Genomic DNA, 116807 nt, shown 5'->3' with positions numbered 1-116807 from the left:
CAAATTCCCTTAATCCAGCACCTTAGACATTTTTTAAAGGAAGCTTGAAAGGGAGGAACAAGGCTGTGATTTAAACCCATGAATGTAAAGGACCACCACATAACCTCAAAGTACTTTTGTTTTTGCCTTTTTAGTCAAGGAAAGTGACTTGTAGACAAGTCCTAACAATGTTGCGACTTGATACTAAATAAAAAAAATAAACTTTGCACACACAGACTGGGGGACTTGGCTGTATGCTTAGGGTCATTGACATGTAGCAAGGGGAACATTTGGCCCAGACGGAGGTCCTAATCTTCATTGGTGCAGGTAATTGAAACCCCAACCTTCTGGGGATGTGCTGATCAATAAACCAACACCTTACCGACTGAGCTATCGCTTCTCTCATGTACAAGCTGTCAATGTGCCTAATCAACCAAATTGGCTTCTTTTCCTATACATCAAAAGAGAAATAAATTTATTTTACTGGCAATGTGGGGAATCGAACCCTCAACCTTGTGGGGACCTGCTGGTCAATAAACCAACACCTTAGCAACTGAGCTGTCTCTTCGCCCATGGGCAAACAGTCAATGTGCCTAATGAACCAAATTGGCTTCTTTTCCTATACTTCAAAAGAGAAATAAAAACTTTTCACTGGCAAAGAAGGGATTCGAACCCCCAACCTTGTGGGAACCTGGTGGTCAACAAACCAACACCTTACCAACTGAAAATCTGTTCGCCCTAGGGTAAGCAGTCAATGTGCTTAATGAACCAAACTGGCTTCTTTTCTTTTACTTCAAAAGAGAACTAAAAAGTTTTCACTGGCAATGAAAGGATTCGAACCCCCAACCTTGTGGGGACCAGCTGTTCAACAAACCAACACCTTACCGACTGTGCTATCTCTTCTCCCACATGCAAACAGTCAATGTGCCTAATGAACCAAATTGGCTCCTTTTCCTATACTTCAACAGAGAAATAAAAAATGTTCATTGTCGATCCGGGGAATTGAACACCCAACCTTGTGGGGACCTGCTGGTCGATAACCCAACACCTTACCAACTGAGCTATCTGTTCTCCCTTGGGCAAACAGTCAATGTGCCTAATGAACCAAATTGACTTCTTTTACTATACTTCAGAAGAGAAATAAAACGTTTTCATTGGCGATGCAGGGAATTATAGCCCCAACCTTGTGGGGACCTGCTGATCAAAAAAAACGACACCTTAACGACTGAGCTATCTCTTCTCCCTTGTCCAAGCAGTCAATGTGCCTAATGAACCAAATTGGCTTTTTTTTCTATACTTCAACAGAGAAATAAAAAATGTTCATTGTCGATGCGGAGAATTAAACCCGCAACCTTGTGGGGACCTGCTGATCAATAAACCAACAACTTACCAACTGAGCTATCTGACCTCCCTTGGGGAAGCAGTCAATGTGCCTAATGAACCAAATTGGCTTCTTTTCCTGTGCATCAAAAGAGAAATAAAACATTTTCAGTGGCTATGCGGGGGATTGAACCCGCAACCTTGTGGGGACCTACTGATCCAGAAACCCACAACTTACCGACTGAGCTATCTCTTCTCCCATTGGCAACCAGTCAATGTTCCTAATGAACCAAATTGGATTCTTTTCCTATACTTCAAAAGAGAAAAAAAAACTTTTCATTGGCAATGTGGGGAATCAACCCCCAACCTTGTGGGGACCTGCTGGTCAATAAACCAACACCTTACCAACTGAGCTATCTCTTCTCCCTTTTTCAAGCCGTCAATGTGCCTAATGAACCAAATTGGCTTCTTTTCCTGTACATCAAAAGAGAAATAAAACATTTTTAGTGGCAATGCAGGAACCCGCAACCTTGTGGAGACCAGCTGAGCAATACACCAACAACTTACCGACTGAGCTATCTCTTCTCCCTTGTGCAAGCAGTCATTTTGCCTAATGAACCAAATTGGCTTCTTTTCCTATACTTCAAAAGAGAAATTAAAATTTTCATTGGCAATGTGGTGAATCGAAACTCGAACCTTGTGGGGACCTGCTGGTCAATAAACCAACATCTTACCGACTGAGCTATCTCTTCTTCCTTGTGCAAGCAGTCAATGTGCCTAATGAACCAAATTGGCTCCTTTTCATGTACTTCAAAAAAGAAATAAAATGTTTTCTTTGGCGATGCAGGGAACTGAACTCACAACCTTGTGGGGACCTGCTGATCAATAAACCAACACCTTATCGATTGAGCTATCTCTTCTCTCTTGTGAAACCAGTCAATATGCCTAATGAACCAAATTGGCTTCTTTTCCTATACTTCAAAAGAGAAATAAAATATTTTCAGTGGCGATGGGGGGAATTGAACCTCCAACCTTGCGGGGACCTGCTGATCAATAAACCAACACCTTTCCGACTGAGCTATCTCTTCCCCTTTCTGCAAACAGTCAATGTGCCTAATGAACAAAATTGGCTTCTTTTCCTATACTTCAAAAGAGAAATAAAACATTTTCAATGGCGATGTGGGGAATTGAACCCCCAACCTTGTGGGGACCTGCTGATCAATAAACCAACACCTTACCAACTGAGCTATCTCTTCTCCCTTGTACAAGCAGTCATTGTGCCTAATGAACCAAATTGGCTTCTTTTCCTGTACATCAAAAGAGAAATAAAATAATTTCAGTGGTGAGGAGGGGAATTGAACCCCCAACCTTGTGGGGACCTGCTGATGAATTACCGACTGAGCTATCTCTTCTCCCTTGTACAAGTAGTCAATGTGCTTAATGAACAAAATTGGCTTCTTTTCCTATACTTCAAAAGAGAAATAAAAAATTTTCATTGTCGACACTGGGATTTGAAGCCGTAACCTTGTGGGGACCTGCTGATCGATAAGCCAACATCTTACCGACTGAGCTATCTCTCCTCCATTGCGCAAGCAGTCAATGTGCCTAATGAACCAAATTGGCATCTTTCCTATACTTCAAATGAGAAATAAAAAATTTTCATTGGCGATGAAGGGAATCAAACCCCAAACTTGTGGGGACCTGCTGGTCGATAAACCAACACCTTACCAACTGAGCTATCTGTTCTCCCTTGGGGAAGCAGTCAATGTGCCTAATGAACCAAAATGGCTTCTTTTCCTGTACATCAAAAAAGAAATAAAACATTTTCAGCAGCGATGCAGGGAATTGAACCGCCAACCTTGTGGGGACCTGCTGATGAATAAACCAACACCTTACTGACCGAGCCATCTATTCTCCCTTGCGCAAGCAGTCAATGTGCCTAATGAACAAAATTGGCTTCTTTTCCTATCCTTCAAAAGACAAATAAAAAATTTTCATTGTCGATGCAGGGAATTGAAACAGCGAACTTGTGGGGACCTGCTGATGAATAACCAACACCTTTCCGACTGAGCTATCTCTTCTCCATTGTGCAAGCAGTCAATGTGCCTAATGAACCAAATTGGCTTCTTTTCCTATAATTCAAAAGAGAAATAAAAAATTTTCACTGGCGATGAAGGGAATCGAACACCCAACCTTGTGGGGACCTGCTGGTCTATAAACCAACACCTTACCGACTGAGCTAACTCTTCTCACTTGTACAAGCAGTCAATGTGCCTAATGAACCAAATTGGCTTCTTTTCCTGTACATTAAAAGAGAAATAAAAAATTTTCACTGGCGATGAAGGGAATCGAACACCCAACCTTGTGGGGACCTGCTGGGCGATAAACCAAAACCTTACCAACTGAGCTATCTGTTCTCGCTTGAGCAAGCAGTCAATGTGCCTAATGAACCAAATTGGCTTCTTTTCCTGTACATCAAAAGAGAAATAAAAAATGTTCATCGGCAATGAGGGGACTTGAACCCCCAGCCTTGTGGGGACCTGCTGATGAATAAACCAACGCCTTACCGACTGAGCCATCTCTTCTTCTTTTCACAAGCAGTCAATGTGCCTAATGAACCAAATTGGCTTCTTTTCCTATACATCAAAAGGGAAATAAAAAATTTTCATTGTCGATGCCGGGAATTGAACCCGCAACCTTGTGGGAACCTGCTGAGCAAAAAGACAACACCTTACCGACTGAACTATCTCTTCTCCCTTGCCTTAGCAGTCAATGTGCCTAATGAACCAAATTAGCTTCTTTTCCTGTACATCAAAAGAGAAATAAAAAATTTTCACTGGGGATGAAGGAATTGAACCTCCAACCTTGTGGGGACTTGCTGATGAATAAACCAACACCTTACCGACTGAGCTATCTCTTCTCCCGTTTTCAAGCCGTCAATGTGCCTAATGAAACAAATTGGCTTCTTTTCCTTTACATCAAAAGAGAAATAAATTTTTAACTGGCAATGAAGGGAATCATACCCCCAACCTTGTGAAGACCTGCTGGTCGATAAACCAACACCTAAACGACTGAGCTATCTTTTCTCCCTTGTACAACTAGTCAATGTGCCTAATGAACATAATTGGCTTCTTTTCCTATACTTAAAAAGAGAAATTAAAATTGTTAATTGGCGATGAGGGGAATTGAACCCCCAACCTTGTGGTGACCTGCTGATCAATAAACCAACAACTTACCGACTGAATTATCACTACTCCCTTGTGCAAGCAGTCAATCTGCCAATTAAACCAATTTGGCTTCTTTTCCTATACTTCAAAAGAGAAATCAAAAATTTCCATTGTCGATGCTGGGAATTGAACCCGCTACCTTGTGGGGAACTGCTGATCAATAAACCAACAACTTATCGACTCAGCTATCTCTTCTCCCTTGTGCAAGCAGTCAATGTGCCTAATGAACCAAATTGGCTTCTTTTCCTATACTTCAAAGAGAAATAAAAACTTTTCACTGGCAATGAAGGGAATGAAACAACCAACCTTGTGGGGACCTGCTTGTCAATAAACCAACAGCTTACCAACTCAGCTATCTGTTCTCCCTTGGGCAAGCAGTCAATGTGCCTAATGAAGCAAATTGGCTTATTTTCCTATTCTTCAAATGAGAAATAAAAACTTATCATTGGCAATGTGGGGAATCGAACTCCCAACCTTGTTGGGACCAGCTGGTCAATAAACCAACACCTTACCGACTGAGATATGTATTCTCTCTTGTGCAAGCAGTCAATGTGCCTAATGAACCAAATTGTCTTCTTTTCCTATTCTTCAAATGAGAAATAAAAACTTAGCATTGGCAATCGAGCTCCCAACCGTGTGGGGACCTGATGGTCGATAAACCAACACCTTACCAACTGAGCTATCGCTTCTCCCTTGAACAAGCAGTCAATTTGATTAATGAACCAAATTGGCTTCTTTTCCTGTACATCAAAAGAGAAATAACAAATTTTCACGATAAACCAACACCTTACCAACTGAGCTATTTGTTCTCCCTTGAGCAAGCAGTCAATTTGTCTAATGAACCAAATTGGCTTCTTTTCCTGTACATCAAAATAGAAATAAAATGTTTTCAGTGGCGATGCAGGGAATTGAACCCACAACCTTGCGGGGACCTGCTGGTCAATAAACCAACACCTTACCGAATGAGCTATCTCTTCAACCTTGTAGGAGTAGTCAATGTGTCTATTGAACCAAATTGGCTTATTTTCCTATGTTTCAAAAGAGAAATAAAACGTTTTCATTGGCGATGCAGGGAATTATAGCCCCAACCTTGTGGGGAATTGCTGATCAAAAAAACCAACACCTTAAATAATGAGCTTTCTCTTCTCCCTTGTGCAAGCAGTCAATGTGCCTAATGAACCAAATTGGCTTCTTTTCCTATACATCAAAAGAAAAAGAAAAACTTTTCATTGGCAATGTGGGGAATCGTACCACCAACCTTGTTGGGACCTGCTGGTCAATAAACCAACAACTTATCAACTGACCTATCTCTTCTCCTTTGGTCAAGTAGTCAGTGTGCCTAATGAACCAAATTGGCTTCTTTTCCTGTACATCAAAAGAGAAATAAAAAGTTTTCACAGGCGATGAAGGGAATCAAACCCCGCCTTGGGGGGACCTGCGGTGGAATAAACCAAGACCTTAACAACTGAGCTATCTGTTCTCCCTTTGGCAAGCAGTCAATGTGCCTAATGAACCAAATTGGCTTCTTTTCCTGTACATCAAAAGAGAAATAAAATAGTTTTGGGGGCAATGCGGGGAATTGATCCCGCAACCTTGTGGGGACCTGCTAATCAATAAACCAAAAACTTACCGACTGAGCTATCTCTTCTCCCTTGTGCAAGCAGTCAATGTGCCTGATGAACCAAATTGGCTTCTTTTCCTATACTTCAACAGAGAAATAAAACATTTTAATTGTCGATGCGGGAAATTGAACCCGCAACCTCATGGGGACCTGCTGATCAATAAACCAGCAACTTTCCGACTGAGCTATCTCTTCTCCTTTGTGCAAGCAGTCAATGTGCCTCATGAACCAAATTGGCTTCTTTTCCTATACTTCAAAAGAGAAATAAAAACTTTTCATTGGCAATGCGGGGAATCGAACACCCAACCTTGTGCGGACCTGCTGGTCAATAAACCAACACCTTACCGACTGAGCTATTACTTCTCCCTTGTGCAAGCAGTCAATGTGCCTAATGAACAAAATTGGCTTCTTTTCCTATAAATCAAAAGCGAAATAAAATTCTTTCACTGGGGATGAAGGGAATCGAACCCCCAACCTTGTGGGGACCTGCTATCGATAAACCAACATCTTACCAACTGAGCTATCTATTCTCCCTTGAGCAACCAGTCAATGTGCCTAATGAACCAAATTGGCTTCATTTCCTGTACATCAAAAGAGAAATAAAATGTTTTCAGTGGCGATGCAGGGAATTGAACTCCCAACTCTGGGGGGACCTGCTGATCAATAAACCAACAACTTACCGACTGAGCTATCTCTTCCCCTGTGTGTAAGCAGTCAATGTGCCTAATGAACCAAATTGGCTTCTTTTCCTATACTTCAAAAGATAAATAAAAGCTTTTCATTGGCAGTGTAGGGAATCGTACCACCAACCTTGTTGGGACCAGCTGGTCAATAAACCAACAACTTACCAACTGACTTATCTCTTCTCCCTTGTTCAAGTAGTCAGTGTGCCTAATGAACATAATTGGCTTCTTTTCCTGTACATCAAAAGAAAGAAAAATATTTTTCAGGCGATGCAGGGAATTGAACCCGCAACCTTGTGGGGACCTGCTGATCAATAAACCAACATCTTACCAACTGAGCTATCTCTTCTCTCTTGTGCAAGCAGTCAATGTGCCTAATGAACCAAATTGGCTTCTTTTCCTATACATCAAAAGAGAAATAAAAAGTTTTCACAGGCGATGAAGGAAATCAAACAGCGCCTTGGGGGGACCTGCTAATCAATAAACCAAAAACTTACTGACTGAGCTATCTCTTCTCCCTTGTGCAAGCAGTCAGTGTGCCTAATGAACCAAATTGGCTTCTTTTCCTATACTTCAACAGAGAAATAAAAAATTTTCATTGTCGATACGGGGAATACAACCCTCAACCTTGTGGGGACCTGCTAATGAATAAACCAACAGCTTACCGACTGAGCTATCTCTTATCCCTTGCATAAGCAGTCAATGTGCCTAATGAACCAAATTGGCTTCTTTTCCTATACTTCAACAGAGAAATAAAAAATGTTCATCGTCGATGGGGGGAATTGAACCCGCAACCTTGTGAGGACTTGCTGATCAATGAACCAACATTTTACCAACTGAGCAATATCTTCTCCCTTGGGAAACCAGTCAATGTGCCTAAAGAACCAAATAGGCTTCTTTTCCTATACTTCAAAAAAGAAATTAAACGTTTTCATTGGCGATGCAGGGAATTATACCCCCAAGCTTGTGGGGACCTGCTGATCAAAAACCCAACACCTTAACGACTGAGCTATCTCTTCTCACTTGCGCAAGCAGTCAGTGTGCCTAATGAACCAAATTGGCTTCTTTTCCTATACATCAAAAGAGAAATAAAAATTTTTCACTGGCTACGCAGGGAATCGAACCACCAACATTGTGGGGACCTCCTTTGTCAATAAACCAACACCTTACCAACTGAGCTATCTGTTCACCCTTGGTGATCAGTCAATGTGCCTAATGAACCAAATTGGCTTCTTTTCCTGTACCTCAAAAAAGAAATAAAATGTTTTTAGTAGTGATGTGGGGAATTGAAGCTGCAACCTTTTAGGGACCTGCTGGTCAATAAGCCACCACCTTACCGACTGAGCTATTTCTTCTCCATTGTGCAAGCAGTCAATGTGCCTAATGAACCAAATTGGCTTCTTTTCCTATACTTCAACAGAGAAATAAAATATTTTCATCGTCGATGGGGGGAATTGAACCCGCAACTTTGTGGGGACCTGCTGGGCAATAACCAACACCTTACCGACTAAGCTATTTCTTCTTTATTATGCAAGCAGTCAATGTGCCTAATGAACCAAATTGGCTTCTTTTCCTATACTTCAAAAGAGAAATAAAAATTTTTCATGGGCAAGGGGGTGAATCGAACCCCCAACCTTGTGGGGACCTGCTGGTCAATAAACCAAAACCTTACCGACTGAGATATGTATTCTCCCTTATGTAACCAGTCAATGTGCCTAATGAACCAAATTGGCTTCTTTTCCTATTCTTCAAAAGAGAAATAAAAAATTTTCATTGTCAATGTGGGGAATTGAAAACGAAACCTTGCGGGGGCCTGCTGATCAATAAGCCAACAAGTTACCCACTGAGATATCTTTTCTCCCGTGCAAGCAGTCAATGTGCCTAATGAACCAAATTGGCTTAATTTCCTATAAGTCAAATGAGAATTAAAAACTTTTCATTGCCAATGTGGTGAATCGAGCCCCCAACCTTGTGGGGACCTGCTGGTCAATAAACCAACACCTTACCGACTGAGCTATCTCTTCACCCTTGTACAGCAAGTCAATGTGTCTATTGAACCAAATTGGCTTATTTTCCTATACTTCAAAAGAGAAATAAAAACTTTTCATGGGCAATGTGGGGAATAGAACCCACAACCTTGCGGGGACCTGCTGGTCAATAAACCAACACCTTACCAACTGAGCTATCTCTTCTCCCTTGGACATGTAGTCAATGTGCCTAATGAACCAAATTGACTTCTTTTACTATACTTCAAAAGAGAAATAAAAACTTTTCATTGGCATTGCGGGGAATCGAACGGGGACCCTTGTGGGGACCTGCTGGTCAATGAAACAACACCTTACCAACTGAGCTATCTCTTCTCCCTTGTACATGTAGTCAATGTGCCTAATGAACCAAATTGACTTCTTTTACTATACTTCAGAAGAAAAATAAAAAATGTTCATTTGCAACGAGGGGAATAGAACCACCAACCTTGTGGGGACCTACTGACGAAAAAACCAACACCTTACCGACTGAGCTATCTCTTTTCCTTTTTGCAAACAGTCAATGTACCTAATGAACCAAATTGGCTTCTTTTGCTATACTTCAAAAGAAAAAGAAAAACTTTTCAGCGTCAATGCAGGGAATTGAACCCGCAACGTTGTAGGGACTTGCTGGTCAAGAAACCAACACCTTACCGAATGAGCTATCTCTTCTCCCTTGTACGCGCAGTCAATGTACATAATGAACCAAATTGGCTTCTTTTGCTATACTTCAAAAGAGAAATAAAAAATTTTCACCGGCGATGCGGGGAATCGAACCCGCAACCTTGTGAGGAACTGCTGGTCAATAAACCAACACCTTACCGACTGAGCTACCTCTTCTCCCTCGTTCAAGTAGTCAGTGTGCCTAATGAACAAAATTGGCATCGTTTCCTATACTTCAAAAGAAAAAGTAAAAATTTGTGGTGAATCGAACTCCCAACAGTGTGGGGACCTGCTGGTCGATAAACCAACACCTTACAAACTGAGCTATCGCTTCTCCCTTGAACAAGCAGTCAATTTGATTAATGAACCAAATTGGCTTCTTTTCCTGTACATCAAAAGAGAAATAACAAATTTTCACGATAAACCAACACCTTACCAACTGAGCTATTTGTTCTCCCTTGAGCCAGCAGTCAATTTGTCTAATGAACCAAATTGGCTTCTTTTCCTGTACATCAAAATAGAAATAAAATGTTTTCAGTGGCGATGCAGGGAATTGAACCCCCAACCTTGCAGGTACCGGCTGGTCAATAAACCAACACCTTACCGAATGAGCTATCTCTTCACCCTTGTACAAGTAGTCAATGTGTCTATTGAACCAAATTGGCTTATTTTCCTATACTTCAAAAAGAAAATTAAACGTTTTCATTGGCGATGCAGGGAATTATAGCCCCAACCTTGTGGGGAATTGCTGATCAAAAAAAACAACACCTTAAATAATGAGCTTTCTCTTCTCCCTTGTGCAAGCAGTCAATGTGCCTAATGAACCAAATTGGCTTCTTTTCCTATACATCAAAAGAAAGAAAAATATTTTTCAGTGGCGATGTGGGGAATCGTACCACCAAACTTGTTGGGACCTGCTGGTCAATAAACCAACAACTTACCAACTGACCTATCTCTTCTCCCTTGGTCAAGTAGTCAGTGTGCCTAATGAACAAAATTGGCTTCTTTTCCTGTACATCAAAAGAAAGAAAAATATTTTTCAGTGGCGATGCAGGGAATTGAAACCGCAACCTTGTGGGGACCTGCTGATAAATAAACCAAGATCTTACCAACTAAGCTATCTCTTCTCTCTTGTGCAAGCAGTCAATGTGCCTAATGAACCAAATTGGCTTCTTTTCCTATACATCAAAAGAGAAATAAAAATTTTCACTGGCGATGAAGGGAATCGAACCCCAACCTTGTGGGGACCTGCTGGTCAATAAACCAACAACTTACCAACTGAGCTATCTCTTCTCCCTTGTACAAGCAGTCAATGTGCCTAATGAACCAAATTGGCTTCTTTTCCTGTACATCAAAAGAGAAATAAAAATTTTCATTGGCGATGCAGGGAATTGAACCCGCAACCTTGTGGGGACCTGCTGATCAATAAACCAACACCTTACCAACTGAGCTATCTCTTCTCCCTTGCAAGCAGTCAATGTGCCTAATGAACCAAATTGGCTTCTTTTCCTATACTTCAACAGAGAAATAAAAATTTTCATTGTCGATGCGGGGAATTGAACCCGCAACCTTGTGGGGACCTGCTGATCAATAAACCAACAACTTACCGACTGAGCTATCTCTTCTCCCTTGTGCAAGCAGTCAATGTGCCTAATGAACCAAATTGGCTTCTTTTCCTATACATCAAAAGAGAAATAAAAATTTTCATTGGCGATGCGGGGAATTGAACCCCAACCTTGTGGGGACCTGCTGGTCAATAAACCAACACCTTACCGACTGAGCTATCTCTTCTCCCTTGCAAGCAGTCAATGTGCCTAATGAACCAAATTGGCTTCTTTTCCTATACATCAAAAGAAAGAAAAATATTTTTCAGTGGCGATGCAGGAATTGAACCCCAACCTTGTGGGGACCTGCTGGTCGATAAACCAACACCTTACCGACTGAGCTATCTGTTCTCCCTTGTGCAAGCAGTCAATGTGCCTAATGAACCAAATTGGCTTCTTTTCCTATACATCAAAAGAGAAATAAAAAATTTTCATTGGCAATGTGGGGAATCGAACCCCCAACCTTGTGGGGACCTGCTGATCAATAAACCAACAACTTACCGACTGAGCTATCTCTTCTCCTTGTGCAAGCAGTCAATGTGCCTAATGAACCAAATTGGCTTCTTTTCCTATACTTCAAAAGAGAAATAAAAAATTTTCACTGGCGATGAAGGGAATCGAACCCCAACCTTGTAGGGACCTGCTGGTCGATAAACCAACACCTTACCGACTGAGCTATCTCTTCTCCCTTGTACAACTAGTCAATGTGCCTAATTAACCAAATTGGCTTCTTTTCCTGTACATCAAAAGAGAAATAAAATATTTTCAGTGGCGATGCGGGAACCCGCAACCTTGTGGGGACCTGCTGGTCAATAAACCAACACCTTACAGACTGAGATATCTCTTCTCCCTTGTACAAGTAGTCAATGTGCCTAATGAACAAAATTGGCTTCTTTTCCTATACTTCAAAAGAGAAATAAAAAATTTTCATTGGCGATGCAGGGAATTGAACCCCAACCTTGTGGGGACCTGCTGATCGATAAACCAACACCTTACCGACTGAGCTATCTTTTCTCCCTTGTGCAAGCAGTCAATGGGCCTAATGAACCAAAATGGCTTCTTTTCCTATACTTCAACACCATGTAACTCTTTAAAAGTAGGCCAAACAAGTCTTTCAAAAAAGACAAAGAAGTAAAGCAATCTTTTAAACAGGTCTCTTTATTTAACAAGTAGATTTATAGTTGAATTTTACAAAGTAGACAAACTATTAGATTTCAAAAGAAAATTAAAAAATTTTACTTGGCAATGGCTGGGATTGAACCCCGAACCTTGTGGGGACCTGCTGATCGATAAACCAACACCTTACCGACTGAGCTATCTTTTCTCCCAGTTGAAAGCAGTCAATGGGCCTAATGAACCAAAATGGCTTCTTTTCCTATACTTCAACACCATGTAACTCATATTAAAAGTAGGCCAAACAAGTCTTTCAAAAAAGACAAAGAAGTAAAGCAATCTTTTAAACAGGTCTCTTTAATTAACAAGTAGATTTATAGTTGAATTTTACAAAGTAGACAAACTATTAGATTTCAAAAGAAAATTAAAAATTTTACTTGGCAATGGCTGGGATTGAACAACCTTGTGGGGACCTGCTGATCGATAAACCAACACCTTACCGACTGAGCTATCTTTTCTCCCTTGTGCAAGCAGTCAATGGGCCTAATGAACCAAAATGGCTTCTTTTCCTATACTTCAACACCATGTAACTCATATTAAAAGTAGGCCAAACAAGTCTTTCAAAAAAGACAAAGAAGTAAAGCAATCTTTTAAACAGGTCTCTTTATTTAACAAGTAGATTTATAGTTTAATTTTACAAAGTAGACAAACTATTAGATTTCAAAAGAAAATTAAAAATTTTACTTTGCAATGGCTGGGATTGAACCCCCAACCTTGTGGGGACCTGCTGATCGATAAACCAACACCTTACCGACTGAGCTATCTTTTCTCCCTTGCAAGCAGTCAATGGGCCTAATGAACCAAAATGGCTTCTTTTCCTATACTTCAACACCATGTAACTCATATTAAAAGTAGGCCAAACAAGTCTTTCAAAAAAGACAAAGAAGTAAAGCAATCTTTTAAACAGGTCTCTTTATTTAACAAGTAGATTTATAGTTGAATTTTACAAAGTAGACAAACTATTAGATTTCAAAAGAAAATTAAAAATTTTACTTGGCAATGGGATTGAACCCCAACCTTGTGGGGACCTGCTGATCGATAAACCAACACCTTACCGACTGAGCTATCTTTTCTCCCTTGTGCAAGCAGTCAATGGGCCTAATGAACCAAAATGGCTTCTTTTCCTATACTTCAACACCATGTAACTCATATTAAAAGTAGGCCAAACAAGTCTTTCAAAAAAGACAAAGAAGTAAAGCAATCTTTTAAACAGGTCTCTTTAATTAACAAGTAGATTTATAGTTTAATTTTACAAAGTAGACAAACTATTAGATTTCAAAAGAAAATTAAAAATTTTACTTGGCAATGGCTGGGAATTGAACCCCAACCTTGTGGGGACCTGCTGATCGATAAACCAACACCTTACCGACTGAGCTATCTTTTCTCCCTTGCAAGCAGTCAATGTGCCTAATGAACCAAATTGGCTTCTTTTCCTATACTTCAACACCATGTAACTCATATTAAAAGTAGGCCAAACAAGTCTTTCAAAAAAGACAAAGAAGTAAAGCAATCTTTTAAACAGGTCTCTTTAATTAACAAGTAGATTTATAGTTGAATTTTACAAAGTAGACAAACTATTAGATTTCAAAAGAAAATTAAAAATTTTACTTGGCAATGGCTGGGATTGAACCCCAACCTTGTGGGGACCTGCTGATCAATAAACCAACATCAACAACAATGTGCCTAATGAACCAAACTAGCTTCTTTTCCTATACTTCAAAAGAGAAATAAAACCTTTTCATTGGCAATGTTGGGAATCAACCACCCAACCTTGTGGGGACCTGCTGGTCAATAAACCAACAACTTACCAACTGAGCTATCTTCTCCCTTGTACAAGCAGTCAATGTGACTAATGAACCAAACTAGCTTCTTTTCCTATACTTCAACACCATGTAACTCATATTAAAAGTAGGCCAAACAAGTCTTTCAAAAAGACAAAGAAGTAAAGCAATCTTTTAAACAGGTCTCTTTATTTAACAAGTAGATTTATAGTTAATTTTACAAAGTAGACAAACTATTAGATTTCAAAAGAAAATTAAAAATTTTACTTGGCAATGGCTGGGATTGAACCCCGAACCTTGTGGGGACCTGCTGATCGATAAACCTACACCTTACCGACTGAGCTATCTCTTCTCCCTTGTGCAAGCAGTCAATGTGCCTAATGAACCAAAATGGCTTCTTTTCCTATACTTCAACACCATGTAACTCATATTAAAAGTAGGCCAAACAAGTCTTTCAAAAAAGACAAAGAAGTAAAGCAATCTTTTAAACAGGTCTCTTTATTTAACAAGTAGATTTATAGTTTAATTTTACAAAGTAGACAAACTATTAGATTTCAAAAGAAAATTAAAAATTTTACTTGGCAATGGCTGGGATTGAACCCCAACCTTGTGGGGACCTGCTGATCAATAAACCAACACCTTACCGACTGAGCTATCTTTTCTCCCTTGTGCAAGCAGTCAATGGGCCTAATGAACCAAATTGGCTTCTTTTCCTATACTTCAACACCATGTAACTCATATTAAAAGTAGGCCAAACAAGTCTTTCAAAAAAGACAAAGAAGTAAAGCAATCTTTTAAACAGGTCTCTTTATTTAACAAGTAGATTTATAGTTGAATTTTACAAAGTAGACAAACTATTAGATTTCAAAAGAGAAATAAAAATTTTACTTGCAATGGCTGGGAATTGAACCCCAACCTTGTGGGGACCTGCTGATCGATAAACCAACACCTTACCGACTGAGCTATCTTTTCTCCCTTTGCAAGCAGTCAATGGGCCTAATGAACCAAAATGGCTTCTTTTCCTATACTTCAACACCATGTAACTCATATTAAAAGTAGGCCAAACAAGTCTTTCAAAAAAGACAAAGAAGTAAAGCAATCTTTTAAACAGGTCTCTTTATTTAACAAGTAGATTTATAGTTTAATTTTACAAAGTAGACAAACTATTAGATTTCAAAAGAAAATTAAAAATTTTCATTGGCAATGGCTGGGATTGAACCCCAACCTTGTGGGGACCTGCTGATCGATAAACCAACACCTTACCGACTGAGCTATCTTTTCTCCTTTGCAAGCAGTCAATGGGCCTAATGAACCAAATTGGCTTCTTTTCCTATACTTCAACACCATGTAACTCATATTAAAAGTAGGCCAAACAAGTCTTTCAAAAAAGACAAAGAAGTAAAGCAATCTTTTAAACAGGTCTCTTTATTTAACAAGTAGATTTATAGTTGAATTTTACAAAGTAGACAAACTATTAGATTTCAAAAGAAAATTAAAAATTTTACTTGGCAATGGCTGGGATTGAACCCCAACCTTGTGGGGACCTGCTGATCAATAAACCAACACCTTACAGACTGAGCTATCTCTTCTCCCTTGTGCAAGCAGTCAATGGGCCTAATGAACCAAAATGGCTTCTTTTCCTATACTTCAACACCATGTAACTCTATTAAAAGTAGGCCAAACAAGTCTTTCAAAAAGACAAAAGTAAAGCAATCTTTTAAACAGGTCTCTTTATTTAACAAGTAGATTTATAGTTTAATTTTACAAAGTAGACAAACTATTAGATTTCAAAAGAAAATTAAAAATTTTCATTGGCAATGGCTGGGATTGAACCCCAACCTTGTGGGGACCTGCTGATCAATAAACCAACATCAACAACAATGTGCCTAATGAACCAAATTAGCTTCTTTTCCTATACTTCAAAGAAAATTAAAAATTTTACTTGCAATGAAGGGAATCGAACACCCAACCTTGTGGGGACCTGCTGATGAATAAACCAACACCTTACCAAATGAGCTATCTCTTCTCCCTTGTACAAGTAGTCAATGCCTAATGAACCAAAATGGCTTCTTTTCCTATACTTCAACACCATGTAACTCATATTAAAAGTAGGCCAAACAAGTCTTTCAAAAAAGACAAAGAAGTAAAGCAATCTTTTAAACAGGTCTCTTTATTTAACAAGTAGATTTATAGTTACATTTTTCAAAGTAGACAAACTATTAGATTTCAAAAGAAAATTAAAAATTTTACTTGGCAATGGCTGGGATTGAACCCCAACCTTGTGGGGACCTGCTGATCGATAAACCAACACCTTACCGACTGAGCTATCTTTTCTCCCTTTGCAAGCAGTCAATGGGCCTAATGAACCAAAATGGCTTCTTTTCCTATACTTCAACACCATGTAACTCATATTAAAAGTAGGCCAAACAAGTCTTTCAAAAAAGACAAAGAAGTAAAGCAATCTTTTAAACAGGTCTCTTTAATTAACAAGTAGATTTATAGTTTAATTTTACAAAGTAGACAAACTATTAGATTTCAAAAGAAAATTAAAAATTTTACTTGCAATGGCTGGGATTGAACCACCAACCTTGTGGGAACCTGCTGATCGATAAACCAACACCTTACCGACTGAGCTATCTTTTCTCCCTTGTGCAAGCAGTCAATGGGCCTAATGAACCAAATTGGCTTCTTTTCCTATACTTCAACACCATGTAACTCTCATTAAAAGTAGGCCAAACAAGTCTTTCAAAAAAGACAAAGAAGTAAAGCAATCTTTTAAACAGGTCTCTTTATTTAACAAGTAGATTTATAGTTGAATTTTACAAAGTAGACAAACTATTAGATTTCAAAAGAAAATTAAAAATTTTACTTGGCAATGGCTGGGATTGAACCCCGAAACTTGTGGGGACCTGCTGATCGATAAACCAACACCTTACCGACTGAGCTATCTTTTCTCCCTTGTGCAAGCAGTCAATGGGCCTAATGAACCAAAATGGCTTCTTTTCCTATACTTCAACACCATGTAACTCTCATTAAAAGTAGGCCAAACAAGTCTTTCAAAAAAGACAAAGAAGTAAAGCAATCTTTTAAACAGGTCTCTTTAATTAACAAGTAGATTTATAGTTAATTTTACAAAGTAGACAAACTATTAGATTTCAAAAGAAAATTAAAAATTTTACTTGGCAATGGCTGGGATTGAACCACCAACCTTGTGGGGACCTGCTGATCGATAAACCAACACCTTACCGACTGAGCTATCTTTTCTCCCTTGTGCAAGCAGTCAATGGGCCTAATGAACCAAAATGGCTTCTTTTCCTATACTTCAACACCATGTAACTCATATTAAAAGTAGGCCAAACAAGTCTTTCAGAAAAGACAAAGAAGTAAAGCAATCTTTTAAACAGGTCTCTTTAATTAACAAGTAGATTTATCGTTTAATTTTACAAAGTAGACAAACTATTAGATTTCAAAAGAAAATTAAAAATTTTACTTGGCAATGGCTGGGATTGAACCCCAACCTTGTGGGGACCTGCTGGGCAATAAACCAACACCTTACCGACTGAGCTATCTCTTCCCCCTTTCGCAAGTAGTCAATGTGCCTAATGAACAAAATTGGCTTATTTTCCTACACTTCAAAAGAGAAAAAAAATTTTCATTGTCGATGCGGGGAATTGAAAACGCAACCTTGTGGGGACCTGCTGATCAATAATCCAACAACTTACCGACTGAGCTATCTCTTCTCCCTTGTACAAGTAGTCAATGTGCCTAATGAACCAAATTGACCTCTTTTACTATACTTCAGACGAGAAATAAAACATTTTCAGTGGCTATGCAGGGAATTGAACCCACAAACTTGCGGGGACCTCCTGAGATATAAACCCACAACTTAACAACTGAGCTATCTCTTCTCCCATTGGAAACCAGTCAATGTTCCTAACGAACCAAATTGGCTTCTTTTCCTATACTTCAAAAGAGAAATAAAACCTTTTCATTGGCAATGTTGGGAATCAACCACCCAACCTTGTGGGGACCTGATGGTCAATAAACCAACACCTTACCGACTGAGCTATCTCTTCTCTCTTGTACAAATAGTCAATGTGCGTAATGAACAAAATTGGCTTCTTTTCCTATACTTAAAAAAGAGAAATAAAAAGTGTTCATTGAAGATGAGTGGCATTGAACCCCCAACCTTGCGGTGACCTGCTGATGAATAAACCAACAACTTACCGACTGAGCTATTTCTTTTCCCTTTTACAAGCCGTCATTGTGCCTAATGAACCAAATTGGCTTCTTTTCCTGTACATCAAAAGAGAAATAAAATATTTTCAGTGGCGATGCGGGAACCAGCAACCTTGTGGAGACCTGCTGAGCAATAAACCAACAACTTACCGACTGAGCTATCTCTTCTCCCTTGTGCAAGCAGTCATTGTGCCTAATGAACCAAATTGGCTTCTTTTCCTATACTTCAAAAGAGAAATAAAAATTTTACTTGGCAATGGCTGGGATTGAACCCCAACATTGTGGGGACCTGCTGGGCAATAAACCAACACCTTACTGACTGAGCTATCTCTTCTCCCTTGTACAAGTAGTCAATGTGCTTAATGAACAAAATTGGCTTCTTTTCCTAAACTTCAAAATAGAAATAAAAAATTTTCATTGTCAATGCAGGGAATCGAACCCCAAACTTGTGGGGACCTGGTGGTCGATAAACCAACACCTTAACAATTGAGCTATCTGTTCTCCTTTGGGCAAGCAGTCAATTTGCCTAATGAACCAAAATGGCTTCTTTTCCTGTACATCAAAAGAAAAATAAAATATTTTCATTGGCAGTGCAGGGAATTGAACCCGCAACCTTGTGGGGACCTGCTGATCAATAAGCCAACATCTTACCGACTGAGCTACCTCGTCTCCTTGTTCAAGCAGTCAATGTGCCTAATGAACCAAATTGGCATCTTTTCCTATACTTCAAAAGAGAAATAAAAAATGTTCATTGTCGGTGAAGGGAATTGAACCGGCAAACTTGTGGGGACCTGCTGATCAATAAACCAACAACCTTGTGGGGACCTGCTGATCAATAACCAACACCTTTCCGACTGAGCTATCTTTTCTCCCTTGTGCAAGCAGTCAATATGCCTAATGAACCAAATTGGCTTATTTTCCTATAATTCAACACCATGTAACTCATATTAAAAGTAGGCCAAACAAGTCTTTCAAAAAAGACAAAGAAGTAAAGCAATCTTTTAAACAGGTCTCTTTAATTAACAAGTAGATTTATAGTTTAATTTTACAAAGTAGACAAACTATTAGATTTCAAAAGAAAATTAAAAATTTTACTTGGCAATGGCTGGGATTGAACCCCGAACCTTGTGGGGACCTGCTGATCGATAAACCAACACCTTACCGACTGAGCTATCTTTTCTCCCTTGTGCAAGCAGTCAATGGGCCTAATGAACCAAAATGGCTTCTTTTCCTATACTTCAACACCATGTAACTCATATTAAAAGTAGGCCAAACAAGTCTTTCAAAAAAGACAAAGAAGTAAAGCAATCTTTTAAACAGGTCTCTTTAATTAACAAGTAGATTTATAGTTGAATTTTACAAAGTAGACAAACTATTAGATTTCAAAGGAAAATTAAAAATCTTTACTTGGCAATGCTGGGATTGAACCCCAACCTTGTGGGGACCTGCTGATCAATAAACCAACACCTTACCGACTGAGCTATCGTTTCTCCTTGTGCAAGCAGTCAATGTGCCTAATGAACCAAAATGGCTTCTTTTCCTATACTTCAACACCATGTAACTCATATTAAAAGTAGGCCAAACAAGTCTTTCAAAAAAGACAAAGAAGTAAAGCAATCTTTTAAACAGGTCTCTTTATTTAACAAGTAGATTTATAGTTGAATTTTACAAAGTAGACAAACTATTAGATTTCAAAAGAAAATTAAAAATTTTACTTGGCAATGGCTGGGATTGAACCCCAACCTTGGGGGAACCTGCTGGTCAATGAACCAACACCTTATCGACTGAGATATGTCTTCTCCCTCGAGCAAGCAGTCAATGTGCCTAATGAACGACATTGGCTTCTTTTCCTATACTTCAAAGGAGAAATAAAAAATTTTAATTGTCGATGAATAAACCAACACCTTACCAACTGAGCTATCTGTTCTCCCTTGGGCAAGCAGTCAATGTGCCTAATGAACCAAAATGGCTTCTTTTCCTATACTTCAAAAGAGAAATAAAAAATTTTCATTGTCGATGCAGGGAATCGAACCCTCAAACTTGTGGGGACCTGCTGGTCGATAAACCAACACCTTACCAACTGAGCTATCTGTTTTCCTTTGGGCAAGCAGTCAATGTGCTTAATGAACAAAATTGGCTTCTTTTCCTATACTTCAAAAGAGAAAAAAAATTTTGATTGTCGACGCTGGGAATTGAACCAGCAACCTTGTGGGGACCTACTGATCAATAATCCAACACCTTACCAACTGAGCTATCTGTTCTCCATTGGTCAGCCAGTCAATGTGCCTAATGATCCAAAATGGCTTCTTTTCCTGTACCTCAAAAGAGAAATAAAATATTTTCAGTGGTGAGGAGGGGAGTTGAACCCCCAACCTTGTGGGGACCTGCTGATGAATAAACCAAAACCTTACTGACCGAGCCACCTAATCTCCCTTGTGCAAGCAGTCAATGTGCCTAATGAACAAAATTGGCTTCTTTTCCTATACTTAAAAAGAGAAATAAAAAATGCTCATTGCCAATGTGGGGAATTGAACCCCCAACCTTGTGGGGACCTGCTAATGAATAAACCAAAACCTTACCGACTGAGCTATCTCTTCTCCCTTCTGCAAGCTGTCAATGTGCCCCAACCTTGTGGGGACCTGCTGGTCGATAAAACAACACCTTTCCAACTGAGCTATCTGTTCTCCCTTGGACAAACAGTCAATGTGCCTAATGAACCAAATTGGCTTCTTTTCCTGTACATCAAAAGAGAAATAAAAAAGTTTCATTGTCGATGCAGGGAATTGAACCCGCAACCATGTGGGGAATTGCTGATCAATAAACCAACAACTTACCGAATGAGCTATCTCTTCTCCCTTGTGCAAGTTGTCAATGTGCCTAATGAACAAAATTGGCTTCGTTTCCTATACTTCAACACCATGTAACTCTTTAAAAGTATGCTAAACAAGTCTTTCAAAAAAGACAAAGAAGTAAAGCAATCTTTTAAACAGGTCTCTTTAATTAACAAGTAGATTTATAGTTAATTTTACAAAGTAGACAAACTATTAGATTTCAAAAGAAAATTAAAAATTTTACTTGGCAATGGCTGGGATTGAACCCCAACCTTGTGGGAACCTGCTGATCGATAAACCAACACCTTACCGACTGAGCTATCTTTTCTCCCTTTGCAAGCAGTCAATGGGCCTAATGAACCAAAATGGCTTCTTTTCCTATACTTCAACACCATGTAACTCATATTAAAAGTAGGCCAAACAAGTCTTTCAAAAAAGACAAAGAAGTAAAGCAATCTTTTAAACAGGTCTCTTTATTTAACAAGTAGATTTATAGTTGAATTTTACAAAGTAGACAAACTATTAGATTTCAAAAGAAAATTAAAAATTTTACTTGGCAATGGCTGGGATTGAACCCCCAACCTTGTGGGGACCTGCTGATCGATAAACCAACACCTTACCGACTGAGCTATCTTTTCTCCCTTGTGCAAGCAGTCAATGGGCCTAATGAACCAAAATGGCTTCTTTTCCTATACTTCAACACCATGTAACTCATATTAAAAGTAGGCCAAACAAGTCTTTCAAAAAAGACAAAGAAGTAAAGCAATCTTTTAAACAGGTCTCTTTATTTAACAAGTAGATTTATAGTTACATTTTACAAAGTAGACAAACTATTAGATTTCAAAAGAAATAAAAATTTTACTTGGCAATGCTGGGATTGAACCCCAACCTTGTGGGGACCTGCTGATCGATAAACCAACACCTTACCGACTGAGCTATCTTTTCTCCCTTGCAAGCAGTCAATGGGCCTAATGAACCAAAATGGCTTCTTTTCCTATACTTCAACACCATGTAACTCATATTAAAAGTAGGCCAAACAAGTCTTTCAAAAAAGACAAAGAAGTAAAGCAATCTTTTAAACAGGTCTCTTTATTTAACAAGTAGATTTATAGTTTAATTTTACAAAGTAGACAAACTATTAGATTTCAAAAGAAAATTAAAAAATTTTACTTGGCAATGGCTGGGATTGAACCCCCAACCTTGTGGGGACCTGCTGATCGATAAACCAACACCTTACCGACTGAGCTATCTTTTCTCCCTTTGCAAGCAGTCAATGGGCCTAATGAACCAAAATGGCTTCTTTTCCTATACTTCAACACCATGTAACTCATATTAAAAGTAGGCCAAACAAGTCTTTCAAAAAAGACAAAGAAGTAAAGCAATCTTTTAAACAGGTCTCTTTAATTAACAAGTAGATTTATAGTTGAATTTTACAAAGTAGACAAACTATTAGATTTCAAAAGAAAATTAAAAATTTTTACTTGGCAATGGCTGGGATTGAACCCCCAACCTTCTGGGGACCCGCTGATCGATAAACCAACACCTTACCGACTGAGCTATCTTTTCTCCCTTTGCAAGCAGTCAATGGGCCTAATGAACCAAAATGGCTTCTTTTCCTATACTTCAACACCATGTAACTCATATTAAAAGTAGGCCAAACAAGTCTTTCAAAAAAGACAAAGAAGTAAAGCAATCTTTTAAACAGGTCTCTTTATTTAACAAGTAGATTTATAGTTGAATTTTACAAAGTAGACAAACTATTAGATTTCAAAAGAAAATTAAAAATTTTACTTGGCAATGGCTGGGATTGAACCCCAACCTTGTGGGGACCTGCTGATCGATAAACCAACACCTTACCGACTGAGCTATCTTTTCTCCCTTTGCAAGCAGTCAATGGGCCTAATGAACCAAAATGGCTTCTTTTCCTATACTTCAACACCATGTAACTCATATTAAAAGTAGGCCAAACAAGTCTTTCAAAAAAGACAAAGAAGTAAAGCAATCTTTTAAACAGGTCTCTTTAATTAACAAGTAGATTTATAGTTTAATTTTACAAAGTAGACAAACTATTAGATTTCAAAAGAAATAAAAATTTTACTTGGCAATGGCTGGGATTGAACCCCAACCTTGTGGGGACCTGCTGATCGATAAACCAACACCTTACCGACTGAGCTATCTTTTCTCCCTTGCAAGCAGTCAATGGGCCTAATGAACCAAAATGGCTTCTTTTCCTATACTTCAACACCATGTAACTCATATTAAAAGTAGGCCAAACAAGTCTTTCAAAAAGACAAAGAAGTAAAGCAATCTTTTAAACAGGTCTCTTTAATTAACAAGTAGATTTATAGTTTAATTTTACAAAGTAGACAAACTATTAGATTTCAAAAGAAAATTAAAAATTTTACTTGGCAATGGCTGGGATTGAACCCCAACCTTGTGGGGACCTGCTGATCAATAAACCAACACCTTACCAACTGAGCTATCTCTTCTCCCTTGTGCAAGCAGTCAATGTGCCTAATGAACCAAATTGGCTTCTTTTCCTGTACATCACAAGAGAAATAAAATATTTTCAGTGGCAATGCGGGGAATTGAATCCGCAACCTTGTCGGGACCTGCTGATCAATAAACCAACATCTTACCAACTGAGCTATCTCTTCTCCCTTGTGCAAGCAGTCAATGTGCCTAATGAACCAAATTGGCTTCTTTTCCTATACATCAAAAGAGAAATAAAATATTTTCAGTGGTGATGCAGGAACCGAACCCCCAACCTTGTGGGGACCTGCTGATGAATAAACCAATAGCTTACCGACTGAGCTATCTCTTCTCCCTTGTACAAGTAGTAAATGTGCCTAATGAACCAAATTGACTTCTTTTCCTGCACATCAAAAACAGAAATAAAAAATGTTCATTGGCAATGAGGGGAATTAAACCCCCAACCTTGTGGGGACCTGCTGATGAATAAACCAACACCTTACCGACTGAGCTATCTCTTCTCCCTTGTACAAGCAGTCAATGTGCCTAATGAACCAAATTGGCTTCTTTTCCTATACTTCAAAAGAGAAATAAAAACTTTTCATTGGCAATGTGGGGAATCAAACCCCAACCTTGGGGGCTCTGGCTGGTCAATAAACCAACACCTTACCGACTGAGCTATCTCTTCTCCCTCAAACAAGTAGTCAATGTGCCTAATGAACCAAATTGGCTTCTTTTCCTATACATGAAAAGAGAAATAAAAAATTTTCACTGGCAATGAAGGGAATAGAACCCCCAACCTTGTGGGGACCTGCTGGTCAATAAACCAACACCTTACCAACTGAGCTATTTCTTATCCCGTACACAAGCAGTCAATGTGCCTAATGAACCAAATTGACTTCTTTTCCTATACATCAAAAGAGAAATAAAAACTTTTCATCGGCAATGTGGGGAATCGAACCCCAACCTTGGGGGACCTGCTGGTCGATAACCCAACACCTTACCAACTAAGCTATCTGTTCTCCCTTGGGCAGTCAATGTGCCTAATGTACCAAATTGGCTTCTTTTCCTTTACATCAAAAGATAAATAAAAAATGTTCATTGGCGATGTGAACCCCAAACCTTGTGGGGACCTGCTGATGAATAACCCAACACCTTACCGACTGAGCTATCTAATCTCCCTTGCTTAAGTAGTCAATGTGCCTAATGAACAAAATTGGCATCTTTTCCTATACTTAAAAAGAGAAATAAAAAATGTTCATTGGCAATGAGGGGAATTGAACCCCCAACCTTGTGGGGACCTGCTGATGAAGAAACCAACCCCTTACCGACTGAGCTATCTCATCTCCCTTTAACAAACAGTCAATGTGCCTAATTAACCAAATTGGCTTCTTTTCCTATACATCAAAAGAGAAATAAAAGCTTTTCACTGGCGATGAAAGGAATCGAACCGCCAACCTTGCGGAGATCTGCTGGGCGATAAACCAACACCTTACTAAACGAACCATCTGTTCTCCCTTGGGGAAGCAGTCAATGTGCCTAATGAACCAAATTGGCTTCTTTTCCTGTACATCAAAAGCAAAATAAAATATTATCAGTGGCGATGCAGGGAACCGAACCCGCAACCTTGTGGGGACCTGCTGATCAATAAATCAACAACTTACCGACTAAGCTATCTCTTCTCCCTTGTACAGGCAGTCAATGTGCCTAATGAACCAAATTGGCTTCTTTTCCTACACTTCAAAATAAAAATAAAAACCTTTAATTGGCAACGTGGGGAATCGAATCCCCAACCTTGTGGGGACCTGCTGGTCAATAAACCAACACCTTACCGACTGAGCTATCTCTTCTCCTGTGCACAAGTAGTCAATGTGCCTAATGAACCAAATTGACTTCTTTTACTATACTTCAGAAGAGAAATAAAACGTTTTCATTGGCAATGCAGGGAATTATAGCCCCAACCTTGTGGGGACCTGCTGATCAATAAACCAACAACTTACCGACTGAGCTATCTCTTCTCCCTTTTACACCCAGTCAATGTGCCTAATGAACCAAACTGGCTTCTTTTCCGACAATGAATAAAAAATATTCATTGTCGATTTGAACCCGCAACCTTGTAGGGACCTGCTGACGAATAAATCAACACCTTACCGACTGAGCTATCTCTTCTCCTTTACACCCAGTCAATGTGCCTAATGAACCAAACTGGCTTCTTTTCCGACAATGAATAAAAAATATTCATTGTCGATTTGAACCCGCAACCTTGTAGGGACCTGCTGACGAATAAATCAACACCTTACCGACTGAGCTATCTCTTCTCCCTTTTACACCCAGTCAATGTGCCTAATGAACCAAATTGGCTTCTTTTCCTGTACATCAAAAGAGAAATAAAAATTTTTCAGAGGCGAGTCGGGAACCCGCAACCTTGTGGAGACCTGCTGATCAATAAACCAACAACTTACCGACTGAGCTATCTCTTCTCGCTTGTCCAAGCAGTCAATGTGCCTAATGAACCAAATTGGCTTCTTTTCCTATACTTCAAAAGAGAAATAAAAACGTTTAATTGGCAATGTGGGGAATCGAACCCACAACCTTGTAGGGACCTGCTGGTCAATAAACCAACCCCTTAACGACTGAGCTATCTCTTTGCCCTTGTGCAAGCAGTCAATGTGCCTAATGAACCAAATTGGCTTCTTTTCCTATACTTCAACACCATGTAACTCATTAAAAGTAGGCCAAAAAAGTATTTTAAGAAAGACAAAGAAATAAAGCAATTTTTTAAACAGGTCTCTTTAATTAACAAATAGATTTACACTTTAATTTCACAAAGCAGACAAACTATTATATTTCAAAAGAGAAATAAAAATGTTAACTCGGCGATGCTGGTGTTTGAAGCAATAACCTTGTGGAGATCTTCTGATCGCTAAACCAACACCTTACCCACGGAGCTATATCTTCACACTGACACAAGCAGTCAATAGGCCTAATGAACCAACATGGCTTCTTTTCCTATACTTGTACACCATGTAACTCATATTAACCTGTTAGCCTTCTACACAGATTTTGGGACTCACAGCTGAAATGCTCTACCTAATTTTAAATGTTAACAGTTCCTGATAAAAATGTGCTACATACACAATTTAAATATCTTTGGAAAGAAGACACTTTGAGCTTTGCTGTCAATCATCAAAGTTGATATTGCTAAAAAAGATATTAAGTTATAGATGATGAAGTCCCATATATATATATATATATATATATATATATATATATATATATATATATATACACACATTTCCTGCATTGAACATTATTTTTATTTCATCTATAAATACATGAAATTAGTCCTGGTGCAATCCAGAAAAGTACTGGGTTGAAAGTCACATGTCTCATGAGTTTCTATTTCAAATTTATGATTTTCATAACAAATGAGATTCCTACAAACATTTATCTGAGACGGTCTGATCCTTTTCTCCCTCCTCTTGTTTGAGAGTCACTGACTAAAAATTTTGTTGATCTTGTTTGTGAACAATGACAAAAGGACTTTTTGATCTGATGTAAATGTTGTTCATTGGCACAAATACTTAGTTTTGAGAAATGAACTAAAGATTTTGAGAAAAATTCAGGCTTTTGCAAGAAATCCAATCTATTGTGCTGTTTGTATAAATAGTTTGGAGAAATGCACTTAAAAGTTTGCAAATATTAAGGATGATTCAAGAAATGTTAACATCTCTCTGCAAGTCCGCTCTGCTTTCAAGATGTTCTCTGGCAATTTAATAGTTTTCACATTTTTCACAAACTTCAAACAATAACTCTTCCTGTGCAGCGGTTTAAAATAATAATAATAATAATAATAATAATAAGTGTGTATGGTTTATGGCCATTGTAGCATTTACCAGCCAATCATGGTTTTAAGTATCAACTTATATGCAGTCTTTTTAGGCAACTCAAACACATCTCTAACAACTCAGTCCTGTGATACTAATCACATCTGTGTTTAAATAACATAATTTGCCAGAACATACCAATGCTTGATGATTTTGGAGGTGTCATTTGATCTCAGATGTGGTTAGAGATAAACAGGCCACAGTCTATAAATATTTTCATTTATACATTATTAATAAAAAAATTGTTTTTGGTATGTTCCTTTTAATCACAATTTTATTCTTCTAAACCAAATATTTACACTAAAATAAAAGATGAAAGTTCACTCTCCAAACATGACCTTTTTTTTTATTTGAAACACTTTGATATAAAACATTTTATTACAGACGGATTTACAAAATCAGGTCCAATTGCTTTTGTGAAAAATGTGCAGCAAAGTCCAGTGGAATTCGCTTGTCCTCTTGAAGAGCCGCGTTGATCTGCGCTTTTAAATCGGAGTCCAGGAATGCCTCGCCGATCGTGAAACGCTCCTTAAATACAGTGAACAAAGAACAGCCTGATTTAAAAAGGAAATGGAAAGAACTAGAAGTAGATATTAGAAGAAAAATGAGTAAACACAGACATGAGGCTGAAAATGGGGGTCAGTAGAGGCAAACGGATAAATAGGAACAAAACTTTGTGGACACTTGACCACAAGATTTGTATAGGACTTCTGAACATCCCATTCCACAGTAGGTATCAATTTGCTGGTATAATAGCCTCCAGTCTTCTGGGAAGATGTTTATTTAGATTATGAGTGTGCTTGTGGGCATTTGTGTTCATTCAGTCACAAGTACTGGTGTAGGTGAGGTGAGGAGGCCTGGGGTACAGTCAGCGTTCCAATTCATCCCAAACGTGTTCAATAGGGTTTAGGGTCAAAGCTCTGAAGAATGCAACTCAAGATCTTCCACTTCAACCCATGTAAAGCAACCTCTTTTTGTGCACAGGGACATTGTCATGATGGAACAGGTTTGGGTCTCCCAGTTCAAGTGAGGGGAAAATTGAATACTACAACTTGCAAAGACATCATGTGTGCCATCAAAAGTGTGCCTGGAAAAGTCAGGTTTCCGAAAACCTTTGTCCATATAGTGTACATGGGTAGCTGTGTTTAATGGATTTGCATGTGATGCCACCAGAATGCCCATAATGCAATTCTTCCCAGTGGGATTTTATTTTGCCCAGTTGTTTTGTCTGCTGTTCGAACACACCTCTAATCAATAAGCTAGATCAATTTATGCCCTCATTCATATCTGTAGCACAGTGTGGAAGAGGTTACGTGTCTAAGTTATGTCCTTAAAAATAATAGTAATAATGAGAAAATGAGAATTCCGTTTTGCTATACAAACACCACTAATAAAAACAGCGGCAAGCACTTACCTTCTTCTTGGGTGGTCCTGCAACTGGCGGGTTAAAGGTCATCTCCTTCACATTGTAATCCTCAAAAAGCTGCACAGGTGCACTGTTAAATGATTGCAACACACCGTAAAAATGCTTAATAAGTGGGAACCTCTTTATAAACACTGCAGTAGGCAGCACAGTGGACACGCTGAACTGGACACTACCATTGAATCAGAAAAAAGGTGTGAGATTTACCTCCTGCTCAGGTCTGTACTTAGTGCACCGGCACCTTCACTCGGAGCTCCAGCCACCAGATGAGTGGCGTATTTCCTCACCATGGGGTGGTAGTGTCTCTGCACAACACACACACATTTCAATTCTAGTCTTGTCAAAAGTATTGTCATATTAAATAAGCATCCAAATGTAAACATGCACATTCCATTTGAAGAAAATTTCTTTATAATAACCATTTCTGAATTCTGAATTTTGATATTGGGTTAACCATAATATGTGTATGTATGTATGTATGTGTGTGTATATATATATATATATATATATATATATATATATATATATATATATATATATACATACACACACACACACACACACACACACACACACACACACACACACACACACACACACACACACACACACACACACACACACACACACACACACACACACACACACAGTGAGGAAAATAAGTATTTGAACACCCTGCTATTTTGCAAGTTCTCCCACTTAGAAATCATGAAGGGGTCTGAAATTGTCATCGTGGGTGCATGTCCACTGTGAGAGACATAATCTAAAAAAAAAAAATCATCCAGAAATCACAATGTATGATTTTTAAACTATTTATTTGTATGATACAGCTGCAAATAAGATTTGAACACCTGAGAAAGTCAATGTTAATATTTGGTACAGTAGCCTTTGTTTGCAATTACAGAGGTCAAACGTTTCCTGTAGTTTTTCACCAGGTTTGCACACACTGCAGGAGGGATTTTGGCCCACTCCTCCACACAGATCTTCTCTAGATCAGTCAGGTTTCTGGCCTGTCGCTGAGAAACACAGAGTTTGAGCTCCCTCCAAAGATTCTCTATTGGGTTTAGGTCTGGAGACTGGCTAAGCCACGCCAGAACCTTGATATGCTTCCTACAGAGCCACTCCTTGGTTATCCTGGCTGTGTGCTTCGGGTCATTGTCATGTTGGAAGACCCAGCCTCGACCCATCTTCAATGCTCTAACTGAGGGAAGGAGGTTGTTCCCCAAAATCTCGCAATACATGGCCCCGGTCATCCTCTCCTTATTACAGTGCAGTCGCCATGTCCCATCTGCAGAAAAACACCCACAAAGCATGATGCTACCACCCCCATGCTTCACAGTAGGGATGGTGTTCTTGGGATGGTACTCATCATTCTTCTTCCTCCAAACACGTTTATTGGAATTATGACCCAAATGTTCTATTTTGGTCTCATCTGACCACATGACTTTCTCCCATGACTCCTCTGGATCATCCAAATGGTGATTGGCAAACTTAAGACGTGCCTGGACATGTGCTGGTTTAAGCTGGGGAACCTTCCGTGCCATGCATGATTTTAAACCATGACATCTTAGTGTATTACCAACAGTAACCTTGGAAACGGTGGTCCCAGCTCTTTTCAAGTCATTGACCAGCTCCTGTCGTGTAGTTCTGGGCTGATTTCCCACCTTCCTTAGGATTATTGAGACCCCACGAGATGAGATCTTGCATGGAGCCCCAGTCCGAGGGAGATTGACAGTCATGTTTAGCTTCTTCCATTTTCTAATGATTGTTCCAACAGTGGACCTTTTTTTACCAAGCTGCTTGGCCATTTTCCCGTAGCCCTTTCCAGCCTTGTGGAGGTGTACAATTTTGTCTCTAGTGTCTTTGGACAGCTCTTTGTTGGCACCTCATGGCAAGGAACTCTCTTTTGAGAATTAGAATTGTTGCTCTTCACAAAGACACATAGGCTATAAAACTATAGTAACACCCTCAAATTGAGTTACAGTACACTGGCCAGGGTCATAGAAGTTTTCCAAGAAGGGTCCATCAAAGAAGTTGAGGCCTCGTGCTGTGTGTCAGGTGCAGGAGCTGCTTCAAAAAACAGACGCATGAGTGCTGCAGCTTTGCTTTAGAGGTTGCAGAATTGGAAAGTCCACCTGTCAGTGCTCAGACCGTACGCTGAACACTGCAACAAGTCAGTCTGCATGGCCGTCATCACAGAAAGAAGCCTCTTTTGAAGCTGGGTCACTTTTGAAGCTGGGTCACAAAACATTTTGCTCAAGACAACCTGTCCAAGAGCATGCATTTCTGAAACCATGTCCTGTAGTCTGATGACACTAAAATAAACTTGTTTGACACAGATGGTGCCCAGTATGTGTGGCAAAGCCAAGAAAATCTTGTCTTGCCTACAGTCAAACATGGTGGTGGCACCATCATGGTTTGGGGCTGCATGAGTGCTGCTGGTACTTGGGAGCCACAGTTCTTTAAGCAAAACATGGATTCTAACATGTAATGTTACCTTCTGAAGCAGAACATGATGCCCTCCCTTCAGAAACTGGGCCAAACTGCAGTTTTTTAACAAAAAATAACCCCAAACACACCGCCAAGATTACAATCGCCTTGCTAAGGAAGCTGAAGGTGATGTAGTGGTCAAGTATGTCTCCAGACCTAAACCCTATTGAGCACCTGTGGGGATCCTCAAGCAGAAGGTGGAGAAGCGCCATGTGTCTAACATCCAGCAGCACTGTGATGTCATTATGGAGAGGTGGAAGAGGATCCCAGCAACAACGTGTGCAGCTCTGGTGAATTCCATGCCCAGGAGGATTAAGGCAGTGCTACATAACAATGGGGCTCACACAAAATATTGACACAGTTTTGACATGTTTCACAGGACTGTAAATCTATACTGCTATACAAGCTGCACACTGACTACTCTGAAGTATATCCAAGTTCATTTCTTTAGTATTGTCCAATGAAAACATAAAATGGATATATAATACATTATAATAGATTACTTCCGTAGTTCAAGTGAAGGGAAAATGCAACACTTCCACATCCAAAGACACTCTATGAATTGTGTCCAACTTTGTAGATGGAAAAAATTCAGGTGTCTCAAAACCTTTGCTCATATATCTGGGCAAGCCTATAACGGTTAAGCCTTACAGATGAAAATACAGATTGGGGAAAAAAAATTTTTCACAGAAATGAAATTAATTGTTATTGTAGTACCTTTAGTATGTGTAGCTCCCACACGCAGGTGTTTTGAGGGTTGCAATATTCGGGCTCATCCAGCTCAGGCAGATACACACCGCTGCCCTGCATGTCGTTATCCAGCATGATGTCACACTTGGGGAAAGTCTACACAACAAACACAATCACTGAGAATGTTGAGCTGTATAGAGTGATAAGTCAGAGCTTTACCATGCCAAACTGTGTTTTTACCCGATTTATTTTTTTAAAAGAAGCAGCGATAATAAAGGAAATTACTTGTCATGTTGAAATCAAATACAATTATAAAAGAATAAAAATACAACAGGCTATTCATAACTAATAATTAGTGACAGCCTGTTTTCTTCACTCATCAGTAAACCAAACATAATAAACAATAATTAAATTAGATATACTGTATATAAAGATTAACAGGGAATTCTGTATCTCTCACATGTATGAGTGCTCGATTAGTTGCCAGGATGCCCACACACGAGTCGTGCATCACGTGCAGGGCAAGCGTGTTGAGTCTCTTGAGGAAGGCCAGCGCTCTGTGCAAGCTGACCTGCTTCCTGCGCTTACTCAGCATTACGTCCACACACTGCAGCACAATGCCCGTGTCCTCGTTCGATGCGCCTGCCAGAGATAAACCTCGTTTAATATACCTTCGTCGAATATCTCCGAGTCAGATCAGTAAAACGTTGAAAGGTTACCTGCATGCAGCGTAAGCAGGGTTTTGTACAAGTGATTGTAGAATTGCAGGGGGTCGATTTTGAGCACTTCGCCTGTCGAAGAGAGCAGTGGGAATAAAGAATCTTAGGGTGACAAAAAGAAAACAAAAAGACCAAATCAAAAACAACCACAAAAGAAAACACCGCTCACCTTGACCTGAGAGGATGTGAAAGGCTGTGAGGATACAGTGAAGACTCTCTCGGTGTGACAGATCCTAAAGATAGACAAGAAAAACAAGTGATGAACAGCGATTATGTACATTTAATTTGTTTAATAAATAAACGTAACAAAAGGTTCTTAACTGCTCCTTTAGAAGTCTCAACTCAATTTTTTACTTATTATTACAACTTATTTAACAATGTGTGAACTTCACTGCATTTCCATTTTCAAAGGTTCCCATTTTAAAATTCACTTTGAGAGAATGGTCTCGTTTTGATCTGTCGTAACCGCACATACACTAGATAACCTATACATAAGTAGCAGATTGAAATAAATACTAAACTATTTCTTTAGACTAGAGTTCGTATTTAAAATGCATGAGCAATGTGTATATTTGTTTCCTCAGCAAAAAAAACAAAAAAAAACAATTTTTCCACATTCAAATATATTACTCAAGTCTGTCTATAGCATCTTTATGTTCTCTAGGCTCATGCTCTCCAAACCTTATTCTGAAATTACATTCACCTGAATATTATAGACTTATAGCTAAAACTCTACTGAATTTAAATTTGACTCTTAATATACTGAAGATATTTTAAATCTGGTTCCTCTCATGGGTTCTCCCCCCTTTGACCTCGTGCATTAATCAACTCTGGCTTAGTTATTAGGGTTAAATCAAACTTATATCTATATAAAACACTGCTCTATAATAATGTACATTGTTAAAAAGGGGGATAAACCCAGCTAAACTGCCAGTGTAACTCTTTTAGCAGGAGTGACACAGGAATGCTTTTCTTGATCCAGGTTACTGATCGGTTTATCCTGCAAAATACGCAGCAATGTACTACTCTAGGTATAAAATACTTACACCGGACATGATTAAATTATGAAGCACTGCCAGTAGATCATCAAAGAACTCCAAGTTAATAAGGTGAGCGAACCTTTAAAAAGAAAAAAAAAAAAGAGCCATTATGAGACAATTGCGAGCTTGAGACATTACTGTTGTCACGATGGAAAAGATCTCTGATACAAATAAAATAAATAAATAAAAAATCATCAGTCACTTACTTTGCTAAACCTTCTAAAACGGAGGGAAGCAAGATGGACTTCTGGGCTTTCTTTAATATTCTGAAGTAGATCAGGAACACAATGTTGAGGGTCTCTGTGTGCTGGAGAACGTGAAGAGAAAACAAAGGTCATAAATATCTAAAGACATGCATCATGTGGAACGATACAACGAGGAGAAAAAATCAATTCAGTTTATAAAAACATTTGTACCACCTCTAAAACAAAACATCTGGGACCCTGTTAATTCATTAGCCTCACAATGGTTCTGTATTACTTGTTTACTACCACTAGGCCCTGGATATAGATCGATTGTCCAATTTAAAAGGAACAGATTGACTGCTATCCAATTAGCCAGCACATTACATCATGCACATTTGTGCAAAAAACAACAAAAGAATAGATCTGTGATTGGTGGGTCTGTAGGCTGACATCACTATTTATATCTGTGGTGAGTACAGCAGAAGACCACACCAGGTTCTATCCCCAGCAGCCAAGAACCAGAATCTGCAGCGCTTATGGGAACAGACAATGTGACACTGGTTTGCCTATTTGTGCATGCTGGGATGCTTGTCTTCTAACTACGATTGTGAACAATTATTTAAAGTTATTATAATCCTTCCTTTTTTTTTTTTTTTTTTTTTTTTTTGCATACCTCTAGTTGTGTGTTAAAATGTGTGAATGCTACAGCCGTGTAACTCACTTCTGCATTGACAAAACTCATTTTAGTTGGTGTAGCTATGAGATTGTTTTTATGTTACCACCAGTAACAGTAATGCGTCTTTTCATAAGAATTTCTGTAAAAAAGTGTACTGTACAAAATATCACAAATCAATTTCATATATCAAGTTTAATTCTTTAGCGCTTTTCACAATAGACATTGTCTCGAAGCAGCTTTACAAAATGTTAGTGTTATTATGGAATAATATGATAATATATAATTCAGCTTACAAAGTGTCAGCAAAACAGCACTGAAAGTGTTCAAGTTATGAACTGTTTTTAAAACTACCCAGTTTGATCCCGTGTCTATAGCAATTTATTAAAAAAATACATCAATATTATAAATGGTCAAATCGCCAGCCCCACCACCTACTAACTGCTTTTATATAGCAACGCTACTAGACTGTTAGCAATTTTTCTCCAAATTACTTTACCTGCATCATGTACTTTGCAGGTATAAAACAAAGAAGTGAGAGTCTTATTCTACAAAAAAAAACACAATTAATCATCAATGTTCTTGTGTTTTTCATGAAGCACTCACCAGCTTGAGTTTCTTGTCCTTGCTCTCAGATGCCTCAGTCTCTAGCAGCTCTTTTTGAAGTTTCTCCTCAGCTTTCTTCCACTGTGGAGGACAGAAGATGTTAAGGTTTGAAAAGAAAAAAGAAACCCAGAGAGCAAAAGTTCACTGAATATTAAACAGTAGGTGTGTGCTGACCTTCCTTTGCATCCTGGACAGGTTCTTCTTCTTCTCTTTGAATTTCATGAACTTTTGTTTAGGGGCCAGGTCTTCTGTGTCTTTCTTCACATCCACCTCTTTTATCCTTAGGAACAGCAATGTGTTCAGGACCTACACACACACACACACACACACAAACACAAACACACACACACACACACACACACACACACACACACACACACACACACACACACACACACACACACACACACACACAAACCAATAATTTGGCATTTGACATTCACCAGGGCCACCAAAAAAAAACGTGCAATTCACCAATAGCCACCAAAATCCATCTCCAACAAAAAAAGTACTGTGAATTTAACTCACTCATACCTCTGGTTTGACATTGTAGTTCCTGCCTTTGACCATTCCTGAGATAACCCTCACTGTGGCTAGCGAAGCCTGGCCCAGCTTGTCCTGCTTTAGCAGATTGCTGACTGCTTCACAGCACATCACTGACACCTGAAAATATGCAAATCATTGCTGTCATATCTGTGTCTTGCTTTACTGTCCTTCACAGGTACCATGACAAATCCCCTTACTAGATTAAAGATATATAATAGACACATCAATAAGATACATTGTCAGCTACATCAAACGTGCAAACATAAGACACTGTATTACTATGGATTAATGCACAAAAGGATAAAAAACATCTCCTTGCTGAGACTACAAGCTGCCTGACTTGCCTTCTTAACCGGGTCATTCATCAGCGCCACCACAGCGACAATGATGTTGTTGTGGAAGTTGAAGTGTGGCAAAGCCACCAGAAGTTCACACAGACACTTAATGGCCACTTCAGCCAGGCCTTTGTAGGAAGCCAGAGCCACGGCCTGACTGCCCTTCATCTTCTTCTGCTTCCAGTCTGCAGTGCAAGACACAGCTGATCACGACACTGTTCACACACTGCGTACTCCATCTTATGAGAGCGTCTCTCACCTCTGACGGTCTGCTCCAGATTCTCCAAATAGAATTTGTACTGACTTACGAGACCCTCTTCAAACTCTCTCAGCTGCTGCGTATCCTTTTTCACCTGAAATAAGAAGAACGTGTAAGATGAGATCACGCATTTGAATTAGGTGGCGAATATGATGATTATATGATTATGACTCATATGTACTATACTATATGGAATAACTTATTTTTGAAAGGATCTACATTTACAGCAGAACTTTTTCAAATTCCCTTTCTATACTTGAAGCTAAGGCACCAAATGAAATTCTTCTCCACTACAGTGCAAGCTGAACAGTACCTTGGCGGCCTTTTCTTCTTCGGTCAGAGGACGGATCCTGTAGGAGGGCACTATGTCCTTGAAGATCTCCATTAATGAGACCATGACCAGCTTCCTGACCGTAACGGCAACGCTTGGGTCAGTCTCCATCAGCATGGCCCGCAGCTCCTTCAGCTTCTTAATCTGGTGTGGAGGACATAGAAATTTGCTGTATACTGTAACTACAAGCGCAAATGATCAGTGCCTGCATGCATTTTATATATATATTGTTACATGCTCCTAATAAAATGGTTAACAGATAAGAACCCATGTACATTTGAGTCTGGATCTGTTAGAATGGCTGATCCCAAGTTCGCGATGCGTAGTTTCCTCTCCATCAGCTTCTGCGAGCGAAGCCTCAGCTGTTCTTCTGAAGTCAGTCTTAGGAAGCTCTGTGATTCTTCCATTATTGCTTTAATAAAATGAAAACACATAAACCCAAGCTCATAAAAGGTTTGACAGCAAAAGAAAAATTAAGCTTCATGAATGGTATTCTGCTGTATAATCTCACTTTGCTCGGATTCCAGGCCATATACTTCCTCCTGCTCGTCCTCCTCGGGAACTTTCTGCACCACTAGCAGCAAAACAAAACCATTAGAATTCAAAGCCTGCCATCATAAAACCAAACGAACAAGTGTGGAGTGCTGACTTGAGGTTCACACCTGGCTTCTCCATCGTTCGAGGGATCAAGCCGCTCTTGTCTTTGATTGGCAGTAGATGAATGACCTCCTTCTCTTCTTCTTGTTTCAACTTCCTGGGTGTCTTCTCGTACTTTTCCAACATCTGGTCCGACTTGCGCTTTTTGGTGTGTGCAGGAGCACTGAAATGTCAACGACCGTTAGTACAAAAAACATTTGAAGGATTTTTTCATCTGGAAAATTTAAAAAATATATTTAACCCTTATATTAAATGCAATGAAACATTTTGCGGTCTTAAGTTATGGACTGAAGCTCGGAGGCTAGTAAGGTGTCACTTGATGCAACCTACTCAAATTAATCACCTATTAACCTCTATCCAGGTCAGATTTTTTCAAAGATATATGCTGAGCTCCAAACAGAACAAACCTACCCAAACAGGCAGCTTCTGCACTTGTCCAGGAAGAGGCCTGCCTCTTTTGCACGGTGATTAATGTGCCATTATAATAAAAAGAGTGACCAGTTAATAGGTTTTGCAGCTCATCTGTCTCCACACCCCCTGTCCTCTACATCTGCCTCCTTAAAACCAACTACCTGCATGTCTTCCCTCACCACGTCCATAAACAGCCACTTTGGCCTTCCTCTGTTCCTCCTTCCTGGTGGCTCCATCCTCAGCATTCTATTACCGATATACTCCATGTTCCTCCTCTGCACATGTCCAAACCATCTCAATCTCGGCTCCCTCACCTTGTCTTCAAAACGTCCTACATGCGCTGTCCCTCTAATAAACTCATTTCTAATTCTGTCTATCATTGTCACTCCCAACAAAAACCTCAACATCTTCAGCTCTGCTATCTTCAGCTCCACCTCCTGTCTTTTACTCAATGCCACTGTCTCTAAACCAATCAACATCACAGGTCTCACCACAGACCTATAAACTTTCCCTTTCACTCTTCTATCACAAATCACTCCTGCCACTCTTCTCCCTACTCCACCCTGCCTGCACTCTTTTCTTCACTTCTCTAACACACTCTACATTACTTTGCACTGTTGACCCCAGGTACCTGAACTCCTCCACCTTCTCCACCTCTTCTTCCTGCAACCGCACCACTCCACTGCCCTCCCTCTCATTCACACACATGTACTCTGTCTTACTCCTACTGACTTTCATTCCCCTTTTCTCCAGTGCGTACCTCCACCTCTCCAGGCTCTTCTCCACCTGCTCCCTACTCTCATCACAAATCACAATATCAGTCAACCGATTCAAGCTGATTCTACATAATATGTCCAAATTCTTAATACAGCACTGCATATGACGACCTTAAACAATGAACTCCTACAATTCTGTTCATCATAGAGGCAGATCCATTTTTTTCTTTTTACCGTATGTATCACATCAGAGAGATTCTGTCGATTAATTTTGTCTATTATGCCTGGAACATATTTGAGATCTTGGCTGATTCTCTCTCGCCAGACATAAACACATCAGGACACAATCAATTTACTAAAGGCAAGTGAATGCATGCTGTACATGTGTCATAATGCTGCACAAGCACATGCTCTTTACAAACACGGTAAAAAGAAAAGCATCACAAAATATGATTCATCTGAAAACGATACTTTGGCCTGTCCAAGCCACTGTATTTTAAGTATGTTTTCATGGAAAATAACTACAGAAAGTCTGTTGGAATGGTTCCAAAATTCAATAATAAATAATCAGCAGTTGGTCCTACCAGGAAGAAAGATCTCTAGTGAGGAACGAGGCTTTCTTAGCCATTGCTCTGATCTCCTCCAGGTCATCCTCCTCCATCATATCAGTAGGCAACGATTCCAGGAACTCCTCCTCGTCATCTTCTTCCTCTATACCAGACAGCATTACATTAGAGCACAGATCATTACAGACTCGTTCACCTGGTCACAGGACATCACCAGAATAGGCTTTGAAGACATGCACATTCAGTAGATTATTTTTTTTTTTCACTAGAAAATTGTGCAAAGGATTTCTAGGTATTTCACGAATTTCGATATATCTAGGGTTAAACCCAGGCGTTTTCTATACGTCTCATTGACTCAAACTCTATATACTGTGGTGAGCTACTCTTTTCCAAACTCCACCACTTGAAAATGGACACGAAGGAGAACTTTCCCACCTGGCTTCTTCTCGTAGCGTTCTAAAGGCTGCGGGGTCGGCTGTGACGCGTCATTTAGGGCCTGATGCAGTTTTCTCTGCTCTTTGCGCTGCTTCTTGGCTGTGCTCTGCTGCTTGAACTGGCGGTTCTTCAGCTTGTTGTCCAGCTTGATGTTGCTGGTTTTTAGCAGCTTGCGGAAGCTCGGCTTCTTCTTCTTGTGCTTTTTTGTTGCCTGATGTAAAGCAGAACATGTTTAGGGCATAGAAGTGGAAACATACATGAACCTTTAAATCTATTTGGTATGTCCTTGGTCGGAATCTACTTTTCTCATTTTTGGGTAATAACAGAGACACTGTTAAACTTCAGTAACCACCAGGACACTCTGTACACAATTTACACACACACACACACACCTAACCTGAACCGAATACGGTAAACACATTCAGTATGCACATGTGCAATATTTATTATTATTATTATTATTATTATTATTATATGAACAATTCATTTGCACAAATCTTCTCTACTGGTCGGTGCTGCAGTGTCACTGTCTACAGTCTCACTCTCTTGTGCTGTTGCACTAAATGTTGCTCACGTGCACTAGTCAGTTTGGTATAGTGGTTTGTGTTATTTTCTTGTCGATTTATATTGTCTTATGTAACGCTGATTTAGACAATTGACACACACAGAGAACAGTCAATAAACTAGACATATACAGACACAGACACAAACACACACACAAAATCAGGACCATTAGTAGACATTTTTACACACACACACACACACACACACACACACACACACACACACACACACACTCTCTTCACTGTGTGTGTGTGTTAAAGCTAGCTGGTAGCAGACTAAAATAGCAGCTCAGACTGATGGCAAATGTGAAGGTGAATATTGTAGTCACTCACCGCCCCCATGTTTCTCACTTGCTCTCCTGAGCGCGCACACAAATACACTCACAGGCTTTTCAAATGTACAATATACAGAGCCTCTTTACTCTCTTACTCTCACTGATCCTCTCATACACACATACACGTGTGTATCTCTCGAACAGGAAACAGCCCGTCACGAAGGAATCGACTCATTTAGCTCAATCAAAATGACTCGTTTAAAACGACACGGGCAAAACGACTCCCAAGAAAGAGCTCAATTAAACGCCGTAAAAGCAACTACAAAAAAGCTAAAATACAGTTTGTTTATTTCATTATTATACATAATTATTTTATATTTCTTTGGACCGTAAAATGATGCTTCGACGGTAATTCAGCAAAAATTAAATATTATGAAAGAGTTATGACTTGTAAACACGTTCATTGGATAGCTTTTTGCAACCCGACAAAAATTATTTTAGCCAAATAATTAGTAATAAATGTTTGTGAATAAAATATGTTAATGTTTATAGTTTGCGAATACGTTTCTATATACTGTAGAAATTGTAGCTGCATATATTTCGGCTCCACTCAACTCGGTTCGCTTAAAAGGGTAGTTCAAACGAATCGGATCTACAAAGTGACTCATAAAGCTTGTCGTCAACCTGGAAGTACAACGTATAATCTTTCCGCACTGCCCTTGAGCGGTATGGAGGACCGCATGCAACACCGGAAATGAGTTTTTTATATAAATATGTTTATAATAAAATTAATGTTTTGGCTGTATTTTTCTTTTCTTTTCGTATTATTCTAGGCTTATAAATATTATATTTTTAAATTGTGGTTAGAACAGAAATGAGAACGAATATAATTTATTAATTGTCTAAAATGGTTAAAAAACTTTAAACTGCATAAAATACAAATTCAATTTGTACACAAACAAGTACAATTTACAGTTAACTGGAAAAATTTTCAGACCCCCTTCACTAATTTCCATTTTGTTATGTTGAACCCTGATACTACAGTCATATATCATACATATATATTTTTCTCATTAATCTGCACTTAGTACCCCATAATGAAAGTGAAAACAGAATTCTAGAAATGTTATTAAAAAAATTAACAAGAAAAAAAAGAACATTAAAAATATCAAATGTATATAAGCATTCAGACCATTTGCAACAACACTTAAAAATTAGCTCAGGTGATTCCCAATTCTCTTGATCGTTGCTGAGATGTTTTTACACCTTGATTGGAGTCTACCTGTGGAACGGTAATGAATATGATTTAGAAAGGCACACACCTCTCTATGGAAGGCCTCACAGCCGACAATGCATATCAGAGCAAAAACTAAGCCATGAGGTCAAAGGAACTGCCTGCAGAGCTCAGAGACCGGATTGTTGCAAGGCACAGATCTGGGGTAGGCTCAAAAGATCCTCAATTATTCTCAAATGGAAGAAGTGTGACACAACTAGGGTTCTTCCAAGAGATAGTCACCCAGGGCAAACTAAGCAATCAGGGAATAAGGGCCTCAGTAAGAGCAGTGACCAAAAACCTGATGGTCACTCTGACTGAGCTCCAGAGATCCAGTGTGGAGATAAAACAACCTTCCAGAAGGACAACCATCACTGCAGCCCTCTATTAATCTTGGCATTATAGCAGAGTGGCTAGGCTCTCAAAGTGTTAGAAACAAGATTGTCTGGTATGACTAAACCAAGATTGACCTGTTTGGCCTCAATTATTTGTGTTATGTCTTAAGGAAAGCAGACACTGCTCATCAAAACCATTCAAAAAGTGAAGCATGATGGTGGCAGCATGATGCTGTGGGTTGGTTTTCTGCAGCAGGGACCTGGCAGCTGGTCAGGGTTGAGGGAAAGCTGTATGGAGCAAAGTACAGATATATACTCAGAGGTGGCAAAAGTACATACATCCTCCACTTATGTAGAAGTACAGATATTTGTTTTAAAAGTATCGACTACACTTTTTTGCTCAAGTTAAAGACGTTTGGGCTCTGACATGTACTTAAGTAAAAAGTAGCCATTACTACTACCTGTTTTAGTGTCACACTGGTAACTGGACCTTACATCATAATATTAGGGCTGTCAATTGATTCAAATATTTAATCGTGATTAATTGCATGATTGTCGTGAGTTAACTCACAATTTATCAACTTAATCGCACATTTTTATTTGTTATAAATGTACCTTAAATTTATTCTTTACAATTTTTAATACTCTAACATGGGCATAGAGAAATAATGATGCTTTACACAAATGCATGTTTATTATTCATGAAACCAAACTTAACATAGAACACAAGTTTGGTGATGAACACAAAATATTCTTGTAAACGTTTTAAAGTAATTATGGTGTTTTAAATTACGGACATTACCAGCACACCAAAATGAACCTTTTCCACACGGACTGTTAATGAGGTAATACCAGAGAAACTTTACCTCGTATAACTTTTATATGGATTACATTATCAAAAAATATTTGTTTGTTTTGGCGTTGAGGAAAAAATGCAAGTAAACGCGTCGGCGCGTTCGTCGACCCACAGAGGGTAAATTGTTGGATGGCGCATTTTGGTGGTGATTTGAGACTTGTGGCATCAGTTTATTTATTTTTTATATCTGAGTAAAGAAAGGACAAACGTGTGATGCACTGACGGTTTTAATTTCGCCTCTTTTATATTTAGATTTTTTTATAATAATGGTCAAACAGAAATGCGTGCTGCATTAATCGTGCGTTGATACAATTAGTTCCATTAAAATGAATTTGCATTTTGACAGTCTTAATTAATATATTAATACAAAGCAAATACATTTTTTTAATGATCAGGTGATCAGAAATGTCTCTGTTCTCGGTCATGTTTACATCACTGTGTCATCCACATCAGCCCCATACTACTTCTTTGTTGCCTTCTGCCTGCTCATTGTTATCTTAATAAACTCACCTGCATCTGTGGTGTGTGAGAGCCAGGAAATGATACACCAGTGGACTGAAAAAGCTGTGTGGTGACAGGAAATAGGTCATAGGGCTGAAAACGGTGTGCAATGAGAAGAAAAAAATATATTGACATTCACCAAATAGATTAAAACTAAAGGAATGAGCGTGTTTTGAAAATGTACGAATTAGAAAGTACAGATATTTGTGTAAAAATGTAATGAGTAAAAGTAAAAAGTTGGGCAAAAAATAAATAAAGTACTGATACCAGAAAAATCTACTTAAGTACAATAACAAAGTATTTGTACTTCGTTACTTCCCACCTCTGAATATACTCAATAAAAAAACCTGTTCCCCAGCACTCAGGATCTCAGTCTGGCCCAAAGGTCCACCTTCTTACGAGACAATGACTCTAAACACAGCCAAGACAACACAGCTTAGGGTACAACTCTGTGAATGTCCAAGATTGGCTGAGCCAAAACCCTGACCCTAACTCTGTAGACCTGAAAATGGCTTGAGATAATTTGCAAAGAATAATGGCAGAAAATCCCCCAATCCAGGTGTGCAAACCTCGTTGCGTCAAACCCCCCAAAAGACTTGCGTCAACGCAAAAAAATAGAAAAAACTAAAGGGGGTCTGAATAATTTCTGAATGCACTGTATAAATATAAAAGATAACAAGCGATCGGAGTTTTTGAATGTGTTTGTTATTACGTACTTTCACTGCTTTAATTTCGATGATCAGATTCCATACAGAGATTAGCTTCACGGTCACTGAGTACACGGTGTGTATTTGCATGAGATGCAGGACAAACACCAAGATCACGTTTCCATTCTCGGCTTTATTTACATGTGCTCTACTTTTAGTGGTGTCCACTTCATCACGTATTTACAATTCTGCTCATTACGCAGTATGAAAACTGTACAATAGCAGGGAGTGAGTAGAAAACAAAGTCGGAATTAAAACAAACACACAGCACAGATTTTTTTTCTTAAAATCATAAATCCGAGACGCAGAGCATAACATTCAAAGCCTCCACCCCCCCCCTCCCACCCCGAGAGACGAAGCACACTGCAGACAGAGCGGATACATTTGGTCGAATATTAAAACAGACAAAAATGGACAATGTTTATATTAAGAAAAGACAATTTCATCTGAGCGTACAGGCGTTTTGATAATTTAGTGTCCTCGGTTTTTTTTTTTTTTTTGGAGAGAAAAACTTGTCCCATATCCCAGGCTTGTGGAATGAAAAGCTGATTGCGACCAGCATGCAAAGCTTTTTATTCACTGCTTTTCGAACCTTCATTGCACATCATAGACATTTTAGTCACAATACTCCTTTTTTTTTTTAACAAGTACAGCCTCCTCCTAGTCCTGATGCTCGGTTTAAGAGTAGTGTTAAGAATATCCTTCATCAACATCACAGCTTTAAGTGCAACACGTGAACTGGTGGAGGAAGAAAGCGGCGATATAGTGCGCGACACGGGAAAATCGCCGTTCCTGTTGGTCCATGTGGAAAAACTAAAAAAAGAATGTTTTCGGATCAAATCAATTTGCTGGTGGTGGAATATTTTTTCTTCAGGAGGAACTGTGTGTGTCTTGTATGGGAAAACACACAAGCTTTTCTTTTCCCACAGACTTCTACATTTATTCCTACATCTAATCGCTAGCCATGTCTGTAATACTGCAGGTCGTTTCTATGAGAACCGGTTCTACTTCAGCCTTCACGCCGACTCCTTGACCTTCTGCTTATTACAACCTCAGACGGAAAAGACAACACAAAGGACAAAAGACTGAAGGTGTAGCATGAGGATGAGAGGCGTCAGGAGCTTTTCAGGGTAGGGCTGCCACTTTTGTCCGATTCTTTGTCCTTCATTAGTGCACTGAAGACCTACAAAGAAAGGGGATATAAAAAAAAAGACATGTGACACAAGTGACAGGCCTGATGTCGAACAAAGATGACCTGGCATTATTACATTAGTTATCCAATCCAGATGTTATTCATTTAACACATTCCAACATGCATTCAATCAAGGCGTCAAATCATTTTCAAGAACATCAGCTCCGACAGTTTCAATGCAAAATCAGGTTTCTATGTGACTGATGCGCTCGGTCGTTTTTTAACATTTTGTAGAAGGACTTGCCCCCGAGAGACATATCTCAGAGAGAGACACAATCCTCTTGACAATAATAATAAAAATAATAATTATATATATATATATATATATATATATATATATATATATATATATATATATATATATATATATATAAAAAAGTTTAACAAGTCCTTAAATTCTAATCGTACACAAAGCTGCTGTGGTAGGAGTGGATTTTAACACTTGTTAGCAGTTGCTGAAAAATAACGGACTTCAGGATGTAGTACTCTGACATCATGCTGCACCACACCACCATGCAGTTTTCTTCAATCAGAAAGCCACAAATTGTATTTACTTTCCCAGCATGCAAGTGAAATCCTTATGTACAGAATATGCCATGCATACAGAATTCCCTTCCCAATTTTATTTTTATTTTAGGGGTGTAACGGTACATTTATTTGTACCGACCGGATTCCGAAGAACATGTTAAGTGGCTTTGTTTATTCTTCGCTTCGCACTTTAAACGCAGTGTAATTGTTTTTTATTATTATTAAACTTGAAAAACATCCAAAACGACACCAGAGCTATAAAAATAAACTAAAGTTAGCGCAGTGTTGCCGAGGCCAATTGTTTCATCTTCTTCTCAAAAAATAATACATAGTCGGACTACGACATCCGAATCGACATGGCTGCACACAGCGTTAAAAACAAGGCGCTGCTTCTCTTTAAATGCATTATACTGTATAATCAGGTGTGTGCTTTAGACACATTAGTCACAACTATTAGTCAAAAATACCCATTATGCCCTGCGAATGATATTTTAGTGCACAAAATCTCCTGTTAGTAAACTCTTTTTCTATGACAACTCACCGATGGTCAGTGGTGAAGGCTGTTGGTGTGATGCAATGTTATGTTATTGTAATGCAGCCCATGTATGGACTAAAAGTATAGTGTTCTGTGTGTCCTGTATTGTGGTGTAATGGTGTATCCCATTCATGGAAGAAAAATGTGGAAAAGGAAAGAGGTTTCACGTGCAGGCTACAGAACAATATGAAGGCTATAAAAGAAGTCTGGCTTGTGTTGTGGAATGGTGTGGATGTCAGACACACCTGGGACCATTTGCGGTTGCTGCTGGTCATGTGAGTGTTGAGGATGGCGCTGAAGAGGCGCTCCGTGGGGACTTGCTCGGGCAGGCGCGTAAGGAACTGAGCCATGTGGATGAAGTCCATGTGGAGGAGCACGTCCTCGTACAAGCGCAGGATCCCCAGAGCCGTGCGGAACAGGAACTCTTCTCCGTCTCGGCAGAACACGTCCCATACGCGGCAGGCGACGTCTAACGGTAGGGACTTGCTGTAGAGTGTAAAAATCCTGCACATGCACGCGCACACACAAAAGGTGCTGCCTTTAGTAAAGTACGTTTACAAGACAGCATTTCATAAAATATAAGGCAAAAACTAATTTGATTTTGACATGACACCCCCCTGGTCTCCAGTCCTGCAGTGAAGATGGGAGTTTATTACATTAGTGCATAGCAATATTATTATATTATAATATTATTAATACAACTAAGAAGATCCACAGAAGCTGCACAGAAGTTATGAAAAATGAAGAAATAAATGCTAGTTCTATACTAATCCGGATAAAATTGAAGACGGCCATTTGTCTAAAAACTACAGTTCTGAGAGGCCATGCATTATAATATTTCATATGATCACGACTTCATTGTCTCCACACGCCCACTGCCACAAATTGTTACAGCTAATATCCATCATGTATCCACTTTGGTACAATGAAAACGTTGTCTCAGTGTGGACAGAGAAAAATATGCGCTTTCAAACAAAAACGCATTAGTGTGGACAAGTCCAAAGTCAACCATTATTTTGCATTCAGAGAGATGCAGATTTTTGAACTGATATTATTAATACCCAACTCTTAGGAACAGGAATTCGTAAATTCCAGCAAACAGCAGAAAATGATTAACTCCTGAATTTGTAAAACTCCTTGTTTATATCACTTGATTTCACCTCCAGAGATCATGTCCAGATTCTCCAATATTTTATTTTTAATTTTTTTTCTCTTTGTTGCCATTCAAAACATTGCCGTTCCTGCTGCCACTCACCAGTCTATCAAGTAGAGGTCTGGAGTGAGGTTGGAGCTTTGAAAGTGACTGAACAACCTGGGAAGATTTTCCTCAAAGAACACCTCGAACGCCGCAAAGTACTTCAGCATCTGCAAATGAAATTGCACCACGGCAACGTGAAAACAACAGAAAAACATCTGCTGGATATAAAAAAAAAAAAAAGAAAAAAGATTTCAAAGTTTTCTTCTCTTCTGTACCAGTTCATGGTCCACTCTGAAAAAAGCCATCTGACAGGGTTTATTCAGGAGGTTGGCGAAGGCGATGAAGGCGTCGGCCTCATCCAGGTTCAGGATCAACACGGCGGCGATAAATGACATTCCCTGCACCTGGAAGCGGTCATGTTAATGATTTAGCACTCGCCGAGCAGCGGTTTCTAAACACCTACATAACCGTGAATCATTAATGAGTCACATGGCGTTTGGCTGATCTGACATTTTCTGATCACCTGACTTTCTCAGTGCAAACACACAGTGGCATAAATCTGATATTTTAGTCGAGCTCTTGCACAAATCGAAGGTGGGCGATTCGTCTGTAAGCTGCAATTATGCTTGCAGGGAGAGTAGTAGACATCCGAATCTGCAGTGGTGAAACTTTAACAGCTGCAGAGTCTGATAAACAAAAGATGTTTTATTTATTTGTTCAGCACTGTTAGACTTACCAATGGCTTTTTTTTTTTTTTTAATTTATGAAAACTACACATGACCACTGGAAAATTTGACTGTAACCACAATGCATAAGCAGTGTGGACCGGTGATGAACGAAGTACACAAACCATGTACTTGAGTTAAAGTGGAGGTAGAGATACACTGGGTAAAATATGACTCCAGTAAAAGTGCTCCCTTTAAACTTCCTCTTGAGTAAAAGTACAGAAGTATTTGCCTTTATGTATCAGAAGTACTATTGATTTATAATGACTATAATGTTCCTATTATTGTTTTTGTCACAAGACTCTTTGCTTAATCAACTCAGATTATGTGAAAAGACTAATGTTACTCTCAGCACACAATCTATTAATAGAATGACATTAATGAGTCAAACACTGGATGGATATCTACTAAAGTGATCATGAACACAAAACCTTTAGAACCAAATGAATTTTTTTATTTTATTTGTGAGCAGAGAATTTTGGTGTTTAGGTTTATTTACTCTCCAAATGTTCTGCTTGCTTTTGAACTGATGCTGAACTGTAAGTTTGTGACAAGTAGATGCCACCTAGCGGCAATCGAAACAAGTTCGGTGACTTGCTGCGTGTTTGACCAGTTCGGTTTTTATCTGCTCATAAATAAAAATTAAAAACGACAGATTTTCCAAAATGTAGTTCAGAAAAAAGACTTTCAAATGTAGTGAAATTAAAGTAAAAGTCTCCCCAAATGGAATTACTTCAGTAAAGTACAGATACGTGAAAAAGCTGCTTGGGTTCAGTAAAGAATTACATTCACTTCCTTACTGTTCACCACTGGTATGATTAACTGCTCTCATTTTATTTCCTCTCTCTTCCACCACCACCCCCCCAAAAAAAAAGGCACACTCACATATCCCACATCGGGCCGGTAGCAGGTGTACGCTCCGAGTACGCTGTGCAGCAGATCATGGTACGGCCCTCCCTGACACCAAGAGAGAGAAAAGACACAGGTCACAGTTTGTTTATGGGCACAGATTAAACCTCAGCGGTGTCGGTGTTTACCAAACGCACCTTCTGAAAGATGAAGAGCGAGGGGAAGGTGCGAGAAATGTCGAGTTTGATCAGATCCAGGCTGGATTCCCGATCTGCTAGTGATGCCCCGCTCTCTGTGGACAACATGACGGCGTAAGTACATTCATACAATGACATTTTATATCCTGAAAATAATGAAAGCGATACTGAATAATACATCTATAAGTACAGGAAATGTATTTAAGAATGCACCGAAGGAACTGAGAGGAATAGAAAATAAATGATTTGCAAAAAGACAAAGTGGTTTCTACTCCGTAATTCCGTGCCAGGAATTTTGCTGAAACAACCAAAAAAAAAAGAAAAAAAAAAAAAAGAAACCACTACGCCTGCTCATCCAGCTACAATATGAATCATGGTCTTATGACAAATTACTTACATTTTTTAAAGGGTACAAGACTTGTGTGCTTATTGCATTTTATGAGGGGGGAATTAACTAGTGACATCCAAAAAGATTTCCAAAAAATGGAAATGGAAAGACAATACAGTATATAATGCATATGCAGCTGTTTTTTTTTTTTGTTGTTTTGTTTTTGCCCATTTCAAGTTAAATCATGGTGCAGTGGCAAAACTTAATTTAAACTCATGGCTAATTGTACCTCAAATTATCAATATGTTATTAAAATTCTCATTATTTAACTATAACTAAAGTACCAAAACACAAGGTTATCTCAGCACTCTTTGTCTGTCTGTCTGTCGTGTCTGGAACAAAATACTTTCCAGATGTGTGGGGAAAAAATAAAAACACGACTACAGGAAGCGCTTGTGTCGATGAAGATCAGCTTGCAGTTTACCAGAAGCCTGAAGACAGCTGTGTTGAAACGCTGCAGGGAAAAGCAGCAGTTAAAGCCGCATGCTGTGACTGGGCTTGGTGTCCAAGAGGATGTTCGTGCTGAGGGACCCTGCCCAACAAAAACATGTACATGCAATGTTGGTGAAGACGTACCCTCTGCCTCGACCTCGCTGCCTGTCTCTCTGAAGCTCTTCCAGCGCTCCTTAGCCCGGGAGAGAAAGATCTCGTACAGCTCTGCAAAGAACAAGACGGAAAGACAAGTGAGGAAGGAAGCATGGGGAGAAAGTAAGCAAGCCGGACTTCTCTTGGACAAAAACCCAGAGCTGAAACGTTCCGTTATGCAGGTTTATTTCTTTCAGTAACGACACTAAGTTTCCTTGAACCTGGCCAAGGTCAAATCTCCTTTTAACCCCCCCCAAACAGACATTATGATAAAGACTCTTTGGCAGGGGCGGGGAATTCCTCTACAGATGCAGCATGTACATGTATTCACTTTTGTCCAAAGCAACTCACTGAATAACCCAATGGTTTTCAGTACTGGGATTTGAACTCACAACCTTCCACATCTCTAAGCCACAACTGCTTTGGTAGCTGTGGTACAAAAATTTAGTTTTTATTTTATTTTATTTTTTCTTCCATTTATTTTAAACTGGACTGTTCTTACCCTTGTGAACTCTGGTCGCTTCACTGTACATAATAAAATCAAAAATTTACAGGTATGTGTGACTTTTGGAAGAATATTCTAGCTTTTTTTTGTTTTGTTTTTTAAATGAACCAGCTTGGCTTAGGTAGCACATTTTCAGTTAGAGCCAATTGCATGCCTTTCATGTAAATAATTTAGCTGAAACCTGCTTATCAGACATGAGAATACCTACAAGGATAAAGACAATTATTCTTTGGAACAATTAGAGACATTTCCAACCTTTTAAGAGTTCTCATTTCATTCACCTTCTCTGATACAATGAGGAATAAAGCTACTGAAAAATAGCAACTACAATTTCTCTCTTTCTTACAGCTGAACAGGTAAAGGTTATGAGTCCTGCTCAAGGGCCTGCTGTAGAGCTCTGAAATTAGCCTTTGGGATGAACTGTTGAATGAGCACAAATCTATACAAGCACAGTCCAAAATCTAGTGGAACATCTTCACAGCAAATTAGATGTTTAAAAAAATATTTTTTAAAAGCACATAAATCTTATAGTCAGATGTTCACAAACTTTTTCCCATATTGTGTAGCTGTTGCATCTTTCCAAAGTCTTTGGAAAAGCTGAATTTATGTGCGAATATTGTCTATAACATTATATTGTTTTTACAAACTAGAATATTGTAGTTAATAGGGCTGCTGCTAATTCTAACGATTATTCCATCGATTAATCGAGTAATTGAATAAGTACTTTCTCTTTATTTATTAAGAGCAATACTAAATAAGAGTGAGAAAATTTATTTTATACATTTTTATTGCTGAAATTGCAAACAAGAATATCTATAAAAACTAAACCAATTTAGTGCATTTAATTGCCATATTACATCAAAATACAAATAAATAGAGTGCAGTTCAAAACCTCAAAAGTTATGGGAAACTATTTGTTTAATAAAACTCAATTAATCTTACTCCTGGTTTTTTTTGTGTAACTCGTGTATTGCAAATCCGTGTATTTATCCAGGAATATATATATAAACTTGCTCCATGGCACCACTGCAGGCAAACTTTTTGACCGCACTGTATATAAATACAAATATAAAAATCTATTTCAAATTTCTTTAAAAACAGTGACCGCACTATTGGGAGTTTTCTTTATGTTTTAGTTTAAAATGATCCCAAACTGCATAAGCTTTCTGCCGTTTTTTTTTTTTTGGACTTGGAACTTCTCCATGCACCTCGCTGTCTTCTCCTGTCCAGAGTGCTCTAGAGTTTAGCAGGCGGTGCGTCAGTAATAAAGGTCCGTGGGAAACACAGTGCTCCATGTTTAGTCAAATGGACTAAATGAAGCATTTTTGTAATCGAGTTACTCACACACCTGTTCTTTAATGACTATACTTATTACGCAATTCAGACATAAAGATTTCTGAGACCCAGTGTTGTAATTCTTACTTCATTCACTATAAAATCTCTCAATCGTTTGAATACCTGGGGTGATGTTGAGCTCGTTGCCGATGGCTAGGCTCCACACTTTGCCGCGGACATTGGGCGGAAGCCCTTGCCACCACAGATCTTTAACCCTGCGTGTGCCACGCCTAAACATTGCGGGAGTAAATGAAAAGAGGAGTTAAATCACTTAAATAAGCATAATATATATGTATGTATATTGCACATATAAGCTGTATAAAAAAATTATACAAAATCCATTGCCCAATCCAAGAGACTCGAGACCTCAAACGACAAAATGAAGCAAGTTAAACTTTATGCAAATACAGAGCGACTTGTGATCGGCCTCTTGATTCACTGCAAATGGCAAATCAACCTAGCGTGAGTCGCAAATTTCTTTTTCCTTTCTAGTGTTGCTCTTTTGCCCCATAATGAATTCAGAACTCCCCAGGCTATGTGGATGGAGGAAAAGTTGCTCACATGCTGTCCCAGTTGGGCAGGACCTCAGTGTTCCACACCACCATGGCATTAACGATGCTGTCCTCCTGCTTGAAGCGCTCCTTCATCTGCTGCTTCTTCTTCTGGGCCTCCTTCATTTCTGCATGAACACACACACACACACACACACACACACACACACACACACACACACACACACACACACACACACAGTTAAATAAGTGCACTCTCAAACCTATTAAAAGAGAAAACTGTGATGAGTGATTAGTCAGCTAGTAAAGCATGCAAATTCAGCAGGCTCAAACGCAGTAGCTTTGCATCTGCATTAGTGTTTAGCTGATTTTAATTTAGGGTTGCTTTGAGCAAGTCAATATAAACGGAATAATAGATTCTTCTATGGCATGGTGTCTAAGCAGCTCTTCTTTACCTCTCTTCTTGGCCTCAGCCACCATTTCATCATATTCCTGCCGGTGGCGCTGAGCTTCCTCCTCGGGTTTGGCAGGAAGGTTACTGAGAAGGAAGTGAGCGGGTTTAATAATAAACATAGCAGAAAACGAGAAAGTGAATACAACAAAATGTAGGGATGGGTCATGTTGTGTTTTGATGCTTTACTAAGTGCGCATGAGACACGCAGTCTGCTTGAACATCTAGCAGCATCTGATCTGTCTGGGGGTGTTGCTTTCATTTCTAAAACTAATTTCTATATAATTTTCTATATAAGAAGATCTGATTGAAATATTTCTATACATGAACATGCTCAAATAGAAAGACGTTACATGGGGAAATTCAAGCGAGAACATTATACAAAGGTTTTTTGGGGGTTTTGGAGGGGGTCTGCATTGTCAACTCTTTGTTACAGTAAAACATATAAATTACACTTTTCTCACATGGCAAAAGGCTTTGCCGTTTCTAACATGTCAAGATGCAGTCCTTCAAGAGAGATAAAAAAAGATGTGAGAAAATGCTATTTTATAAAAGGGAACAAAAACACTTCAGTTAGGCTGTTCATTACTCCCTACTTATTTGCAGCCACTGTATGTGATTATCCAAATCATTGTGTCCATATTACAAAAATCCCAAGCCCTAGTCCAGAACTTTACTATCTACCATTCCACTCCAGCGTAGGCCTCCTGAATCACAAATCCCTCTCGCATTTCAGCCATCATACATTTCTAATGAGTGCCTGAGAAAAGGGCACGGTTCGTAAGCTATGTGTGGTGAAACCGGAGCCGCCGAATAAGTTTAAACTCATTTCTGGGTCTTTGTTTGAGGGAAGTGAGTTCCTCGTTGGGCTTGAACGCTACACCACGCAGTGCACACCACACCCTGATCTGCATGCAGAGGAGACGAGGACTGCACACTGCAAGGCTGAGTAACAGGACATCCTGCCTAGAGCTCATTTGGAAGCGCAGCATTGTGTTGTGCTGTATCCTGATACGCCACTAAGGTCAAAGAGGCTCTAATGCTACCTGACACTGATCTCACTTCAGCAGATATGATGGAAAATTGCAATTTCCGAGTCTGGGACATTGAGACGAGGTAAACAGCCTCGTCTTGTGACACGTCATTGTGTTTTGCTAAACAAATCCAGTCTGGAGGGTAGGAGCCGGTTTTATTCGGACCAGTTTGCATGTATGGACAGTAAAAAATATACAGAAAAAAATAATAAATTGATGCAGAAGGGATGATAACGCACAGTCCAAAGGGTCGCTAGGAACCAGACCGGCAGCCAAGCATGACTTTTTTTATCGTAGTAAACAAGAAATTAATTAATACATGTAGTTTCTACAGTAACCACTAAGCACTTGAGGGAAAGGCTGCTAGAAAAATAACCTCTTTATGTGTGAACAAAATTAAACTAAATTAGATGAATGGCATAAATTTGCCTAAATACTTGTCTATTAGAACCATACATCAATAGCCTTTAGCAGATAGGAATTAAAACTCCATTTAACAGGACAGGAAGGAAAGGCATCCAGGGTCCTTACATATTTTTCATTGCAAAATTCCATACTTGTCAGACTTAAATATGCAGAATTGCCTCGGACTCGAATACGCACAATTCCCTAAAGATTTTTAGGACCATATTTAACAAAACACTCTCCAAAGTGGATAAGTTTGAAAATGCCGTTTTGGCAGAACAGTGTGGACTGTGAAAACTAAGGCTTTTAAAAACGATGACACATTTAAGGCATTGCTGCGACGTTTCAAAGAGCCGGAAAGTAAATAAACACCACGCGGTTCTGTTCATGTGCGGTACAGGGACGTAAGAGTTTTGCTGTGGATGAGGAGCAACGAAAGTGTGGACATGGAGCGTTTTAATACAAAACGGTGGGAGCAGGTAGTTAATACCAGGTAGTTCATATTAGAAGAATTCTCCAATGTAAAAGAAGGTTGGCGCGTCTCTGCGTGGTTATGCCCTTTCTTTTTCAAAATGTTTTTTTTTCAAAACCCAACCGATACGTAAGTGGCGTTAAAACGTTTACAAAACACATCCGCTGTAATGTTTATCCGGTATTGTCCAACAATTTGCCCCTTAACCCCAGTACTCACGCTGGCCGGTCTTCTAATATGAGTGCTGTGGTGGACAGTGGCTCAAATTCCAGATTCTTACGTCGCCCTTGACTGGGCTGGGATGGGCTGTTAGCAGCTTTAGCCTCATATTCCTGTGAGGGAAAAAAAAAAAAAAAAAAAGTCATATAGAGTCAGTACCTGATAGTCAACCCTTCAAAACTGGACAACTATCACTAAACAGTTGTCACAGAGTTTACAGAAAGAGAAGTGGCTTAATGAAGGGGTTGTGAAAGATGAATGAGGCAGCGAGAGACAGATGATAGGAATCAAGATCACAAGGACCACTGGGCCTTTAGGCCATGGCGTGTGATCTTCATAATTATGAGGAAATGAAAGGGTCACAATAACTCCACACGGAGGACATGTCTAAAAAGATGACCTCACTGGGTACCCAAATAAGTTCTGACTCGTTACTAATAATAAGTCCAACACAACGTCTGGAATATAAAATAAAAACAGTTCCTAATTCTTTCTGTTTCGTGCCATATATGACGTCCACAGAAAATAGTACAAAGATACTGCTTTTAGAGTCAAAATGCTCGATAGTTATTCGCGCATAAGGAGCTGTAGCACTGAAGACATGTGCGCCGTCACAAAGCAACTGCTAAAAAGTGAAAAAAAAAGAAAATGAGGGATGAGCATGATTCTCATGATGGATACAGAAAATGCAGGCAGACAAAACCTCATGGGAATATTCTCTTCAGACATCTAGACAGCATTTATTCTAGTTACACATTTGATCTGGTACAGTAAAACCTGCATAAGAACAAAGCTGAATGAAGAAACATACTTGAAAGTGAATGCACAGATGGCAGAAAAGCAGAAGAGGGACACGACGACTTCCCTGAGGCTGATTAATAAGCGCACATCAGCATTTCTAAGCCTAACACATCTGCAAGCCAGCAAAACGACTTCTGGGCAAGCGCCCAGGAAAGCAGGCGAGCATGGGACAATATCGATGGTTGAAATAAACCAATGGAAGGAGACGCTCCATGCAGAGATGACGACATGTAAGAACAATGGATTAAAAAAAACAAAAAAAACAAAACAAAAAGCCATACCCCTGTGCTTAAGAGATTGGGAGTTGAAACTGACGTGAGACTGCCTGGGTTATTCTCCTGAAGAAAGAAAGAGAAGAGACTACACTCAGATTTTTTTTTTTTTTAACCAACAAAAATAAAGCTCTGGAAAATCAAACAATATTTACTTCTACATGTCCACATATGGGAGCATTCACAAAAGCAAAAAAATACAAATTCTGAACTGTGCCTATCTTAAAAGTATACCTCAAAACACTAAACAACACAGGCATATGACGATATGCACACTAACCCCTATGTTGTTTATTATTTCACAGTACCATCCATATAACTAATTTGACTCCTGAGTGCCCGTAGGTGAAGGCTGCGAGAGCTTCCTATGCACTTTTGGCCGATATGGATGCTGTTAAATATGACAGGAACTTTTCCTGAGCACTCAGGAGGTTATTCAATGCAGCATTTAGTCACCAGGGTCTCTGACTCCTGAAGTAGCACGGAACCAGAATATTAGGGAGGGGGGGGGACATTTATATGCAACGTCCAGGGTTTGTGCAGTGTTTACATACAACTTTAAATTACCTGTTTATCCATACATGTAATTTAAAGTGGTATGTAAACACTGCACAAACCCTGGACGTTGCATATAAATGTCCATCATCTAAAGAAATAAGGTTGAAACGCACTGGCAAGTTTGTGAACATGTTAAACACTGAGAAGACATCGGTACAGAAGGTCGAGACTGGCCGAGGTCGTGGATAAGTGTAGATGCTGAGAAGGCAGATTACTGGCCACGTACTGGCTTGAGTAAACACTAGAAGACTCGAACGCAAAGAACGAATTCACGTGCGTTTGGTGATACAACCTGGCCAGAATCCGCACACGTTATTTAAAAAGAGAAATAAACACGCATACAGCCTGCTGGATATCTGGATTTTTTTGTGTGGTCTTCACACACACAAGAGGAGCGCAACCTAAAGGGGTGTTTGTTTATTTATTTATTTAAGATCTGAACTCGATTGTATTCACTTCCACAAGAAGAGAAATCAGGCCAGTATGCTGTTGAAACCCTCCCAATGCCTTGTTGATAAAATCATCATGTTTCATTCCTGGCTCCTCTCCATGTGCAGTAAACGGGTGCTGTCCTTCGGTTCGCTCGTTCGCTTTAGGTGGTTCCTAAACTAAACTGCACTTCTTGATAGAAACCTCTTTAGTCTGAGAGAAAGAGGAAAAAAAAAAAGAAAGAAATCAATAGAACACTGATGAATGAACTGGCAGTTTTCCAAACTGCATGGAAGGAGAACCTCCAGGTACATAAGAAGAATTTTATTCCAGCAAGATCAGCATCTCTGATCTCAGCAAGGGAAAGAGACAATGACAAATATAATCGTGTATATAATATATAAAACAATTGACGGCGAAGGTCACAACCAAACACTAAACCAAACACTAGTAACAGTGATGACTAAATTTGTTTTAGTAAAAAAAAAAAAATAAAAATAGTATCCCACAATATTATATACAACATTACCATTATAATTTATAAAGAAACCAATATAAAATGATTAGTGGGGCAAAGAGAATCCTTACGCTATCCAATAGTCTAAATTTGATTTATACAATTGTCATAGATTTAAAGTTTTGGGTTTCCAGACTCGAAAGCTTCATCAAACTATGTACTAAATCCGATACCTATGTATTGATAACTAATTACACCGAGACTTTGACCCTTGTCAGTTGTCAAATTAAAAACCAACTATAGCTCAAGTCTATAGCACAGCAGCTATTCATACTTATTGGAATCACATACATTAATTATTTCAATCAGGGTTGAAGCCTAATCAGAGAAAGCACTGGTTACAGCAGGAAATGACCTACAAATGTCCACTATGTCACCTTGTAGGTACTGAGAGCTAAGAATGTTATTATATTCAACACACTGTGTTGTAGTTAATAAAAGGGCTCATTCCTCACCCTGGTCTTATCTTATTGCCTGCTTTTAGTTTATAAATGTTATGCTTTTAAAGCATAACAATTAGTCCAACATTTCTTTCTACTAAACTTATTATCAATAACTACTTATAAACAACCTATTAGTTTCCACAGAAATGCTGATGAAATGTAGGTTCCAGCTTTAATCACGTGAGAGACAACGGCTTCATAACGCTGAGGAATGTATGAGAGAGTGACATTTGTTCCTGGGTGCCAAGTGACTTCCTCGTACTTATTCCGGAGAAAGCAAAAGCGTTTCTACTAAGTACACGTGTATGTAGAAGTGAGCTCTGATTATAGAGTAACTCTTTATGGTCATTCGGGTTGTATCGTGCGCAGTAGTGAAAGTGCTTGGTGTGAATTTTGTCTCGAGTCTCTTGCTTCCTGTAGGTTCGTCTACTGTGGTCTGGTTGAACTCAGACTCTTGATGAGTTCAAAATGCAGCAAAGACTATTAGAAGAGTTTGTGAATAGGATTTTGTGTCTTCATGCTAAGAGAAGTGTTCTTATCACTGAAACACACTTGTGTCACCTATGTTTGTTGGACAATCGTCACAGACATTTCAGCCTACTTCTTTTATGGTGAAATATCTGCTATTTCAGGCTATTTTTTTGTCTAACCATCTGGAAAGATAAAAAAATTGCACAATCTTGTCAGTTTTGCACCAAACACTGTGCATGCTGCGTAGTCTTGCTTAATCAAGGTGATACCGGTATTTCAAGAAACCCACACAATATTAAAAATAGCAGGATGTGAACAAATTCTTGACATTGTATTTTTTTCTTTTACAGAAATGTGTGAAAGCAGTAGACCTGTTGGATGGTTTTGCAGTCTTTGGGAGGGCTTTCTCTCAGTGGGACCTTCCCAAACAGCTTCCAGCCAGGAGCACTTGTAGACTCTTTCTGCTTTCTGGAGAACAGGCCCCTGACAAACACACAAGCAAGAAGTGTTCGTCTATAAAAAAAAGAAAATCTGTGAACAATCAGACAAAAACAAAATGCAGCCTGGTGTAACTCATGTCAAATTGTCAAACGGAAAAAAAGCCCTCAACCAAAAACCAAAGTCTGATGGAGAAATGAAAGGCAGTACGTGGCCATGTAAATGAATCTCTAGGCAAAACACATAGCGCATGACGTTTCCTGGTATTGTTCCACTTTGTGCAGACTGTTTGCAGAAGTGCAAGTGGTAAAACACAGAGCAGATCTGTAACCCAGTTTTGCATGCAGCCATTATAACGTCCTGCTGAACAATAAACACTGAAGACTAATAGATATTGCTATAAGCTGTTTGTGATGGGTTTTTCCCCCCATTCTTTTCTTAGATTTATTGATATTTTCACGACAACCTAATATAATTAATCGTCAGGTCATTGGCTCAGAACAGAAAATGTGCAAAATCTGAATCTCTACAGAAGCGATGATTGATATCAAAGCAATAATTATTCTTCGTGTCAGACGGACGTATCCTTGGCTTTCAGTTTGAACACTGGTGAGGTTTCACGTCGCCGTGTTCTGAATTGTTTGCGCTCAGCATCAAGGTCGATCTCAAGAGCTTTGGTTTATCTTTCGAACACCTACACACTGTATTTGCACACTTGGATATAGTCAAACAATCAGAAATGCTAATGGGTTCAAATAGAATATAAATAAATGTTGTGGGACCAAACGTTTGTTCTGATTTCGAGGGAGGACGAAGCAGAAGCACAACATACCACAAACCTAACCAAGTTAGGAAAAGTACTATCTTATGTAATATAATAGCGAGCAGGATTGTGTATAAGTACCGGAACAATGTTGATTAATTCTGGTGCCTGGTTTTAATAGTTTGCATGAAGAAGAAACCAAGCGAAAGACTTTTGCACTCCGGGGATTTTCATGCACAAGCACTATATAGTTATAGAGTTTACAGTAAATACCCCCAAAAAACAAGACAAATCCATTGAGTTGCAGAGTTGAGGGCGAAAACACCTTGATGATGAGTAAGAACAGTCTCGCTGGTTCAAGACTACTGTACACTCTGCTGATCACACTGTACAACCGTGGTGAGCAGAAAAGCACCTCGGAACGGACGTCAAAACTAAACTCCTTTCAGAAACGGGAATATGAAACTACAGGTGGATATCTGAACAATGGAAAAACCATCACCTGTCAAAAGCATTTATTCAGTCTGAGCCAAGGGACAGAAGGTTTCAATCGAGGACATGGTTTTTGCTGACAGTGACCGGATTCTATAAGCTGACGAATGTTGGTTAAGTGTAACACTATGGTTTGAAAACTACACTTGAAGTTGCAGTTAAGAAACAATGAATTCTAACTCGAGATCACTACTGGAACTGACTATCATTGAAGATATTGTGTACTTTTGTGCAGACCCATCCTGCTGACTATAATGATTTTTTGCACACTAGTGAGATATTTTACCCTCTGCACAGAAGTATTACCTTCTTGTTATACAGTTCGGTCAATCACACGCTTTATACAGATGAACATAATCAAGTCAAAATATCATACAGAAAGAGCTCTAGCAGACTGCTCCTCAGTACTGAAGACTTTTAGGAAATATGCATTCCCAAATATATTTATTTATATATTCTACCTAATATGTGCTAGTGGTCCTGTGGGTAGTGCCACACACACCATAACAGAGATGTGGTTTCCAGATAATTCACGCGAATCTGTTTATGTCTTTCTGACAGCATTTCATGAACAGTACATATTTAATCTTAGTGCTCTTGGAGCAACAGTGGAAACTAGTTGTGTAACATCTATTACTTATAACACGAAACACGCACCTGATTACGATTTTCACGTGTCTGTCTAAAAGCAATTCCCTGCTCATTAATAGTCTTCTCGGTTGGGTTACACATAAAATGTTCTCAGTCCGTTCCAACGTTCCGTTCCCTCTGTCCATCTACACTTCCTCTATACAGCTACTTCTGTTTCATTTCCTAACACGCTTTATTCGGGTCAACTTCAGAGCCCTTCTGTCAGACCATTCCAGGTCATTAAGATCCTACATATTTTATCATCTGGCTGTCAGGTGTGCTTGGAGGTGAAGCAGGATCAAATGATCAATTATTAATTATCAACTAGTGAGAATTGGTTTCAGACCCCGGGTTACATGTGATAATGATTAACATCTGCCCGTATTTGAATGTGAGCAGGCCAAGCCCAGCATTTCAGGTCTGATTACAGGAGGACACGTTGGTCTCTTTGGAATCTGTGCATCAGTCTTTCAGCAGCGTGCGTGTGGAATGTGTATGAATAATGGCGTGCGTTTTGACCCCGAGTTACTGATTAGCTTTCCACTTACAGAGCAGAAGATCTCAACCGTTCACCTCTCAGCAGCCTCATAAAATTAAACTACTTCATTCCAACATCTGCAAAAACCCTTTCATTAAAGCTCGGGCGACAGAGACAACGGTTTCCCACCTGCCAAAGATCTCAGAGATGACGTGTTTCTTCTGTCTTAGGGCCGGCTCGGCAACGTCGACCACGTTGTCTGGGGCACTCTGGCGCCGACTGATTTCATACGTGTTCCTCGAGCTCAGGTTCACGTCCACGAAAGCGGGGTTTGGGGAAGACTCGCTGTCGTCAGGGCTCGAGAGAGTCTGGGAGGAGCACGGCTCAGCTTCTGATATGCAGTCATTAGAAGCAGTTTCCGAATCCCTGGTCCGATTGACGGCCTCCGAACTGGACGATGATGACCTTCGACCTGACCTCAAAGCGCCAGGCTGATCTTCATCAACATCATCACCAGGGCTCACGTGACCCGACTGAGGTCTTGAAGCGGAGCTGGTAGACGGTGCAGATGAGGACGCAGCATCAGCATCCGAGACCAAGGCACCGTTAGCCAGCAGCTCCCCCGACGCGGGGCATGAGCAGTTCTGAAACGAGTCACGGGCATCGCACCCGCAGCTCACGTGACCGTTCGGGAGCTTGATTGCGGCATGCGGATTGGCTGTACCGGTGTAAAGCGGTACCGTGCGGTCCTGGGCGCTCTCCTCGCGCGTCGGGCGTCTGTCGTTTCCGTCGCCGTGCCGGAAGTTGTCCTCCTGTGGGTCCGGTCCGTCCATTTCCAATTTGTTATCCTTAACATGAGCGGCGGAGGGTGTTGGTCTGCCTTCGGCTGACGCGACCATCAGCTCCGTCTGTGACTCTGTGTCGTGTCCGTCAATGGCGGCATGACCGGGAGCGGATCCCAACGGCGGCGGAGCGACCTGTAACAAAACCAATCATATTCGTATCCTCGATGTGCACACACTCATTTGACAAATCCTTCGCTTAGCTAGAACACGTACCCCAGTCCCTGTGCGGTGTCACGGATCTCCGAGACGCCTCGGCTTTTTATCCACTTTTATCCGCAGACCGACACGGCGGTGGAGCTGGGCCTTTCCGCGCTCACATCAGCTGAACAAACGCCTAGCTTTCTAACCCAAATATGTCTAATCACACCATCTCTGATCCACTTCCAGTTCTCGGCTCGGTTCCTGCTCACGATCCAAGTCTTCACTCGGCTCCATAACCACAGTACCGACCTAAAGCTGCAGTGCCTCCACAGTTAGCACTTCCTCCTCGCTTAACATGTCGGGAAAATCTTTCGCCTGGATGCTGAAACGTGAACCGTGTGGTGTCTCTGAGAGGTAAACGATTACTGATTAAAAAAAACCGATGCCACTCGAATAAACCAACACTTTCCAGGTTTAAACCCGGTAGTTTTGCTCGCTAGCTCTCTCTCTGCTTCGGCCCTGAACTGCAGCCATCTTGAAAATGCCGATGACGTCATGAGGGGGATTGAAACCAAAGGGTAACGGGTCACGAGGCGCCCCCTGCTGTTCAGTGTTTATATTACTGCAGCGTGTGCTACTTTCACATCCTTCTCCTCGTCACGCACAGTGGACAGTTCAACTAGTTACCGCAACACACTAGTTCAACTAGTCACTATAACAAAACAGTTTAACTATTTACCACAACACAACAGTTCAACTAGTTACCGCAACACAACAGTTCAACTAGTTACCGCAACACAACAGTTCAACTAGTTACTGCAACACACCAGTTCAACTAGTTACTGCAACACACCAGTTCAACTAGTCACTATAACAGTTCAACTAGTCACAGTAAAACAACAGTTAAACTAGTCACTATAACAGTTCAACTAGTCACAGTAACAAAAGGGTTAAACTAGTCACTATAACAGTTCAACTAGTCACAGTAACAAAAGGGTTAAACTAGTCACTATAACAGTTCAACTAGTCACAGTAACACAACGGTTAATCTAGTCACTATAACAGTTCAACTAGTTACCGCAACACAACAGTTCAACTAGTTACCGCAACACAACAGTTCAACTAGTTACTGCAACACACCAGTTCAACTAGTCACCATAACAGTTCAACTAGTCACAGTAACACAACAGTTCAACTAGTCACTATAACAATTCAACTAGTCACAGTAACACAACAGTTTAACTAGTCACCATTACCCATCAGTTCCCATAGTCACGATAACACAATTCCACTAGTCACCACAGCCCAACAGTTCACCAAGGCACAATTACTCTTCAGTTCAACCATTCTTCATAATACAACAGTTCAATTAGTTACTATTACACACATATTCAACTAGTCACCATTACATACCAATTTAACTAATCACCACAACAGTTCAACTAGTCATCTTATTACAACGGTTTAAGCCAAGCCAATATACAGTAAAAGCTTCCTAGTCACTATAACAACACTACAACAGCTATACAACATACAAAACACTATAACAGCTAGTTAGTACAACACAACGGTTCAGCTAGTCATCATAATGTCCTCAAAACAAGTATTCCACCTGTTGACAAAAGGTGCAGGAAGACAAAGCATATTGGCTCCAACACAGCCAAAATATTAATGTACTTATTTAAATAATGACGCTGATATTTTAATAAAGTTATATACTATTCAACATTTTTATTTCAGTGTAACATTATTCAATTCAGATACATCTGTTACATCATGCTGCCAAAACTGAGCATCAGAACTGAGTTCCTAAAGGATGCAAGTCATGTGACGTATTGCTTTTTGACATTTTAAAACATTCCACATTTAGTCCCTCCTTTCGACATGTACAGTATTTTTTTTTAATTTGTATATGGACAGTTATTTTTGCACAACCTTTTTGCACACAACCTTCATACTGTCTATGGACAATCTTTCTTGCTACTGTGCTGGTCGGCGCTACTGTGTTACTGTTTTTCTTTGTCTTGTGTTGTCTCTTGTCTGTTTTTTCCTCCTCACCCCTCCACTTTTTCTGCACTAAATGCTGCACATATGCACTTTGTGTTGAGTTTAGAGTTATGTGTACTTCTGTGTTCCTTGTGATCCTTTTGTCAATTTACGTTGTTTGCTGTAGCACCTCTGTCCTGGGAAACGTTGTTACTGCACTGTATATGGTTGAAATGACAATAAAACCATACTTGACATGACTTTGCTTTTATAGTAACCTTTAGTCTCCTGAGAAGGCTTTCCACAACATTTTTCAGTATAGCTATGTGGCTTTGTGATCATCCAGCTACGAGAACATTAGTAAAGTCAGGCTCTGAAGTCAGGTGAGAAGGTCTAGGGTGCAGATGGTGTTTAAGTTTATCTCAAAGGTGGGGTAGAGGTCAGGGTTCTATGCAGGACACTTGTGTTCCTCCAGCCCGAATCTGTTAAACATGTCTTCATGGAGCTCACTTTCTGCACAGGGACATTGTGATGCTAAAACAGGTTAAAGTCTTTTAGGTCCGGTGAAGGGAAATTGTAATGCTACAGCATACACCGGCATCTTATACAATGAAATGGCAACCTTGTGGCAAGCCATATATAGGTGTGATGGTCATGTAACCACGTACTTTTTTATATATTATGTGTGAAGCTTGCGAAGACTGTATTTACACTGGAGCCTACTGGGAACCACTGCGTGGAATGTTTGTGTTTTTTGCTGAAACTGGAACACTTATGCCTATGTTGAACTAAGTGATGGCCTGTTTTACACACCCTGAATGGGTCAGCAGTCCATCTCGGGGCATCATGCACACACTCATTCACACTATAACAATTTTGCTCAGTCTCGTGTGCAAATAAACAAATACACGGTTCTTTAGTTCTCTATTTATTGCCCTGGAACACTCAAGAAGCGCAAAGCAAAGCATCTCAAACATGACATTACACAGAATACCATGCACAACAAGCATCATCAGAGAGACATTACAGAACAATGGGGTAAGATGTCTACCTCGGTTACTGTGAAAACAAACTGGCCACCATGTTCAACAAGAAAGGATGCTGTGAGAAAGATTTCTGCATTCCCAGTACTGTTTTAAACACAGCGCTGTTTACTTATTTTCATGAGTTGCACAAGTTTGACCTACTTACTATCTGGTGTGTTAGTTAACTGGGGACACCTGCAAAATGTATCAAAATAATTACTGGATTATTTCGCCACATAAAAAAACCCCTCAGTTCCTACTCATTTAATGTACGATTTATGGAAGGATGTCTTTCATTTAACGTCTGGTCTCTTCAAAGCAAGACTGATGATAAAACTTTTAAAAGGTTGTCTTTAACAAAGCGTGTTACTGATCTTCTTATAGCCTTGGCCATCATTGTGGAGAGCAACAATTCTGATTCTCAAATCCTCAGAGAGATATTTGCCATGAGGTGCCATGTTGAACATCCAGTGATCAGTATGAGAGAATTGTACTCAAAGCACCTAATTGTAGCTGCTTGAATACAAGATTCACAAATTTATATTTAACTTTGCATGGTTACGTGACATACAGCTGTTATCACTTAGGGTGTACTCACTTTTGTTGCCAGCTATTTAGACAATAATGGCTGTATGTTGAGTTATTTTCAGAGGACAGTAAACATTTTGCTGTAAACAAAAAAAACGGCATGAAATGCTGAAACAGCTACCGAGAGGCAATGCATTAAAACAATACTGAAATGCAGAATACATTCCGTTTCCTTCATCACAGGGTACATGAGTATTAAACACCCATCCATGTCTATGTGTAGGACATTTAAGAACAGCACCACTGAAACGGAATGAAACCGACACCTTGAACTTGATGTCATCCCTGTGCAACAATATTTATTACGTTTCTTGCTCTAGCTGTGATATTTAAAGCTACAGAGCATAGGATTCTTTCTGAAGAAAATAAATATCAGTCCCTACTGGGACAATAGTATAAGATGTTTATAAGATGACGTTCCTGAGCTTTGAGTCACCCTGATAATCCTGTTTTCCCATCGGAATCACCTGGAAAGCTAAGATACATTAAGGTCATCATGCCTGACTTTGGGCACAAAAGAAGTCTGAGGAGGCGATGGCAGGCTAGAGCTGACAGCCAATCACAGAAGAGAGAAAGAGAGCGTGAGAGAGAGAAACTACTATTAGCCAGTTGTAAAGCTAATTGTTCTAATGTACTATAGACCTATAGGAGGTGTTTCTCCATATATTCGGATGTTATACTTGGTTATATCAGACGAGAGTGATTTGAGGAATCTGTTTAACATCAAATCATCATCTGGTGTTGGCTTTAGCTAGTATTCTTACGTTATCTGGTTTACGCCAAACGTTCTTGTCAGGCCACTTGCTATAAAAATGTTCTTTAGACTATAATTTAGCCAGAGAGTTTGATCATCTTACATGCACCTGTGCACTTAAAAGTTGGTGTACGACGGTAACAGCTTATAACTATATCAAATACTTGAGCGCCATTGGTGTCGATATATATGTATGAAATGACACTAATCCAACATGCTACTTTGTTATTTTTTAACCCCAGAGGAGGTTAAATTTCAAAATTGTACATCCTGTAGCTTTAACTGGATGACCCCAAACCAAAAGGACCTATGAAGCCGGCATATATTTTATATATCACACATAGCATAGAATCTTTATAATACAAATATCAATAAATCAACATGCTTGTACAAAAAAAATCTATACATATATATATATATTTATATACATAGTTGTCTTTGTAAAATAAATAAGCCACATTTGTGCATTAGGCCTTCCTGAAAAGTGTTGATTTACAGTGTTTCATGACTGACTTGAAGGATGAGATCTTCTGCTGAGGAACAGGACAGTGATCGGTGCACACACGTTGAGTAGAGAATTAACTGTAACATGATAAATATCGAGTGCAAAGAAAGGACGGTAGAAAAAAAAAAAACAACGAAACGGAACAAAACTGTTTCTTTACAGTGTAATCAAGAGTGTGTGCATGCAGTGTGCAAAACAGTCCTTTCTGATGGGTCTTAATCCAGAGTTCCATCCGGTTTGATAATCTGATAGGTGATCAAATATTCCGGATAAGCCTGAGGAGGAACGATATCATGAGAAGTAAAACAACAACAACAACAACAGCAACAACAACATAGAGAGGTGCCCTGAATAGGATTCCAACCCAACACTCCAGTGTTTAAAGTAAAGATGTACTGGGTAAAATATGACTCCAGTAAAAGTAAAGGTTCTCCCTTTAAACTTTCACTTGAGTAAAAAGTATTTGTATATGTACTTAACTATCCAAAGTACTATGATTTATTATTGCTATAATGTTCCTATTATCAGCTTTGTAGTACTCTTTGCTTAATAAACTCATTTTATGTGAAAACACTCTAATGTTACTCTTGGCACAAAATATCTAATAAAAGAATGTTCATGAGTCAAACACTGATTGATATCTACTAAAATTATCATGAGCACAAAATCTAAACTACTTCAAAAAAATCACGCAAATAAAGACACGGATCTTGTGACAAGTTAATTATAGGCTGGAGTTTCTGCTATCATTTATTACTTTCAATATGTTCTGCTTGCTGTTGAACTGATGCTGAACTGTGCTAAAGAGAGACCATCAAGCGGCAATCAAAACAAGTTCAAAACAGACCCGTTGAGGTTTTATACAGTCATAAATAAAAAGAAACTGATTTCGCAAATTGTAGTTAAAGTCTGAGTAAAGTACAGATACGTGAAAAAAGATACTTAAGTACAAGTATTGGAAATGCCAATCATCCTACAAGGCATATTTTGGAACTGGGGGAGTGCAGTACCTGCTCTCCTCTGTAGATGACGTATTCAGCGAGGGCGAGGCCGTTGATGCTGGGTCTGCCTGACACCGAGTGGTGGCCTGGTGGAGAGTGGGCCATCTTCATGGCACTGAACTGAAGGAAAGACTTTCCGAGTGTTACACGGCAGAACAGCAGCTGCCTGGAGCCAGAGAGACAAAACACACTTAATCCAAGCTTTCATTTTCATGGTGTTATTTTCATTCAGCCAATGTGTCGAGGGGAAAAAACATGGCTTCCATGAAGTGATACAAAGTGAAATACTCACCTCTGACACATGTAGCACGACCGGTCCTTGTGAAGAGGACACCCGGTCCCTCCTCCGATACCATACACATACTGGTTACTCTTGGACGAGTTCTCGGCAAAGTAGATCCCAGCCCCGAACATACCTCCTATGTAGGCGTGTCTCTCGTCAAAGCCTTTGTGGATGATGGCGTTTACGAACGGAGAACCTACAGGATTTTTTATTTGATTCCCAGGGCAAAAAGACACAATGGAGCAAATGATGCTCTTTTTTAAAAGATGTTTATACAACAGATGGAGCTTGAATTAATGTCCTAATTACCACATTGTGTACTGCACAAGAGTACAATGCGCTCATAATTTGACAGAAAAGTGAGGAAAACCATCAGGGTTATACTTATAATAATGTAATATCCACCTGCGTTCGGTATAATAGATGATGAAGCTTTAAAATGAATAGCAATTGCATGGGAAAACTCATCTGATACACTGAATCAACAGGATATTCGTGGTTAAAACCCTCACCGTGGAACAGCATGCGCTCGTTGGAGTGATTGCGGTTCTCCTCGGACACCTCCCTCCTGCGATGTGTGTATCTCTCCCACAGTTTCTTATTGTAAACCTTCTGGATCTGTTCAGAGGATGGCCAAAATATACAGTGTACACATCTGTTTTAAAAGCCACGCACAATTTTTCTCTGCTGGAACAGAAAAGGATCCGATTCTACCTTGACAATGTTGTATCTGTTGAAAACTCCGCCTGCGTGACCGCCGTCTCTGTGCTCGCGAATTGTGCTTTGCATCTGTTCGAAGACGACGCACGCAGATGACGTTACATGAAGCAGATATTTATTGTGAAATAGCTTGGGAGATGAGTTGTAAAAATTTTACCTCCTCTTCAACTGACTGGTACTCCTTGTCGTCCGTGGCTAAATCGATCATTATAGTTCCACTGTTGGCCGTGTTGAGAGTTAAATAGGGATTCAAACCTTAATATTAACAAAAAGGGGAAAAAGGGATTCATTTAAACCTGTCTGTCTGTATGATCCAGATAAATGCAAAGATGTACAATCACGGTACCACCTAAATGTATAATAAACATCAGAAAGCTCATGGGAGCAGTCTGAGATTAGTATCATGATGTGGAGTTCCTTACTCTGAGGTCCAGTAATGAACCTCTCTACTCCTTTGATGAGTTTGTGTCTGTGGCCATAAGCGATGATGCCGATCTCCTTCAGCTCTTTGTGCCCCATTTCCGCCAGCACGTCCAGAGTTATCTACAAACCGAGCACCACCGCACAAACAAGATGAATCAAATGATGGGGAATTTACAATAAAACACAACTAGATCTGCATTTCCCGTTCCTTCCCTATTGCTTACAATAAACTACAAGGTGGTATCAAAAACAAGAAAGCACTTTATCTACATCTACCTTTATAATAGTCCCCTTGCACAGCAATACAGCGCTTTCAGCGTTCCTGCCACATCTGGAATGTGTCATGGAAGCCTTCTTTTTGTAGCGGTGTCAAGCACCTTCTGGGATTCGCGCTGGATTTCCGCAAAGGTGTCCAAACGGCGACCTTTGAGCTGGATTTTAATTTTCGGGAAGCGAAGCCAAATCTGGTGAGTTCTCGGTACAGGGTCTTCTGACTTGCTGTCCATGATGTAATCGCAGACTTGGTAATGCACGTGGTCAGAATAGCACCAGTTGCACAGCTCCTGATGTACACAGGACAATGTCTTTTGGCACAGTGACTTATGAAGGTCGGTGCTCCCTGTGACTGTGCGTGCTGCCTTGTGCTGCCATCTGCTGGTGTGTTACAAAACTAGTCTTGAACCTTTTTGATACCACCTCGTATATTTAAAACGCGTTTACAATTTCTAGATTTAGTCATGTACCAAACAAAGCACATCAAATAATAAAGTAAATGTGCTACAAGACCAGGTGAGGTTTTTTTTCTGTCTAATCTTTAATTGTACAGTTTGGGTGAATCTGTGCCTATGATAGCATCAAGATTTGAGTTCCTTTTCACAAAAGTGAAATCTGTCATGGTTTTCTGCTGTTGTAGTTCATCCACCTAAAGTTTTGTTGTTTTCTGTATGCTGACAGCTCATCTGCTGACCACGGTGGTAAAGACTGACTTTTCAAGTTACTACATCCTTCTCGGCAGTGCAAACCAAAAAGTACTGACTGTGTGAAATTCTTCAAACCAGCCTAACTGATACCGACAACCATGCCATGGCTAACGTCACCCAGCTTACTCTTCATTTTGATATTATGCCTTGTGCTGCTGCCACATGATTGTCTCTGATTTGATTGGCTAATAATTGTTGGTCAGGCATTCCTAATAAAATGGACGGTAATTGTATTTAAGTTTTTGCCATTAAATGTCACAAAGATGAAAAAGGAATGGTGCACCTGTTCCCGGTCGAAGATTTCCAGAAGATGTTCCAACCCAAGTTTATGAAGAAACTGGCTGATACTCAATTCCAACGATGCACCTGTGCACAGAGAATTCTTTTAACCATCATAATGTTTCTGGGAACCATTGAAAAACTTTAGGTACTTGGCTTATTCTGCATAGAAACAATCTTCTTCATATAATAGAGATCATTTTAATCTGTATTTAGGAAAAAATGTCTGCAACCTTATGCTTTTAAACTTGTAGCTAAATGAGAGAGAGAGAAAGCAGTTGCTAAGCTGCTGGGAAACATGCTAGCTACAATTACATTCAGCTATATACAATTAGCTATAGTAACACAATAAGGCTAGCTACACCAAATTTTTGGACCCAAGTTTTATCTCCCTTTCATACTTAAGCTAGATGTATAAAATAAAGGTAATGCTTTCAAAATAATATAAAATAATAATAAAATAAAATAACAAACTGAACACCCAGGGCTACATTAAGAAACATCAACTCTAAATATTTTTAGTTATTATTAGAAACATCCCATTCCAAATTTAGTTCCCATTTGCTGTTATAATAACCTCCACTGTTTTGGAAACATGTACCACTAGATTTTAAAGTGTACCTGTGGAGATTTATGTTTATTCAGCCATAAGGGTGTTAATAAAGTCAGGGTGCGGAGGCCGTTAGTGATACAAGGTGTTCAACAGGGTTGAGGTCCAAACTCTATAGAAGGCCCCTCAAAAATGTTCTACTCCAAATCGTGTAAACCATATCGTCATGGAGCTGGCTTTGTGCACAGGGGCATTGCTATGCTAGAATTGGCCACGAGGATGGGATTCTGGTGAGGCCAGCGGAACTCATCCTCTGTTGTTGACTGCTTAGATGGAAATTCTGCTTAGATATCAGTTGCCTGGGAATGCAGTATCGCCAGGTGAGGGTAAAGGGAAGCTGGTCAAGGGGAAAAGCACTCCAGGTAGTAGATAATTTAAGATTAACTTTGAAGAAATAAATACTCTAAAAGAGTGCAAGTGTGGATCTGTGTGAAAGGAGGACTTGACACCTGGGTCTGCTATTTCAACTGAAGGGAAAATTTAATGCTACTGCTTCCAAAGACATCCTAAATTTCTGTGTGCCTCCAGCTTTGTGGTAACATTTCAGAGAAGAACCACATATGGTTGAAAAAGTCAGGTGTCCCAATACTTTGGTCCATATAGTGTAGATATTAACAGTGAACTGTTTATCATCTGCCTGCTGCACTAGATACATTGACTGCTATTGGGTCCAATTGCAAAAACAAACGTTTCCAAGATATACAGTGTTTTTCAAAATAGCCTAAACAATTGTATAATCATTCTGAGTATTTGGGATGTTTGATTCGTTGCTAAGTAGTGCATTAAACCCATTACTGCTAATTCCAGCCTCACGCACTCACCTTCCTCGGCTCTCTCCACTCCTACAGCTCCCTCAGCTCCTAACAATCCTATCGGCTCAGGCAACTGGCCGTCCTGTGACTCCGAGCCCGAGGTGGAGGGGGTGGAGCTGGAACCAGATGAGAAGTCAGATGAGGTCACACCACCACTGGACGCTGACACGCTGATGACCCGAGGCTTGTAGCAGGCCGACAGTGCAGACGGAGGCATGGCTGCAGTCAGCAAGACACAGACGTCATCGGCCTGGAGTGACAGAACACACACCAAAAAGAAAAAGAAAGCGTGAGATGTTACTATGCAAAAAAAAGCCACGCTGATCCATGCCAGCTCTTTACATTTGAATTATGTGAAAACACAAGATGTTTCTCACGCTCATCACATGCTTGTATATAGTCGCGTGTCAACAAGAGACGGTGGTCATGTGACTCCAGTCCACAAATGGCTCAGGTTTAAAAAGAGCAGACATTATTAGCGTCGGTTCCTCTCAGAACAGACTGACCCGAACACAACTCACACACGTTTACAAGATGCACCACGCTTACTAAAAATGATAAATTGTTAGCATGTGACTAGCAGCTTAGATTAGCATGAGAAGCTTATAGCTACTACTCTGGCGTTCTACAAATTACACGTCTCTGCATGTCATGTACAATGTTTTCGACTGGCTAAGTAATGTAAGATAAATCGTTAATGCTAGCATTTGGTGCTTAGAGTGTGAAAAGAAATGAGGAAAATGTATTCGAATCCGATCGGGCGGCTTTATTTTCTGTCTGGTAAACCCGTGAGGTGACAGCAACACATCAGAATACGTTCTTCTGTTTCTGCTATGCATAATCTGGTCCGTGTCAAGTTCATCACTATATTCATAATTCTGTTATTTGTAAAAAAAAAAAAAAAATGTTTAGTGTATATGTATGTAAGTCAACAGGAAGTAAGCCTTCTTTCTAAATTTAGGTTGCCAGGAAATAAACACATAGCCCTGGCATGAAATCTGCTAATGAGTTCTAGTGTCTGAATTCCACATCCACCTTGAAAACCATCATTTTGCACAGACATTCATTCATTCAAGAAACCCTGACATGTACAATCTGTTTTATCGTTGTGTCTCTTCTAACATTTACTACAATGAAATACTAAAACTTCACCTGAGCACGTGTGCTATGGAGACTGCAGTGTTTCTCCTGTAGCTAGAAGCTTCTCGTGCTTTTTAGCTGTATTGGTCTCAAACATGAATTAAGTCATTTCTGGGCAGTGTTACTGCATGTCTACAGATCATTCTGACCTGAACAGAACTTCAGCACTCCAATGAAACACATAAAGCACAAAGCTTGGACCTCGACGTTTCAATGCAGATGAGTTAAAAACATGGGTCTGGGATGCATATCGCAAGGGACATGCAAGACAACGAGGCAAAATGAACACATTTTACATTTTCCCATGCAGGATGATGTGGACGAACCTGGAAGATGCAATGTCTCTCAAACAACTGAGTTACACACTGAGCTACACCACTAAGATACACTCATTCCCAGGCTGTCTGTGTGTTTTATCATTCAGTCGTGTGGACTGTGCATCTGATGCATTGTTCATTTAACCAGCAATGAAAAAAGGAGCTACAATGTCAAGGTTTCTGGGTGGTAAGCAACACAGACACGCCTGATGATGTCATTTCTTTTCATTGTATTACTATCACCTTCTTTATCATGCACAGTTCCTTTCGGAAAGCCCAGATGCAGCCCCAATTCACACATCAGTTAAACAATTGGAGTAGCACGAAAGGATGTTTTTTGGCACAGGTCCCTTATCTTAACTTTAGCTTAATTCACTCTCTCTCTGGACAGGGAGCTGTTTGAATAACCGTCTTCGCTGCCTGCTATGGACATTTCTTTCTGCACATGTCCCTCCTGAAAACTGCAGCTAAAAATGTCTACCAAATGACCAAGTTATACCTAATTTTTTATCAGTGTATTCCAACCACAAGTTCCGTTTTGTGATTGGGTGGAAGGCACAGGTAGTACTGTACATTTTTAATTGCCCTTCTTTATTGATGAGCTGCCTTAGCTGCAACTGAAATCATTGTAACAGTTACATACAGAGTAAAACAGCTATGCTAAACATTTCCTAATGACCATTAGCTAACAAAGAGATTTTTTGGGTGTCCTTTCATGTAAATGGTGAATACTGGAATTTTGATCAATGGATGGACTCACAGAATGAATATGACAAACCCGAAAATGATGTGAATAAAAAAATAAAGACCTATAATGAAAAATGGCACAGGGAATCAACACCAACAGTTCATTGTTAGTACAGATAAAGACAGGTGCGCATTAATCACGAGCACATCTCGCTCTTGTTTATTCATGAAATTGTTGTTGCACTACATTATCTCGCCGTATCTCTCTCCGCCACTAGCCAATGCTGGGAAATGACTACGGAATTAATCAGTATTTTCCGCGACGTTAAAATCTTACACACCTAACTGTGGATTATACCGTACCTGTGTTTTTAATTGTATTACAAACCTAATCCTTTCTTCAAAACCAGCTTATTCCTGGTCTTTAATTCAGCACCTGGCTTTACCATTTGACTTAAAAATGCTCACGCACCTTTAAGCCACGCCCTGAAGCACACGTTGAGGCGCAAAGGAGCAACATACACTATGAACAAAAGTATTGGGACACCTGAATTTTTCGGCCGTACGTGGTTCTTCCCCAGTCTTTTAGCACACAGTTGCAGGCACACAATTGTATAGGACATCTTTGAAAGCATAAAATTATGTCATTATATGAAAAGGGAGACCTATACCTGTTCTAGCATGTGCACAAAGCCAGCTCCATGAAGAGATATTTTACATGGGTTGGAGTGGAAGATCTTGAGTGGCCTGCTATAGAGCTCTGACCTCAATGAATTGGAACGCTGACTGCACCCCAGGCCTCCTCACCCTACATCAGCACCTGACTTTATTAGCACCAACTTTGGTCCATAAAGTGTGATTGATGGAAAATGCATAAATAGGTCAGGACAACAAACATCATCATCAGTGTGATGATGCAAAGCGCATGGTGAGCAGAGGGACTAATGGGATACCGTCACAAGGTCCAGCGGCGACTGGCCTTCCTGGTTACGTAGCGCAGGGTCAGCACCGTGTGCAAGCAGCAGTGCGCACAACTGTGTCCTCCCTTTCTGAGCAGCCTCATGCAGCGGTGTGAACGCCCATTTATCAGTGGCATTGACGCATGCGTTGTATTTGATGAGCAATGCAGCCACGTCCACATGCTGTGAAACACCAAACACACGGCTTGCTCCGGTTTCCTGCCCCGTGCTGAGGTTTGTTGATTTGAGGATCCTGTCCTCTGTCACATTTAACCTTCTATACAGACTCACACTCTTTTAGTTAAATGGCAGCTTATGAGACTATTTTATAAATCACTCCCAGTAACTGCCAACAAAAAAACTGGCAATCTAATCTTAGTACATCAGAGACATCCACATGATTAACTTTTTGAATATGTCCTACTTTACAAGGCTACATTTATAGACTGTTATATAGAGACTAATACAGTTAACTTACCACTTTTGATAGAAACTGACCACTGCAGACTGGGAAAACCCCACAAGAGCTGCAGTTTTGGAGATGCTCTGACCCAGTCGTCTAGCCATCACAATTTGGCCCTTGTTAAAACTCGCTCAAATCCTTACGCTTGCTCATTTTCCTGCTTCTAACAAATCAACTTTGAGGACAAAATGTTTACTTGCTGCCTCATAAATCCCACCCACTAATGCCATGATGAAGAGATAATCAGTGTTATTTACTTTTACCAGTCATAATGATGCAATTTTATTATATTTGCCTGGTTGGTCTACATGCCTTCTTTTAAATTCACATGAATGAACCAAAAAGTTCTCAGTTGACCTCAGCAGTAAGTCACTGAACTACATCAAATCCAGGTTTTATTTAAAAGATGTGGAAAAGCTGTGGGGCTTCCAGGAGGTATGTTAATACCAGAAAGTCCAAAACACCTGGTGCAGAAAATGTGTAAAAGTTGGCAGGTCTGTCCGAACACGAGACTCACCCCATACGAAGCAGCGTTATGTAATGGAATGAGACCTCCTTTGTCCTGCGAGTTCACCTCTGCGCCATGCTGCAGTAAATACTCTGACACCTCCAGGTTATTATAACCAGCTGTCAATCAAGAAAGCAAATGTCAAACAAATCTGTCAAAGGTCTAATTATTAAAGGCTAATTTAGCTGAACACTGGGGGGTGGTGTTACTAGTGGTAAAATTGCTGACATAATCATATGTGCTGGAATAATTGCACTCACTGTCCACATTTAATAGGAACACCTGTCTGGACTAAAGATATAAATAGCTGTTTTTTCTTTTTTCTCTGTCATTTCTATTATAACGGAATGAAACAAAAAAAATCCAGAGATAAAATAAATATCATATTAAAAAGCATTCGGAAAAGATTGAATACAAAACTAGTATTCTGGGAAGTGAACAGTCCTATTACAATCAATGTCATTGCATTTCATGTTATTTAAGTGGCAACTCATTTATGTAAATTAAGCTAGATCTGCAAGTGTGTGTATGCATGTGTGTGCATTCTAACCTGCTAGATGGAGCGGTGTAGAAAGGCGTCCCTGTGTGTCCCTGCAGTTGACGTTTCCGGGACTGCAGAGTTTCTTCACCCGGGTCAGGCAGCCTTTCTTGGCAGCATCCAACAGTGCCCCATCTCCCCTCAGCAGGTCCTGGATATCTGTGTCGCCTTCCTTGACCAGGTCAAGAGGCGTGTTCCCGTCACGATTCTTCTTCGTGGGATCTGCGCCGTGCTGGAAACAGAGACAGAGAGATGGGGATGTAAAAAAAGCCATTAAAGTTACTCGGCATCGATATAAAAAAACACCAGAAACAACGGTTTGAATGATTTTAGAAGACATTTCAGTTACAATTACATTATGATTTAATATGCAACATTTTTGGGTTGTTCGTTTTTGCTTTGGCCACCAGATGCCGCCACTGGGCCCTTATCCCCAACTCCCTTATCCCCTACAGTTAGTCGTCGACTTCCGACTATGATTGGGACCGACAGACCGGTCGTAACACGGTTTGGTCATAAGTAGAGTAGGCTATATGTACAGTACTGTGAAATTATCCCGAAAGCTGGTAAAAAAATAACGTACGCTGCGGCTAGCGATTGTGGTCGCAAAGTTGAATGGACGTAAGTTGCATTGGTTTCTTTGAGTCTCCTGTTTTCTCAAGTTTTCCCCATTCTCCTGTTTTCTCTAGTCTCCTGGCTTCTTCTGTCTTCCTGAGTCTCCTGGCTTCTTCGGTTTTCCCTTTTGTCTCCTGTCTTCTCGAGTCTCCTGGTATCTCCCTGTTCTTCAGGGATTTCCCAGTCTCCTAGCTTCTTCAGTTTTCCTTAGTCTCCGATCTTCCAGAGTTTCCCTGTACATGTGCATTTCTTTGTTTTGTTATGACTTTAATTTGTATTAGTCTTGTTTTATTGTTTTGTATTCTTGATAAATGCACTCTGCCTGTGTTCATTTTGGTCCTTTTTTTTGAGCTTGTTTGTTGGACTTTATTATTTTTATTAAAAGAAATTATGCCAATGCACACTGCTAGAGTGTCTGCCACTCACTCTAATGATGGTAAACAACAACATATTTTTAGCCACTGTTGTGGTTTTCAGCGAATGCTTATGCATTTGTACACCAATGTATACCGTATTTTCCGGACTATAAGCCGCTACTTTTTCCCCATGTTTTGAACCCCACGGCTTAAACAACGGAGCAGCTAATTTATGGATTTTTCCTGGGTTTTTCCCGGTTTCACAACCTTCATGCCAAAAAACTGAACCCCATAACATTAGACCAATGAAATTGCCGAACGGGTTCAGGTGAACCAATGAAACTCTTTATATTAAATCAGATGCGCTCCCACTGAATCGGGCCGCACCACATCATAAATATGGATGAGGTTCCTCTGACGTTTGACCTGCCGCTCACTCGGACTGTCTACAGGAAATACGAATCATTCGTCACGCTGAAAACAACCGGGCATGAAAAAACACACTTCACCTGTGTTCTGAGCTGCACGGCATCGGGAGAAAAGTTTCACCGATGGTGATTTTTAAACGCACGATGATGCCAAAGGTTAACTCTCAAGAGTAATAGTTGTGAAAGGAAGGGGAAAGACAGTGAACAATGACTTTCTTGGTAGGCTACTGTTTAGATACAAGCCGTGTAACAGACACTGTCTTTCATTAAAGCCTGTGTAAAGTTCATTAGTTTCAGTGTAGACACCTGCAGCTTATAGACAGGTGCGGCGTATTTATGTTCAAAATAAAAATCTTTGTTAAATTCAGTGGGTGCGGCTTATATTTGGGTGCACTTATTAGTCCGGAAATTACGGTATTTTCTTTCTTTCTTTCTTTTTTTTAGGCTGTTAGCTTGCTGTGTTCTTTGCTCCATTCTCTTTTCATAGCATTTGTCTTCTATACAATGTGTACTGTAAATTATCTTTTTTTTAAACGTAATGTACTGCAGCCTTATTACGTTCAAATGCTTGTTTTCAATGTTTGTATCAAATTTATGCATATATACTGTGTGTGTGCTTATATCTTCACAAACAAAATTTCTAATTCTTTAACAAAAACTGTCAAAACAATGTTGTATTATATTTTATATTGATTTAAGAATGGTTGTCAAATTGCCACCTGCATTGATCATTAGAAACAATACAAATGTTTTACAAAAATTCTTCACCTTGCATACTCGCATGCTGTGATCATTTCTTTTTTTTACAGAAACAACTCAGCATGAGTGAATTTGTTCAAAGGAGAATGCACTCAACAAGCAGCCACTATAAGCTTTGTAAAATGTCAAAATTAAAGAGCGTTATACTCAATATGTGGCTTTAGAATTTGTGTACACTGTTATACATAAATAAGGTTTTATATAGTTATAATAAGCAAAACATCTAATAAAAAAAGCTAATTAAAATAATAATCTAATTAATCGAAGGAGTTGGATGGTGTGTGTGTGTCCATTAATAAAATAATTGTTGTTGTAAGCTTGTTTTTTTTTTTGTTTTTTTTGTTTTTTTACCTGAAGCAGCAGTTTGCAGATCTCATATTTGCCCTTTGCAGCAGCCTCATGCAAGGGTGTGAACTTCCACAGGTCTGCTACATTGATCACAGCACCGTGTATCACCAGCAGCTCCGCCACCTCATAGTGTCCGTATGAACATGCGTTATGTAACGGAACCAGGCCCCTGAAGCAAGATCAAACCAAAAACTTGTAAATCCTTCTGAATGACAAACAAACACGCGTAATAAAAATGACTGAAAAAACGTTTGCACCCTTTATCTTTAGCGTGTACGTCTGCGCCGTGCTGCAGAAGGAACTCCACCACGGCTACGCGATTGTATCCAGCTGCGAAATGCAGAGGTGTGGACTGCCGTCCATCTGCGTCCCTGCAGTTAACATTCTGTAGTGTACACAACTTCTGCAAGAGATCACAACATTTATTTCAGCATTCATTTTTGGCCGAGATTTTGTATTGAGGAAGAGAAAACCGCACCATCCCTTAAAGTCTTTACACTCTGAAGATTTTCTGATTCTTCAAGCTCTCTGTACTACTCTTTCACAATCTGGGGTCATGCATCTTTACAGTGTCATCCTGGAATTTGTATCTGTGGTGTCAAGGGGGAAAAAGAAAATCCATTATTGGGGTAACCTGGTTTTTCAATACATTCAGGTACTTCATTTTATTACCGAATAATGTTGCCTGGACCTGACCAATTGAAGCAACCCCGGGTCATTCAATTCAATTCTTTTTAATTAGTAAAGTGCTTTTAACAATGGACAATGTCTCAAAGCAGCTTTGCAGAGATAAAGCAGTTATAAAAGAATGTATAAGTTTGTTTCTTATAACGGTAAGTTTACCTAATACGCAAAACAGTGGCAACAGTGGCAAGGAAAAACTCCCTGAGATGTAAAGAGAAAGAAACCTTGGGAGGAACCGGACTAAAAAGGGAACCCAAACTCATCTGGGTGGCACTGAATGTCCATCATTGTTAAGGGTGTGCAGAAATAGGCGATTAAATGCATGGATCCCCAGGCTGCGGCTGATCTTCCCAGAGCGGTGTCCAAACAAAGAGAACTCTATCTTAAGAGAGTTAGGTTTCTAGGGTGAATCCGCAGATCCGAAAAGAGGATGCATAGGTCATAACACTCCCTTCACTGTATACAGCAAACAACTCAAAATCATTTACTCCGACCCATGTCAAGCATATCCTCATGGAGCTGGCCTTGTGCACAGGGGCATTTTCAGGCTGGAACAGCTTTGGGTCTCCTAGTTCAACTGATGGGAAAATGTAATGCTCCAACATCCAAATGTATCCTGTCCCAATTCTGTGTATTCAATTTTGTGGTAACAGTTTGGAGAAAAAAAAACGCATTTGGCTGGAACATTTCAATCCAAACGCTAATCTTTTTTGACCAGGAACTTTATTTTTTATAATAGAAAGAGTTTTCTATATATTCCTTTTACATAACTGTTTTCCTATCAAAGCAGGGAACACATGGTGGGTGTCCAGTGGAGTAAACAATCACTCTGTTTACCTTTATAGTCTCCAGGTCTCCTGACTTGGATGCGTCCAAGAGCTGCCTCTCTGTGTCCAAACTCCCTGTCAGCACTCCTTCTAGTAGGAAAAAAAAGACAAACTGTCATATAAACAGCATTTTTAGCACCTCACTGTTCCAAAATAAAATTACAAAAACAAGAATTAATATTAGAGACAGTCTATTGCTTAAATTATCGGCAACAAAATCTATTAACGATCTTCAGGTCCGTGGTCATTACGAGAGCGGCCACTAGAGGCGACTTACTGCCGCTACGTGCTGTTTGTTTTTACGCGAGATGGCATGCTGCACGAGGAGCGCTATATGTATGTATTATTATATAATTAATATATATTATTATTTAAAAAAAAATTAATTATTCATATTTATTATTTAATATATTCATACTTATTTCCTTGAGCACATTTTCATTAATCGGTAGTTCCTTTTTTAAATTGTTTTGTAAAGTTCAGTACTATTTTACATATTTTTTTTATTTTACATATTTTTATCATTCAGAATTAATTTTAAAAACTATCAGTTGATTAATCTGTTATGATCCAACCTAGCTATCGGTATTGGTAAAATCCACTGTCGGTCGAACTCTAATTATTATTATAATTATTTACTTTCTGCTGTATTGCTATATGTATAGCATGTGTCCTTTAGATGTTTTTCTTCATATATTGTATTTTGTGTGTGTTTGCACATAATTTGCATTGTTACACATGTGTCTGAAATGACAAAAGATTTAAGGTAATATAAAGCTGCATGTCGGGATGCTCACCCTGCAATATGTCCTGGATGGTGTTTTTTGAGAGCTGGGAGGGTGTGTAGCTCTGCAGTGAGGTGATGAGTGGGTCTGAGCCAGCGCTCATTAGCAGCCTGTAGCTCTGCAGATGTCCACACTGAGCAGTCCTGTGAAGCGGCGTCTGCCCCTGACTGTCCGTCACGTTGACCTGAACACAAACAGCAATACACCCGTGTTTTCAATCAGCATTTTGTAGCGGGGGGCAATCACCCAGACTCAGTGAGCCGCACATTCACAGAGGCACTACAACTTACTGCCTAATCAGTTAGAGGAAAGCAGATTCAAGAGTGATTAAAAGATTGTCTCATACATATGTATGACCATGTCTCTGACTGCAAGAATAAAGGCCTTGATGAACAAATGGCAGACTGATATAAGCAAAATCACTGGGCAGGAAGAGTAAAAATGAAAGCATTTTAACAATGCTACTGCAACTTTGGATCAGTAAATGATCTAGCAAGAATTCTGTTGAATAAAGTCTTTGTCCTGAAGATGCCTACCATGTTTTGTGTCGGTGTACAAAGCTATAGCTGCAAGACAGCCTTACTTCCTGTTTGCTATATAGTATTAAAATTCTTTGAATAGATTGTGTGAGGTTACTATGACAACGAGGTGTGCCAGATTTGGTGATGACTCGACAAAATATCTAATAAACTATTAAAATTTCCAAAACGGTGGACAATCTAATTTTATCGTTGCAGCTTGACAATGCCCCTGTACACAATGCCAGCTTCATGAGGATATGGTTTACATGGTTGGTTGAGTGGTCTACTATAGCGCTCTGATCTCAACCCTACTGAACACCACTGCTTGAAACGCTGACTGCACACCAGGCCTCCTCACCTCATCTACATCATTACCTAACTTCACTAACACTGTAGCTGAACAAGCACAAATCTCCACAAGCACACTCCAAAATCCAAAGAAACACTTTAACAGAAGGTTATTATAGCTGCAAATGGGCACTAAATGAGGAGTGTTCAAAAATACATAGAAGTCTGAGATGTCCATATAGTATATCCAGAAAAAGTTAAAATAACAATAGAAAAAAAAAAAAAATAACAACCAAAAAAAGTGTGTGAGAGAAGTTGAAAACTGTGCTTACTTTGGCTTCGTGCTTCACTAACAGTTCGATAATGTCATTATGGGACTTCTTAGCGGCAAGGTGCAGCGGCGCCAGAAGGCTGCAAAAAGAAAAAAGCACCAAAAAACGTGTTAATGAGGCAGATGGGTATTTTAGAAAGTGAAATTTTTCACCCCACTAAATAACAGACTGCAATTTGAAAACAGCCAACAGGAAAGTCTCTTATCTCTGCAAGCAGAAAAGGTGTGTGACTCACTTTTTTGTCTTGTCGTTTATATTGGCGCCCTTCCTCAGCAGAATCTCACACACTTGCTTCCTCTTAGAGTAACGTGATGCAGAGGCGTAGTGCTGCCAAAAAAAAAAAATCATAGAGAAGGTCATCGTTACATTAGCCTTCAGGATAAGATTAAGAAAAGGTACAGAGGGACAGACAGAAATACGGACAGTGTTGTACCTGTATAAAATAGTCACTAGGACAGGCGAGTATTTCCATTCCAATTAAATTAGCTTGCGTTTTTAATATTTTCAAGTCTTGCAACTTGAAAGGACTTCATTTGGATTTCGCTACATGTCACTGAATCAGTGGTGAAGCAAGGTGGTGGAAGCACCGTGTTAATCCTTACCTTTGATCTCTTTGCAGATTTTCTAACTAATTCCCTCTGTACCTGGTCACTAAATGTTAGTAGATGGTCTTTTCTAGGTAGTCATGGTTATATCATGTTTCCATTATAAATTTAATGACACTTGACAGGATAAAAAAAAGTTTCAGATGTTTAATTTATAGTAAAAGATTACATTAGGAGCCATTTGTTTAAACTCATGAAATACACTACATGGACGAATGTTTGTGGTAACTGATCATCATACCCATATGTGGTTCCTTCCTGAACTGCTTTCACAACGCTATAAGCATGCGACTTTATGGAACGTCTTTGTATGGTGTAATTTCCTTACACTGACACAAAAATGTCCTTAAAACCTGTTCCAGAATTATGAACTCGGTTGCCAAGGCTAGACAGTAAGAAGTTGATTGTCCTGCACAGAGCCCTGACCTCAACCCCACTGAACATCTTTGGGATGAACTGGAATGCGGACTGCACCCCAGGGACTCCTTATTCAACACCGCAGCCTGATCTTACTAATGCTTCTGTGTTTGAAAGAACACAAATCTCCATAGCCACACTCTAAAGATCTAGTGTTAAGCCTTCCCAAAAAAATGGCACTTATTAAAACAGAAAATTTGAAAGTGGATTAAAATCTGGAATAAGGATCAACAAATACATATTTTTGTAATGGTGTCCACATACTTTCCACTATTTAGTGTATAATCCTAAGCCCACATAATGTGGAAAATAACAATTTAACAGGTACTGTTATGGCACCCATGAAAAACAAAATAAATGTACCAGAGCCGTCTCATGGGTTTGGGGATGCTTGAAGTTTCCAGTCTCCAGTGACAGGTGCTTTTTAACGCGGAATAGATCGGATTCATGGGCTGCCTGAAGTAAAGCATAACCTCTGAACTCATCTGTAGGAAATAAGAACACCGTCAGAGCCTATTTCCATTTAAATCCCAAATGATTTACTTCCAAAATGTGAGCTTTCTGTGAGAATTTTAACAATTAATCAATAACAAAAACATGAGGGACAAAAAAAACCTTTTAAGGAACTTTTAATCAAAACAATTACATCGAATAGTTTAATAAATCAAAGCAAACACATTTGAAATACATTTTTCTGTATATTTGCAAATGTGTTGCACAATTTTTAGCACTTACAGGCGAGGCGATCTTTGAGGAGGGCCGTGGGTGCCAAGTCGATGGCGCTCTTGTTGTGGCAGTTGAGAAAGGTGGGGTCTGCTCCGTGGCTCAGCAGGAGGGAACAAACCTCCACTCGGTTCTTAGATGCCGCCTCGTGAAGCGGCGTGAACTGCCACAGATCCGTCGCATTAACATAGGCACCATGCTGAAAAAAAATAGACCAGCGTCTTGTCTCTATATTCACTACAGCGTCATGTTTTCTATTTATTTTTAAATATTCTGAAATCATAAATAAGAATTTAGATAGTTTTACTATAATGTTTGAGTTTGGGCTCAGTGAAAGCCATACCTTTATGAGCAGCTCGGTCACCTCGTAGTGTCCGTATGAGCAGGCATTGTGAAGAGGCACCAGATCACTGGAAAAAGCACAATAAAAAATAAAACACTGCTTTTGTCAAAGTCTCTATAGGGTCAGTTTGAAGAGAAGCCTGGGACTATAGCAGTGGCTGGAAGAGACAGATTACTGTACCCTTTGTCTTTAGCGTGGACGTCAGCACCGTGCTGCAACAACAGCTGCACCGTCTTCACCCGATTGTAGCCTGCGGCCAGATGCAGGGGGGTTGACTGCAAACAACCCACAATTTATCAAATGATATAAATGTAAATGAATGAAAACACTATTGGAAAGCCTTATTAGTAGCCTGAATGTTGTTATATTTGTTCTGGTCTGATAATGTATGTGGTCGAGGAGGTGTTCCAAAACTGCCTTTATTTTCTACAATATAACTACAGAGACATTTCACTGTGTGTATTACTATATATATATATATATATATATATATATATATATATATATATATATATATATATATAAAAATAAGACTTAAAAAAATAAATATATGTATATATGACTTAAAAAATAAACCAATTGAAGATGAAACGGAAACACCTTATTGTGAGGTCACCTGACCGATGTGCTTTGCCTACTTCAGGATTTATTTCCAAGTAGAGTGGAGCAAAAATAAAGACAATGTTTGGCTGTATTGAGTACAGAGTGTAATTGACATTTACTTTCTTATAACGGTCTGATGTTGACCACAAGAAATAATCACGATCACAGAGTTTTTGGGCATCCATAGTATAGAAAGGTTGATTGGGTTAAAATTATATTTTTTTAACTCGCCAACCCTATTAAGGCGACGTTTTTGAAGTGGAACCTCCAAATTCTCGATTTGTCTTATCATTTTCTCATCGGATATTTCGATTATTTTATGTCGACGAACCCTAATATCTTGAACACAAGGGGGCAAATTTGCCACTTAACGTCGGTTATCTCGATTGGCACTGTGCAGCTGCAGAAGAACTCATGGAAGTGGCGGAAAAATCAAGCCTTACAGATGCTACAGGTGTAGGATACTTTTCAGAGCTGTGTGTCAGAGTGAAATGATTTGAGAATTTAATTTTGACACTGGTTAGCTTTTTGTAAAAACAAACTACACCCCGCAGGTTTTGTGTGATTTTGTGAGCGATCTTTGTGTTTGCAATGTTGGAAAATATAATAAAGGTTTGTATCGAGAATCAAAAGCATAGAATTAACAACGGCAGGATCGGGGAAATCCGGGATGCCCTTTGGGAAGAAAAGCGCAGCCGGTGAGAGAGTGCGGAGTCCGAGTGGAAAGGCACGTACCGGGATACGCATGAGCGATAACAACGACCGCCGTGAATCAACATATACCAACAATAACGGACGGTGAGAGTGTGGAAGTGAGGGGTTTAAATAGGAGCTGGTGATGAGTGCTAAATGTGCGCGATTGAAACCGGGAGCTTCAGAGAAAGCGGAGGTTTGACAGCCGCCGAAGGGGGCGTGGCAGGTGGTTTTCTGACAATTAACAAACATGTATGTACATTTTAATAGCATGCCTTCATCAAACAAATCGCGGGAACGCTGTTGTGTAAAAAACCCTCCAAAAACACGTGCATGCACATTCTGTACATAAAGAAATTTCAAGCACGTTAATATACTGCCGCCATATTGGTTTTTGTTTATCTCGATCATCGGTTATCTCGATGCTTTTTGGCGTCCCCTAGGCCCTCGACATAACTGGGTTCCACTGTATATATATATTTATATATTTATAAATAAATATATATTCAGCTGTCTGAATTTGATACTTTACCACATCATCTCTAATTTGCATAGGATTAAGAAAACCTCAATACAAACTCCTGTCTCTCTGATGCTGAAAATTGTGAATCTGCATTGAAAATGAACAGCCTGCACAGGGTTATGAATATAACTGCCCAATCTAAAATGTACAGCGAATCATCATGAGTTATAGACATGGCTTTCAAATACTGTACCTTTCTTCCATCACTGGCATGACAGTTCACGTTTAATGGAGTGAGGAGGCTCATCAGCTTTTCCTCGTTTCCACTCCTGCAGAGGAAGCACCATAAAACTCTGCTCATGTACATTACACTCAGTAATTAGTGTCCCTGCCATTCAACATTATTGATCACTAAAAGCTTGCAGAAAGATTTCGAGCTGAGGCCACGCTACCTTGCACTCTCGAGGAGTTCATCCTTTCTGTAGTCGCCTGTAAGAGAAAAGGCAATGGATTAGCTTGTGTAAAGTAAAGGATATTTTATATATATATATATATATATATATATATATATATATATATATATATATATATATATATATATATATATGATCAGGTGTAGGTTCAGCAATGTTATGTGAATGAGGTCAACTGAATACCTGAATATACTGAATGACCAGTTTATTCCATCAATGTTTTTTTTTTCCTGATGGCACGGCATATTCCAAGATGACAATGACATGATTCATCATTCAGAGTGGTTCGGGGAGCATGAGACATCATTTTCACACATGGATTGGCCACCACAGGGTCCAGACTTTAACCGAATTGAGAATCTTCTAGATGTGCTGGAGAAGACTTTGCGCAGCTGTCCAACTCTCCCATTATCAATACAAGCTCTTGGTGAAAAATTACTGCAACTCTGGATGACCCGATTCATCGATGGAATACTCCTTTACTGAAATAATCGAGAGCTGCCCCTATATATATAAAACTAGCTTTGCCTCATACTGCATGCAGCACAAGCAAAGTAATGTTAGGAAAATCACACAAGGATCCACTCACCAGTCAGGACCACCTTAGCGGAAGCTTCTGCGAGGTCCAAGGCCGTCCTGCCGTCAGTGTTTCGGATGTTTGGCTCAGCTCCCTGCTGCAAGAGAACTGTCAAAACATGACAAAGTTAGAAACACTGCCTCAGACCACAGTGTAAGCAGGAAACACAGGTTAAAATTATATAGTCTTGCACACCCAAGATGCAGAACATTTTCAAAGAAATAGATAGTCCTACAAAAAAAAAAGCTACAATTGCGAAAGCTGTATTTTATATGACCATTTCTGATCCTCAGTTTTCAATTCTTTATATCCACCTTAAATAAGTTTTGAGGTGAACATAACAACAGAAATCATGTACAATTATGATCATCCCAGTTAGTAAATCAAATGAGACAAACTGGAAAAAATAAGATCTTATTACATACCAGACCTCAAAAACCAGCCCTTTAAAACTCTGTTTAATAGTATTAATATAAATCATTTGAATCATTATAATAATGTATCAAATATTATTATAATGTGATAAATCAGTAATCATTCACAGTCATGGCTGTTTTGGGCCTGAATTGGCAGGAAATCTGTACACATACTTCATACGCTAGTTTCTTACACATCATTATTCAGCACTTAAGAGGTCTGACTTTAGAGGTGGCTGACTGGAGACAGCAGCCAGAGAGGGGAAAGACAATGGAAGAGAGAGTAAAAACAAACAGGAGTGATAGTGCAAAGCAAACCGGAGTGATAGGATATGATTGTGATGTAGATGCAAAGTTCTTTTATTTTTCATATCACTATTTCCACAAACATTATGAATCAGTGATTAAACTGTAATAAGGGGCCACATTTTACCGATGCAGACGTCGATCTTGCCCTTGATAGCTGCTTCATGGAGGGGGGTGTAGTTCCAGTTGTCTCTGGAGTTGGGGTCAGCTCCGTGCTGCAGCAGCAAGTTCACCACCTCAGCATGGCCAAAGGAGCAGGCATTGTGGAGCGAGATGAGGCCACCATCATCCTGGGCATGAACATTAGCTCCATGTTGCAGCAGGTAGCTCACTACATCTCTACGGCCAAATCCTAACAGAAGGCATAGCATACACATGTTTACCTGTTTACTGTAAACCAGCCAACACTTTTAAATTTGTGATAACAAAATCCCTTTAATATATGCAAGATCATAAAATATCCGTTCTAAAAAAAACAATAAATGCCACAAAAAGCATTGAAAGTGTGGTGGAAAACCATAATGACTTGAATACAGTACTGACAATGGAGATGCCTTCCATAAATATACACTATACATCTCCTAATGGAAACATTTTTTTGTTGATTAGCAGCATGTTAACATATTTTTATTACTAGCTATAGATTTTGTACATTGATGTCTTGGTGGATGAGTTTATTTTTACCTTATCTTTGCCATTTCCTACCAATCAGTTCTTGCATTCCATTTAACAAATACTCTGTTTTTTTTTTTAACTGCTCTCACAGAGCACCGTTTATAGGGAACTGACATACACTACATTTCTGCTGTGAATATGTTTATAGATGGTGTCATTGTTAAATAATATCATCTGTTATGGATGCTATCTGCCCCTTCTGCATGCGTAAGCAGCAGTGGGATTTTTTAAATACAATCCCAGGACTTTACATATTTTGATTCTGTTTACCAAAAACACTCATCCAGATTCATTTGCCGATTTGTTCATTACATTATTGGCGTCTTTTTAAATATTATAAATAAGTAATTGTTTCATTCTCTTGATATATTCATCTAAACACACTGTATTTCAAAGAGACTAGTTTTAAGATTACAATTTATTAACACTGGCATGTCCAATCCACAAAGAGAAGAATAAATGAATTTATTTTAAAGATATTTTTTTTTCCAGTCTGACTAAATGGAAGTAGTTGTCAATGTTACATTAATATAAAAAAGTATTTTTTTACACATTCAGGTATAGCATATTACGCTGCAATAACTTAATGCTTGTCTTAGTGCTACACACTTTTCAAATGCACCAATAGCATACATATATCAGCCAAGCTGAAATCAGTGGGTAAGAAGATCCTCGTTTCGATCCTCACTTAGTTTGTTTATTTCGGTCACAAACTAAAAATAGATGTTTGCTCAGAATCAGTAGAGCTACCACTGTTATTCAGACTCAGAGAAAAGGGTGTATTGGTTCAATATGTTCAGCCAACAGCACACTCCTTCTACAGCTGCTCCAGCAGTACTGTGTTTTATAAATAAACAAATAATGAGTCAGTACCTGGACATGGACTAGACCGATTCGTTCACTGATTTATTCAAGGTGCTGTTGTACAGTAAATAGATAGATAGATAGATAGATAGATAGATAGATAGATAGATAGATAGATAGATAGATAGACAGACAGACAGACAGACAGAAAGACAGACAGACAGACAGACAGACAGACAGACAGATAGGCAAACAGACAGATAGACAGTAGATAGATAGATAGATAGATAGATAGATAGATAGATAGATAGATAGATGGATAGATTAATCGATAGATAGATAGATAGATAGATAGATAGATAGATAGATAGATAGACAGACAGACAGACAGACAGACAGACAGACAGACAGACAGATAGATAGATAGATAGATAGATAGATAGATAGATAGATAGATAGATAGATAGATAGATAATATTAAACATATTGGATAAGATGTCAAAGTTGGATGTGATGTTTCGCTGTGTGAATGTAACTATGGTCATGACTCTAACACTAATATCACACAATAAGCACACAGTGTTGTACTGACCGGCGGCGAAGTGCAGCGGGGTGGACTTGCGGCCCGCGATGTCTCTGCTGTTCACGTTCTCGGCGGTGAGCAGCTTCTTGACCCGCTCCAGCTCTCCGATTCGGCAGGCCTCGAACAGCTCCCTGCCCGCTGCCGTCTCCATCACCGCCGCCGCCGTAGAGCCGGACCGAACCGAGCACCGCGGCTCAACGCAGTTAGAATACGCAGCGCCAAGCGCAACCAAACTCCGCTTAACCCTCCGCTTCACGTTACACTACCTCCGGTTCAGCTCACTCATTATTCAGCTAAACGCTAAAGCTAAAACTCGTTGTTATGCAACGCACGGCTACGGTATAAAGCTTAAACCGCGGTGAAGATGCGACCCTGTCGGACTCGGGCTGCACAAGCACGCCTCCGAGGTGTCATTAGTGACAATTTAGCGCACGAAGTGATCTGAATCCAGCTTGCCCTGCTACCCCCCCTCTCATCCACGCTTCCTGATCTTCCTCCCACACAAGACACAACAAATACGCCCGGAATGAAGCTACTGCTGCTGCTGCTGCCACCTACCTCCAAACAATGTACCTCATCTACCATCAGCATAAACACACTAACAAAGACATCATGCAATACCACAGATCAGGGATTCTTTCCCAACTTTGTCCCAAATGGACAACAACATCCAAACATCCCAGTTCACCAAAATATTCTATATCCATAATCCCTCCAGATCTACTCCTTTACCTAAGAAAAACCTACTGACAGAAGAGGGGAACTAAACAAATGTGTTTTCAGCCTAGACTTGAACACAGAAACTGTACCTGAGTCCAGAAAACTAATTATGTGGCTGTTCATTGACTGTGGGCTTTGTAAGAGAAAGTTCTACCCTCTGCTGTAGTGTTCATTATTTTAGGTACCAACAAATAGCCTGCACCTTTTGATTGAAGTAGGCGTGGTGTATTATAATGTAACAAGAGTTCGCTCAGATACTGTGGGGAGAGACCATTTAGTGATTTACACGTCAGAAACAAGTATTCCTTGCAATTCTTCTCCAGACTAGTTTTGTGTTGTGTTGTTATAGGAAAATAATCCACATTAGTGTGCTGTGGTACTGACCAATGTACCACACTACACCATTTGCGGCATTTAGCAGATGTCGTTATAATCTGTATAATTTAATAATTCACAAAAGTTTATATGGGTCAAGGAGGTGGTTGGTGGGTTTACTTTTTGTTATGACTTCATTTGTATAAAAATCTAACAAAAGCTTTTTATGTGAGAGTGGATGGGTTTAACGGGTTCCCATAGATCTCCATAGATTTTAACATATATCTTATATTTAGTTAATTTTCAACCACTAAGCTATGAGGCAGCACAAATTGCAGGTTTAAGGCAGCAAGTTTGTACTTAAAATGGTTTATAACCTTTTTATTCTGTAAATCCTATCTATCTATCTATCTATCTATCTATCTATCTATCTATCTATCTATCTATCTATCTATCTATCTATCTATCTATCTATCTATTAAAAATTATTATTATTTTTTACTTTGTACATCTTATATGTACATTGTGTCAGCCATACTCTACGTCATCAATCAATGATATTGATGTCTTCCTTACTACAGCAGTGTCCCTGACATGACAGTAGAAAGATAAGGTGTGTGTGTGTGATGATTGTAGCAGACTTTTAGGAACAGCAGTGTTGTAGTTGTGGTTTACTGGCTACTTCATTACATACTTGTTAGCTCATCCTGTAGCTGTATAGTTACAGACTACAGGTCACCTTTTGTGGTGGCCATCATGTCATCAGTGGTCAGGGTCTGACCACAGGAATGCTGGGGGCTGAATGTTTTTAGTTGGTGGTCTATTTTTGGTGGAAGACACGCCTCTACATCAGCCTGACTGCTATGTTGAGAATGGTCCAACACCCAAATAATACACAATTAAAAGTAAGGAACAGTATTTCAATACTCACATATTAAATTATTTCATACATATATAATAATTCTAGTCTCATATGTATGATATAAAAAGTGCAAATCACGTCCTTAGACATTAAATATCTCTCATAATTTAACATCTTTACCCGAGATGATGACATATTTTTTTATTCATAACATGCACATATATAAAACATTTTATTCAGTTGATTAATAGTATAATTTTAAAAATCTTTCTCTGTAAAAAATATGCCAATGAGTATTTGCTATGATTAGTAAAAATAAACGATATGAGACTTGTTATTTTCACACTTCTTTAATACATCAAAGTCATGACATAGTATAATTGCACCCATAATGCTTCTTAGTGTAACATACTGGTTGATTAGCTAACCAGGTCATATATATATATATATATATATATATATATATATATATATATATATATATATATATATATATATATATATATATATATCTGTTATACCTTTATTATAATATACAACTTATGTTGAAATGTTAATATTAGTCAAGCTAAACGAAGTCACAGATATTTTCATCTTTAGGAATAAACTACATATCAGTCATTATAACATTATAATGTAAGAATTTGCTGCTGACTGCTGATTTACTTTTTGTTATGACTTAATTTGTGTTAAAATATAACAAAATTAGTTTTAGAGCGGATGGGTTTAATGGATTCAGTATTCTAGTTTGAATCAATCCTCATAGCTTTTTTAAATAGTTTCATCACATTCATATGTTGCTTCAAAGTGTTGCAACAAAACAGAAAGCATAATATATGCTGTGCTGTTAGGATTTAGTTAGTGGGGTTCAAAACCTGTTCCAACATGGTGATCAATACCTCAGAACAAAGTGTCTTCCATTAAGACGTAGCTATACCAAGGCTGGATTGGAAAACTCATCTGCACAGTGCCCTGGCCTCAAAAATCTGGATACCTTTGACAAGGACTGAAATGCCAATGACACAATAGGCATTCTTGCTCAACACCAGTGTCCAACATTGCCAATAATCTTGTGAATGAATGGTCATAAAATCCCTATATTAATGCTCCTAAAGCCTTCTCAAAATAATATAAACTGTTAGAGCACTTAAGGGAGACTAGAATTACTAGAATGGCCTGTTCAACAAGCACATATGTGTGACATGATAAGGGTCCTCATAATATTGGCTATATAGTGTACACACCATTTTTTTTATTAATTTTGTATGAAATCTAGGGGTATTTTTAAAGTTGAGGTGGTCTTAGGCAGATGTACTAGTTTGTTAATACTATTAATTATAATAATAATTTTTAGATAGAATTTTACCTCAATCCTGTGGCAGTTATGGCGAAATACACTTGGGTTTGAAAGTTTATACAGCTATTGACTGGAGAATATGGTAGTGGTTTTGATATTCAGCAGGTTCCTATTATTATTTTAAACAAGGTACATATAATGGTTCAAAATGGAGGTGGAGGAGGGGGAGGAGGAATGAAAGATTTTCCAGGAGGTGGTAGAGGTGGTGGTGGAGGAGGTGGAACATTACTCTGTCCAGGAAGAGGAGGAGCAGTGCTATATGCATGAGGAGGAGGTGGAGCATTACCATGTCCAGGAGGAGGAGGAGCATTGCTATATCCAGGAGGAGGAGGTGGAGGAGGTGGAATATTACTATATGCAGGAGGAGGAGGTGGAGGAGGTGGAGCATTACCATGTCCAGGAGGAGGAGGAGAATTGCTATATCCAGGAGGAGGATGTGGAGGAGGTGGAACATTACTATATGCTGGAGGAGGAGGAGGAGGAAGTGGAGCATTACTATATCCAAGAGGAAGATGTGAAGCATTACTATGTCCAGGAGTAGAAGGAGGTGGTGGAGGTAAAGAGGGTGAAGGAGAACTTCCCGCAAAAGGAGTAGAGCGAAGTGGAGGAGGTGGTGCAACATGACACTTTCCGATACTAGGAGAAGGAAATGGAGAGGGTGGTGGAGCCATGGAGCTATACTCTGGAGGAGGAGGTGGTGGAGGTGACACAGAATTGGCAGGAGGAGGAGATGGAGGTGGAGGTGGAGGAGCCATAAACTCAGTATCAAGAGTTGGGGGTGGTGGTAAAAATGATTCTGTAAAAGCAGAGCTAAATGGAGAAAGAGATGGTGTCATTACAGCTATTGGACTACTTTGTGGAAAAAGTGGTGGTGGAGGAGGATGGCCATCAGTATCACTAGAGGGTGGAAGAGCAGGTGGTTGTGGCTTATCATAATCAAAACTCTGTAGCTGTGGCATGAGGGAGACTGGTGTGGCTAAAGAAGCTGTGGTTTTCAAACTAACCCAGTTGGGAACTGATGGTGGAGGAACAGCGATACCAATGCTAGAGCTACAAAAACAAAAGAATGAGAGAAGAGAGACTTGTAGAAATTTATATAAACAGAATGTCTATTGTCTTGTTCTTGGTAAAACACTAAACTTTTTAAATTACATTCTCAAAGATTTGTACAATTATTAAAAAACAAAAATCTTCCTAAACTTACCCAAAATGTGGCCCTCCTTCATTTGAGTTTGGCAGTTGATTAGTTGTTTGTTTTTCACTCTGTTTATTTGTGGCCTAGAGATATAATTCACATAGAACTTAATGTTTAATATTTGTTTTTCAAGAAGCACTTACAGTATGTAAAACCTGCTTTCCAGCATGCACACAATTTAAAGGAGTACATTTTAAACATATGTCCTATGTACATCAATGCAATTATTAATTAAACTACACATACGGTTTTGGAACGTTCCCAGACTCCATGTCCGACTGAGTCTAGACTGGTGTAGGATATTTGGACACGCTCATATTCAAGGTTGGGTTCCTCAGGTTTTGCTGGAGAAGCCATTTTCTGAGCAAACGGGATTTTGCATGGAGCAGTGAAGACACCAATCTCCTGTCGTGCTACTTTCTCCTTGTACATGTCCACTGTCTAAAGCAGAATAATGACATTGTTTTGCATTTAGAAAATAGATACTTTAGCTAACAGATACAGTGTATTGCACTTTTCACAAAATTATGCAGTGTAGCTGTGGTGATTTGGGATTATTCAGCTAAAAGTGTGGTGGGTGGTCAGAGACAGCGAAGCCTTCAGAGCAGAAGCACTGACCTACATTTACAACATAAATTCTATTATTTGTTCCATGAAATTGTATTAATTTATTCCCAACAGTTTATTCTCTTCATTTCGTAGCGTTTCTCTTGGCTGCACTGCTTCCAGTACGTGCATGTGGATGTAAGATTTTTTGTCCAATCAGCCTCTATGTGCTGCCATGTCAATCTAATCTGCACAGGACCTTCAAAGTCAGTACTGCTGGCCTTTTTACCTTAGTCTCTATTAGCAGTGGGTCTGTTTCTATAACCAATCAGATTGCATATTTGCCTCACAGGGCCAGGTAGCTGGCCCAGAATATCATCAGCATTTTTCCATCCTCTGATTGGTTGGTCAGAGGGAAACTGTTACAGCCAAGTTCGACTGGCAAATCACATCTGTAGCGCGCTGCACACATTAATACATCAAAGTTAGACTTTTTATGCCTACAGAGGAAGAGAAATTGATTTGGTCTCGGACATACTTAAAAATCCATTTACAAGAAAAGCGAGACATCATGAGGAGGTCGGCCAACCCCAAAGCTACCTAGCTTGTCTCACCCTGGGAAAGAGTTTGTTTGCCGCTTCCAGACCAGTGAATACGAGCGGTACCACTGGTTTACAGCCTCTGAGGAGCGGTGCAAATTATGTGTCTGCATCTCTGGTGAGTGGGTTGTATTTTATTTACATTTTTATAATTTTGTCATGTTATTAGACAAATATTGATTCTAAGCTGCTCCAGATGATGTAGGTGCACAGTTGCGGTTTTAGTGTAGAGGTTTGAAGCTTGCATTAGTAAAATGGTATTCACTCTCCATATGTGAAATGACTCTCTCTCTGTAATGCCACGTGTTGTTATATTGTGTTTTTGTATAGTATTGATGGTTTCTATAATTGCGACATGACAGTGGTGGTATTACTGTAAGAGGTGGATTAAGTCGGGTAAGTCCACACTGAAAGCCCAGGTACCAAATGCACGGCCCGCCACTGGTATTAGTGAGGTGAGGTAATGATGTCAGGTCTGGGCAGAGGTGGGAAGTAACAAAGTACAAATTGTTCTGGTATCAGTACTTTACTATTTATTTTTCAGACAACTTTTTACTTTCACAGAAATATCTGTACGTTCTACTTTTTTACATTTTCAAGCCAGACTCATTACTTTGGTTTTAATCTATTTGGTAAAATGTTAATATTTTTCTTCTCATTGTGTTTTTTAGCCCATCGGCCTATTTGCTGTCATTGTGCGACTTTTTCAACTTACCACTGGTGTATCATTTCCTGGTTATCACACACCACAGACTTAGTCTAGTTTATGAAGCTAACAATGAGCATGGCAGAGAGCAACAATAAGTCTGGGGTTAATGTGGATGAGACAGAGGGAGTCAGGAATGTAAACATGACTAAGAACAGAGACATTCCTGATCACCTGATCATCATCATCATCATCATCATCATCATCATCATCATCATATTTGCTCTGCTTGTGTTTTATATGGTGGTTGTTCAGCCTGGATGCATTCATCAGGTAACAAAATGTGAAATTCTTTTATATTAATAAATTAATATGACATGAGGTCCAGTTACCAGCGTGACCCTAAAACAGGTAGAAGTAATGGCTACTTTTTACTTAAGCACATGTCAGAGCCCAAACCTCTTTACTATAACTTAATTGAAAAAGAATAGTTAGTACTTCAACTTTTACCAGAGTATTGTAAAACATGCGTATCTGTTCTTCTATTTAAGTGAAGGATGTGTGTACTTTTGCCATCTTTGGGTCTGGAGTAAAGAGTGTTTTCCAAAGTGGGGATTAGATAAAGCTTTTGTGTAGGACACTGTTCTTCCTCTATTCCAACCTCATCAGAATGTCTTTATAGGGCATGTCTTTATGTCTTATGGGTGTGATGAGTCACTTTTGGCCATATAGTGTACTTCCAGCCACTTTGTTCAATTCAACTGCACATCTGACCAGCGTATCAAATAAAGGCTATGATAATTATAATAAATAACTACTCATTACAACCATGATTAGCAAAATAGTATCAAGAAGAGGAATCTTACACTACAATTGACACATTTACAGAATCTGGATTGGAAATTCTGTCATATGACTTTTTATTAATATAGTGTATGGTGCACTGCTACAATCCATCTGTAACTGTGCTGATATACTTCATAGGTCATAGTGAGTAGTGCAAATTCCTTACATTTTCTTTGTATTTTTTATGGTTGGTTTTTCTGATTAATTCGTAGTACCTACTAAATAAATGTTTTAACATGAATAACATTAATAGGACATGAGTTTAATTAATTAGGACTGAGGAATTCATCTCCACAAGGGAAAATACTAATGTAAAGGCAAATAGAGATTCATAAAAACAAACAAACTAATAATTGAAACGGAAGACACACTAGTGAGGATAATATATAACATTTCCCTTTCACACCAGGATCAGTTGTCAGATATTTAAAGACAATAGTTTAGCTTCAGCATATCTAGCATTATAGCATTAAAGCCTACCATGCTTAGAATATTGACTGATGATTCCATCTGCTTGAGTTGAACAGTCTGGGCATCTAGTAGTCTTAATACACTTGCTGCTAGTGTGTTGATTTGGTAGGCGACACTGGCCAGGGCTTGATTGGTGAGAGCTTTGGATTCCTCCACTGCCTTTGTTGTGTCCTCCGCCTACATTACAGGAAAAGGACAAACCCACATTTGAAATACCCTTAGCCTCATATCAAAGTGGATGTGATATATCTACTTCTTGTTTTGTAGGTGACATCAACAACTTTTAACCTGTGTTTCTACTGTGCAGATTATAGCAGCCTTTACAGATCATTGCATCTCACTTATTTAGCAGACAAAAGGCATCAAATTATACAAAAAAGACTTGCTAACGATAAAAAATTCCCTTTATTCATACATATATCAATATTAGAACAGATATTACAGACAGTTTTGATGTGTTTGTGTTCTTGTTACTGTTTTCACTACTGTATTTGGTGCTGTCTGGTGAGTTTGGTGTAATTCTATGCCGTGTTTTTGAACAGATTTGAGCAGTAATTTACTCTTAGATACATGCTGATATTTGCAGGATTGCAAGGGTGATATTGCCTCTACACGGTACACATAACTGTTTTATAAGTCAGAATTTTAAATTGATAGTTGGTACGCAATATAGTAAAATATTTTTGAGAGATTCTGAATTAGTCTAGCTAGCTCACAACGATTGGTACATTTCTTCTGGCTTTCCTTTGCATCCACATTCAACAAACTGTCATATTTTTAAGTCAGAAGTTATATTTTAGGATATCACTCGCCACCATGTCAGCTAATGTTGTTGCTAACTTTACCATTGTAACAGACTGTTTCTGGAACTCATCCAATCAAACGAGTAAGTTTAAAATTACAGAAAGTCTTACAGAAATGCAAGGTTGTTTTAGGTAAAAGTAAACAATAGACTATTAGGATTTAACATAAATGAATATCCTGGTTTCTGTCACTCTTTGCTGTATTTGTCATTCTCATCGCAGTGTGAATCTGGGTTAGGGTTAGGGTTAGGGTTCCATACTTGGACATAATGAAAATGGAAATAATAGTTGATATAGTTCAAAACCAGCAAAAATGGGGCTAAAAAAAAATGTGTGCTTGCGATCTCTGACTTATTTGCCTTGATTTTATTTTTTAAGTAGCGAAATGGACAACAGGCAAGCATGAACCTAACTGGCTAGGAGATGTATCATAAGCTTGTCAATCAACTAGGAACGATCCCATCTTGACTACTATGTTCATTTCAATCATAAACCTAAAGAGATAAAAATGGCATGACTAAAGAATGTAAAGCTTTAAGAGATTACAGATATGAAGGTGAGAAAACGAGGCTTGTGCAAACATGCAGTGCAAAGCACAATGTGCATGGAAGATCAGCATGTTGAGCAGAAACAGCTCTGAGCTGCAGTGTTTGGTGCAGGCCTCCTACACCTCTTAGCTCTGTTTGGGCTTGTACACAAGACCAGAAAACATGTCTGCGGGCGAAACTCTTAAAGAACCCAGCTTGTCTATCTTCCGGGTCCTGAGACATTAAAAAAAAACAGATGTGTTTGGTATCACACATGTTCTTATTGAGCAAAACGTGAAATTCGTGAAAAATGGATTCTTCCTGATATCCCTCTTTTCTCCAGATGCTTATAAGTTCAGGGTTCTAACAGAAACAGACAGACACAGTAATAAAAAAGTCTTACTTTTGAGTATTTGTCCTCACAATAGTCGGCCACTTTGTTGAGATTGCTGTGGTTGTCCAGCAGAGCTTTCCTGGCTGCAGGGGCCTCATCCAAAATCTTTATGATGTCCTCGGTGTTTGTGTACTTCATTGCCGATTCTGGGATTTTTACGTGTTAAAATAAATGCTGAGGTAGTGCTTGTTTTCCAGAGATACAGGTAGGTTCGAAGAGACGCAGGTAAGTGGGAGTAGGCTTATATTCAGGGCTGGGAACAGGATGACATGTGTGGACATGCTGACAAGGAATTGCATCCTCACACATGGAAGAATGCTGGCTGTAGGATGACGAAGAAAAGAATCACACACACACACACACACACACACACACACACACACACACACACACACACACACACATGATAGATATGTAGATGATATGTAGTTGAATGAGAAAGCGACTAAAGGTTTTGTTTTTAATAAAATCTGATATTAAAAGTCAGTTTTCTCACTTTAAATACGGCAGCGTTCGGTAAAAGACGGTGGTGTACTTCTGGCATGTGGCCACAAGAGGGCACGGTCGTGTCACATTGTACAACAAATGCGCATGTTTCTGTGTGTAGATGAAAGGCAATTACATTTATCCATTCATGATTTATTCCTTAATTTATTTATTCATTCATCCTACAGAGATCCGGATTCCATTTGGCAATACAGCCTGGATTTTGAATGTCTGTCCTTCACAGGGCACTATGCACACATTCATCCACACTACTCTTGCACACCATATACAAACATTCATCCACACTACACACACACCACACCACTGTCGTCTTTTTAGTAGGCGTAAGGAAACTGGAGAACCTCCAGAAAAACCACATGGACTCTAGGAGAACATGCAAAGACACAGGCAGGACTCAGGACTGAACAGGCGAACCTCAAAGCTTTGAGGGGCGTTTGCCATATGATTGATGTGGTGGATTTGTATGGCCCATGGGCTGGGTGTCACTTCAGGGCCCTCAAATATTCAGAAGCAGCCTAAAAGGCAATAGAACAAGAATACATGATTTTGGCCACCAAGAGAAGTTACATTTACATTTACATTTGCAGCATTTATCAGACGCCCTTATCCAGAGAGACGTACAAAAGTGCTTTAAATCTCTAGTAATGAATAAATCTACACTGGTACGCAAGATTACAAACTTAATATAAATATAACTCAAATTCTACAAACTTGGAAAGTGCTAATTTAGGTATTTCAGGAAGAGGTAGGTCTTCAGTCGTCGCTTGAAGATAATCAGGGACTCTGCTGTACGGACATCTAGGGGAAGTTCATTCCACCACCTCGGTGCCAGAACAGAGAAGAGCCTTGAAGTGTACGTACCTCTCATTCTGAGAGAAGGAGGTACCAGTCGAGCAGTGCTGGAGGATCTCAGACAGCGTGGTGCAGTGCGAGATGTGATGAGGTCACTGAGGTAAGATGGTGCTGGTCCATTTTTGGCCTTGTAGGTAAGCACCAGTGTTTTGAATCTGATATGTGCAGCTATTGGAAGCCAGTGAAGGGAGCGCAGCAGTGGGGTGGTGTGGGAAAACTTGGGCTGATTAAACACAAGTCGTGCAGCTGCGTTTTGGATCATTTGCAGTGGAAGAATAGCGTTCAGGGGAAGACCTGCCAGCAGAGAGTTGCAGTAGTCAAGTCTTGAAATGACAAGAGACTGAACAAGCACCTGGGCAGCCTGTATGGACAGAAATGGTTGAATCTTTCGGATGTTATAGAGAAGAAATCGACAAGAACGAGCAACATTAGAGACATGTGGGAAGAAAGACAGTTCATTGTCCATAGTTACCCCAAGGTTACAAGCAGTGGCTGAAGGGGAGAGCAGAGAGTCATGAAGTGTTATTTGGAGATCTTGACCTGGAGATGAATCACCTGGAATGACCAGCAGTTCTGTTTTGCTGGGGTTGAGTTTTAATGTTAGTTGCGATGCTGTGGGGAGGTGGTAGCTTAGTGGTTAAGGCATTAGACTTTGGATCTGAAGGTCATGAGTTAACTCCTGGACCCCTGATCAAATGTCTAGATGAGAGCGTTTACCATATATTTAAATGTAAATAAGATGTTTCTGCATTTTGACCTTTGTTAATTAAATGGTATGCTTTTAAAAGGGACACATCTGACTTTTTAATGTCTAACAGCTGAAGATGCATATCAGAGCAAAAACCAAGAAATGAGGCCAGAAGAACAAGACTCTTTCTAGAACTGGTAAGGCCTTGGTAAGAGAAATCACCAAGAACTGGATGATCACTCTGGTTGAGCTGCAGAGATCATTTTGTGGAGACGGGTGAAACTTGCAGATGTTAATCATCACTGTAACACAAAACCCAACTGAACTTTATGCCAGAATGCACAGATAGAAACCTTTCCTCAGTAAAAATACATACATTTTTTTGAATAAAACGAAGTTTTATAAGACGAATTTGTGAAATAAGACGAATTTGTGACAGGTGGAGTCCGATTAAGGTGTTGAAGTGACTCAATGATGAGCCAGAGAAATGGAATGCACCTGAGCTCAATTTCAAGTGTTATAGCAAGCCTATAAATACTTATGTCACTGGATTTTTCCTTATTAGTAAATTATTGTTTAAATGTGTACATGATTTGTTGCTATTTGTCATTATATTCATAGAAAACATTGTAACCTTCTCCTTTTCAAATGATTGATGTTTAATACTTATGAGTTAATGAGTAATCTGGGTTTTTTTGGCTCTAAATAAGGCCGTTAATGCTCTATCATTATAAGCTTTATCTCCTGATATTTGATATGATAAATACTTTGTGTAATTTATGTATAAGCTGGGCCACTGGTGCAGAGGGCTGAGGGGGAAAAGCCTTATCATTTACAAAGGATTTGTTATAATCGGATAAGCACAGTTGATTTTTTCAAAAGTCTCCATTAATGAAAAGGGACTAGTGGATATGTTTTTGTGAGACACACATCAGTATAGCATTTCAAATCAAATCAAATTTTATCAAATCAAATTTTATTTGTCACATACACATACATACAGGGTACGACATGCAGTGAAATGCTTCAAATGCATTTTAATGTTTATTAAACTTAGTCATACAAACTTAAATTATGTTATCCATGTAATGAACATCATTTTTTCCCTTCCTTTTGTATTTATACATTGCGTTGTGTATATACTGTATACTGTATTATATCTCTATTCTTTTATATATTTGCACATTTCTTTTTCTTTACTGCTGTAACAGAGAAATTTCCCCACTGTGGGATGAATAAAGGTATATCTTATCTTATCTTAGAAATACGCTTTCAGAAATGCTGTTTTTCTTGTGTTAGTTAACAGGGTATGAAATGATGTGAAATGGTATGCATCAGTGTCAATGAGTTCTTGTTTCTACAGGAAGACTTAAAGAAGAAAAAGATGTAGGATGTAGGAAGGAGCTGACGGTGCACAACCACAGATTTTTATTGCTATAAATCTTTATTGCTTTTTTCTTCTCAGATATAATTATATTTAGAGCGGCTGTATTAATTCTCCCACTGTTGGCTGCTGGCAAAGACTGATGTGTCTCATCTTGGACCGGGCAGATGTCTGATGTGCTATTTTGACCCACGGTTGACCCGCGGTCTAGACTCTGTATGATCCGCAGAAATGATTTCAGCTTGAAATAGCAGAAATAAATGAGAAAACAGATAAACCCACCCAGAGCAATAAAATCTTTTTTTATGAACCGACACATCAAACATTTTGATGTAGGAGCATTTAATAGCTGCAGGAGAAAAGCAAACCAAAGAAAATATTGTCATGTACGATGTTCATGTGCTCACTGCTGCAATCCAATTTTTATTGGCTTTATTATAAGCAAATTACCTGCTTAATTATGATTATGCATTCATTTAGCCTGATTTTGGCTAAGAACCTGGGTTAAGTCTTTCATCACTGATTCAAATGAATTAACCCTTATCTGTCTTTACACAATCATTTACACAATCATTTACACAATCCTGTGGCATGCTATTATATCTGAAAGGTCACAAGACACACAGAGCTGCTGAGTCATTCTATCCATGCTAATTAATGTATATTAATGTAATAAATCTTGTTCCAGTGTCCAAAGTGGCTTTGTCGGATAAAGGGAAATAAATCTAAATCTAAGTTACGGGGAAATTATAGCAAAAGAATCAAGCAGTCAATGAAAAATTACCACTTTTAAATAATGTCGAAGATCCTGAGATTAATTTTAGATCTCTTATTTAGTTCTTTAGTCCATTATCCTAACATTAATGTCTTTTTTAAATATAGTTAAAGTTACAGTAAGTTCTAATTATTAGTAAACGTAAATCATGAGCCGAAATCTCAAGGGTAATCAAGCTAAAATGATCATAATAGCAAAGTGGAAGAAAGTCAAAAAGAGTCACATAAAATCACACACACCACACACACACACACACACACACTAAATGTTGCTAACAAGCTTGAGTGGTTAAGTTGTTGGACTTCTGATCAAAAGGTTGTGAGTTCAAATCCCAGCACCACCAAGCTGCCACTACTGGGCAGTTAAATTAATGAGATAACTGTGGTCACTCTGGATAAGAGCAGTATGGGCCTTCAAGGGGGTATCTCCCCCTTGAAGGCCCAGGTACCAAATGCACGGCCTGCCACTGCTAATTTCACACTATGCAATTCCTTTCCTATCTTTCTCAAACTACATACTGACAGTGTATTAAGGTGGTTTCCACCACTATAACGAGAGTTTCTTTTGACCGACTGACAAGTTAACTAGGCTACACTATGCAAGGTTTTAGCCTAGTGTGTAGTGTCTCAGGACATAACTTCTGCTCCACAGCAGAATCCTCTTATACCCCAGGACTTGATTAATTATGTCTGTGGCTGCATCTGGGAGATATTTGCAGGCTGTGAACCAACAATTAAATCGCAATGTGCTTTAGCTTCAGCACCATCTGGAAACAAATTTGAATTGCAGGCATGCCAAATGGTACCGGAAAGCTTATATAAAGCCCATGGCACTGTACTCTTCTGTTCACTGTGCCAAAGTGTAACAGCAGATGCATAATGCCTGGGCCACATGCCTAGCTTTAACACTTGCATCGCAAAGCACTTTCTCCAGATAAATGTTGATCAGACACACAATATAGACAGATTCTATATGTGGACAAAATCTAACAAGATAGTGGTATGGCACTTACAGGCAATGCCTCATGGGTCAGCATCTCCTGATCCAATCTCACCTAAAACTCCACAACTAGACTGCTTTACACATATAGGACATTAAGAGCTGTATGGTGTTATTACCAAAGCCAAAACAACAACATGTCTGTTAGATCCCATTCCAACTGTAATACTAAAAGAAGTGTTACATAGAGCTGGTGAGCCTCTTCTAAATATAATTAACTAGTCACTATCTTTAGGTTACGTCCCTAAACCCCTCAAGTTAGCAGTAATAAAGCCCCTCATTAAGAAACTTAATTTGGATCCAAACACACTATCAAATTTCAAATCTCCTATTTTTGTCTAAGATTTAAAAAAAAGATTGTGTCTTCCCAGTTATGTTCCTACTTACAAGTAAACAATATATTTGAGTTTCTAGTCAGGTTTTAGGCCCCATCATAGCATAGAAACTTGTCTTTTGAATATCATAATAACCATAATACAAAAACAGCCTTCTTTCACCCTAAATATTGCTAAGCTAAGAAACATGTTGTCTATATCTGATGCAGAGAAGCTTGTACATGCATTCATGACCTCCAAACTGGACTATTGTAATGCATTACTAGGTGGATGTCCTGCATCTTTAATAAACAAGCTACAGTTAGTCCAGAATGCAGCAGCCAGAATTCTCACAAGGTTGAGAAAATATGATCATTTAACCCCAATCTTATCATCCCTACACTGGCTACCTGTTAAGTTTTGGGTTGCACCAGCTCCAGTCACGTCCCACCTCATGAAGATTGTGGACTTTGAAAGAAGTAGATGCTGACCCCGCACGGCCGTATCTAGAGGACGTATCTGATTCTTGGCTACAAAGCCAAAAATGGACCAGCACTTTCTTAATTCAAATACCTCAGCACTCCTTGTGCTGCATCATGATGCCTGAGATCTCTCAGGGTAAGAGGTAAGTATACTTCATGGCTCTTTTCTATTCTGGCAAAGAGGTGGTGGAATGAACTTTCCCTAGATGTCCAAACAGCTGAGTCACTGGCTATCTTCAAGAGACAGATGAAGGCCTACCTCTTCATGAAACACTCAAACTAGTACTTTTCCCAGATTGTTTTGTCCTTGTTAATATTTATTTAAACAAAAAAATAATCTCAACATAGTTATAGGCTGATGATATCTTAAGTTTGTAATCTAGTGAACCAATGTTGATTTATTCATTAATAGAGACCTAAAGCACTTTTGTACGTCTCCCTGGATTAGGGAATCTGGGAAAATGCCATAAATGTAAGTGAAATTATCTTCCAATTTAAATCAAAATTAGCCTTTTCATTATTTTTTGAAAACATAGTTGTTGACAGCAAGTGTATTTCTCACTCACTGAAAAAACATGAATCTTTGCAATTAATAAATCCATGTTTAACGATTACGCCAGATGGCTTGCAAATTGAAAAGCTGAAATATAACAAGAAATGCTGTTTAAGATATCCTAATTATTACATATCTTTTATGTTTGTGTGGAAAAAATAGCAATAACCAAAAACATTTTACTACTTCATGCCAGATCACAAAGGAACCTCCCAGGGATAGCCCATATGTTTGCTCCTTTTCAGATTACTTCATATTTTTGGAAGTTCCCACGTGTATAGAATCGATTTGGGGCTATTCCAATAACTGGTTTGGTGCAACTAAATACTGATTCTGCAATTCATGATGCTGGGAGGCAAGCTGTACTGCAATCCCATGCCTCCTTTTACTAAACCTGACGTGTAAAAAAAAAAAAAAAAAAAAATGAATGCGGCCTGTCATGATATGAAACAGACTGTTTTGCTCTAAATGGTTTCTATCCTCTCACGAAAAGAAAACACAATTAGTAATTCCCATTACAAAACAGTTTCTAATGCAAAAGGTTGTGACATTTATAGTAAACATTTAATGAAATAGCTAACCTCATATTAGTCCATATGCTGACTGACTGATTATACTAGGAGGGAAATGGATAGAACATTTTTATGTTCCAAAGTGGTTGCAAAATAATATTTTCCCTGTCTTGCTAGCATAATGACTGTTCCACCTCGTCTTGACTGTTCTGTACTGTTCTCAGTGGCTATGCTAAGTTTTCCTGCTGGAAGTATATTTTGGCACCCTTACCTAATGGTGCCTAATAGCCCTCGAAACATAAGCATATGTGTATCCACAACAAAATAAATAAATACACTTGATTTGTGCAGAATACAACTATATTATTTTAAGTCAGTCATTTATATATGCTTCAGGAATCAGACAGAATGTTTTTTATTGAATTACATTTTTTGCATTTGTCATAGTTAGTATTGCAAAGTTTTTTGTGGGAAAAATAAAGTCTTTGCGGTTTAGAATTCTATACTGCCCAGACATACAATGGTGTTGTTGAACAGGAATGGGTGGAGCACAGTCTTTTTCTGAACTTTGTAGCCTGTTCTATCTGCACTAACATAAATGTGTTTTGAGAGCATCTGTCAAATAGTATTCTGCATGACAAGAATGATGTCAGGGGGAGGAAAATTTAGGAAATTGTATACATTGCTGCTAAGGGCATCAACCAGGTCAGGGCCATGTTAGTGTTCCTAATGGGTTGCTAACAGCAGGAAATATTTTCTTTATCCAGAAAAGAAAACAAAGGAAATATGTTCAGGAAGCCTACAGTCTTGCACATGCAAACAAGGTCTATAATTATTTAAACAGACCGATTAAATCAATTAGCCTCTGTCAGAGGTGGGAGGTAACGAAAAACAAATACTTTGTTACTGTAATCAAGCAGATTTTTCTGCTAACAGTACTTTACTTCACTATTTATTTTTCTGAAAACTTTTTACTTTTACTCATTACATTTTTACACAAATATCTGTACTTTCTACTTCTTCAATTTTCAAAACAGACTTGTTACTTTTGTTTTAATCTATTTGGTGAAATGTCAATTTTTTTCCTTCTCATTGAGCGCTAAGTCTCAAATCAGCACCGAAATCTGCAATGATGAACACAATTAACCCTCTGTTAACTGCCACAATTAACCACCGCATTTTGTGGAATTTTTTCCTCATAACGCCGAAACGAACGTAAATTATTGGCTTTTTTGATCATACAGATAAGAGCAATACATCAGTCGAATTTGTAACGGGCCTACTTTTATTTGTACACACTCATAATATGTTATTATGATAATAACAAAATGTAGTGCTTTTGTAAAGTGAAAAAAACAGACAGGGTGCGATTTCTGCCGTCTCTGTCTTCTCTCTTCACAGACACACAAATAAAACAACCTGAATTTCAGTGAATACTTATATAATATAAATATAATGTATAGAAAGCTCGAAAACTACTTTAAAATAAACAAATTCACATTGAATTCAAATTTTCTCTGAATATGTTATCCGTATGAAAGTTATAAGAGGTGCAGTTTCTCCGGTATCACCTCATTAACCGTCCGTGTGGAAACATAGCAAAAGTTCCGCTTGGTGTCCTGATAATTTACGTAATTTAAAACAACATAATTACTTTAAAAGTTTTACAAAAATATTTTGTCTTCATGCTCTAAGTTGAGTTTATTTTCACGAATAATAAACATGCATTTGCACAAAGCATCAATATATGTCCATGCCCATGTTGATTAAAGTATTAAAAAATTGGAAAGTATTAATTGAAGGTACATTTAGAACAGCATAATTAAGTATTTTATTCGATTGACAGCTCTAAGATTAATATGTCGTGGCGTCTAATTATCAGCATGACAATAAAAAACAAGTATTAGTAATGGCTACTTTTTACTTAAGTACATGTCAGAACCCAAACTTCTTTACTTTAACTTAAGTAAAAAAGTGTATTCACTACTTCAACTTTTACCCGAGTATTTGAAACATGAGTATCTGTACCTCTACTTAAGTGAATGATGTGTGCACTTTTGCCACCTCTGGCTGAACTGTGTGTTCAGTCCCTGTATGTTTAGCTCCAGAGTCACATGGCATACAGGTGCTTTGCATGAAGATACAGATCAATAAAACAAATTTTATCTTTGCTTTTGGCAATCGGCTGCTAATGCTTACGTTATGAAACAGATAAGAGTGGATCTTTATTGCAATTAAATAACTTAATAACTTAATAACTTAATAATCATTCAGGCTGCAAAACAAAACAACATTTGTCTTTGCTTACCTGCTATGATTCCTAACAACCTCCTCAACTTTCTAATCAGTAAATTCCAATATATACACTACTGTATATGGACAAATGATTGTGAAGACCTGAGCACAATATTAGTATGTGCTTTGTGAACATCCATTTCCCATTTAGTCCCCATTTGCTGTTATAATAACCTCCACACTTCTCGGAAGGTGTTCCACTAGATATTGCATAATCCACAAGGGGCATTAGTAAAATCAGATACTGATGTAGGGTGAGGAGGCCTGGGGTGCAGTCATTGTTCCAAATAATTCCAAAGGTGCTTAGTAGGGTTGAGGGCAGAGTATTATAGCAGGCCACTGAAGATCTTTTACTCCAACTCATGTAAACCATATCTTCATGGAGCTTGCTTTACGCACAGGGGCATTGCCATGCTAGAACAGAATTGTATACAGATATTGTGGAGGCACAAATTTTGGGGAAGAACCACATATGCTGGAAAATCAGTTGTCACAAAACGTTTTCTCTATATTGTGACAATAAATAAAATGACATGGTTATTGTTAGTTCAGGTGTGTTTGCTGACTCTAACCAATCAGAACTCCAAAGCCCTTCATTGATGCCACAAAAGATATTTATATAAAATAAATATCTGTTGTAGGGCGAAAGCATATCACAAATCTGTCACTCTATCAATAAATAAAAATAAATAAATAAAGAGTGACTGTAGAAAGACTATAAAAGGACCATATCACCTAGAGTGTATCTTTAACTTCTACAAACATCACTCAGTTTCCACGTTTTTATTTCATAAGAGGTGATAACACTAAGCTTAAAGTACAACCTGTCCATGAAAAAAACGTGAGGTGACTTTTCAATAATCCTTCAGCAATGCTGATGCAGGCATACGTTAATTAATTCATTTACACAAATCACTTAATCAATTAATCATCAACCTTTATTTTGGCATGGCGTATCAGTAAAGTGCAACACAGAGTCCATTAAAAGCAGATGTACAGGGTGATACATGCGACGTTATCGGCATGCTATCAACCACTAATCACAGCAACAGAAAAGGAACAGCCAAAACCGTGATACATGATAACGCACATGCTCGATAACAGACTCATAAAAATGGTCAGCATTATTCTGAGAACTGCAGTGCATCATTTTATGATCTCTTTTTTGTTGAGCAATGTCAGCAGTCCTTGAATTTTTAATGCCCCTGTTCCTCAGCTCTCTTCTTAAACATTTTAGCCAAATGAACAATACACATATTTGCCAAATCAGTGCTTAATTAAGTAAACAATTTTGATTTATATGAGGGTTTTTTTTTAGATCTCTGTTCCATTTGCTTACTGTCCAATCATCTGGTTATTTTGTGAAGTTTCTGTGTTGTCAGTGAACAACTACAAATTGTGTGAAATCTAAACTGCTAAAATGTCCAAGGTCATAGATCTGGCTATGCACATCAGACAATTACATAGTTTCATTTCGCTTTAAAAGAAGGCACTGCTGTTTGTGTGAAGGTCAGGAGCATTAGGTGACGAAGCTTGGTAGTCAATTGGAAGCAACCGATAACAGTCCTTGTATATCATAGCCAGACTGGTTTGAGCTGAAAGTTCAAGTTCAAGTTTAAGTTCATGTTTATTTGTTTTTTCAACCATATACAGTTTAGTACACAGTGAAATGAAACAACGTTTCCCTAGGACCGAGGTGCTCAGCAAACAACATAAATTAACAAAAGGATCACAAGGAACACAGAAGTGCACATAACTCTAAACTCACAAAACAAATTGAACATGCGCAATATTTAGTGCAAAAAGGGGAAGGGTGAAATAAAAGACAAGAGACAACATGAGACAAGGAAAAACAGTAACACAGTAGCGCCGGCCAGTCCAGTAGGTTGTGCAAAATAGATTGTCTGTATACAAAATTCAAAAATGAAACAAATTTAAAAAATACTGTACATGTAAACATTTGGCTGAATGTAAACTTTTGGTTTTAGTTTTTTGTGTGTGTGTATCAGTCTAGTTCCTTCATGTTGAGGAGTCTTATGGCTTGTGGGCAAAAAACTGTTACAGAGTCTAAATGTGATGGCCCGAATGCTTCTGTACCTCTTTCCAGACAGCATGAGAGTGAAAAGTTTGAAGAGCCAAATGATAAATAAAGACACGAAGGCTATGATAAGTCCAATAATCATTGAATGAACAACAACAACTAAAAACCATACTAAATGGGACTCCTGTCAGCTAAGAACAGGAATCTCATGCTACAGTGGGCATAGGCTCACTAAAACTTGACAGAAGATTGAAAACACTTTAGCCTGTTTCCTGCAACATGTTGATGGTAGGGTCAGAATTTGGCTGATTTCACAGACCCACCCTGCCACATGTCAACAGAGTAGATAAGGCAGTAGGTGGTGGTACAATGGTGTGAGAAATATTTCCATGCTACATGTTTGTTTGCCTCATAATACAGCAATGCCATGTTTAAATTCCAAATCTCAGCCGACCTGTAGCCTTATTCTGTCACAAAATAAATACCATCTTAAACTAGTTTTATGAACATAACAGTGACTTTGGTGTTTTTCGATATCCTTCAGTCACCAGCTGGCAAATCTGTAGCAATTATTTTCAGGGTTCTTAAACATTGTTGTGAACATGAAGCCATTATAAAGTTTCGTTGACCCTAAGCCTCGACCACTTTGTTTTTTTTTATTTCAGATTTACAGTAATGTAATGTTTAAATAATTAATTTATGTGCCTAGAAGCAGTAGAAATTGCACAAAGAAATAGTTATTGCACTGGATATAATCTCAAATTACTGACTCAGACACTTTATGAACTCGATATACAGTAAATACAAAGCCTTGATAAAACATTCAGACGCCTGACCAATTCTTTTACATTTTATTCTGTTTGATATTTAATAATAAAATACTGAAATTTGAAATGTTACTGCAGTGTGACATTAGATTTATGTTGAAAAATATTTCAGAGAAAAAAAAACAACAACTTGGGGTTATATAAGTATATGCATAAGTACATATCCTGTATGATATCCAAACATCTGAATAGTAATCTTCCCTCATCCATGCATATGCATTACATTTATCTCTTAACTTCTATAGTTGCTTTGTGAGCTTCACTTTGCCTTAGACTAACAGCTTGACCAATGATCTGTGACAGAAGATTAACAGGTAAATGCCAAAGTTAAGCTAACTGTAATCCTTGCTACTGCAACTTCTTTCATCTGTGTAAATTTGCAGCTTCTTCTTCTTCTTCTTTCGGCTTCTCCCATTAGGGGTCGCCAAAGCGGATCATCCGTCTCTGTACCCCCCCCTGTCCTCTACATCTGCCTCTTTCAACCCAACTACCGGCATGTTTTCCCTCACAACATCCATAAGTCTCCTTCCTGGTGGCTCCATCCTCAGCATTCTTCTACCGATATACACCATGTCCCTCCTCCGCACATGTCCAAACCATCTCAATCTTGCCTCCCTCACTTTGTCTCCAAAACGTCCTACATGCGCTGTCCCTCTAATAAACTAATTTTTCATGCTTTCCATCCTCATTACTCCCAACGAAAACCTCAACATCTTCAGCTCTGCTACCTCCAGCTCCGCCTCCTGCCTTTTACTCAATTCCACTGTCTGTAATCCATACAACAGCGCAGGTCTCACCACACTCCAATAAACTTTCTCTTTCATTCTTGCAGATACTTTCTATCACAAATTACTCCTGCCACTCTTCTCCACCCACTCCAGCCTGCCTGCACTATTTTCTTCACTTCTCTAACACACTCTCCATTACTTTGCACTGTTGACCCCAGGTACCTGAACTCCTCCACCATTTCCACCTGTACTGACTTTTATTCCCCTTCTCTCCAGCACGTACCTCTAGCTCTCCAGGCTCTTCTCCACCTGCTCCCTACTCTCATCACAAAAAACAAAATCGTCCGGAAACATCATAGTCCAGGGAAACTCCTGTCTGACCTTGTCCTTCAACCTGTCCATCACCACTGCAAACAGGAAAGGGCTCAGAGCCGATCCTTCATGCAGTCCAACCTACACCTTGAACCAGTCTGTCGTTCCCACTGCACACTTCACTGCTGTCACACTGTCCTCATACATGTCCTGCACCACCCTCACATACTTCTCTGACACACCTGACTTCCTAATACAAGACCACAACTCCAAATAATGTGTCTGTGGTGCTCTTCCTGGGCATGAAGCCATACTGTTGCTCACAAATGGTTACCTTTTCTCTCAGCCTGGTTTCGACTACTCTTTCCCATAACGTCATGGTGTGACTGATCAACTTTATTTCCCTGTAGTTACTGCAGGCCTGCACGATTCCCTTATTGTTAAATATTGGTTCCAGCAAACTCCTTCTCTATTCCTAAGGTATCCTCTCACCTTCCAAAAACAACCTGGTTAAAAACTCCACTGCCATCTCTCCTAAATATCTCCACCCTTCTACTGGTATGTCATCTGGTCCAACCGACTTTCCACTCTTCATCCTCTTAATCACTGCTCTCACTGTCTCCTTACTAATCCTATCCACTTCCTGCTTCACCATCTCTACACTATCCAACTTCTCTCTCTCCCATTTTCCTCGTTTATCAGCTTCTCAAAATAGTCCCTCCATCTTCTTAACACACTCTTCTCTTTAGTCAACACTAGTAATAGTACCGTAATTTCTGGACTAGTAAGCGCACCCAAATATAAGCCGCACCCACTGAATTTGACACGTAAATAAGATGCACCTGACTACACTGAAACTAATGAACTTTACACAGGCTTTAACGAAAGACGGTGCCTGTTACATGGCTTGTATCTAAACAGTAGCCTACCAAGAAAGTCATTGTTCGCTGTCTTCCTCCTTCCTTTCACAACAATTTCTGTCGAGAGTTTATCGTTTGGCATTGTTGTGCGTTTAAAAATCACCATCGGTGAAGCTTTTCTCCCGATGCCGTGCAGCTCAGAACACAGGTGAAGTGTGTTTTTTTATGCCCGGTGTTTTTCAGCATGACGAATGATTCGCATTTCTTGTTGGCAGTCAGAGTGAGCGGCAGGTCAAACGTCAGAGGAACCTCATCCATATTTATGATGTGGTGCGGCCCGATTTAGTGGGAGCGTGATTTAATATAAAGAGTTTCATTGGTTCACCTGAACCCGTTCGGCAATTTCATTGGTCTAATGTTATGGAGCTCAGTGTTTTGGCTTGAAGCTTGTGAAACCGGGAAAAACCCAGGAAAAATCCATAAATTAACCGCTTCATTGAGCCGCGGGGTTCAAAGCGTGAGAAAAAAGTAGTGGCTTATAGTCCAGAAAATACGATACTTTGTTCTACTAGATTTTGAAGTTTGCTTTTGAGGATTTGTGCCCATTTACCACAATAACTTTAATAAACCCAAATACAATTGTAGGGTGAAGAAGCCTTGGGTGCATTCAGCATTCCAATTTATCCCAAACGTGTTTATAAGGGTTGAGGTCAGGGCTCTTTATTGAGCTGTCTTTGTGCACAGGGGCATTTTCATGCTGGAACAGGTTTGGGGTTCTAGTTCAAGAGAAGGTAAATTTTAATGCCATATTATATAATTATAACTATAATTCCATGATAGTTTGTGTATTTAAATTTTTTTTGGGTGATTAATACTGTGTCTGTTTTGATTTTTCTAAATTAGCAAGTCATTATACAGTATGACAGACACTGTTCGAGGATTTATACTGCTATTGATATCTTACGGCTTGCTACTATGGTAACTATACAGTATGCTTAGACAAAACTGTTGCATATACAATTTCCTTCCTTATAAATCAAAGATTATTCATTACATGCAAACTTATAAATGTTACAAATACACTATATTGCACAATATTACAAAATACTTTTGCAATATAGTGTATTTCTATAGGCTTCCCTAGAATCCTGACCCTTTCTGTGTTGCACTGAATCATGGCTCTTAGCTACAGTATGAAGGGAGCTCTAATACTTCAATCTGGCAGGCCTTATTATCTTCAAATATGTCAGTTATCTTCAAATATGTAAGTGGCTTTTTCTCTAAACAGGTAAAGATGACCAAAGGGATGTTAGTGGGATTTTTGTGATTAGAATCTAAGTTAACTTTGTCTATATTTATTTTCTTTGGCATAGTACAATGCAACAGGCATTCCCGAAGCCAAAATACTCAGAGGAATCATTACGTTTACATTAATGGCATTTGTCAGACGCCCTTATCCAGAGCAACTTACAACTGAGCAGGGGAGAGTTAAGGGCCTTGCTCAAGGGCCCAGCAGTGGCAGCCTGGTGGTGGTGGGATTTGAACTTCACTTGCAACTTTTCTAGCTCAGTAAATGAACTCGGACTTGACTTTGACACTGGATAAGCCCCTGGTTTGCCAAAGAAAACCTGCAGTTCTTACATAGTTTTCTTGAGAATCAGAAGGAATTTCTCACGGATACACTCAACTGGCCATGATTATGACAATTCCCTATACGCAGCATATGGACAGAGTTCCCAAAACTCTGTCTTTAAGATGGCCCCGGTTGTGAGTCATATACAGGAATCAGGGGTTTGGTTTTGGCACCAAGTGCCATGATTGTGTAACGACCATTTTTCTTTTCCAGTGCTGGGAAAAAATTGCCTTCACTCACTATCACAATCTTCATTGGTGTTGCAGCGATTGGGATTTCGATGCTATAAAAAAGCTATTAGGATGAAGCTTGTTTCCATTGTCGCCTTTCATTTGGCAATGTAATTTATTTCGGTCTATTGCCCACAAGCTCACACCGTTCTGTTGCTGAGAGACAGACAGTTTCTGAAATTGACAGCCAGATGATTTTATGCTTCCTATGACTGTGTACATACTGAGAACTCTAAGGATTAAAAGCCTAAATTGGACTATAAACCTCTTTTACAATTATTGTTTTTGTCTTCAAATAGAAATAATTGTCAAAATAGATTTAATACTTTAGATGAAAGAATAGAGATTTATTCACAATGGCAGCATTTTTAGCAAAACAGAAATAAAAACATTTCCTATTTTTATACAGGACAGACCAAAGGGACTGAGGAAAGACAATTATGGCTGTTTTTTGTCCGACTAGTTTGCAGCACTAAATGGTTATTTAGTGAGGGCAAGGATTAAAAAGTGTTGTCACGAGGAAGACCTTTGGATTGTAACAGCCTGTTTTTGTTCACTGTAACCGTGAACATGCATAATGGTAATGTGGCTCTTTCTGAGATGTTTCTTGCCAACAAATGTGCAATAAAAAATAGATAAAAAAGAAGACTCTCTGTGTTTGTTAGGGATATATCACATGGAGTCGTAATGCGTCTAGAAAGCTTATAATGCTGTCTGGCCAAATGGCATTGAGGGAGTAAATTGCCCCAGGAAATCACCTAGCTCTCATCCTTTATATTCTCCATCACTTTATGTTCTGTGTTTTCCGTCAAAAATCTCCCCTCTATC

At 39.1% G+C, this 116807-nt stretch overlaps 4 protein-coding genes across 9 annotated transcripts; all 4 read right to left on the bottom strand.

Annotated features, from left to right (window-relative positions):
- Positions 1 to 27830: 27830 nt before the first annotated feature.
- On the bottom strand, positions 27831 to 41025 carry noc3l (NOC3-like DNA replication regulator). Its single transcript, XM_046854760.1, has 21 exons — positions 40483 to 41025; positions 39587 to 39797; positions 39170 to 39296; positions 37464 to 37621; positions 37313 to 37375; positions 37077 to 37213; positions 36784 to 36945; positions 36471 to 36564; positions 36221 to 36396; positions 35865 to 35993; positions 35505 to 35636; positions 35331 to 35411; positions 34073 to 34173; positions 33873 to 33945; positions 32996 to 33059; positions 32827 to 32898; positions 32568 to 32749; positions 32135 to 32263; positions 29135 to 29232; positions 28919 to 29000; positions 27831 to 28032 (listed from the first exon to the last, which is right to left on the bottom strand). Exons 1-21 carry the CDS (start codon positions 40489 to 40491, stop codon positions 27895 to 27897), a joined length of 2418 nt encoding a protein of 805 aa, XP_046710716.1. The 5' UTR covers positions 40492 to 41025; the 3' UTR covers positions 27831 to 27894.
- A 3184-nt stretch (positions 41026 to 44209) lies between these two features.
- On the bottom strand, positions 44210 to 63060 carry tbc1d12b (TBC1 domain family, member 12b). 4 transcript variants are annotated; one of them, XM_046853820.1, is made up of 15 exons: positions 62577 to 63060; positions 61708 to 62495; positions 59089 to 59230; positions 56309 to 56365; positions 55227 to 55339; positions 53101 to 53183; positions 52695 to 52812; positions 52257 to 52363; positions 50285 to 50365; positions 49321 to 49415; positions 49160 to 49231; positions 47825 to 47953; positions 47607 to 47716; positions 46597 to 46855; positions 44210 to 45279 (listed from the first exon to the last, which is right to left on the bottom strand). In XM_046853820.1, exons 2-15 carry the CDS (start codon positions 62415 to 62417, stop codon positions 45211 to 45213), a joined length of 2145 nt encoding a protein of 714 aa, XP_046709776.1. In that variant the 5' UTR covers positions 62418 to 62495; positions 62577 to 63060; the 3' UTR covers positions 44210 to 45210. The 4 variants fall into 4 exon arrangements, with proteins under 4 accessions (XP_046709776.1, XP_046709777.1, XP_046709778.1 ...); XM_046853821.1 differs by having other exon boundaries at positions 59089 to 59200; positions 62577 to 63058; XM_046853822.1 differs by lacking the exon at positions 56309 to 56365.
- Positions 63061 to 65405: 2345 nt separating this feature from the next.
- LOC124388909 (poly [ADP-ribose] polymerase tankyrase-2-like) lies at positions 65406 to 91232 on the bottom strand. 3 transcript variants are annotated; one of them, XM_046854028.1, is made up of 27 exons: positions 90716 to 91232; positions 88772 to 88996; positions 87935 to 88030; positions 87325 to 87361; positions 87126 to 87201; positions 85294 to 85388; positions 85114 to 85180; positions 84783 to 84969; positions 84411 to 84532; positions 83261 to 83352; positions 83026 to 83104; positions 81897 to 82068; positions 81110 to 81189; positions 79846 to 79991; positions 79592 to 79757; positions 77095 to 77314; positions 76554 to 76663; positions 75568 to 75756; positions 72480 to 72720; positions 71053 to 71135; positions 69789 to 69909; positions 69524 to 69621; positions 69361 to 69435; positions 69159 to 69264; positions 68656 to 68842; positions 68373 to 68529; positions 65406 to 67637 (listed from the first exon to the last, which is right to left on the bottom strand). In XM_046854028.1, the coding sequence occupies exons 1-27, from the start codon at positions 90855 to 90857 to the stop codon at positions 67578 to 67580; spliced, it is 3429 nt and encodes a 1142-aa protein (XP_046709984.1). In that variant the 5' UTR covers positions 90858 to 91232; the 3' UTR covers positions 65406 to 67577. The 3 variants fall into 3 exon arrangements, with proteins under 3 accessions (XP_046709984.1, XP_046709982.1, XP_046709983.1); XM_046854026.1 differs by lacking the exon at positions 75568 to 75756 and having other exon boundaries at positions 90716 to 91231; XM_046854027.1 differs by lacking the exon at positions 75568 to 75756 and having other exon boundaries at positions 81110 to 81186; positions 90716 to 91231.
- Positions 91233 to 93100: 1868 nt separating this feature from the next.
- Positions 93101 to 100302, bottom strand: abi3b (ABI family, member 3b). The gene is given in 6 exon segments (XM_046854258.1): positions 93101 to 95010; positions 95165 to 95238; positions 95402 to 95596; positions 98273 to 98440; positions 99997 to 100145; positions 100148 to 100302. Coding segments are annotated over 6 exon segments (1632 nt in total). The 5' UTR covers positions 100287 to 100302; the 3' UTR covers positions 93101 to 94103.
- Positions 100303 to 116807: the final 16505 nt, after the last annotated feature.

This window comes from Silurus meridionalis, chromosome 7 (assembly GCF_014805685.1).
Source record: "Silurus meridionalis isolate SWU-2019-XX chromosome 7, ASM1480568v1, whole genome shotgun sequence".
Lineage (NCBI taxonomy): Eukaryota > Metazoa > Chordata > Actinopteri > Siluriformes > Siluridae > Silurus > Silurus meridionalis.
Note: the sequence above shows the minus strand (reverse complement) of the source record. Positions and strands in the feature narration are given on the sequence as shown.

What these genes read in the sequence shown, in the direction of transcription:
- noc3l (XM_046854760.1), bottom strand. An exon ending in ACTACAATGTCAAACCAGAG is followed by an intron (nt 35,637 to 35,864) that starts GTATGAGTGAGT and finishes GTGTGTGTGTAG; the next exon opens with GTCCTGAACACATTGCTGTT. An exon ending in ATAATTTAATCATGTCCGGT is followed by an intron (nt 33,060 to 33,872) that starts GTAAGTATTTTA and finishes GTCTATCTTTAG; the next exon opens with GATCTGTCACACCGAGAGAG.
- tbc1d12b (XM_046853820.1), bottom strand. Translation starts at nt 62,417, where the DNA reads ATGGTCGCGTCAGCCGAAGGCAGACCAACACCCTCCGCCGCTCATGTT. An exon ending in CCAATCTCTTAAGCACAGGG is followed by an intron (nt 55,340 to 56,308) that starts GTATGGCTTTTT and finishes TTTCCCTCACAG; the next exon opens with GAATATGAGGCTAAAGCTGC. An exon ending in TCAGAGTGGACCATGAACTG is followed by an intron (nt 47,717 to 47,824) that starts GTACAGAAGAGA and finishes TTTCATTTGCAG; the next exon opens with ATGCTGAAGTACTTTGCGGC.
- LOC124388909 (XM_046854028.1), bottom strand. Translation starts at nt 90,857, where the DNA reads ATGGAGACGGCAGCGGGCAGGGAGCTGTTCGAGGCCTGCCGAATCGGA. An exon ending in GAACTCCTCGAGAGTGCAAG is followed by an intron (nt 87,202 to 87,324) that starts GTAGCGTGGCCT and finishes CTTCCTCTGCAG; the next exon opens with GAGTGGAAACGAGGAAAAGC. An exon ending in TCATCTACAGAGGAGAGCAG is followed by an intron (nt 67,638 to 68,372) that starts GTACTGCACTCC and finishes GTTCCTCCTCAG; the next exon opens with GCTTATCCGGAATATTTGAT.